This window comes from Nomascus leucogenys, chromosome 4 (genome assembly GCF_006542625.1).
Source record: "Nomascus leucogenys isolate Asia chromosome 4, Asia_NLE_v1, whole genome shotgun sequence".
Classification (NCBI taxonomy): Eukaryota; Metazoa; Chordata; class Mammalia; order Primates; family Hylobatidae; genus Nomascus; species Nomascus leucogenys.
The window spans coordinates 85,403,505-85,537,291 of record NC_044384.1 but is presented as its reverse complement, the minus strand read 5'-3'; the positions used below and the strand labels follow the sequence as shown (position 1 = coordinate 85,537,291).

The 133,787-nt window shown below is 53.0% G+C and overlaps 11 protein-coding genes across 26 annotated transcripts; 6 read left to right on the top strand and 5 right to left on the bottom strand.

The window, feature by feature from the left end:
* Positions 1-12,917: 12,917 nt before the first annotated feature.
* Positions 12,918-15,249, bottom strand: DRAP1 (DR1 associated protein 1). The gene is made up of 7 exons (XM_030811239.1): positions 14,935-15,249; positions 14,626-14,698; positions 14,437-14,530; positions 14,017-14,136; positions 13,817-13,910; positions 13,507-13,595; positions 12,918-13,149 (listed from the first exon to the last, which is right to left on the bottom strand). Exons 1-7 carry the CDS (start codon positions 14,974-14,976, stop codon positions 13,044-13,046), a joined length of 618 nt encoding a protein of 205 aa, XP_030667099.1. The 5' UTR covers positions 14,977-15,249; the 3' UTR covers positions 12,918-13,043.
* Positions 15,250-15,323: 74 nt separating this feature from the next.
* C4H11orf68 (chromosome 4 C11orf68 homolog) lies at positions 15,324-17,661 on the top strand. 4 transcript variants are annotated; one of them, XM_030811238.1, is made up of 3 exons: positions 15,324-15,559; positions 16,097-16,162; positions 16,255-17,661. In XM_030811238.1, the coding sequence occupies exons 1-3, from the start codon at positions 15,438-15,440 to the stop codon at positions 17,009-17,011; spliced, it is 945 nt and encodes a 314-aa protein (XP_030667098.1). In that variant the 5' UTR covers positions 15,324-15,437; the 3' UTR covers positions 17,012-17,661. The 4 variants fall into 4 exon arrangements, with proteins under 4 accessions (XP_030667098.1, XP_030667097.1, XP_003274260.1 ...); XM_030811237.1 differs by having other exon boundaries at positions 16,252-17,661; XM_003274212.4 differs by lacking the exon at positions 16,097-16,162.
* A 17,570-nt stretch (positions 17,662-35,231) lies between these two features.
* FOSL1 (FOS like 1, AP-1 transcription factor subunit) lies at positions 35,232-43,457 on the top strand. The gene is made up of 4 exons (XM_003274210.4): positions 35,232-35,373; positions 38,648-38,845; positions 41,529-41,636; positions 42,362-43,457. Exons 1-4 carry the CDS (start codon positions 35,275-35,277, stop codon positions 42,770-42,772), a joined length of 816 nt encoding a protein of 271 aa, XP_003274258.2. The 5' UTR covers positions 35,232-35,274; the 3' UTR covers positions 42,773-43,457.
* A 573-nt stretch (positions 43,458-44,030) lies between these two features.
* CCDC85B (coiled-coil domain containing 85B) lies at positions 44,031-45,055 on the bottom strand. Its single transcript, XM_003274211.4, has one exon. It carries the CDS (start codon positions 44,879-44,881, stop codon positions 44,273-44,275), a length of 609 nt encoding a protein of 202 aa, XP_003274259.1. The 5' UTR covers positions 44,882-45,055; the 3' UTR covers positions 44,031-44,272.
* A 2,073-nt stretch (positions 45,056-47,128) lies between these two features.
* Positions 47,129-51,658, top strand: FIBP (FGF1 intracellular binding protein). 3 transcript variants are annotated; one of them, XR_004029691.1, is made up of 10 exons: positions 47,129-47,332; positions 47,534-47,732; positions 47,940-48,066; positions 49,191-49,291; positions 49,954-50,108; positions 50,396-50,504; positions 50,584-50,647; positions 50,891-51,009; positions 51,090-51,187; positions 51,536-51,658. XR_004029691.1 is itself a non-coding variant. In XM_030811236.1 (10 exons), the coding sequence occupies exons 1-10, from the start codon at positions 47,248-47,250 to the stop codon at positions 51,603-51,605; spliced, it is 1,074 nt and encodes a 357-aa protein (XP_030667096.1). In that variant the 5' UTR covers positions 47,129-47,247; the 3' UTR covers positions 51,606-51,658. The 3 variants fall into 3 exon arrangements, 2 of the variants coding, with proteins under 2 accessions (XP_030667096.1, XP_030667095.1); XM_030811236.1 differs by having other exon boundaries at positions 49,954-50,087; positions 50,923-51,009; XM_030811235.1 differs by having other exon boundaries at positions 50,923-51,009.
* Positions 51,659-51,837: 179 nt separating this feature from the next.
* Positions 51,838-55,762, bottom strand: CTSW (cathepsin W). Its single transcript, XM_030811234.1, has 10 exons — positions 55,640-55,762; positions 55,295-55,379; positions 54,061-54,174; positions 53,254-53,408; positions 53,057-53,153; positions 52,894-52,974; positions 52,679-52,804; positions 52,447-52,511; positions 52,155-52,364; positions 51,838-52,071 (listed from the first exon to the last, which is right to left on the bottom strand). The coding sequence occupies exons 1-10, from the start codon at positions 55,724-55,726 to the stop codon at positions 51,961-51,963; spliced, it is 1,131 nt and encodes a 376-aa protein (XP_030667094.1). The 5' UTR covers positions 55,727-55,762; the 3' UTR covers positions 51,838-51,960.
* Positions 55,763-62,329: 6,567 nt separating this feature from the next.
* On the top strand, positions 62,330-68,773 carry EFEMP2 (EGF containing fibulin extracellular matrix protein 2). 3 transcript variants are annotated; one of them, XR_004029690.1, is made up of 12 exons: positions 62,330-62,551; positions 62,872-62,989; positions 63,216-63,264; positions 63,870-64,076; positions 64,575-64,697; positions 64,979-65,095; positions 65,238-65,357; positions 66,581-66,700; positions 66,789-66,915; positions 67,155-67,350; positions 68,142-68,411; positions 68,509-68,773. XR_004029690.1 is itself a non-coding variant. In XM_003274205.3 (11 exons), exons 2-11 carry the CDS (start codon positions 62,879-62,881, stop codon positions 68,301-68,303), a joined length of 1,332 nt encoding a protein of 443 aa, XP_003274253.1. In that variant the 5' UTR covers positions 62,330-62,551; positions 62,872-62,878; the 3' UTR covers positions 68,304-68,773. The 3 variants fall into 3 exon arrangements, 2 of the variants coding, with proteins under 2 accessions (XP_003274253.1, XP_030667093.1); XM_003274205.3 differs by having other exon boundaries at positions 68,142-68,773; XM_030811233.1 differs by lacking the exon at positions 63,216-63,264 and having other exon boundaries at positions 62,407-62,551; positions 63,824-64,076; positions 68,142-68,773.
* Positions 68,774-68,780: 7 nt separating this feature from the next.
* On the bottom strand, positions 68,781-74,799 carry MUS81 (MUS81 structure-specific endonuclease subunit). Of its 3 annotated transcripts, none has more exons than XM_030811231.1 (16): positions 74,327-74,799; positions 74,113-74,242; positions 73,780-73,865; positions 73,170-73,268; positions 72,936-73,004; positions 72,689-72,774; positions 72,011-72,151; positions 71,714-71,806; positions 71,559-71,638; positions 71,315-71,412; positions 70,604-70,720; positions 70,406-70,501; positions 70,076-70,204; positions 69,898-70,001; positions 69,326-69,409; positions 68,781-69,234 (listed from the first exon to the last, which is right to left on the bottom strand). In XM_030811231.1, the coding sequence occupies exons 1-16, from the start codon at positions 74,459-74,461 to the stop codon at positions 69,168-69,170; spliced, it is 1,614 nt and encodes a 537-aa protein (XP_030667091.1). In that variant the 5' UTR covers positions 74,462-74,799; the 3' UTR covers positions 68,781-69,167. The 3 variants fall into 3 exon arrangements, with proteins under 3 accessions (XP_030667091.1, XP_003274252.1, XP_030667092.1); XM_003274204.4 differs by having other exon boundaries at positions 71,495-71,616; XM_030811232.1 differs by lacking the exon at positions 70,076-70,204 and having other exon boundaries at positions 69,898-70,058; positions 71,495-71,616.
* Positions 74,800-74,930: 131 nt separating this feature from the next.
* On the top strand, positions 74,931-80,396 carry CFL1 (cofilin 1). Of its 3 annotated transcripts, none has more exons than XM_012495885.2 (4): positions 74,931-75,056; positions 78,955-79,262; positions 79,467-79,543; positions 79,749-80,396. In XM_012495885.2, the coding sequence occupies exons 1-4, from the start codon at positions 75,030-75,032 to the stop codon at positions 79,859-79,861; spliced, it is 525 nt and encodes a 174-aa protein (XP_012351339.2). In that variant the 5' UTR covers positions 74,931-75,029; the 3' UTR covers positions 79,862-80,396. The 3 variants fall into 3 exon arrangements, with proteins under 3 accessions (XP_012351339.2, XP_030667090.1, XP_012351329.1); XM_030811230.1 differs by lacking the exon at positions 74,931-75,056 and adding an exon at positions 76,567-77,100; XM_012495875.2 differs by lacking the exon at positions 74,931-75,056 and adding an exon at positions 77,361-77,565.
* On the bottom strand, positions 80,149-99,748 carry SNX32 (sorting nexin 32). Of its 3 annotated transcripts, none has more exons than XM_030811228.1 (13): positions 99,276-99,748; positions 85,592-85,696; positions 85,141-85,251; positions 84,900-85,021; positions 84,617-84,740; positions 84,316-84,420; positions 84,011-84,116; positions 83,772-83,847; positions 83,496-83,535; positions 82,626-82,712; positions 82,388-82,547; positions 82,219-82,304; positions 80,149-81,459 (listed from the first exon to the last, which is right to left on the bottom strand). In XM_030811228.1, exons 1-13 carry the CDS (start codon positions 99,309-99,311, stop codon positions 81,418-81,420), a joined length of 1,200 nt encoding a protein of 399 aa, XP_030667088.1. In that variant the 5' UTR covers positions 99,312-99,748; the 3' UTR covers positions 80,149-81,417. The 3 variants fall into 3 exon arrangements, with proteins under 3 accessions (XP_030667088.1, XP_030667087.1, XP_030667089.1); XM_030811227.1 differs by lacking the exon at positions 80,149-81,459 and adding an exon at positions 81,490-81,909; XM_030811229.1 differs by lacking the exon at positions 80,149-81,459 and adding an exon at positions 81,490-81,909 and having other exon boundaries at positions 85,141-85,227.
* Positions 99,749-99,886: 138 nt separating this feature from the next.
* LOC115834774 (ribonuclease Y-like) lies at positions 99,887-102,090 on the top strand. Of its 3 annotated transcripts, none has more exons than XM_030811226.1 (2): positions 99,887-100,801; positions 100,907-102,090. In XM_030811226.1, exons 1-2 carry the CDS (start codon positions 100,242-100,244, stop codon positions 101,496-101,498), a joined length of 1,152 nt encoding a protein of 383 aa, XP_030667086.1. In that variant the 5' UTR covers positions 99,887-100,241; the 3' UTR covers positions 101,499-102,090. The 3 variants fall into 3 exon arrangements, with proteins under 3 accessions (XP_030667086.1, XP_030667084.1, XP_030667083.1); XM_030811224.1 differs by having other exon boundaries at positions 100,844-102,090; XM_030811223.1 differs by having other exon boundaries at positions 99,887-100,990; positions 101,033-102,090.
* The last annotated feature ends 31,697 nt before the right edge of the window (positions 102,091-133,787 follow it).

The window sequence follows — 133,787 nt, the reverse complement described above, 5'->3', positions numbered from 1 at the left end:
TGGCGCGACCTCGGCTCACTGCAAGCTCCGCCTCCCGGGTTCACGCCATTCTCCTGCCTCAGCCTCTCCGAGTAGCTGGGACTACAGGTGCCCGCCACCACGCCCGGCTAATTTTTTGTGTTTTTAGTAGAGACGGGGTCTCACCGTGGTCTCGATCTCCTGACCCCGTGATCCACCCGCCTCGGCCTCCCAAAGTGCTGGGATTACAAGCGTGAGCCACCGCGCCCGGCCTATTTTAAAAATTTTTTAATAATTTTTTTTAGATACAGGGTCTCACTATGTTGCCTAGGCTGGTATCAAACTCTTGGCCTCAAGTGATCCTCCTGCCTTGGCCTCCCAAAGTGCTGGGTGCTGGGATTACAGTGTGAGCCATTCCAAGTGGCCTAAATTTTTTTGTTTGTTTGTTTTGTTTTGTTTTGTTTTTTAGACGGAGTCTCACTCTGTCACCAGGCTGGAGTGCAGTGGCGCAATCTTGACTCACTGCAACCTCCATCTCCCGAGTTCAAGAGATTCTCCTGCCTCAGTCTCCCGAGTACCTGGGACTACAGGCGTGCACCACCACACCCAGCTAATTTTTGTATTTTTAGTAGAGACAGGGTTTCACCATGTTGGTCAGGATGGTCTTGATCTCTTGACCTCATGATCCGCCCGCCTCAGCCTCCCAAAATGCTGGGATTACAGGCATGAGCCACCACACCCGGCCTAAATTTTTTTGTTTTTAGAGATAAGATCTTGCTATATTGCCCAGTCCGGACTCACCTTCCTGGGCTCAAGTGATTCTCCCTCCTCGGGCCTCCAGAGTAGCTGGGAGTGCACCACTGGTAGCTGGGGTGTATACCACTGCACCCATCCACATTCTTGAATCTCCATTTCTGTTTTTTAAATTTTACCTTCCTCGTTCTTGTTGGAAGCCACCTCAGGTGCACTGGGAATGTGGTTTGCAAATTAATCAATGGTATTTCATTTATTCAGCAAGTATACAATGATGTCTTGTAGTAGTCAGGTCTCTCTGGCATACAATTGGCCTAAATACATTAATAAAGATAAAAAGAAAAGTCTTCACCCATTCTCTGTTGCTTATAACGGAACACCTGGAACTAGGTAATTTATTTAAAAAATGGAGTCTTACTCTATCGCCCAGGCTGGAGTGCAGTGGTGCGATCTCGGCTCACTGCAACCTCCACTGCCCAGGTTCTAGCAATTCTGCTGCCTCAGCCTCCTGAGTAGCTGGGATTACAGGCACCCACCACCACATGCAGCTAATTTTTGTATTTTTTGTAGAGACGGGATTTTGCCATGTTGGCCAGGCTGGTCTTGAACTCCTGACCCCAGGTGATCTGCCTGCTTCAGCATTCCAAAGTGCTGGGATTACAGGCGTGAGTCATTGCGCCTGGCCACACGTGCTGTCTTGAGTCTCACGGCCACCCCTGACCAATGGCCGTGGGGGAGGGTATCTTGACCAGCGGTCCTGGAGGTGCCACCTGGTTGGAGTGGGGTGGGCGTCAGTTCTCTAGGGATATGGATATGATTTGCGGTGGCCTGAAGGAAGAAGGGCAGGGCAGACCCATGCACAAAAACATGCCCACCATGTACCTACCACGTGCCAGGCCCTGTGAGACATCCTGGAGACACAGACGTGAATCCAACAGGCCCTGTGCCCCCAAGAGGGGCACTTTCCAGAAGTGGAGGCGAAACCTGCACACACAGTTACGATCCCAGCCAGAGCACGGGAAGAAACTTGGAGAGGGGACAGGTGAAGGACTTGGCGAGGTCAAAGAATGAGGAGGGACTCTGGGTTCTGGCCTTGAGGAAGTAAGGTGAACTGAAATTGCCCTTTTTCTACAAACAGCTAAGAAACTGGACAAAGCACAGGAAACAAGTGTTTTCAGGTATTAGACAAAGGGCAGCTCAGGGCTGTGATCCCTGAGAAATGGAAGATAAAAGGGAGGGGCCCTGACATTGCATAGGTGATTTTCCTACCGCTGCACTGGGAGGGCAACCATTGTTCTCACCCAGTTAAGAAGATGAGACCAGAGTTTGGGAAGGCTCATCTTCAGGGCTTCTGATCTAACTGAAGACAGGCCCAGATATGGGTATTTTAAAGCTCCCCAGGGTCGGCCGGGCATGGTGGCTCAGGCTTGTAATCCCAGCACTTTGGGAGGCCAAGGCGGGTGGATCACTTAAGGTCAGGAGGAGTTTGAGACCAGCCTGGTCAACATGGTGAAACCTTGCCTCTACTAAAAATACAAAAAAAAAAAAAAAAAAGCTGGGCGTGGTGGCGAGTGCCTGTAATTCCAGCTACTGGGGAGACTGAGGCAGAAAGAAGAATCACTTGAACCCGGGAGGCAGAGGTTTCAGTGAGCCGAGATCGTGCCACTTCACTCCAGTCTGGGAGACAGAATGAGACCCTGTCTCAAAAAGAAAAAGAAAAAAAGAAAAAAAGCTCCCCAGGGTTCTAAGATGTAGCCAGGGTTGAGAACCACTAGGCTAATCTGCAACTCCAGACAAAGGCGGAAGGGGGGCAGGGAACCCACAAAACAGAAACGAAACTCTAAGAAAACGGGTAAGGGGAAAGTGAAACCGACCCTGGGCACCAGGCTGGAATGGAAGAGCATCTGTGGCTAAAAACAGGGCAGCCGCCCTCCGCCTCCAGAGGAACCAGGGCCCTGCCCACCCACTTGCTTGCTGCTGCTTCAACACCCTGGCCTCCTCGGGGTCCCCTCTCCCCACTACCCCTGGAGAGGCGTGTATGTACCTATTTGTTTACCATCAGTCTGCTGCCCCTTCCCCCAACTGGACTGAGCTCAGGAGCAGAGGCTCTGTGTGTTTTCTCTGAGTTCACCGTCCCCAAGCCCAGTGCAGGGCCCAGCACAGAGTAGGTGCTCAGCAAATGTTTATTGAGTGACTGAATGAAGACAATGTATGATCCCATGAATCCTGCAGGGTACCCTGCCCTGTGTGATGCTGTCCTCTGAGGTTGGGCCCATTCTGACAATATCTTTTCTGTTTTTGGAACACAGGGTGCATAGAATCAAGCAGACATGCGCCTTAGTTTGGGGAACTCCATGCAGCCATACGGCCCTGAAAAGCTTCCCTTTTCTTTTCTTTTTTTTTTTTTTGTTTGCTTGAGATGGAGTTTCGTTCCTGTTGCCCAGGTTGGAGTCCAATGGCACGATCTTGGCTCACCGCAACCTCTGCCTCCCAGGTTCAAGCAATTCTGCCTCAGCCTCCCGAGTAGCTGGGATTACAGGCATGTGCCACCATGTCCGGCTAATTTTGTATTTTTAGTAGAGACGGGGTGTCTCCATGATGGTCAGGCTGGTCTGGAACTCCTGACCTCAGGTGATCTGCCCACCTCGGCTGCCCAAAGTGCTGGGATTACAGGCGTGAGCCACCACGCCCAGCCTAAAGCTTCCCTTTTCAATGGACTCTCCCCTTCCCTGCATCCCAGTCCTACTCCTGCTGCCCTGAGCCACGACGCCCCCTTGTCTGTTTAGTACATGCCCTTCCAATCTGCTTTCCAGGATCTTATTTCCATAAATGTCCGTAACAGCAGGCACCATTTATTGGGTGCTTACTGTATGCCAGGCACTGTGCTGAGCAACTTACGTATCATATCTCATGAAACCATCACATGTCCCTGAAGGAGGTGCTATTATGATCCCCATTTTACAGATTAGAAAACAGAGATAGGCTGGGCGAGGTGGCTCACGCCTGTAATCCCAGCACTTTGGGAGGCCGAGGCGGGAGGATCACCTGAAGTTGGGAGTTTGAAACCAGCCTGACCAACATGAAGAAACCCTGTCTCTACTAAAAACAATACAAAATTAGCCGGATGTGGTGGCGCATGCCTGTAATCCCAGCTACTCGGGAGGCTGAAGCAGGAGAACTGCTTGAACCCGAGAGGCGGAGGTTGTGGTGAGCCGAGATAGCACCACTGCACTCCAGCCTGGGTGACAAGAGAGAAACTCCGTCTCAAAAAAAGAAAAGAAAACAGAGGTAGAGGCCAGGTGGGGTGGCTCATGCCTGTAATCCCAGCACTTTAGGAAGCTGAGGAGGGTGGATCACTTGAGGTCAGGAGTTTGAGACCAGCCTGGGCAACAAAGTGAGATCCCATCTCTCAAAATATATATATATATATATATATATATATATATATATATACACACACACATATACACACACACACATATAGGCACACACATATACATATAAATATATATATATTTGTGTATATAGAGACATATACATATATATTTGTATCTATACGGTCTCATCCATGTCCTGGAGCCGAGCATCCCTGCAACCTGGAAGGAATGGCCTCAGGTGTGGCGGGATAGGTTGTTAACTTCACCTCTCCATACCCTGTTCCACGCACACGCCTGTGTATAAGTCCAGACCCACTCTCATCAAAGGCCCTGTACCAAAAAGGGGAGGGACCAGACCCCTGGTGGAGGGGTGCCATTCCCTTGCCTTTCTTTTATTTATTTATTAAAGAAAACAGGCCAGGTGCGGTGGCTCACGCCTATAATCCCAGCACTTTGGGAGGCCGAGGCTGGCGGATCACTTGAGGTCAGGAATTTGAGACCAGTCTGGCCAACATGGCTAAACCCTGTCTCTACTAAAACCACAAAAATTAGCCGGGCATGGCGGCATGCACCTGTAGTCCCAGCTACTCAGGAGGTTGAGGCAGGAGAATCGCTTGAACCTGGGAGGTGGAGGTTGCAGTGAGCCAAGACTGCTCCACTGCACTCCAGCCTGGGCAACAGAGAGAGAGAGAGAGAGAGAGAGAGAGAGAGAGAGAGAGACTGTCTCAAAAAAAAAAAAAAAAAAAACAGAGGTAGAGACAGCTTAAAGTCACTTGTCCAAGGTAACAGAGTAAGTGTCAGAAATGCTGTATAAAGGATTCTCGTGTATGTCGGTGTTTTTTGTTTCTTGTTCTCTATTTGACTATTTTTCACTCAGCACTCTGCATTTAAGCTCTATCCCTGTTGCTTTCTGCCCAGGCAGTTCCCCATTGATGGACACTGATTTTTCTGCCACTTCAAACCATGCCTAGGACCTATCTCTCTGCTTGTGAGAGGTTTAACCCAGGAGTGGACCTGCGAGGGGACACACAACTGCCAAAATGCCCTTTCAAACATCCCCACTTACACACCTACCAAATGCCAGAATTCCATTCACTGACATCCTCACTAGCAACAGGTTTTATCTGGTTTTCAGTTTTATCTGATGGGCATCATGTGGGATCCTGTTTTTCTTTGCAGCTCTCTGATTACTGGCAAAAATCTTAGTCCTTATTCCACTTTTTAAAACGACATTTGAACACACAATAGGAAAAATGGGATTTCAGAATAGAAATAGTTCACTCTGATGATGGGAGGTGGCAGTCACACAGCCCTGTCACTCTCCGGCTACAAGAAGCCCCCCGAGAAAGTCCAGACCCACTCTCATCAAAGGCCCTGCACCAAAGAGGGGAGGGACCAGGCCCCTGGTAGGTTGTCCAGATCATGGGTGCCAGTCCCCTGCCTCAGGACCCATAGCCTAGCTGAGTGGGAATTTGGTCGTGTCTATGTCCTGGAGCCAAGTGTCCCTGCGCCAGAGAAAGGGATGGCCCTCGGGTGTGTATTGGGGGTTAAGCTATTAACTCCACCTCTCCACATCCTGGACGACACACACGCCTAGACCAAACCCCTGCCTACCTCTGGGCCACTACGTCACTTCTAGAGCCTCAGTCTCCTCATCCATAAGGTGAGGGTATAAGGACATCTCTCCTAGAGGAGGGCTCAGGGTGCAGGGAAACTGACAGTGGCCTCAGACCTGACAAGCACAGAGCAACGCACTGCTGCAATGCCTTCTGCCTCCCATCAACCACAGGGGAGGCATCCGCAGACCTATTTCATGGCTGTGGAGGGCAAAGCCCAGAGAGGGAAAGGGGAAATCAACAGATCCCACAGCACGTCAGCTCCCTGACCAGGCCAGGGATGAGGCTGGGAGAGGTCGAGCAGGTTCACTCAGTCATTCAACTCTCCTTCCCCTTCTGCCTCCTTCCCCGGCCTCTGGGGCCCCAGGTCCAGCAGCACCCAGGGCAGGGGTGTGGTAGGTGCCCCATGCTTCTTCCTTCTCCCTTTGCACCAAGCTTCTCAGACCCAAGGGGCTGCCAGTGCCACAAGGACACCTCTCAGCTAAGGCAGGCTGAGTCCAGAGCTGGTGGCTCCTGAGTCAGGCCCTGGGTGGTGGCTGACGCAGTGGGAGCAGAGGAGACCACGGGGAAACTGACAGATTAAATCCAATCCTCCCAGCCTTTGCCCTTGCTGTTCCCTCTGCCTGGAGCCCTCTTCCCACGGAGGGCTGTGAGCCCGCCCACTCCATGCTCACTGTCACCAGAGTCTTCCCCGAACTCAATTAAGAATGCTGGCCCCCCAAAGCCGGGCGTTGTGGCTCACGCCTGTAATTCCAGCACTTTAGGAGGCCGAGGCAGGCAAATCACAAAGTCAGGAGTTTGAGAACAGCCTGGCCAACATGGTGAAACCTTGTCTCTGCTAAAAATACAAAAAATTAGCCAGGCGTGGTGGCGGGCACCTGTAATCCCAGCTACTCTGGAGGCTGAGGCAGGAGAATCGCTTGAACCCAGGAGGCAGAGGTTGCAGTGAGCTGAGATCGTGCCACTGCACTCCAGCCTGGGAGACAGAGCAAGACTACGTCTCTTAAAAAAAAAAAAAAAAAAAAAAAAAAGAATGCAGGCCTCCCTTCTCACCCTGGATTGCCTGTTTTGCTTTATTTATTTTCCCCACAGCATGGATCACCATCTGACATGCGATTCATCTTTTTTTTTTTTTTTTTTTTTGAGACAAAGTTTCGCTTTTGTTGCCCAGGCTGGAGCCCAACGGCACAATCTTGGCTCACTGCAACCTCTGCCTCCCGGGTTCAAGCGATTCTCCTGCCTCAGCCTCCCGTGTAGCTGGGGTTACAGGCGTCTGCCACCACACCTGGCTAATTTTTTGTATTTTTAGTACAGACGAGGTTTCACCATGTTGGCCAGACTGGTCTCAAACTCTTGACTTCAGGTGATCCACCCGCCTCGCCCTCCCAAAGTGCTGGGATTACAGGCGTGAGCCACCATGCCTGGCATGATTCATCTTTATCGTCTGTCTCACTGCTTCAGAAATAAACTCCAAGAACATTTTGTTCACTTAATCGCCACTACCTAGAACAGTGTCTGGCATGCAATAGGGTCTCAATAGATAGATAAAGATTAAGTAAAACTTTTATGAAGATATCAAAGAAGTGCACCAATCTTAAGTGTACGGCTTAATCGTTTTATACGTAACCCAGGTCAAGTTGAAGAACACTTCCAGAAGGCTCCCTGTACCCGACCCCCAGCCAATCCCCACCCCTTATGGATGTACTGACTTCCATCACTGTTGATTAGCTTTTCCTGTTCCTGAGCTTGGCTTAAATGAATTGCATCAGTGTGTACTCTTTTTCATTTTTACTAATTAATTTTTGAGGCAGGGTCTCACTCTGTCGCCCAGGCTGGAGTGCAGTGGAGCAATCTCAGCTCACTGCAGCCTCTACCTCCTGGGTTAAAGCCATCCTCCCACCTCAGCCTCCTAAGTAGCTGGGATTATAGGCGGGCCCCACTATGCCCAGCTAATGTATTTTTCTGTAGAGACAGGGTCTCACTATGTTACCTAAGCTGGTCTTGAACTCCTGAGCTCAAGTGATCTGCCCACCTTGGCTTCCCAAAGTGCTGGGACTACAAGTGTGAGCCACTGCACCTGGGCCGTGTACTTTTCTGTTTGGCTTCTTCTGCTCCACATAAGGTCTACAAGATCTACCCACGGCGTTGCATTGACAGTGGTTCCTTTTACTGCTGTTCTATCATACAACATTGCACCATTTACGTATTCATGCTCTTGCTGATGGGCATTTGAGCTGTTTCCAGTTCAGGGCTACAGTCTTGTACATGTCTTCCAGTGGCCCTATGCCGCCATCTCTCTTGGTAGCTACCTAGGAGTGGAATTGCTGGGTCATAGGGGAAGTGTGTGTGTTAATAAGAAACTGCTGAACGGTTTTCCGAAGTGGTTGTACCTACTGACATTTCCACCAGCCATGTATGAGTGCTGTGTAGCCTCTTCCTCTCCAGTACTTGGGGATGTCAGACTTTTTCATTTTTTTGAGATGGAGTTTTGCTCCTGTTGCCCAGGCTGGAGTGCGATGGTGCAATCTCAGCTCACTGCAGCCTCCGCCTCCTGGGTTGAAGTGATTCTCCTGCCTCAGCCTCCCGAGTAGCTGGGATTATAGGCAGCCACCACCACGCCCAGCTAATTTTTTGTATTTTTAGTAAAGATGGGGTTTCACTATGTTCGCCAGACTAGTCTCCAACTCCTGGCCTCAGGTGATCCACCTGCCTCCGCCTCCCAAACTGGTAGGATTACAGGCATGAGCCATTGCGCCCGGCCGGGGATGTCAGACTCTTAATGGGTGGGTGACTGTTATCTCATTTCCCTGCTGAGTAATGATGTTGGGTGCTCAGGAAACATCTGCTGATAGAACCCTGTGGTGGGCTATAGAGAGTGGCTCTCTACCTGGCAGGGAGTGTCACTGTCGTTGGCTGCCATGCTGGCCTCAGAAGCTACTCCCTGTTCCACATACTGGTCACACCTACACCCCGGGCGCAGCTGAGATCAGACCAAGACATTCAGACAGACTAGGCTAAAGGCTTCCCACCGCTAGAAAAAAAGACAGAAAATAGGCCAGGCGCGGTGGCTCACGCTTGTAATCCCAGCACTTTGGGAGGCCGAGGCGGGCGGATCACGAGGTCAGGAGATCGAGACCATGGTAAAACCCCGTCTCTACTAAAAATACAAAAAAATTAGCCGGGCATGGTGGCGGGCGCCTGTAGTCCCAGCTACTCGGAGAGGCTGAGGCAGGAGAATGGCGTGAACCCAGGAGGCGGAGCTTGCAGTGAGCCGAGATCACGCCACTGCACTCCAGCCTGGGCGACAGAGTGAGACTCCGTCTCAAAAAAAAAAAAAAAAAAAAAGAAAAAAGACAGAAAATCATCGGTTCCCCAGCAGAGCTCTGCAGACAGGGCACTGACAGGCTGCCCCTTCCCGGTGTCCAGTGGCACCTATTGGGCAGAGGCCATCTTTCACCACTCCTAGGAGGCACCCAGAGGCCACATGGCCCAGCCAGGAACACCATCTCCCCTGGGCCCCTGCCCTCTGTCTCAGGAGGCTGCATCCTAACACTTGGCAAAGGCTGGGCATGGCCTGTGAGGTCAGCAGAAACTCCTAGCCAGTGGGAGGTGGGCAGAGGCACTTGGCACAACCTTGTGCTTTTGCCAATGTCTGCTCACATGCACTTGGCACAACCTCTGCTCTGGTGACCCCAAGTGTCTACCTTCCCTGGGTCCACCCCCAACCTGTTTTGAGAGAAAGCTGCCCCTGGGCCAGTGAGATCCACCTCCTGTCCACAGACTATGCCAACCACAGCTCTTTCAGTGACAAGTGACAGAAACCCAACTGGCTTACAGGAGGGGAATGTTTATTGGCTCTTGCGACTTAAGAAGTCCAAGGTCCACAGGCCTCGAGCCAGCTCAGCCCCAGGTGCCCAGATGGCATCAGGAAGCTCTTGTCTCTGGACCTCTTGGCTCTGCTCCCAGTGCTGGCTTTGTTCTCAGGCAGGATGGACCCTTGGGGTAATAAGTGGCTTCCAACAGCTCCCGGCCCACATGCATTCCGCCAGCTCTGCTGCCCCAGTGTGGCCACTGTCATCTTGCCAGCGATCTTGTCAAAACCCTTTCCCAATGGTCCCACTTGAAGTCCCAGGGCTCGGGACCCCACCCTTGCACCAACCAGTGGTGGAGTGTGGGTGGCTCTGTGATGGGCTAGCCTGGTGTGCCACTCCCACCCCTCAGCCCCAGGGAGGGGGCTCAGCTGCACAAAGCACAGGTTCCAGCAGAGGAGAGATGGTTCCTGAAAAGAAACCAAAAGCACTGCTACCAAAGCGGGGCACCCAGAGGAAGGCAGGGCCTGCAGACGCCCGTTTCCAGCTCCCCAGGGCTGTCCCCTCTCCATGCCTCAAATCCTTGACCCTCCCATCAGCCTTGGGTGTTTTAACTCATCTTCTCCTTCTTTGGGCCCCTCACTCAGGTTAGGAGACCCGCCCCCTGCTTCACAGAGAAGTCAGACACCATCAGATAAAAACTGAAGACCAGCCAGGTGTGATGGCTCACCTCTGTAAGCCCAGCATGTTGGGAGGCCAAGGTGGGAGGATCACCTCAGCCCAGGAGTTCGAGACCAGCCAGAGCAACATAGTGAGACCTCATCTCTACACACACACACACACACACACACACACACACACACACACACACACACGCCTATAGTCCCAACTACTCCAGAAGATGAGGTGGGAGGATCCCTTGAGCCCAGAAGGCTGCAGGCTGCAATGAGCCATGATTGTGCCACTGCTTTACAGTGGCAAAGAGAGGCCCTGGCTCCAAAACAAAACAAAACAAAAAATTTAAAATACAAAAAAATTGTTACCTCTGGTTGGGCGCAGTGGCTCATGCCTGTAATCCCAACACTTTGGGAGGCCAGGTCAGGCGGATCACTTGAGGTCAGGAGTTCGAGACCAGCCTGACCAACATAGCAAAACCACGTCTCTACTAAAAATACAAAACTTAGCTCGGCATGGTGGCGGGCGCCCGTAATCCCAGCTACTCAGGAGGCTGAGGCAGGAGAATCGCTTGAACCCAGGAGGTGGAGGTTGCAGTGAGCCAAGATCACGCCACTGTACTCTAGCCTGGGCCAAAGAGCAACTCCATCTCAAAAAAACAAAAAAAAAGTTACTTCAGTCCTCGCCCAAAAACCCACTTACTGCCCTGTCCCTTGGCAGGTTGAGGTTGGCCTGAGGTTCCCCCACCTCACCCCATCAGTTCTTTCCCATCCTATCCCTGCAGCCCCTCTCTCTTTAAAGGCTTACATTCTCGCTATCTAAAAACCATCCCTATACATCCATATAGTGTGAGAAATGTATGTATATACAATATATAATGTAAATATATATGTAAATAAACAAACCACCCCCACCCCTGTGCCCCTCACTCTGAGCAGTCTCTGGTTGGCATCCCTAAGTGCTGCTTCCATACACCTCAGGGTCTCTCATCTCCAGCCCCCTCACCCCCTACAACCACCACCAAGGCCCAAGCAGCACTGGTAGAGGCTCCAGGAAAGCTGAGGGACACCTTGCAGGCGCCACCTCCTGTCCACGGCATCTGACACTTGACCTCTCCCTGCTTCCAGATGTACCTGGATGGGCACCACCATGGATCCTGGGTGGCCTGGGTTCTGGGCCCTCTCATCTCCTTTGGTGGTCTGCCCCAGCACCCCATGCTCGGCAAGGTCACCTGCTTTTGAGGCTTACAAGCGTCTTTGTCCCCCTATGTTCACGCATCCACTCGGCACCTTCCCTCAGCAGCCTCACAGGCACCCCCAAATCATCAGAGCCAGATTGTGACCTTCAGGCTGAACCTGTTCTTCCTGAGTCTCCAGCAGGGAAGGAGCCCCTGCCCACCAAAGCTGCTGCAGAAAGAAACCTGGGGGTCGCCCTTAACAATCCCCCTCAACCTCCATGTCCAGTCAGCCATCTCTATGCTCAAGGCTGAGGCCAGCACAGACCCAAGTCTGCCCACTGCTCACTGTGCCCCTACCTCATCCTGCTCCAGCCGCCATCACCCTCACCCAGACTTCTGAGTCAGTTCCCTGCTGCCACCAGTGCCCACGAGAAAGCCAGTGAGCTTGCTAAGAAACAGACTATATGTATACATTTTTTTTTGAGATGGGGTCTTGCTCTGTTGCCCAGGCTGGAGTGCAGTGGTGCAATCATGCCTCACTGCTGCCTCGAACTCCTGTCCCAGCCTCCCAAGCAGCTGGGACCATAGGCATACACCACCATGCCAGCAGACCTTTAAAATTGAATGCCTTGTGGGCCCCAGGAGGCCCCACGTGGGCCAGCTACATCCTCCCCAGCCTCACCGAGTACCTCTGCTTTACAGGCAGCACAGCTCCTGGGTCTGCTCTGAAGGGTTATCTGGATGAACAGGCTGTGTCACTGCCCTGCTCAAAAACCACCTTCAAGGCCCTCCACAATCTCGCTATGTCTGCTCCTTTCCACCTGCCCTTCACTACACTGGACACGGGACTCTACAGTTTCCAAGACCTGTTCCTGTTCCCTGTCCCACTTATCCCTTCACAGCAGCCCACAGTGGGGCAGAACAGTCTCCATCAGGGAGACAAGGGGCTGCTCAGAGCAGGGCAGCAGCCCGCCGGGGTTCATCAGCCCACCAGGGGTCAGCAGGACCACAGGGCAAGTGTCCCCCGCATGCCCAGCACTTGCGGGCTCTCCCACCCCCCTTCTGTCGGCAGCCTTGGTGCACTCAGCAGAACCATGGCCTCCAGCCTCCCCAGATGACCCCTCTCTCCCCTCACTGCCACCTCACCTGCCACTGACACGGCCCCAGCTCCCAGTTTATTTATTTTTTTTTTTTTTTTGAGATGGAGTCTCACTCTGCCCCCCAGGTTGGAGTGCAGTGGCATGATCTCAGCTCACTGCAGCCTCCACCTCCCAGGTTCAAGCGATTCTCCTGCCTCAGCCTCCCTAGTAGCTGGGATTACAGGCATGCACCACCACGCCCAGCTAATTTTTGTATTTTTAGTAGAGACGGTGTTTCACCATGTTGGCCAGACTGGTCTTGAACTCTTGACCTCAGGTGATCTGCCTGCCTCAGCCTCCCAGTGTTGGGATTACAGGTGTGAGCCACCGCGCCCTGGCCCAGCTCCCAGTGTCATGTGGGGAAGGCAGGTGGGTGGATGGGATGGCAACCATGACGTCCTGCACAGAGCCTGGAACAGACACTGAGATTCCCTTTTATTATTTTTTTTAATAAATTTAAGAACAGCTCTATCTTCTCTCCTCCCCCCAGAGCAACTAAAATCAACTAAAAGGGGCTATGGCCTGGGGGGCGGAAGGCGCTAGGAGTCGTAATCTTCTTCGTCCTCTTCATCAGGTGCTGAGGGGCCTGGGGGCGCTGGGGGCAAAGGCAGAGTAGAGGCGAAGGGCAGGAAGGGTGTCGGGGGGCTGCAGGGCAGAAGGCAGGAGAGAGTCAGGCCTGAGCCCCACCGTGCCCTCTACAGGGGCAGCTGCCAAGACCCTCCCTCCCCCATCTGACCCTCCCACCACTACCCTCCAGATCCATGGGGCCAAGGCCCAGGACAGCTCACACAGAGCAGGCCCAGGCCCCGCCCACGGGCCCTGGCAGGGTGGAGCAGGATCTTTTGGGAGAACAGTCTCCTGCCTTCAAGCCCTCCTCAGTTATTCTCCTCCCACCCCCCAAATCTGCCACAATCAACAAGACCAAGGGGCCAGGGAGAACAGGAGGGGTAAGCTGGCTCTGGGGAGTCTGCCAGCACCCTCCCATGCCTCTGGGCTGCTCACCTCTGAAAGTGGGCAGGGGGGTGGCTGGCCTGGGGTGGAGGTTGTGATGTTTCCTCTTCCCCATCAGTATCTGTGTCCTCAGATTCATCCTGTGAGCACCGCAGAGGTCAGAGTTGACAAGAAAAGACACGAGCCCATCACTGGGAGTGACAGCGACAGCAGTAGACCCTCATAGCCACAATTTACAAATAAACCAGTGAGCAAAGAGGTTGCAGAAAAGGATGAGAGCTGCCTTCTTGCCAGTTCAGCCTGGGGTGAGGCTGCCTGTCCCATCTCCAAGGGCAGGGCGAAGGGCTGGGGCCTCACTCACCTCCTGCTCCGAGTCTGTCCCGGACAGCTTCTTGTCCTTGCTTTTCGTTCCCATCCCACCGTTCTTCCGGCCGCCGCTGCCTGGCTTCCGGCCCCTTTGGGAAGGTACAGTCCATCTGTCCGGAGGTCTCCCTACTCCTTGGCCACCCCCAAGCCCTGTGGTCTTGGCCTTCCCCACTGTATGCCAGGCCCTGGCCCCACCTGCGGGCGCCCTTGTCCCCATCCATATGGTTGTCCTCCCCGTCCCCCTGCATGTCGGGAACAGATGCCACCAGGTCCTTCAAGAAGTCAAACTGCTGCTCCAGCTCGATGCACTGCTTCCTGGAAGAGGTGAGGAGGGACTGGCACTCAAGAGGGGCCAGACACCCAAACCCTCAGTGGGTGGCAGCAAGGGGCCCCAGATGTCAGACTGGAGCCCGGGCCAATCTCCGCTCCCGGGCCTGCCCTCCTTTACTCAGGTGGCTCCCTCTGCCTGGAAGCCCAGCCCCTCCTCTGCCAGTCTGTGGCCTTGCTGGTGTCCCGGCTGCCGCCCACCTCCCTCGCCATCCAGGCTCTGCCTCCCTCAGTGTGTGAACTCCCCGCGCCAGCCCGGCCGGCCCCTCCCGGCTCCTCGCTGCTCACAGGTGGGATGTGGTCATGGTCTTAGCGTTCCGCGACTGGGTCACCTGGCAGGCCTTCTTCAACAGCGACTCTAGGAAGAGCTCGAGCGCCCGGGCTGAGGGGCGTCAAGGAGAACTCCGGGGCGGGAGAGGGCGACCCGCTGCCTCCCTCCCCCACGCCCCTCGACCCGGTCCGCCCCCGGCAGGATACAGATGATGACAGGCACCGCCGCCGCCACCTTCCCAATCTCTTCGTCCGTCTGCATGATCTTCTTGATCCGCGCCTGCGGGTGGGGGAGCAGAGTTCAGACCCCGTCGCCTCCGTCCCCTAAGGGGGTGCTGGGGGAGGAAGGGGCATCCCCGGAGAAAGGGGGCGGGGGACGCGGACGCGGGGAGGGCACGGAGGGGGCGGGGCGTCCAGGCCTCCGAACACCGCGGCGCGCCCGCCTCCCCAGCGGGAACTGGGCCCAAGCCACCCGGGAGCCGGGCCCACTCCTGCCGGGCTCTGCCACGTGCTCACCGGCGGGAACCGCGCGTTGTACTTCTTCTTCTTGCTCGGCATCTCGGGGCCTCTCTCGCTGCGTCGGGTCCAGCGCCGCCGCCCGCAGCCTCCCGGCTCCCGGGCCTGCTCGCCGCCCGCCCGCCGCGGTTCCCCTGGGTCCTGGTGCCGCCTGCTCCGCCCCCGCCGTTTCCCGCGGAGTCCTAGCGCCGCCGGTTAAGACGCCGCTCGCAGGGCCCTAGTGCCCTCCTCTTGGAGCCTCCTGGGCGGTGCGCGTCCCTCCCTAGTCTGGACCGCCGCTCCCGCCCGCCTCCAAGGCCAGAAGAGCGAACGTTGGCCCCGCCCCCCGCGGCCCGCCCCTCCCGGGGTTCCCGCGATGGGCCCGCCCCCGAGTCAGCACCTCCCCGTCGGCCCCGCCCCTTCCCCTGCCGGCCCCGCCCCACAGCGCGGCCGCTGAGGCCCGCGGCTCCGCCCTGTGGCTGCGCTTGTCTATAAAGTTGTTGTTGAGGTGGCGCGGCGCTAAGATGGCGGCGGCGGCGGCGGCAGCCGTGGCGGGGGTGGGGCGCGGCGGCGGTGGCGCGGAGCCCCGGCAGGAGCGGAGCCGGGCCCGGGGCTGGGCCGGCGTCGAACGCAGCGAAGGCCGGAGGTGACTGCGGGCGCCGGGAGGGGCAGGGCAGGGCTGGGGCGGGAGCACAGCTCGGGCCGTGGGCGTTAATGGCGGCGGGCGCGGCACGGCCGGATCCTGGCTCTCCTGCAGGCTCTAACAAGCCCAGGTTCGAGTCCGGGAACCGCCCCATTGGCCTCGGAACGGCCTGTAACCTCTCTGGACCTCAGTGTCCTCGTCTTTAAGTCGTCCCGATAACGCCTGCCCGGGAGGCCTGGCCCTACAGAGCCGGCCTCGGGAGCTGCGCGAACGTGCGCTTCTTTGCCTTCCTCTATTAAATGCCAGCGCACCGGATACCTGCCAGGAAAAGGGGGCCTTGGCAGGGCCGGGAGGTGTAGCTGGGGCCGGTTGCTCCCACGCCTGGATTCACCCTTCGGCCCTGCCACGCACTACAGGTGTGACCTTGGGCAAGTCCTTTCTCTCTGAGCCTCAGTTTCCTTTTCTGTAAGTCAAGGAGAATAGTAATAATTGCAGCAACCCTTCTGGAGCGCTCACTCCTCAGGCATCTAATTTTCACAGCGGATCTACGGGACAGGAGCAGTTGTTATCACATTGTAAAGATGAGGCAACTGAGGCGCATCGACAGTAAGTCTTACCCAAGGCCACAGTTTAATCCAGTGCCTGGCACCTGTAGTTACTGTCTCAGACCCCGCCCTGACTCCGTTCCCTCACAGCAGGATGGAACCAGGTGAGGAGCTGGAAGAGGAGGACTCTCCAGGTGGCCGTGAGGATGGCTTCACCGCTGAGCACCTGGCTGCAGAGGCCATGGCAGCTGACATGGACCCCTGGCTAGTGTTTGATGCCCGCACAGCGCTTGCCACTGAGCTGGATGCCTGGCTGGCCAAGTACCCACCATCCCAAGTTACCCGCTATGGGGACCCCGGTTCACCCAACTCAGAGCCTGTGGGCTGGATTGCAGTGTATGGGCAGGGCTACAGCCCCAACTCCGGGGACGTGCAGGGCCTGCAGGCAGCCTGGGAAGCTCTGCAGACCAGTGGGCGGCCCATCACACCGGGTACCCTGCGCCAGCTCGCCATCACCCACCACGTGCTCTCGGGCAAGTGGCTTATGCATCTGGCACCGGGCTTCAAGCTGGACCACGCCTGGGCTGGCATTGCCCGGGCCGTGGTTGAAGGCCGGCTTCAGGTGGCCAAGGTGAGCCCACGGGCCAAGGAGGGTGGGCGCCAGGTCATCTGTGTTTACACGGACGACTTCACGGACCGCTTGGGTGTACTGGAGGCAGATTCAGCCATCCGTGCAGCGGGCATTAAGTGTCTGCTCACCTACAAGCCTGATGTCTACACCTACCTGGGCATCTACCGGGCCAATCGCTGGCACCTCTGCCCCACTCTCTATGAGAGCCGTTTCCAGCTTGGGGGCAGTGCCCGTGGCTCCCGAGTGCTTGACCGTGCCAACAACGTGGAACTGACCTAGAGGGGCCAAATTGGGGAGACTGCCCTCTCCCCACTCCGTGCTGGGGATGGATCCTCCTGTCTTCCTCCTTGTCCCATGAAGGCCACACCCCCCAGCTCTGGGGACTCCTAGGTCACTTGGGAACTACCTGCATCTTCAGTCCCCTTGAACTTCTGCCCTCTGTTCAGGGCTGACACAAGCCCCACAGGCTGGGGGGCTCCGGTTCCCTGAGGGATGAGCCTTCAGCTTCCTTTTGTAATGCTGCTCCCCTCCACTGTCCAGGACCATGAGTTGGGTGCAGACACCTAGGAGGAGAGACTTCCTTGGAACGCTCATCCCCGGCTATACCTCCCCTTCCTCCTGCATCTCCCCTTCTTTCCTTCCCCCTCAGGAGGGAGAAAACTTAGTGCTTCCAGCCCCTTTTGGCGCCTTCATGGTCCAGGGGTAGGGGCCCCACTGGCCTGAGCATGCCATTTTGAGGGGAGGGTAGTCGTGCCTACTTGTCCCCTGGCAGTGGGGATGCCAGGACCATGGACATGAGGCCTGCCCATCCCTGCCAACTCACACAGCCTGTACCACCGTCCCCCCTTCCTTGGCTACTTTGACATGTGCCCGCTCCTGGCATTTCAATAAAACCCGGCTTGGGTCTGTGTCTTGAGTGTTTTTTAAAATACTGTCTTGGTGGTTACCTGCTTTCGTTGCTAGGGAGAGGCAGGGCCAGGAGAGACTACCCCCTTGACCCGGCCAGGCCCCCATAGCTGCCCCTAGCAATAAGTTGTGCCTCACTGCTAAGTTTAGGCCCTGTCTCTAAGAACCTCTGCAAAACCAGCCCCACTTCCCCTCCATCCCAAATCAGTTTCTCAGAGATTTCCCATAATTCCAAGGGTTGACCCCTCCAGGAACGTCTAAGGGGCCACTGCTAGCCCTCAGGGTGCATTTGTGCGTATTAGAGAAAGGTACCAAGTCCAAGCAGTCCTAGGCTGGGGTATGCGGTTTGGGGAGCAGAGGATGGGATGGGCTGGATTTCGGCACCCTAGGCTGGACATCCTTGTGCAGTGAACAACCTGCGCAACCCTAGGTAGTCTCTCTGGAAGCCCTGCCATTCATACTCTCCTCTTCTACCGCCCTGACCATCGTAGGGCCCACTGGACAGTTTGCAAAACACTTTCATATGCATTAAATTTAATTCTCACAACCTCTTTAGATGTTGGCCCCATTCTGCGGTCAAGGAAGTTGAAGCCAAGAGGGGAAAGGAGTTTTCTCAGTGTCATGCGCTGAGGTGGGCAGAGCTAAGACTTGCATCCCAGTCCCCTCCTCAGGCAATGAGGTCCCTGAGCCCACCAAGGAAAACAGTGAGCTTTTCATAACTCACAAAGCATGTTCACTTACGTGATCTCAGTAGGCCGCCCCACTCTGCTGGGACTTGCTGTAGCCTTGGAGGCTGGCTCCTGCACCCCTCCACCTCTCCAGCCCTGTGCCTGGCCCTGGCCTTGATTGGGGGCCACTGTGTCTGGCAGGGAGCCTCTTGGGACACAGCTCTCGTGCCGTGCCGGGACTGACTCAGCCTCCAGCAGTCTCACCGAATCGGAATTTAGAGCAGGGGAGCGGAGATGCCACCGGGCTGACTGGGTGGAAGTGGCTGAGTCATGAGATGCTGGCTCAGTGCTCTCTCCAGCTTCCTCCCCACCCTGAGCTTCCCCAGGGCTGAGTCCCCCTCTGCCCAGCCTTGGGAAGTCCCCAGAGCTGGGTGGTCTCCGAGTTGGAGCCTGGTGCTCTGCCTCCCTCGGGCTGCCAGGGCATTGCACTCCACCAAAGTGGGCCAAGGTACCTCATGGGTCCCGCAGAGATGCCCAAGTGGGTCAACAGCACTGGCTTCTTCCATAGCTGAGTGTGTCACACACAGCCCCTCTCCATCCCCGTGCCTTGCCCCAGCCCACAACTCACCGTCTCCCAAGCCACTTCCACCCTCCTCTTGTCGCCTCTCCGTTCTCCACAGCCAGGTCAATAGATCCCTCCTGCAGAGTGGCCATGTCCTGCCAAAAGCCCTTCCATGGCTCCCCACACCTGACCTGGTGCCCATAGACTGCCCCCGCTTCCCTCGGACACCCCTTTCTGCCCATGCTCACCCTGCTGGAGCCATCTGTTACTTCCTTCACCCCCTGGTGCACAGCTCTGGGCCTTGGGCTGTTCCTTCTGCTTGAGCACCTGCCTTAAACAGCCCTGATGGCCGGAGTGCGTGGTGACTTGTGTAATGGCTTGATTGATGTCTGTCTCCTGCTGTCCCCTAAGCCCCATGCCCATACTGTGCTCTGTGAAGGCAGGAACAGTGGCTAGATCTCAGCCTTGTTCCCAGAGCCTACCACAGTGCTTGGCCGGAACAACGACTCCATAAGTAATTACATGAATGAATGAGGTAATTGGCGACTCCAGCCCCTGCTGGATCCTTCTGCCTCATCCCATCTCCATTCCCTGCTTTGCACTCCTTGTCCAAGAACGTTGAGCTGCATGTGACTTTCTTGTACACATGGTGGCCTTTCTCACTTTCACGCCTTTGCTGGTGCCGTAGCCTCTGCTTAGCTTACCCTCGCCCACTTCCCTGGCTGCGCACGTTGCGACCACTGTCATGTTTTTTTTTTTTTTTTTTTTTGAGCGAGTCTCGCTCTGTCGCCCAGCTGGTGCGTGGCGTATCTCGGCTCACTGCAGCTCCGCCTCCGGTTCACGCCATTCTCCTGCCTCAGCCTCCTGCAGCTGGACTACAGGCCCGCCACCCCGCTAATTTTTGTATTTTGTAGAGATGGGTTCACCGGTCTCGATCTCCTGACTCGTGATCGCCGCCCGGCCCCAATGCTGGATACAGCGTGCCACCGCGCCCGGCCAGTGTAATTCTTCAGGATGCTTCCGGATCCTTCCTCACCCCAACTGTTGCAGGCATGTCCCATAGGCTCCCACAGCTCCCGCCCGCCTGCTGCTCTCATCTGTGTGTAAGATCCCTTCAGACAGTGGCAATGCTTTATCCTCTAGCATCCGGCATAGGGCCCAACCTAGTGCAGATGCCAAATTAACATTCTTTTTTTGTTTTGTTTTGTTTTTTTTGAGACGGAGTCTTGCTCTATCGCCCAAGCTGGAGTGCAGTGGTGCAATGTCGGCTCACTGCAAGCTCTGCCTTCCGGGTTCACGCCATTCTCCTGCCTCAGCCTCCTGAGTAGCTGGGACTACAAGGCGCCCACCGCCACGCCTGGCTAATTTTTTGGATTTTTAGTAGAGACGGGGTTTCACCGTGTTAGCCAGGATGGTCTCGATCTCCTGATCTCGTGATCCGCCCACCTCAGCCTCCCAAAGTGCTGGGATTACAGGCGTGAACCACCACGGCCGGCCTCTTTTTTGAGATAGGGTCTTGCTCTGCTGCCCAGGCTGGAATGCAGTGGCATAATCATGGCTCACTGCAGCTTTGAACTCCTGGGCTCAAGCGATCCTACCACCTCGGCCTCCCAAAGTGCTGGAATTACAAATATGAGCCCCTGTACTCAGCCAAACATTCTTGAATAAATGAGTGAGTGAATGAAAGCCACTCTCTCTCTGGGCCTCAGTTTCCTCATTCTATTCGTGACAAGAGCCAGGCACAGTGCTAAGCGTTTACCTACATGATTTCATCTAAGTTTCACCTGGCTGTATTATTGTTGCCATTTTGCAGAAGAGGAAACTGAGACCCAGACAAGTTCAATAATTGGCTCAAGGTTATGGAGCAAGTCCAAGATTCAAACCCAGTTCATCCAACTCCGGGGCACCTTATGCACTGTTAAACCCCCACTTTATCGAAGTGCTGTTGGGGTGGGAGCTGCAAGGATAGATGAGACCCTGCAAGGACTCAGGATCTGGTTTCTAAAGCACATAGGAGGTTGGGTCCTCAGAACCACTTGGGAGAGAAGCTGGGCCAAAACTGAGAGTCTTTTTTTTTTTTAGATGGAGTTTCACTCTGTCACCCAGGCTGGAGTACAGTGGCATGATCTCGGTTCACTGCAACCTCCGCCTCCTGGGTTGCCATGTTGGCCAGGCTGGTCTCGAACGCCTGACCTCAGGTGATCTGCCCACCTTTGCCTCCCAAAGTGCTGGGATTAGAGGCATGAGCCATCACGCCTGGCCGAAAGTCCCTTTTTTACCGATGAAGAAACTGAGGCCTAGAGAGTGCAATGACCAAGCCTACTGGGCAGGAAGGGTCTCCAGGTCTACAGTGGGAACTGGCCCCCTGCCAGGTCAATGGCCCCCCAAAACCCACCCCCTCAGTCTGGCAGTGAGTTCTGCCCTGTTTGGCTGGCCTGTTCCTACCTTGGAGCAGGGAAGTGCCTTTGGCCCAGGGGGTGCTGGGCAAACTTGGACAAGTCCTGTGCTCTGCTCCTTTTATAAAAGCAGGGGAAGGGTGTCTGAGGCCAGGAAAAAGCCCCAACTCCTTTTACTCCCACTCCCACATACTGCAAACCCCAGACCCCAGGGAGGAGGCTCCAGAGGGTCTGTCCAGGGAAGGAGAGAATCTGCCCGACTTGACTCCTGTTGGAACTTGGGCAGACTCAAAGAGGACTAAAACAGCTGAGTCGAGAGAACACTTCAACAAGAGCTTTGGCAGGATTTGGGGGATTTTCCCAGTGGGGCAGCTGCGCCTCACTCTTGCCGGCTGGGAGGGGCTCTGGCAGGGATGAGGATCGGGTCACACAGCTGATTCATCTGAGGAGGGAAACTCCCCACTCCTCTGACACACATCCCCCAGGCACCTAGGGGTAAACCTGAGGACACCCAGCTGAGAAGCCCACCAACCCCATCTTCCTTTGCTTACTGGGAAAAAATCCCAGGGAGATAGAGTCAGGCAGGGTGGCAGGGCTTAGGGGGCAACTTCCCAGGGAATAAAACCAGAGACTGGGACCAGAGAGAAAGCTGGACAAGGGCCACCTCAGGGGTCCTTTCTCACCCATTTTATAGATGAGAAAACAGGCTCAAATAGTAAAAGTAAACATGAGCTGGGCATGGTGGCTCATGTTTATAATAACAGCAATTTGGGAGGCCCAGGCGGAAGGATTGCTTGAGCCCAGGAGTTCAAGACCAGCCTGGGCAACACAATGAGACCCCCCATCTCTACCAAAAAAAAAAAAAGTCAGGCATGGTGGCACATTCCTATACTCCCAGCACTCAAGAGGCTATTAGGGAGGAGGGTCGCTTGAGCCTGGAAGGTCAAGGCTTCAGTGAGCCATGATCTAGCTACTGCACTCCAGCCTGGCAAACCTGTCTAGAAAAAGAAAAAAAGCAAACCTGTATACAGACCTACTCTGCGCCAGGCACACCATAAGCAGTTCAGATGCATTAACTCATTATGGTCCTCACAGACCTCCTCCTTTTACTCATGAGGGAACTGAGGCAGAAAGAGGTTAAATAACTTGGCAACTTGGCCAAGGTCAAGGCTAGAAATGCTCTGGGGGCCTCCACAACTCCCAGGAGTCCTTGTACACACTCGTGTCGCAGGGAGCTCTGTCCCTGGTCCCTGAGCAGCCCTGGCCCCGAGGGTAAAGACCTTTCTGGGGTGAAGCCCAAATTGGCTTCTGGGGATCTTCCCTCCTCCGACCGACTCTGCCCTCTGTAGACCCTAGAGGACAGGGAGGTCACCCACCAGGCCCCAGTTCCTCTTCCTCCCTCCCCTAAAGGGAGAAGGCTGGTTCAGGCAGGAAAATCAGCCCAACCCTCAGAGGCCAGGAGAGGGCAGCGAAGCATTCCCGCCAAAATCTCTCTAGGGCTTTGACTCTTTTCCAAACCCCAATCCATCCTTTCCTCCCGTGTCAGAGCCTCCCTTTCCGGTCTGCCACCCGCCCCTCACAACACATGACACAAACTCACACACAGGCACATGCGTGCGTGCTGGGAGTCCAGCCTCCAGGCTCCTGCCCTCTGGGAACCTGGTCTGGCCCGGCTCACCTCTGCCGTGGGCCAGGGGCCTGATGGGTGTCGGAGGTGGGCTGAGTTGTGGCTGTTTGAGATGGGGCCAGGGACCCCACACAGGCGAGCTCTGTCCCATTTGGCTCCCACTCCCAGGCTGTGTGACTCACCCCCTCAACCCCCCATGACTCAGTTTACACCAGTGCCCGGAGGTCCTCCCAGGATGGGTGGGGCAGTTTATTGGCCCAGCCCAGGCCTGCCAGCCTTTCATCCAGGACGGGCGTTTCATCCCACGGGCCCAGAGCAGGTGCTGGCACCCATGGGGTACTGGGTCAGAGTATGGCCCAGGTCTGAGGAGTTAGGGGGAGCCTGAGAACTGAGTGACAGGCTCCAACTGTCTGAGCCTGGGTCTGCAGGAAGTAGGAGCCACTCCAAGAAACTTAAGGGGTCAGGCTGAGCAGGCAAATCCATCCTGGGCACTGACAGCAGAGCCCCTGACATCTCCCCTCAAAGGAAATTGCCCATAAAGCACAAAATAAAGCAGCAAGAAAATTCTCACTAACATTTATCCATCCCTTACTGTACTGGTGCCATGCTCAGCACTGTCCATGCCATGGCTCAGTCACTCCCCAACAACCGTGAAAAACAGGTCTGATTATTAGCATCCTCTTTTTTTTTTTTTGAGATGGAGTTTCGCTCTTGTTGCCCAGGCTGGAGTGCAATGGCATGATCTTGGCTCACCACAACCTCCGCCTCCCAGGTTCAAGCAATTATCCTGCCTCAGCCTCTCGAGTAGCTGGGATTACAGGCATGCACCACCACGCCCGGCTAAGTGTATTTTTAGTAGACACAGGGTTTCTCCATGTTAGTCAGGCTGGTCTCGAACTCCCAACCTCAGGTGATCCGCCCGCCTCGGCCTCCCAAAGTGCTGGAATTACAGGCGTGAGCCACTGCGCCCGGCCAGCATCCTCTTTACAAGTGAGGAAACTGAGGCATTGAGAAGTTAGGGAATTGCCCAGCTTGCCCAGCCAGGAAATGGCTGAACTGAAATTCAAACCCAAGTCGTCCACTGCCAGAGCCCCTCCTGCCTGCTGAGTGGCGCTTACTGAAGCAAGAATGAGGGGCCCAAAACCCCATCCCAGCCATCTCCAGGGAAACCTCTAGTTTCAGGGTCCACAGTATGTAAACCACTCATCTGCAGGAAGGGGAAACTGAGGCTCCCAGAGGGAAAGAGACTGACCCGAAGTCACATAATGAAGTCACTTGAACTACTAGAGACCCAGCCAGGCTGGAGCTGTGTCTTTGATGTTCACCCCACAGTCCTGGGCTGGAGGGGTGGATGGTGAGGGAAAGCGAGCCCTACTTTTTATGAATATTTTTCCCAAACCCTCCTCTGCCAGGAAGTCTTCTCCTACCCACCCCCACCACAGTTGGAAAGAACTCTTCCTTTTGGGGCTCCAGTAATGGCCCTGGCACTCTCTGGCTCCTCCCCCCAGCACTGTCTCCTTAGCACCAGGACTAGTCTGAGTGTCTGACCACCTCTCTGGGCTGAAAGTGCCTTGCAGCCAGGAGGACGAAGTTGCTGGGGGTTTTTTGTTTTTTGTTTCTGGAGTCGGAGTCTCACTCTATCGGCCAGGCTGGAGTGCAATGGTGAGATCTCAGCTCACTGCGACCTCTGCCTCCCAGGTTCAAGTGATTCTCCTGCCTCAGCATCTCAAGTAGCTGGGATTACAGGAGTGCGCCACCACACCCAGCTAATGTTTGTATTTTTAGTAGAGACAGGGTTTCACCATGTTGACCAGGCTGGTCTTGAACTCCTGACCTCCGGTGATCTGCCCCCTTTGGCCTCCCAAAGTGCTGGGATTACAGGCATGAGACACCACCCCTGGCCTGGGACCAAGTCTTTTTTTTTTTTTGAAACAGAGTTTTGCTCTGTCGCCCAAGCTGGAGTGCAGTGGTGCAATCTCGGCTCACTGCAAGCTCCGCTTCCCGTGTTCACGCCATTCTCCTGCCTCAGCCTCCCGAGTAGCTGGAACTACAGGCACCCGCCACCACATGCCTGGGACTAAGTCTTTAATCATCCCTACCTCCCCAACATCTGGCTCCATTCAACTTTTAGTTCAGTTAATTCAGAAGAATGGATAAAGAAACTGTGGTACATCCGTGCAGTGGGGGACAGAAGCCAGGCACAAAAGATCACGTGGTGAACGATTCCATTGATGAGGAATTCTGCAAGAGACAAAGCTAATCGATGACAACAGAAATGAGTTAAGTGATTTCCTGGGGTGGGGGAATCGACTGCAAAGAGGCAGGAGAGAACTTTCTAGGGGGATGGAAATGTTCTGTATCTGGATTGGAACGTGGCTACACAGATGCATACACATAACCAGCACGTTAACAAAGCGTGCATTCTACTGAATGTAAGATAAACCTCGACGAGGTAGCTTTTGTTTTTGTTTTCATGAGACAGGCTCTCACTCTATTGCCCAGGCTGGAGTGCAGTGGCCTGATCACAGCTCACTGCAGCTTCCAACTCCTGGACTTAAGTGATCCTCCTGCCTTAGCTTCTCAAAGTGCTAGGATTATAAGCGTGTCCCACAGTCCTCAGCTAGATTTTTCTTTTCAGTGAGGCAGATCTACATATACTCAGTGAAAGATCTTCCAAGATAATAAGAAAACCAAAAAGCAAGAAACGATACGGGATGTAGATAGTCTACCCTCTGGGTAAAAAAATACACAAGAAACTGGTTACAGTGGTGGGGAGGCGTCTCACTCTACCCCTTTCGTAACTTTTGAATTTTAAAATATCTTAATGTATTACGTAGTCGAAAAAGAAATGCAATTAAATGTTTTTAGTGTAAAGCAACATAAAAAACAAAAACGACGTTTTAAAATAATTTCTTCTCCAGGCCAGGTGTGGTGGCTCACTCCTATAATCCTAGCAGTTTGGGAGGCCAAGGTGGGCTGATTGCCTGAGCTCAGGAGTTCAAGACCACCACGGGCAACATGGTGAAACCCTGTCTCTACTAAAATACAAAAAAATAGCTGGGCATGGTGGCAGGTGCCTGTAGTCCCAGCTACTCAGGAGGCTGAAGCAGAAGAACTGCTTGAACCCAGGAGGAAGAGGTTGTAGTAAGTCAAAATCGCACCACTGCTCTCTAGCCTGGGCTACAGAGCAAGACTTCATCTCAAATAATAAATAAATAAAATATGATAAAATAAAATAATTTCCACATCCCCTTTTTATGGCCATCAACTTGGTAGATGCAGATATAGATATACATGTAGATACATGCATATCCATCTCCAAAATGCAATACCTTCAAACATTATTCCAAGCAGGGAGAATAAAAGGTAACGTCCTTCATTGCACAAGGGGACTGTATTGCTCATTGCGTAAGGGATTAAGGGATTTCACCTGGGTTGGGGCTCACAGAAGACCTTGCTGAGGAAATGGTGGGGAAACTGAAAGCTGCAGCATAAGAGTCAGCCAGGTGAGGGGACAAGGGAGGTCCCTTGGGCAGAGGGGGCCATCTGTGCAAAGGTGAGGGGCTCGGTCTGGCAGCCTGGGGCTGAGAGTGAGCAGGTACCTATGAAGGAAAAGCCTGTGCATTTGGCCAAGCCCCGCCAGATTTGCGAGGGTCTGGATTCTGCACACTTTCCTTCCTCACTGTGTGGCTTTTAGCAAGTTGCTTAATTTCTCTGTGCTTCCATTTCCTGATCTGTAAAATGGATGTGTTATACCATCTCTCTCACAGGGTTGCTGTGAGGATTAAACATGTTACTTGGAATGGCGTCTGGTTCATCAGAGTTCAATGAGCAAGAGCCACTAGTGTTATCCTCTTAGCCCCTCAAGCCTCCCAGGCAGCACGTAACCTAAAAGAACACAGGGTAAGCCAAGCACCCTTAGCCCATCCCTTCCCAGGCTTCAGGCCTTCCTGGGTAGCAGTTCCAGCTAGGGTAGGTCCAAGTCTGAAGGTGAAATGCTCAGACTCTTAAAATTTTTCATGATTAAAACAATCCCTGAGGCTGCAGGGTGGGAAGTGCTGAGCTGGAAGCTGTGGAGAGCATTCAGGGGAGATAGGATGGGGTCAGGACCAAGGAAAATAAATGTTTGTAGAAGTGAATTAAAATGTCATCTCCAGGTCGGGTGTCATGGCTCATGCCTGTAATCCCAGCACTTTGGGAGGCCAGGGTGGGCCGATGACCTGAGGTCAGGAGTTTGAGACCAGCCTGCCCAACATGGTGAAACCCTGTCTACAAAATACAAAAATTAGACGGCCATGGTGGCAGGTGCCTATAGGCCCAGCTACTTGGGAGGCTGAGGCAGGAGAATCGCTTGAGCCTGGGGGGCAGAGGTTGTAGTAAGCTGAGATCACACCACTGCCCTCCAGCCTGGGTGACTGAGCAAGGCCCTGTTTCAAAAAAAAAAAAAGTCATCTCCAGATGTGGAGCAACTGGAACTGTTACCCATTGAACAACATGGGTGGGATGTAAAATGGTATATCCACGTTGGAGCACTGGTGGAGAGGATCAATTCAAGCTGAATGTACACCAACCATATGACCCAATAATTCCTCCCAACCTGGGCACATAGCCAAGAGAAATGAATACAACTGGCTCCCAAAAGGATGTATCCAGGATATTCATGGCAGCCTTATTTATAATAGTCCAAAACTGGAAGGCCCCCCAAGTCATCAGCAGGGGAATGGAGAATGGAGAGACCGATTGTGGAATATTTGTGCAATGGGACGCAGCAACAGAAAAGACCAAGCTACCAGGTCACTCAATAACACAGATGAATCCCACAGACATGTTAACTAAAAGAAGCCAGACCCAAAAGAGAACACGCCATATGATCAAATGTATATGAATTTGAAGAACAGGCAAAACTAATCTATGATGACAGAAGTCAGAATAGTGGCTACCTATGGGTGGGGAGTGTGACTCACAGGAGCCTTCCGAGTTGCTAAAAACGTCATCATGATAAGAGTGGTAGTTACATGGGTTTATATATATGCAGAAGTCATGGAGGCTGGGCTTGGTGGCTCATACTTGTAATCCCAATACTCTGAGAGACCAAGGCGGGAGGATCACTCAAGCTCAGGAGTTCGAGATTAGCTTGGGCAACAGCTTCCTCTCTACTAATAAATAAATAAATAATTGGCATGGTGGCAGACCTGTAGTCCCAGCTACTTGGGAGACTGAGGTGGGGGGATAGCTTGAGCCCAGGAGTTCAAGGTTGCAGTGAGCTATGATTGCACCACTGTGCTCCAGCCTGGGAGATACAGTGAAACCTTGTCTTAAAAATAATAATAAATAAGGCAGGGTGCAGAGGCTCACGCCTGTAATCCCAGCACTTTGGGAGGCCGAGGCGGGTGGATCACCTGAGGTCAGGAGTTTGAGACCAGCTTGACCAATAAGGTGAAACCCCATCTCCACTAAAAATGCAAAAATTAGCTGGGCGTGGTGGTGTGTGCCTGTAGTCCCAGCTACTCAGGAGGCTGAGACAAGAGTATTTATTGAACCCAGGAGGCGGAGGTTGCAGTGAGCTGAGATCGTGCCACTGCACTCTAGCCTGGGCAACAGAGCGAGACTCCGTCTCAAAATAATAATAATAATAATAAATAATGAATTATTTTAAAGTCATTAAGCTGAACACACTGATGTGTGCACTTTACTGTATGTGTGCTTGACTTCAATTTAATAAACAATTTAAATCTAAGAGCTAAAACTATAAACTCTTAGAAGAAATCACAGGAGTAAATCTTCATGACCTCGAATTTGGCAACGGATTTTTACATTAGACACCAAAAGCATGAGCAATAACAACAAAAAGATACATTGGACTTCAATAAAAAATAGTAATGCATCATTTTGTGCATCAAAGAACAGTTTTCCGTCTCCAAAAAAAAAGAACATTTTCAAGAATGTGAAAAGACAACCTACAGAATAAAAGAAAATGTTTGCAAATCATATAACTGATAAAGGTTTAGTATCCAGAATATAAAAAGAACAACTCAACATAAAAAAAAAAAAAAAAATGGCCGGGCACGGTGGCTCATGCCTGTAATCCCAGCACTTTGGGAGGCCGAGGCGGGCGGATCACGAGGTCAGGAGATCGAGACCATCCTGGCTAACACGGTGAAACCCCGTCTCTACTAAAAATACAAAAAATTAGCCAGGTGTGGTGGTGGGCACCTGTAGTCCCAGCTACTCGGGAGGCTGAGGCAGGAGAATAGCGTGAACCTGGGAGGCACAGTTTGCAGTGAGCCGAGATTGCGCCACTGCACTCCAGCCTAGGCAACACAGCAAGACTCCGCCTCAAAAAAAAAAAAAAATTGGCCGGGTGCAGTGGCTCATGCCTGTAAACCCAGCACTTTGGGAGGCTGAGGCGGGTGGGTCACCTGAGGTTGAGAGTTCGAGACCAGCCTGACCAACATGGAGAAACCTTGTCTCTACTAAAATACAAAATTAGCCAGGTGTGGTGGCGCATGACTGTAATCACAGCTACTCAGGAGGCTGAGGCAGGAGAATCGCTCGAACCAGGGAGGTGGAGGTTGCGGTGAGCTGAGATTGCGCCATTGTACTCTAGCCTGGGTGACAAGAGCAAAACTCTGTCTCAAAAAAAAAAAAAAAATTAAGAATGGGCAGTGGGCCAGGGGTGGTGGCGGGCGCCTATAATCCCAGCACTTTGGGAGGCTGAGGTGGGTGGATCACTTGAGGTCAGGGGTTAGAGATCAGCCTGGCCAACATGGTGAAACCCTGTCTCTACTAAAAATACAAAAATTACCCAGGCATGGTGGCACATGCCTATAATCCCAGCTACTGGGGAAACTGAGGCAGGAGAGTCAATTGAACCCAGGAGGTGGAGGCTGCAATGAGCCAAGATCGCACCACTGCACTCCAGCCTGGGCAACGGTTGGGAGCGGTGGCTCACGCCTGTCATTTCAGCATGAAGAGGGGTGAAGGCAGGAGAAGTACTTGAGGCCAGGAATTTGAGACTAGCCTGGGCAATATATTAAAACCTCATTTCTACAAAAAAAAAAAAAAAAAAAAGTAAAGGTTTGAATAGATATCTGCCCAAAAAAGCTGGGTATGGTGGCTCATACCTGTAATCCCAGCACTTTGGGAGGCCAAGGCAGGCGGATCACGAGGTCAGGAGATCGAGACCATCCTGGCTAACACAGTGAAATCCCGTCTCTACTAAAAGTACAAAAAATTAGCCGGGCGTGGTGGCAGGCGCCTGTAGTCCCAGCTACTCGGGAGGCTGAGGCACGAGGATGGCGTGAACCCCGGAGGTGTAGCTTGCAGTGAGTGGAGATCGCGCCACTGCACTCCAGTCTGGGCGACAGAGAGCAAGACTCCATCTAAAATAAAAAAAAAACATACGGATGAAACCAAAAACACAGGAAAAGAGGTTCATTGGTCATTAAGGACATGCAAATCAAATCAAAACTCAATGAGATACCACTGCATACCCTTTAGGATGTCGTTAATACAAAAAAAAAGGAAAATAACAAGGGTTGGCAAAGGTTTGGAGAAATTAGATCCCTCGTGCATTGCTGGTGGAAATGTAGAATGGTATAGTCACTTTGTAAAACAGTCTGGCAGTTCCTCAGATTACCATGTAACCTGGTAATTCCGCTCTTAGGTATATATTCAAGAGAAATGAAAACATATATCCACACAATAACTTGTACAGAAATGTCCATAACTGCATTATTCATAATAGTCAAATAGTGGAAATATCCCATGTCCATCAGCTTATGAATAAATAAATGGTTATATATATAGGCCGGGCACGGTGGCTCACGCCTGTAATCCCAGCACTTTGGGAGGCCAAGACGGGCGGATCACGATGTCAGGAGATCGAGACCATCCTGGCTAACATGGTGAAACCCCGTCTCTACTAAAAATACAAAAAATTATCCGGGCGTGGTTGCGGGCGCCTGTAGTCCCAGCTACTTGGGAGGCTGAGACAGGAGAATGGCGCAAACCCGGGAGACAGAGCTTGCAGTGAGCTGAGATGGTGCCACTGCACTCCAGCCTTGGCGACAGAGCAAGACTCTGTCTCAAAAATAAATAAATAAACAAACAAACAAATAAATAAATAAATGGTTATATATACCCAGCCATATAAATGAGCAAAGTACTGATACATACTATAACATGAATGAGCCTTGAAAATGTTATGTTGGCCCAGTGCAGTGGCTCACACCTGGAATCCCAGCAGTTTGGGAGGCTGAGGCAGGCAGATCACTTGAGGTCAGGAGTTTGAGACCAGCCTGGCCAACCTGGTGAAACCCTGTCTCTACTAAAAATACACAAATTAGCCAGGTGTGGTGGCAGATGCCTGTGATCCCAGCTACTCAAGAGGCTGAGGCAGGAGGATCACTTGAGGAGTGCAGGAGGCAGAGGCTACGGTGAGCCAAGTTTGGGCTATTGCACTCCAGTATGGGCAACGGAGCAAGACTCCATCTAAAAAAAGAAGAAGAAGAAAGAAAAGAAAGAAAATGTTATGCTAAGTAAAGAAGTCAGGCAAAAGACCACATAATATATGAATGAGTCCATTTACTCAAAATGCCCAGAATGGGAATCAAATTAGTGGATACCAGGGGATGAGGGAAGGGGGAAATAGGGAGTAATTACTTTCTAGGTGTGGGGTGTTTTCTGGAGTGATGAAGTTTTGAAACTACAGAAAGGTGGTGGCTGTACTACATTGTGAATGTAATAAATGGCACTGAACTGTACACTTTAAAGTAGTTAATTGTTTGTTACATGAATTTAATCTCAAGTAAAAACGTGAACTTCAAAGGCCAGGCGCGGTGGCTCACGCCTGTAATCCTAGCACTTTGTGAGACCGAGGCAGGCAGATTGCTTGAGCCAAAAAAAATTAGCTGGGCATGGTGGCATGCGCCTGTAGCCCCAGCTACTCGGGAGGCTGAGGAGGGAGGATCGCTTGAGCCCAGAAGGTTGAGGCTACAGTGAGCTGCGATCCTGCCACTGCACTCCAGCCTCGGCATCAGAGTGAGACCCTATCTCAAACCAAACAAACAAACAAACAAACAAAAACAACATAAACTTCAATTAAAGAGTGAATAGAAACTAAGAAACATAAATATCACCTTCAATGCCCTGGCCACACTGAGAACACACAGGGTGCCAAGCCTCCTCTCCTTCACTGCAGTCCCAAAAGGCAGGGATTCTCTGGGGCTCAGAGAGGGGAAGGGACTGAGCCAGTCTTACAGAGCCACCAAGGCACAGTGGCAGGGTCTCTCAGGCCTCCCTGCCCTCAAACTTCCAGCGATGGCTGTGGCCCCCTGGGGTTCTCTCCTGGCCGCCCTGGGTGGAAGCTGGTGAGGTCAGAGGCCAGGAACGCTTCTACGGCCACAAGGCGGGGGTTAGTGACTGAGGAGGTTGGAATGTGCTCCCTCTGAAAGGACCTCCTTGTGGCTCCAGCGACGGTTAGAGCAGGAAGAGACTTTCAAAGTCGTGTAATCACACACACACAAACACACACACACATCCAGACCTGAACCCCTGCTCCCTCAGCTGCCCCAGTGGCCCCAGCATCCACTGCTTGGGGGCGGTGGGGTCAGGTGCAGGGTGATGTTTCTGGAGCAGGCAAGTGAACGCAGTCAAGGCTGACCTGTGTCACCCCTCCCCTGGTTACCTGTGTCACACTTGACCTGTCCAGCTTGGGCTCTGCCAAGAAGTTGAGGTATCAGTGTGTGTGCACATGTGCACGTGTGATCAGTCCCAAAGGCTCTCACCCCTGGGTTTTTTTTGTTTTGTTTTGTTTTTGACGGAGTCTCGCTCTGTCACCCAGGCTGGAGTGCAGTGGCGCAATCTTGGCTCACTGCAACCTCCGCCTCCCGGGTTCAAGCGATTCTCCTGCCTCAGCCTCCCAAACAGCTGGGACTACAGGCATGGGCCACCACGCCTAGCTAATTTTTGTATTTTTAGTAGAGACGGGGTTTCTCCATGTTAGTCAGGCTGGTCTCGAGATCTTGACCTCGTGATCCACCCGCCTCAGCCTCCCAAAGTGCTGGGATTACAGGCGTGAGCCACAGCACCCAGCCTATGTGTCAAATGCTTACTATGTGCTGTGCTAAGCATGTGACATTACTTGTGTCCTCCAACAACCCTTGAGATAGTTATCATTATGTCTCCATTTCACAGATAAAGAAAGAGGCTCTGAGAGATTGTGTGCCTCATCTAGGTCACACAACTGGTGAGCAGCATAACCACATTCAAACCCAGACCCCACAGCTGTCTGATCCCAGCATGGGTGTTCTGTCCACGGATCACACTGCATCAAAAACACTCTCCTCTCCTCTCTCTCTCTCACACACACACACAGAGATGATGATGACAAGAGGGTGACAAGCACTGGGTCGCTCAAAGGCAAAGGAGAGGCACCAGGCTGGTAACCACTTTCTGAGTGCATAATACTTTACAGCTTACAAAGCACTTTCACATCTGTGATCTCATTTGATCCCACAACAGCTCCATGAGATCAGCCGGGAGGCCCAATTGAGGGAAGGTGAACTGCCCAGTGTCACACAGACAGAAAACTGTAGCTCTGGGACTGGAACCCCAGGGGCAATCTGGACTTCCTGGCTCTAAGTCTGAGTGCACCCAAAGACTGCTGGCCTGTGTTCCCAAGGAAAGTAGCCCAGAGGGCAAAGCTAGAGCTGATGAAATGGAAGGACCGATGGAGAAGCAGGAGAGCCCAGCCCTCTTGATCTATTTACTTTGAGTCTTGCTCTGTCCCCCAGGCTGGAGTGCAGTGGCATAGTCACAGCTCACCCCAGCCTCGACCTCCCTGGCTCAAGCCATCCTCCCTCCTCAGCCTCCAGAATAGCTGGGACCACAAGGCGGGCGTACCACCATGTCCGGAAAATTTTATAATTTTTTGTAGAGATGGGGTCTCAAATGGCTCTTTCTGCCTTGGCCTCCCAAAGTGCTAGGATTACAGGCATGAGCCACCACACCTGGCCCCAGCCCTCTTTCTGTAGTCGTGTGACAACTGACAGCTCAGTACTCCATCTGGGCCTCAGTTTCCTCATCTATAGATGGAAGTAATCAGAGAGAAGCTTTGGGATGGTGCCCAGCACTAACATTCTGGATGTGCGACAAGGTGTCTGTGAAAGTGTAAGGGCTTTGAAAAATCTTGGCTGAGCCTGGGCTTAGAGTGCCTACGGCTGTGACTTGGCAACCTGTGCCAGCTACTCACTTAGAGACCTTGAGCAATTCATTTCAGCATCTCCCAGCCTCAGTTTCCCCATCTGTAAAACAGGAGTGAGGATGATACCTGCCTCACATTCACTCACCTTTGACATACTCTCCAAACAAGTCTGGCGGCCACACAGCCTCCGAAAGGCACTGACCGTAAAGAAGATGGCGTTTATCAGATCTCAGGACACCTGTAGTGGCCCTGAATTAAAACTCGTTATAGCTCCTGAAATTATCCTGAGTAATACAATTATATTGCATTTTGTATGTGGTTAGTTCAAAGCATTACCTTATCGGAAACATTTAAAATATGCCACCTAGCCTGGGCAATACGGCGAGACCCAATCTCTACAAAAAACACAAAAATTACCTGGGCATGGTGACGCGCGCCTGTAGTCCCACTTACTTGGAGGGGGCGCTGAGGCAGGAGAATCCCTTTAGCTCAGGAAGTTGAGCCTGCAGTGCGCCGAGATCGAGCCACTGCACTCCAGCTTGGGTGACAGAGACCCTGTCTCAAAAATATAAAGTAAAATAAAATAAAATAAAATATGCCACCATTTTTGTAACCCTGGTTTGTCATTTATTCACTTTTCATATACTCGAAGCCTTAAAACAAGGCCAGTGGAAAGACCTCACTCCACGAAGCTTTGGGTGGCGGTTGGCGTGGCTCCTAGAGATGTGATTCTTTCGTGCTATTTTGTGGGAGCAGAAACGGAGGCTAGCCCAGGCCTCGAGAGGGCTGGGGCGGGGCGCGGGCTCTGGCAGGTGCGTCAGTCCGCAGGGGAACCCGGGGCTCCACCTGGGCGCGGCGAGGAAGTTACACCATGTATGGGCAGCTACGTCAGGGGGGCGGGCCCACAGCTGCCGGGGAACGCCGCGCCGGGCCCATCCCGGTGAAAAGGCTGCCGCCGGACTTGGGGAGGCGTCGCCAAGTTCGGGACCGACGGGCCAAGGCGGCGCGTCTCGGGGGTGGAGCCTGGAGGTGACCGCGCCGCTGCAACGCCCCCACCCCCCGCGGTCGCAGTGGTTCAGCCCGAGAACTTTTCATTCATAAAAAGAAAAGACTCCGCACTGCGCGGGTGAGTCAGAACCCAGCAGCCGTGGACCCCGCAGAGCCGCCAGCCCCGGGCATGTTTCGAGACTTCGGGGAACCCGGCCCGAGCTCCGGGAACGGCGGCGGGTACGGCGGCCCCGCGCAGCCCCCGGCCGCAGCGCAGGCAGCCCAGCAGGTGAGAGGGGCCGGACGCCGGGGGTCCCCCGGGAGGACGGCGCGTGTGAGGCCGGAGTCAACTCCCGCACGCTCCGGGACTGTAGCCGGGAACGGGAGTTGGGGCCGGGATGGGGGCCGGGGCGAGGATCCTGCCCCTCGCCGTCCGGGGCCAGTTGCCCCCACCGCGCAGCGGGCGGCAGAGACCCGCGAACTCCCCTTCTCCCAGCCGCCCCCTTCTCCCTCGCCGTCCGCTTCCGTCCCTCCGTCTCCGTGCCCGCTTTCTCTCCTCCTGCCCACCTCTGACTTCTGCGTCCACCCTGCTTCAGAAGGGGCGTGGGCGCCTGGGGTGGCCGCCCCGATGGCTCGGAGGGTCTCTCCGCCTCGGGCTGAATTCCTGGGATCTGGAGTCTGAGCTGGGGTGAGCGTCCCCACACGGGAGGGAGGCGGGATACGTCGGGAGCGCAGCTGGGCCAGGGTGGGAGTCCCGGCCCGGTCTGCGACCCTCCGCGTGTCCGTCCGTCTGTCTGTCCTTCGCCTCTCCGTCGCCAAGTCCGTGTCGTTTCTCGGCCTGGGGAGCCCGGGGGGGTCCGGGCAGTGGAACCTGCCAGGTCCCCGGAGACCGGCCCTCGATCCCTTTGCCGAATGCGGCGAATAGAGACCTCGAGGTTCCGGGACGTGCGCAGGATCAGGCTGCGGGCGACTCTCGCGACCCCACTCTCGGCCCCTAACGGCGCCCGCTGCCCGCCGGGGGGCACCCGGGAGGCTGCAGGTGCCCGTTTCCTGTCGAGGGGCTGCGAGCACGTGTCGACAGGGGAGGGAAGGAGGGGCGTCCGTTCCGCCGAGTCACGGCGGCCGAGTCACGGCGGCTGAGTCACCCGGGGCGTCCCTCCCTTCCTGGCCCGGAGCGGCCCGGGCCCGGGAGTGGGAGATGCCGCCGGCGGTGCCTCGGACCCGGAACTGGGGTCACTGGGACGCCAGGCCCGCAGCGCTTGGGCTCGGGCTACCGCTGTCGGGACTTGCCTGGGCTTGTGGGGCGCTTCCCGGACGATTGGGCGCCCACACCCAGGGCCCAGCGGCAGAGCTCGAACCCACTTCTCCCAGAACACTGAGCCCCATCCCAACCCACTCCTCAGATAGCTGGCTGATAGAATGGGAACAGGGACGTCGTGCTGGGCCCTTGCTACATCATTTACCATATTTCACGGAATCGAAGACCTCATTGATTGAAAAAAACCCACTATAACTTTATGTCACTAATTTTCTTTCCTTTTTTTTTTTCTGAGACGGGGTCTCCCTCTGTTGCCCAGACTATAGAGCAGTGGCGCAATCACAGCTCACTGCAGCCTCAGCCTCCTGGGCTCAAGCAATCTTACTGAGATCCTAGCTGGGAGGCGACCTGGCCACAGGCATGCACCACCACACTCAACTAATTTTTTAATTTTTTTGTAGAAATGAAGTCTCACTGTGTTGCCCAGTGTGACCTCAAACTCCTGAGCTCAAGTGATCCTTTTACCTCAGCCTCCCAAAGTGCTGAGTATGAGCCACCATGCCTAGTCCACTAAAATTTTTTTAATTGCCAATTAAACTATGATTTCAGAGTTATTAAAGGGGACTTATTAATATCAGTGAAATCCTGTAATCTTCACCTGTAACAATATTAAAAATGAGGAAACTGAGGCACATAGAGGTTAAATAACTTGCCCATGATCACACAGCCAGTAAGTAGCTGAGAGCTGAGATTAGAATTGGGACAGCCTGCCATGCCAGGTGGCTAAAGCCTGTCATCTCAACACTTTGGGAGGCTGAGGTGGGTGGACTGCTTCAGCTCAGGAATTTGAGACCACCTTGGGCAACCTAGTGAGAGCCTGTCTCTACAAAAAAATAAAAAATAAATTAGCCAGGCCATGCGCGGTGGCTCATGCCTATAATCCCAGCTCTGTGGGAGGCCAAGGCGGGTGGATCACCTGAGGTCAGGAGTTCAAGACCAGCCTGGCCAACATAGTGAAACCCCGTCTCTACTAAAAATACAAAAATTAGGCGGGCACAGTTGTGGGCACCTGTAGTCCCAGCTACTCAGGAGGCTGAGGCAGGAGAATTGCTTGAATCCGCGAGGTGGAGGTTGCAGTGAGCCAAGATCGGGCCACTGCACTCCAACCTGGGTGACAAAGTGAGACTCTGTCTCAAAAAAAAGAAAAAAAAAGAAAAAAAAATTAGCCAAATGTGATGATGCACGTCAGTAGTCCCAGCTACTTGGGAGGCTGAGGTAGGAGGATTGCTTGAGCCCGCAGGTCACTGCACTCCAGCCTGGGTGACAGAGTGAGACCCCGTCTCAAGAAAAACAAAACAAAAAAGCAATGGAATGGCCTGAACCCAGAGTAGTGACTCTTTCCTGCCTCAGCCCCTCTGTACTGGGCACCTGCCACATACCAGACTGTTGCACACATTCTCTCACCTGATTCTCACAGCCTCCCTGTGAGCTGGGAGCTGTAATTATCCTCTCCGTGCAAATGGGTGCAGGAGTGGGTAAGAGCCCAGCTGCTGGGCTCAAATCCCATTTCCTAATCACTGGCTCTGTGTCTGTGGGCAACTGTTCTCCCGTCTGAAAATGAAGATACTAGGCTGGGCGCGGTGGCTCACGCCTGTAATACCAGCACTTTGGGAGGCCGAGGCGGATGGATCACCTGAGGTTGGGAGCTGGAGACCAGCCTGGCAAACATGGTGAAACCCTGTCTTTACTAAAAATACAAAAATTAGCCGGGTGTGGTGGTGCACGCCTATAATCCCAGCTACTCAGGAGGCTGGGGCAGGAGGATCATTCGAACCTGGGAGGCACAGGTTGCAGTGAGCCTAGATCGTGACACTGCATTCCAGCCTGGGCAACAGAGTGAGACTCCGTCTCAACAGAAAAAAAAAAAAAAAAAAAAAAGGGAAAAGAAAAGAAAAAAAAGAAAAAGAAAAAAAAAAGAAAGAAAAGAAAATGAAGATATTACTGTGCCAACGATATGAGTCAGTATTTGTAAAGTGGTTAGAACAGCTCCTGGCAGTTTATGCTTTATAAATGTTAGCTCTAATGGGGAAATGGGGGCACAAAGAGGTTATGTGACCTGCCCACAGCCACACAGCTTATGAGCAGGGATTTGCCACCAGGTCAGTCTCTGACTGCCAAGCTGTGTTCTTTCTGTTCCCACAGCTAGCCTGTACATTCAGGGTAGACAGCAGTGTAGCCTCTGCCCAGTGGAAGCCCCTCAATCCACACAGACCTCATCTGTGGCCTTCCATTTCTTATTCCTTAGAAGTTCCACCTCGTGCCAAGCATCAACACCATGAGTGGCAGTCAGGAGCTGCAGTGGATGGTACAGCCTCATTTCCTGGGGCCCAGCAGTTACCCCAGGCCTCTGACCTACCCTCAGTACAGCCCCCCACAACCCCGGCCAGGAGTCATCCGGGCCCTGGGGCCGCCTCCAGCGGTACGTCGAAGGCCTTGTGAACAGGTAAGGCACAGAGGCATTGCAGTGGTTCTGACTCTGCCCAGGAGTGCTAGGGTGCAGAGAAGCTCCTGCCAGAAAGGAGAGCACAAGCTTAGGAGGGGGTAAGGTAGGCTACAGGTGACTACTGCCCAAGGCTGAAAGTGATAGGAGCCCCATGGGAGGCCCAGAGGGTACAACAGTCACTTCTGGATCAGGGAAAGCTTCCTGGAAAAGGTGGCATATTAGCCTAGAAGGATGGGTAGGACTGGCAGAGGCAGAGAGGAAGGAAAGGACATTCCAGGTAGAGTGGGTGGCAGGAGCAAGGATGGAGGCGGAGGCAAGATCATGTAAGGTGCGCACACAGAATGGTGAGGGGGTCTCCACCTGCTGACATGCACAGAGGGGGCGCTTATGTTGTCTGGGAGAGAACAGGAACAAGAGAGTTCCCTTCAGCTACTCCCTCAGTCTCAGTTTCCCTGTCTCATTTAATCCTCACAAAATCTTTCTGGGGAATGTACTCTGGTTTTCCCCATCTTCCACCAAGGAAATGAAGGCACAGAGGGGTAGTCACTTGCCCAAGATCACACAAGTAGTGAGTAATGACACAGGACTGGCCTTGGCCCCAGGTTTATACAACTCTGAAGTCAGATCCTAACCACCAAACCAGGGCCAGGTGCAGTAGCTCATGCCTGTAATCCCAGCACTTTGAGAGACTTAGGCAAGAGGATCACTTGAGGCCAGGAGTTCAAGACTAGGCTGGGCAACGTAGAGAGACCCTGTCTCTACCGAAAAAACAAAATAAAATGAAACCCCCAAAACTAATCACTGAGCCACGCTGTCTCACTGGGAGCTAACAGAAGGCTCAAAGTAGAGGGAACTGATAATTCTTGGCTCCCCAAAGCCCTTACCAAAATAAGTGAGTAAGAGATGGCAAGTCTTTAAAGGAGTGGCTCATCTTTCCTCTCCCTGGGGCATTTTGGTGTGGGAGACTACAGGGGATGAGGTTAAAAAGCTTGGTCGGCAGGTAGAGGATGGGGAGAGAGGTTAGGGCCCTGGGAAAGATGAGAGATCAGCCAGGGACAGGTTTCCCAGAACAGAATGTCTGGCCTTTGTGGTGAGGAGGTACTGTGGTGAGAGCCACAGAAGCAGGCCAGGGGTAAACCCTCCTGTGCGTCCTTCCTTCAGCCTGGTCCTGAGGGTGACCCTTTGATCCTGGGTTCTCCAGGTAGGGCTGTGAGCTGTCAGTTGGATCCTTTTGGTGAAATGGTCTCTCTCATCTGGCCTGTCACTCAATGTGGAATAGAGTGAGTGCATTCTATGGGTTCTAAGTCCTGCTGTGGAACCATAAGCAAGTTATCCTCCCTGGGCTTCAGTTTTTCATGGAAAGTTGGGTTAAGTATCTAGTTTAAGGCCAGGTGTGGTGGCTCACGCCTGTAATCCCAGCACTTTGGAAGGCCAAGGTGGGTGGATCATGAGGTCAGGAGATCGAGACCATCCTGGCTAACATGGTGAAACCCTGTCTCTACTACAAAATACAAAAAATTAGCCGGGCATGGTGGCAGGCGCCTGTAGTCCCAGCTACTCGGGAGGCTGAGGCAGGAGAATGGCGTGAACCCGGTAGGCGGAGCTTGCAGTGAGCCGAGATTGTGCCACTGCACTCCAGCCTGGGCAACAGAGCGAGACTCCGTCTCAAAAAAAAAAAAAAAGAATCTATGTTTAAAAAAAAAGAGGCCAGCTGTGGTGACTCCCCCTGGTAATCCAAGCACTCTAGGAGGCCAGTGCAGGAGGATCCCTTGAGCTCACGAGTTCCAGACCAGCCTGGGCAACATAGTGAGACCCTGTCACTACATAAAAAAAAGAAAAAGAGAAAAAAAAGGCCGAGCACAGTGGTTCATGCCTATAATCCCAGCACTTTGGGAGGCTGAGGAGGGTGGATCACCTAAGGTTAAGAGTTCAAGACCAGCCTGGTCAACATGGTGAAACCTCATCTCTACTAAAAATACAAAAATTAGCCAGGTGTGGTGGTGCATGCCTGTAACCCCAGCTACTTGGGAGGCTGAGGCATGAGAATCACTTGAACCCAGTAGGAGGAGGTTGCAGTGAGCCAAGATCGGGCCCATGCACTCCAGCCTGGGAAAGAGTGAGACTCTGTCAAAAAAAAAAAAAAAAAAAAAAAAAATTTTGCATATTCTCAGTGGAAAAACAAGAATCTATGTAAAGTACTTGGCTGGCACATATTAGTTTTCCAATAAATTGCAACTTAATGAGCAGCACTCATTAGCCCCTCCTAGTGCTTACAGCTCATGGAAGAGGAGACTTGGTTGTCCAGAGATCCAGAAGGATGAGGGTCCTGCAAAGAGGGTGCTGAGAAGGAAAGGTCACTTCTGGCTGGGGAATAAGAGGGCTTCCTGGAGGCAGGAGCATCTTAGTTGAGTCCTGGGAGATGAGGAGGGTTAGGGTTTGCGGAGGGGGAGGGCATTACGGGAGAGGAATGTGCACTAAAGCTAGGTGCGAGGAGGAAATTTTACCAATCCAAGAAGACAGCGCCTCAGTGCAGGGAACTGGTTGGGTGCAGTGATCCCTAAATCACAGGCTGAGGGGGCCTTGCCATGACCTCTGCCAGGGTCCTACCACTGGGCCACCGTGGGGGGCGAGTTCCAGGCAGCCAGTAGCCCAGGGTCCTCCTCACTGCCGGTCTCACCCCCAGATCAGCCCGGAGGAAGAGGAGCGCCGCCGAGTAAGGCGCGAGCGGAACAAGCTGGCTGCGGCCAAGTGCAGGAACCGGAGGAAGGAACTGACCGACTTCCTGCAGGCGGTGAGCACCAGCCCTGGTCCACCAAGCTCAGAGGGACCCTGTCTCCCAGAGCCCCCAGAGCCCCCAGAGCCCCAGTATATGTAACCTCCTTCCCACCATCCTAGCTCCTTGTCCGAGGGGCAGTCCTTCCGGGAAAATGATGAGGAAAAATTGATTAGAAATTGGCTGCAGCATGTCTCACTCGCAGCAGAGCAGAGCCGAAGCTCAGCCAGCAATCTCCTTTTTTTTTTTTTGAGACAGAGTCTCGCTCTGTCACCCAGGCTGGAGTGCAGTGGCGAGATCTCAGCTCATGGCTCACTGTGACACCTGTCTCCCAGGCTCAAGCAATTTTCATGCCTCAGCCTGCTGAGTACCTGGGGCTACAGGCGCCTGCCTCCCTACCTGACTAATTTTTGTATTTTTAGTAGAGACGGGGTTTCGCCAGGCTGGTCTCAAACTCCTGGTCTCAAGTGATCCGCCCGCCTCAGCCTCCCAAAGTGCTGGGATTACAGGCCGGAGCCACTGCCTGGTGCCAGCAGTCTCCTAAAACGTCTGGGCCTGATGGGAGTTGTGCCCATTTTCTCCCAGGGGCTCACGGGAGTTGTAGTCCAGACTTGCTGGGGACTCTCCACTGACCCCCCTCTCCCCCCACCCAACCCTAGCTCCTCAGAACCCTGAGTCCAAATGTCTGAGGCTCTGGGGTATTCAGCCTTCACCTTCCTGACTCCTCTCCTGATCTTCTACAGGAGACTGACAAACTGGAAGATGAGAAATCCGGGCTGCAGCGAGAGATTGAGGAGCTGCAGAAGCAGAAGGAGCGCCTGGAGCTGGTGCTGGAAGCCCACCGACCCATCTGCAAAATCCCAGAAGGAGCCAAGGAGGCGGACACAGGCAGTACCAGCAGCACCAGCAGCCCACCAGCCCCCTGCCGCCCTGTACCTTGTATCTCCCTTTCCCCAGGGCCTGTGCTTGAACCTGAGGCACTGCACACCCCCACACTCATGACCACACCCTCCCTAACTCCTTTCACCCCCAGCCTGGTCTTCACCTACCCCAGCACTCCTGAGCCCTGTGCCTCAGCTCATCGCAAGAGTAGCAGCAGCAGCGGAGACCCATCCTCTGACCCCCTTGGCTCTCCAACCCTCCTCGCTTTGTGAGGCGCCCGAGCCCTACTGCCTGCTGATGCCACCCTAGCCAACATCTTGTCCCCTTCCCCACCGGTCCAGCTGGCCTGGACAGTATCCCACATCCAACTCCCGCAGCTTCTTCTCCATCCCTCTAATGAGACTGACCATATTGTGCTTCACAGTAGAGCCACCTTGGGGCCACCAAAGCTGCCCACTGTTTCTCTAGAGCTGGCCTCTCTAGCACAATTTGCACTAAATCAGAGACAAAATATTTCCCATTTGTGCCAGAGGAATCCTGGCAGCCCAGAGACTTTGTAGATCCTTAGAGGTCCTCTGGAGCCCTAACCCCTTCCAGATCACTGCCACATTCTCCATCACCCTCTTCCTGTGATCCACCCAACCCCCTATCCCCTGACAGAAGGTGCCACTTTACCCACCTAGAACACTAACTCACCAGCCCCACTGCCAGCAGCAGCAGGTGATTGGACCAGGCCATTCTGCCGCCCCCTCCTGAACCGCACAGCTCAGGAGGCGCCCATGGCTTCTGTGATGAGCTGGTCTGCAGATCTCAGCTTTGAGAAGCCTTCAGCTCCAGGGAATCCAAGCCTCCACAGCGAGGGCAGCTGCTATTTATTTTCCTAAAGAGAGTATTTTTATACAAACCTACCAAAATGGAATAAAAGGCTTGAAGCTGTGGCCTGAGTGCCTCACTGGACCCAGAGGCCAATGGGAGAGTATTTGGAGCCTTAGGTCCCAGCCTTAGCTCTACAGACTCACTGCATGACCTTGGACAAATTCTTTGATATTTTTGGACTTTCGTCTTATCTGACAAGTGGGGCTACATCCGCTCGGCCTCATCCCCAGGACTGAGGGGAGACAGTCCTCGGGGGTAAAAGCGAAGAGGCTTACCGCTCCTCTCCCCGTGGGGGCCCACAGTGCTGCTGCGTGTGCCACGGGGGGGGCGCTGTTATGCCCCCTTCCAGCCTCAGGGGAGGCAGCCGAGTGGTTCTAGGCCCCCAGCACCTGCTTCCTGCCCCATTGTCTTGGACAGGAAGGAGCCAGGAAGGGAGCTGGAGCCACTTCAGGGGCTGGATTACGGCCGGTCCCGGCGCCCGATGGGGGAAGTCTGGTTTACCATACCACTGCCCCGCATCCCACCCCAGGCTCGAAGTAATGGGGGAATCATTAGTTCTGCAGTCCTTCTGGATGGGAATGGTACCCTGTATCAGCACCCCACCCTCGCCCCAACCCCGGCGAGTACCAAACAGACGCTGCCCAGGCCGTGGGCTCCGCTTCCGTCCGGGTTTATTACCCCCAATCCAACCCCCAGCAAGTCCCTCCGTTCCAGCCTTCAGTCCCCCTGCTGCCCTGCCAGCAAGAGCTAGGGGCCCCTCTTGGTGTCAGGATTTCTTAGTCCATGCCAGCGGCCCCTCCTGCGCAGCCAGGACGGCGTCCAGTCCCGAGGTCCACAGCGGTCCCGGGGCTCGGGGAGCAATCCGGGCGGGCGTCGGCGTGGAGGAAGCAGTGCCTTCAGTCATCGGGGGAACAGGCCAGGGGCAACTGATCCGGACTGCCCACGCTGCCAGTGCTGGAGCTTCCATCGCCTAGGTCGCGGGGCCCGCACGGAGGCAAGGCAAGCTCGGGTGTTGGCCCGGCTCCTGAGCCCCCCGCGCCGCCGGGGCCGCCGCGGGGGCCCCATTCTTCGCCCAGCGCCAGGCAGAGCTCCTTAAGCGCCAGGTTCTCTCGCAGCAGCTCCTCCTGGCGGCCCTCCAGCTCGGCCAGCTTCTGCCAACAGCCGCCCAGGTCCTCGCGCACGGCCCGGGATGCCTGGGTCCCGAAGAGCTGCCACTGGCGCGCGGCGCGCCGCCCGCGCTGGCGCTCCGAGTCCAGGAAGCAGCAGAGGTCGCGCAGCTCTCGGTTCTCTGCCTGCAGACGCCGGTTGAGCTGCTTGAGCTCGCGGATCTCGCCCAGGTGGCCCTGCAGCTGCCGATTCACCTCCTGCATGAGGCGGCCGCGCTGCACCAGTGCCGCCAGGCGCGCCGCCTCCTCCCGCCGCAGGCGCCGCACTAGCTCTTCCTTGCCCAGCGCCGCCATCTCCTCGTCCGTCAGCTCCTCCAGGCCGCCTGCCTCGGCCTCCATGGCTGGTCAGGCCGCTGGAGCATCGCCCGCCCGCCGCCACGGCCCAGGAGCCCCACGTCGGGCCCGGCGCCACTCAGGCTCGGGCTCCGGCTCCGCGCGCGGCAGGCAGTGGCCGAGGCAGGGTAGGCTGCAGCAGCTACCCTGGCTGGGCACGCGGCGGGGCGCGCGCCGGGGCGGGGCCGCATGACGTTATGAAAGGACAGCCAATCCCGTGAAACGTCCCCGGAAAGGGGCGGGGCCTGACCGCAGGGGGGGCCCCCCCCCCTTCCCCACCTGCTCCGGGTGTTACTGATCTTCGATGTCAAGAACCCGCGCGTCATTGCCCTCCGCATCGGTCTCAACCCGAAACTAGGAGCTTCGAACCTCCAAGTACCGGATCGCCCTAAGCTTGAGCCTAGGCCTCTCGGCTCTTCTGAGAACCAAAATTCAGGCGTCCGCCCCTGACTCCTGCCCATCCCCCACAGAAGTCAGATGGACCGCTCTCCAGTCCCTCTTTACCTTTGATCAAATTCGGAAGTCTCGCCCCACTAAGGATCGCTCCTGGTTCCTCGGAACTCTGAGTCCAAACGTTCTAGCTCACCATTAGACTACCCTCCCTCCCAGGGAGCGTTTCCTGCCTGGCAGGGAGGAACACACCGGATTCGTTTGTTCAATAAACGTTTTTTATGTGCAAGGCCCATGCAGAAATAAATTTAACCAAAATACTGATTCCATCCTCAAGGAGGTCGCAGTCTGTCCGGGAAGACACGCTGTGTTAAGCAAGAAATAAATCCGGGAGGCGTATGGTCTGAGGGTCCTTAAGAGGGTTCCCAAAAGAGATGCTATCCAAGAGGCTCTGGTAGATCCACAGGACTTTGCCAAGTAAAGAGCTATTTCAGGGAGAGAGAATAGCATGGTGAAAGACACTGGTGCCCGAAAGAGCCTAGCTGCTTTAGGAACAATGAGGGTAGCTTGATGGTTTTTGAAAAGCAGATGTGTCGAGAAAATGCTAAGAGAGAGCGAGGCTTCAAATGCAGGTAAAAGCCAGATTCTTAAGAACTTCCAGTACCAGGTTGGAGCATTTCCAAAGGCCACTAAGGATGTTAAGCAAGGGAGTAACATTTGTAAGGACGTTAAGCAAGGAAGTAACATTTTAAAATATGCCTTTAACTGGCCAAGATGGTGAAAGCCCGTTTCTACTAAAAATACCAAACTTAGCCGGGCGTGGTGGGAGGAGCCTGTAATCTCAGCTACTCCGGAGGGTGAGGCAGAGAACTGCTTGAACCCGGGAGGCGGAGGTTGCAGTGAGCCGAGATCGCGCCACTGCACTCCAGCCTGGGCGACAGAGCGAGACTCTGTCTCGAAAAAAAAAAAATGTATTTAAAAAAATTGGGCTGATCTGTGTGGGCCGGACCCTGCGGGGAGGGGGCATAAACAGGGAGATCAGTAACTGTGTCAAGGAGCAAGGAGAGCTAAGCAGAAAGACGGCTGGGACAGCATCAGTGGGGGTGGAGAGGACAAACAGATACTAGAAATATTCGGGAGGCAAATCAGCCGAACTGAATGTGGGGAGAGAGGAGTCTGGAAGAACGCCCAGGTTTCTCGTATGAGAACTAGTGGATGTTAGGGCTGTCACTGAGATAGGGACGCAGGAAAGAAACAAATGGGGAGAGGGAGAGGTCTGTCTAGAATATGTTGAGCTTTTGAGGCGCTTACGGGAAGAGTGTGGACAGACTTGGCCGATAGGCGGCCCCTGCGGATGTGGACTTCCAGGCAGAGCTCCGAGGGGCAGAATTAGAGACGTCAGTAGCTCGTGGGGGTGGGGGTGGGGTTAAAACCAAGGTGGGAGCAGGTGCCCCAAACCCAGGAGAGGTGCCCATGCGCAGGATGGACAAACGGGTCTCCAGCAAGAGCCCGAGGAAGTCGGGCCATACTCCATTTTTGCGGAGATTTAGGATAGAGCCCTGTGAAACCCCTAAGTTTAGGATACAGGTCAAACTCAGGAGGTCCCGAAATGTGCAGAGAAGGTGGGAGAAAAGCCAGGAGGAAGTGAGGGGAGAAGTTACGGGGACCGAGGAGACGAAGAGGAGGCACTCCCTTCGTGCTCCTGCAGACGGCCGGGGTCGGGGGGCAGACAGGACACAGGAGCCCGGGACTCCCCCTCCCGGCGGGAAGAAGCGGTGCTCCTCCGCGCAGGCCTCCCCCTCTCTTCCCTCGCCGCTCCAGCCCCGTCCCCGCCCCGACTGGCTGTGTCCCGGAAGTGGTCATACGCTGGGTCCGGATGCCGGGAGCGGAATCTCGGCACTCCCGGAAGTGGCCCGGCGGCGGCGCGCCAGGCCCGGGCAGTGCTTGCTCCTGCTCGGGGCGCTGTGGCCCCGGGCGTCGCCATGACCAGCGAGCTGGACATCTTCGTGGGGAACACGACCCTTATCGACGAGGACGTGTATCGCCTCTGGCTCGATGGTTACTCGGGTCCGTGAGGGGCGTGTGGGGAAGCCAGTCAGTGGAGCGGTTGTGTTGAATGGGAGAGGGGGCGGGGCTAGGACTTGGGCATCCTTTAGGGAATTGGGCGAGCGCCTGGGAATAAGAGGTGTTATAGGGGTCGAGGATGGAATCCCTTAAGGGCCTCTGGCGTCGGCGGGGCGGGGCCTGATGCTAGCGTCCACTTTCCAGTGACCGACGCGGTGGCCCTGCGGGTGCGCTCGGGAATCCTGGAGCAGACGGGCGCCACGGCAGCGGTGTTGCAGAGCGACACCATGGACCATTACCGCACTTTCCACATGCTCGAGCGGCTGTTGCACGCGCCGCCCAAGCTACTGCACCAGCTCATCTTCCAGATTCCGCCCTCCCGGCAGGCACTACTCATCGAGAGGTGGTCACTCTGTGGGATGGTGGAGACATCAACCATTCTGACTGTATACCCATTTTGCCGGCTGAAACAGGCCCAGGGAGGGATGGGACTTACCCAGCCATTAGAAAGTTGAGAGTAGAAGGGGTCAGACCCAGGCCCTGCCAGGCCCCGCCAGATCCCCTTTCCTGTCTTTTATGGAGGGTCAATGGTGTTCTCTGACTCCACAAGGTACTATGCCTTTGATGAGGCCTTTGTTCGGGAGGTGCTGGGCAAGAAGCTGTCCAAAGGCACCAAGAAAGACCTGGATGACATCAGCACCAAAACAGGCATCACCCTCAAGAGCTGCCGGAGACAGGTAGGCACTGCACCCACACGGACACAGCATCCCATCTACACTTCACTCCCTCCCTTTGGCCACTGGCCCACCTCCAGCCTCTGATTGTGGCAGCAGCTTCATACCTAGTCTTCTCCTCCCTTCCCCTTTCCCTTCCTTTTTTTTTTTTTTTCGAGATGGAGTCTTGCTCTGTGGCCCAGGCTGGAGTGCAGTGGCGCGACCTCGGCTCACTGCAACCTCCGCCTCCTGGGTTCAGGTGATTCTTGTGCCTCAGCCTCTGCAGTAGCTGAGATTGCAGACGCCCGCCCCCACACCCGGCTAATTTTTGTATTGTTAGTAGAGACGGGGTTTCACCATGTTGGCCGGGTTTGTTTTGAACTCCTGGCCTCAAGTGATCATCCGCCCCGGCCTCCCAAAGTGCTGAGATTACAGGCGTGAGCCACCGTGCCTGGCTCCCTGTTGTGCCTTCCAAGCTATCCTGTACTGTATGGCCAGAGTGACTTTTCAGAATGACCTGAAAGTTTATCAGACCCCTGATAAACTTTCATTGGCTCCCACTGCCTCCTGGGTAGCAGCTGCACTCCTTGGCTTTGACCTATGGACTGTCCTGTGATCTCATCCCTGCAGACCTCTCTAGGCTTACATTTCTCCAGCCCCAGGCTTTCCTTTACTCATGTTGCTTCTACCTGGAGGGTACTGTTCTTAGCAATATCTACCCCTTGAAATCCAAGACAGGAGGTGAGATGCCACTTTCTCCACAATCCTTTTTGGTATGCCAGGAAGAAGTAACCCTTCTGGGTCTTTGATGCCTTTCTTTTGTATCTCCTGTGAGCTTTCTGTTTATAGCTTAGCATTTGTTTTTTATTTTTTAGTTCCTAGGGCTTAGCCAGGAAAGTCTCTTCCAACTCAAACTTGTGAAGATCTGGAGAGCATGGTGCTAAAATGGGGTTGGATTTAGAAATAAGATTGAGTAAACATTTATCCAAGGCAAGATAGTTGGTTGAAGGAATAACAAATGCTGAATCAGCATCTGATGACTAGATAGGTGGATGGGGAAGGGAGAGATGTTCAATAAGTGGTTTATTGGGTGAGCGACACAGTGGACACTCTGACCAGTCCTCTCTTCTACCCTAACTGCCCTGCAGTTTGACAACTTTAAGCGGGTCTTCAAGGTGGTAGAGGAAATGCGGGGCTCCCTGGTGGACAATATTCAGCAACACTTCCTCCTCTCTGACCGGTTGGCCAGGTGAGGAGCTAGCCACCTCCCCATCCCACACACTACTTCCTGGGCCCTGAGGCTCGTCCACCTTCCCTACCCCAAACCTTCTGACCTCCTGAGTATGCTGGGGGGGAATGATTATCCCACTTTTGGTCTGTACTTTTTTTTTTTTTTTTTTTTTATGAGACAGAGTTTCACTCTCGTTGCCCAGGCTGGAATGCAGTGGTGCAATCTCGGCTCACTGCAACCTCTGCCTCCTGGTTCAAGCAATTCTCCTGCCTCAGCCTCCCGAGTAGCTGGGATTACAGGCTTGAGCCACCGCACCCAGCTTGGTCTGTACTTTGGACCAGACTGACCTGGATTCAAAGCACAGTCCAGCGATTTCCAGTTGGGCTGTTGAGAGGTGCCGTATGTAAAGCCCATGGCACAGCCCTGGCACTTAGGAAGTGCTCAGAAAATAGTAACTGTTACCCTTATGGTCTCCCTCTGTATCCACTAGTCAACTTGGGCTGGAACCTTCTCTTCGCACAGATGGGGAAGGGGCATAGAGAAGTGACTTGAGACACGTCACACGGTGACTTAAGGCAGAGAGAGGCCAGAACTCGGACACCCAGCTGAGGTTGCAGGTGGGAGCTGCTTCCTAAGAAGGAATTTCAAGCCCTAAGAGGATCCTCCTCTCTTCTGTGCAGGGACTATGCAGCCATCGTCTTCTTTGCTAACAACCGCTTTGAGACAGGGAAGAAAAAACTGCAGTATCTGAGCTTCGGTGACTTTGCCTTCTGCGCTGAGCTCATGATCCAAAACTGGACCCTTGGAGCCGTCGGTGAGGCCCCCACTGACCCAGGTGCCTGGACACCTCCCCATCCTCAGGACCTGATTCCTGGCATCCGCTTCTGTTCACGGCCCCCACCCAGGCTCCCCCTGCCCATAGAATGTTTTCCCCACACACACCTTGTCTGCAGACAAAGGGCCCATTGCCTCTCCGTGGCCCGGGGCATGTCACTCCATCTCTCTGACACTCCATTTCCTCTTCTGTCCCCAGGGGGGAAATGAGGTGGTGGGCGAGGAAAGGCTTAGGCTATCACAGGAGGGGTTTTTATTGCCCACCCCAACCCCCTCATGGCCTCACAGACTCGCAGATGGATGACATGGACATGGACTTAGACAAGGAATTTCTCCAGGACTTGAAGGAGCTCAAGGTGCTAGTGGCTGACAAGGACCTTCTGGACCTGCACAAGAGGTGACCTTGTAGGGGGCCATGGGGCGGGGCCTGCAGTAGGGGCCCAGGTGGCTATAGACATGACCCTGTCTCTCTGCAGCCTGGTGTGCACTGCTCTCCGGGGAAAGCTGGGTGTCTTCTCTGAGATGGAAGCCAACTTCAAGGTCTGTGGTCCCATCCAGCCTCTGACCCTTGGCATCTTCAGCCTGCAGTTTGCCACCCCTACCGGGCAGCTCTGCCCCTGCCAGGGATTGGCCGGCAGGTGGCGCTGCTGCTCCCTCTGGTGGCTGCTGACGGGAGCAGCTCATAAACAATGGGGACTTGGTTGATGGAGGGAGGTGAATGGATCTGGGGAGGGGCCTGCTCCTCCCCCAGCTTCTGTGCTCAGCTCCCAACTTCTGGGGCAGAAAGCAGAACTCCCAGGATCCCTGCCCCACAGAACCTGTCCCGGGGGCTGGTGAACGTGGCAGCCAAGCTGACCCACAATAAAGATGTCAGAGACCTGTTCGTGGACCTCGTGGAGAAGGTGAGCCGTCCTGCTCTCTGATGCCCACCCTGCTCTGTCCCTGGCCTGTACAAGTGCTAAGTATTCTCTTGGGCCCGCAGTTTGTGGAACCCTGCCGCTCCGACCACTGGCCACTCGGCGACGTGCGGTTCTTCCTGAATCAGTATTCAGCGTCTGTCCACTCCCTCGATGGCTTCCGGTGAGCAGTCCTGTCCTCCTGTCCAGCTTGGCCTTGTCCCAGCCTGCCACCTGCCAGGACCTCGCCTCCTGCAGACTCAAGGTTCCCCATTCTGCTACCCTGGGGGTGGGACCAAAGTCTCTGGACCAAAGCTCTGGCTCTCCCTTTTAGAAGCTGTGTGATTTGGGGCAGGTTTTTTAACCTCTCCATGCCTCAGTTTCCTCATATACAAACTGGGGTTCATCATGAGAAGAATTGTAATAATTTTCTAAGGGCGAAATGAATGAAGGTGTAGAAAGCACTCAGGGCAGGGCCTCCACCACGGTGAGTGTTGTGAAAACTCAGCTGTCACTGCTGATGTTCTTACAGACACCAGGCCCTCTGGGACCGCTACATGGGCACCCTCCGCGGCTGCCTCCTGCGCCTGTATCATGACTGAGGCCCCTCCCAACGCTCCGCCCACACTGACAATAAAGTTGCTCTGAGTTTGGAGACTGGTCCTCGCTCCGGGGAGCAAGTGGGGGGTGTGCAGATGTGCCTGTGTCTGCCTCTGAGCACCTGGTGTCCGTGTACAAGGATAGATGTGTACAGTGGCCCCTTGGGAACTGGGACATATCTCAGGGAATGGTGTCTGTGCTCAGCCCATTCACCAGAAGAGTCCGCTCACAAGCCAGAGGTCTTGTCTTGGTTTATTCAGGCTGTACTGAGATTGGGAGGATGGGCAAAAACCTGGGGGTGGGGCTGGCAAGGAGGCAGTTGGCCTAACAGCACAGAGCTGAGGGGGCCAGGTGGGTTCAGGGAGGGCAGGAGACTCGGGGCTTCATATCCGGTTTCTGCACACGGGCAGTGAGTGGGAACTTGGTGATGCCACAGGTATTGCTCCCTCGGTGCAGCCGGAAATAGCCCTAGGAGGTTAGGGGACATAGGGGCGGGAAGGTGGGAAGAGGCCTGTTCTGCCTTGCCCCTTCCCCCAATAGATCACACTCACCTTCTCTCCCCATTGGGCCCCCCAGGAGTTCTTCAGGATCCAGTATGGGGTGGGGTGTGGAGGCTGAGGCTGAGACTGGGATGAGACTGTCTCTGCCCATATCCCCTCCTCTGACTTGACGCTGCCAAAACCCACCAGCAGGACAGAGTGGTCCACAAGCTGGGGGTCACAGGTGGTGGATGTGGCCTTGATCACACCTTTCCGGTATAGCTGCAGGGGGTGGGGGCCGAGGGGCTGAGTGTGAGGGCCAAGTCCCCTGTATGCCCCTCCCCCATCAGCTCCCCCATCTCACCTGAAGGGGCTTCATGTTGATGGTCACGGTGATGGGGCCATAAGTGGCCAGGTACTGGGCAATTCCTGGGGACGGGAGCATCATCAGACCCTTGGCATGTGGGTGTGTCGGTCTCTGTCTGCTCCTTCGCTCCCCCCACCCCCTCTTGTCTTTTAGCCCAGTAACCCAGCATGTCTGCCTCTGCCCTGGTGTCTGTCCCTGCCATCCGCCCGTGTCCCTGCCCTGCCCGCACTGTGCTCGCTGTTCTGCAGCATGATAAAGTCCTGGATCCAGGCCACCTTCTGGTACTTCTTGGGGTGGCACCTGTGGGCTCTGACTTTGCCCTGGAACGGGTAGTCCTTTTCACTGGCCAGGCCGCCTGCAGATAAGCAAGACAAGGGAGGAGGCTCCACTCCTGCCCACCCTGTCCCCCTGCAGATGTCCCGAGTGGCGGGGCAGTGCACTCACTGTTGTTGAGGACAGTTATGAACGCGTCCCAGACGAAGCCACCATGGCAGCCATCCCCACAGCGGCTACAGTCCAGCAGTTCTGGTGCAAGAAGGGACAGTGTGGGTGACCAGGCCCCTAGGCCTCCCACCCCTGTCACACGCGCACCCTCTCCTAACCCTACCCTGCACGGAGACGTCCACGAAATCCCAGAAATTGATGCGCCACAGGGCCTCTATGTTGCCTGCCGCTGCCATGGCCCAGCAGCAGTTGCAGTTTTTCTGGAGGGCGAGAGGGTGGGGTGGGGCTAGGTGTTCGGGCCATGCCCCTCTCCCTCCCACCACTTAGCTGAATTAGAGCGAGCTGGGTAGGGGCAGATACCTGGTCCTTGATGGGTGAGATGGCGCCAGCCACCTTCCGCCAGTCACAGGTGAAAGGTACTGACTCCTCTGGCTCTTCAGATCTTATTTCTCTGCCCATGCTGGGGACCCCTCCAGCTGCCCTCCGATACCCATAGAGCTGGCCAAACTCCTCCTCTGGGGAGCAGACAGGACCACTGAGGTCTCCGTTTTGACCCCTTCTCCCTGTTCTGCCTCTCCCACTCCAGCTGTTGGTCCCATAATGGCCTGAGGGGCAAAAAGGCAAGGATAGGCCAGGCGTGGTGGCTCACGCCTATAATCCCAGCACTTTGGGAGGCCAAGGTGGGTGGATCACTTGAGGTCAGAAGTCCGAGACCCCATCTCCACAAAAAGAAAAATTAGCTGGGTGTGGTTGTGTGGGCTTGTAGTCCCAGCTACTTAGAAGGCTGAGAGGTTGGGGGAATTGCTTGAGTCTAGGAGGTGGAGGCCGAGTGAGCTGTGATTGCACCATTGTACTGCAGCCTGGACAACAGAGCAAGACCCTGTCTCAAAAAGGCAAGGGTGCCAAGCCTAGAGAGGCTGGGCTCCCTGCTGGGTGCTTCCCTGCAGCTGCTGCACTGGCCCCTAGGCTGGGCTAGGACACAGGACTGCAGAGATTCTGCCCCTGCACTGGGTGATTTGATACCAGCACCCAAGCCCCTGGTCCTCAGGGAAATGAATTTCCTTCCCTGGGAAGTGAAAATTGAAGGTCCGCTGGGTCCAGCTGCCAGTGTCCCTGGGGAGACCGCTTCCCCAACCACCACCTATGAGCCAGAAGGGTTAATGGTACCTGTGAGGTCACTGAATGGAGTCACCCCAAACTCAGCTGTGCCCAAGTCCTCCTCCTGCAGCCTCTGAGCCTGGGCCAGGTTGTGGGCAAAGATGTCCAGGCGGCGAGCGTGCTCTGGACCAAGAGGGAGTTGTCCTAGGCTGACTCCCAAACCCTTAGGGGCAGGAAGTAGCCGCTGGCTGGGCACCCTTCCACCCACACCCACCCAGTTGAGCACTGGCTCCTTTCCTGTAGCCCCCACAAGGCCCCACTGCAGATACCCAGGCCCAGGAAGTGGTTACCCAGCCCACCGAGGATTGGGTTTTCCCCAGAGGCAGCCAGAGGACCATCTCTGGCCACCCTAGGTGGGAAGCCAGGCAAGGGGTCTGGTGGCGGTGACTCAAGGAAAGGATGTGTGGCTGGAGACCAGCTTCCTGCCAGGCCACGTCCTTTACACCTCTGACCACAGGAGGAGAGCTGGAACATGGCAGGGAGAGGAGATGACAGGGCACGGGCAGCCTGGGCTAAAAGGCACACACAGATCAGCCCCCTAGAGAGATCAGCACAGCGAGAGGGCAGAGGCAGGGGTTAGATCATGGGCTAGAGAAGAAGTCCCCAACGTGGGGACAAAATGGATGTCCTTGGGTGTTTGCTGAATAAACGAATGACTAGGTGTTGGCCCCCGCCCACTGCCTAGAATCGCAGGGAAGTGGCTGTGGACCCAGGGGATCACATAGGACTAGGGCAGGACCCCACCCCCTGCCACTGCCCTCCAGATCCATAGCAGAGAATGATCCTGGACCCACTCATGCCTTTGGGAAACCAGGGAACACACCCCCAGCCCTGGCCTGTCCTGCTGAGTGGCCTTGGCCATGCCTGTTCCCCACCCTGAGCTTCAATTCTTCATCAATTACAAAGCGGGATGGCTGGGCTCCGTGGCTTACACCTGTAATCCCAGCCCTTTGGGAGGCCGAGGCAGGCGGATCACCTGAGGTTAGGAGTTCATGACCAGCCTGGCCAACATGGTAAAACTCCGTCTCTACTAAAACTGTAAAGGTTAGCCAAGTGTGGTGGTGCATGCCTGTAATCCCAGCTACTCAGAGGCTGAAGCAGGAGTATCGCTTGAACCCGGGAGGTGGAGGTTGCAGTGAGCCAAGATGACACCATTGCACTTCAGCCTGGTCAACAAGAGTGAAACTCTGTCTCAAAAAAAAAAGTGGGGACTTGGACTGGAGATGTATGTGCCCTGTGATACCTTCTGGGCTCAAGTAACTCCGGTTGAACTGGATCTGGAACAACTTGAAGGCCTCTTTCAGCTCTAGCGGCTGGGGACCTAGGTCCTGGCAAGGAACCAAGAGTGAAGAGGGGCAGTGGGCAGAGGAATCATTGCTGGGGCCCCACCTTAGCTCCCAGCCGTGCAAGGACTGGGCTAGGGGTCAGCCAGTTAGCATTTTCTGTCTTCCCATGTGCCCTTGGGCACGTCAGCCCCCTCTCCAGCCTCAATGATACTCTCTGAAAAATGAGAATGACAGGCCAGCTGTTTCTGAAGGGGTAACCCCAGGTGTGGGACTGGCATAAGTAAAGGTTTTGGAGCACTTACCTGGGCCCTAAAGGAGCCTCTGATGCCTTGGACTAGGCCTGCCACCAACAGAGCCAGGAGGCAGGAGGGGTGGGCAGTCAGTGCCATGCCGGTGCAGTCTGGAGTGGCATGGAGGCAGGAAGCCGTGCAGGTCGAGGAGCATGGTGTGAGGGCGGGGCTGGAGAAACCACGAAGGGGAAGACAGGCTTGGTGGGTTGAGGGTGGACCCCTAGAACCCACAAGTTGCTCAGGCCTTCAGGCTTTCAGTCCTCTGCCTGTCTGCTCCCCATCCCACCCCTTTTTCTTTCTTTCTTTTTTTTTTTCCACCCAGGTTGGAGTTCAGTGGCATGATCTCGGCTAACTGCAACTTCTGCCTCCCAGGTTCGAGCAATTTTCCTGCCTCAGCCTCCCAACTAGCTGGGACTACAGGCATGCACCACCATGCCCAGCGAGTTTTTTGTATTTTCAGTAGAGACAGGGTTTCACCATGTTGGTCAGGCTGGTCTCGAACTCCTGACCCCAGGTGCTCCTGCCTCAGCCTCCCAAAGTGCTGGGATAACAGATGTGAGCCACTGCTCCCGGCCAAGGGAACCACTCTTGCTCATCCTATCTGAAGGATAGTCAGTCAGCTCAATGGCCACCTCTTTCAAGAAGCCTTCCCTGCTTCCCCAACCTCTGGTAGAAGCTTTGCAGGCCCTTCAGCCCAGCTGCACCTGTGCCCATTAGGCGTCTGCCTCCAACCACACCAGAAGTGTTCGGTTCGCTTGTGTCCTCGGTGCCCAGGATAGGGCTAGGCATGAGGCAGTCTCGCTAGGTGTTTTTTGACTGAACAATTGATCATCATGAGTTTTAAACAGGAAAGCAGCCCGGGCATAATGGCTCATGCCTGTAATCCCATCACTTTGGGAGGCCAAGGTAGGAGAATCATTTGAGCTCAGGAGTTGGAGACAAACCTGGGCAACTGAGCAAGGCTTCATCTCTACTTAAAAAAAAAAAAAATTAGCCAAGCATGGTGGTGCTCTCCTGTAGTCCCAGCTACTGGGGAGGCTGAGGCCAGCGGGATTGCTTGAGCCTGGAAGATTAAGGCTGCAGTGAGCTATGATCATGCCTCTGCACTCCAGCAGATCCTGTGTCAAAAAAACAAAACCAGGCCAGGCGCGGTGGCTCATGCTTGTAATCCCAGCACTTTGGGAGGCCAAGGTGGGTGGATCACCTGAGGTCAGGAGTTTGAGACCAGCCTGGCCAACGTGGTGAAACCCTGTCACTACTAAAAATACAAAAAAGTAGCTGGGCATGGTGGCGGGCGCCTATAATCCCAGTTACTCGGGAGGCTGAGGCACAAGAATCACTTGAACCTGGGAGGTGGAGGTTGCAGTGAGCCGAGATCGCGCCATTGCACTCCAGCCTGGGCAACAAGAGTGAAACTCCATCTCAAAAAACAAAACAAAACAGGAAAGCGCAGAGTCAGAGTCCGGGAGCAGCAATTGCAGCTAGTGCCTCCCATTCCTCATCCCTCCCACGGCCTAGGGATGATGAGGGGGCTGAAGAGCCAGAAGGATAACAGGGTGAGCATCACAGAGGGAGGCCAAAGCCTGATTTGTGAGGTCAAGGCCTGGGTAGCAGCATTAACACCCGTTACTGCTGCCTTTGTTCTAAGTGCGTCCTTGGGCTGGGGACCTCCCCTGTAGGAGTTCAGGTTGAGAACTGGTGACCAAGACCAGAGAAGGATGTGAAGACTGGCTTTTAGGGTTCCATGGGGTGGGAGACAGGACAGCTGTAATCCTGGGATTTATTCACTTACATGCTCACTACCGCATTTCTTTTTTTGTTTGTTTTTATGAGACGGGGTCTCACTCTGTCACCCAGGCTGGAGTGCAGTGGTGTGATCTCGGCTCACTGCAACCTCCGCCTCCCAGGTTCACGCCATTCTCCTGCCTCAGCCTCCCGAGTAGCTGGGACTACAGGCGCCCGCCACCACGCCCAGTTAATTTTTTGTATTTTTTAGTAGAGACGGGGTTTCACCATGTTAGCCAAGATGGTCTTGATCTCCTGACCTTGTGATCTGCCCGCCTTGGCCTCCCAAAGTGCTGGGATTACAGGTGTGAGCCACCACGCCCGGCCTACCGCGTTTCTTTATTAGGATTCCTGCCAGAGTCGTGAGGCCACACTTTGTCGCCCTGCCCAGAGAATAAACCAAGGGGCTTCTCTATCTGAAAAGCATGCTGCTGCCTTTATTGAAATGCCATGGACAGACCATGCCCAGAGTGGTGCCTGGCCCTGTGGTTCTAGAGCCCAGTTATGGGCCCCAGCCAGTCTTGTCCTGTGTGTGACTGATGGTTAAGTCTCCATGTCAGCCCTCAGAGGTGGAAGTCCCACTGTGGGCCTCTTGTGATGGTAGGGGATGTGGGAGGCCACGGGGAAAAGGAACTGGAGGTGTGGGGCCCAGTGGCCTTCCTCTTTAATCCTCTCTTTCCTTCCCCTGAATGAGAGCTCCCAAGGCCAGGAGGTTTGGGTCTGTCTGTTTTTGGTCAGTGCTGTGTCCCTGGTGCCTAGCACCACAGCATCTGCTTCACAGTGGCCACTCAGTAAACACTGTTTTGTTCTGTTTTTTTGAGACAGAGTCTCACTCTGTCGCCCAGCCTGGAGTGCAGTGTCACGATCTCGGCTCACCGCAACCTCCGCCTCCCAGGTTCCTGCGATTCTCCTGCCTCAGCCTCCCAAGTAACTGGGACTGCAGGTGTGCACCACCACACCCGGGTAATTTTTTTGTATTTTTAGTACAACAGGGTTTCACCATGTTGATCAGGCTGGTCTCAAACTCCTGACCTCAAGCAATCCACCTGCCTTGGCCTCCCAAAGTGCTGGGATTACAGGCGTGAGCCACCACACCCAGCCAAGTAAAGGTTTGTTGAGTGAATCAATGAACTTCCTCCATGCGCTCACTCATTCGTTCATTCAACTGCCTACTCTGCAGATCTCAGCTGGCACCCAGTAAGGGCTAAGCCATGGGCACAGGGGCCTCACTGCCTGAGAGGAGCTCCCTGCTTGGTAGGAGGGAGACACTGATCCAGTGGTGTCTGGGACCTTGAAAGGGACCCAGTGCAGAGCAGGCGAAGGCAGGGAAAGTCATTAGGGGTGCAGAGGACGAGGGAGGCATTCTGAGGAGGCAACTCCAAGTGGGAGGCTCACTCGGGCTGGATAGTGCAAAGATGGAGGTTCAGGTCTAGGTTGCACACCAGCTGTGCACTAAGTCATCCCCCCTGGGCCTCATGTCTTCATCTCTAATTGGCAATGACAATTCTCAGGCTGAGGCTTGAGTGGAAGATGCTTAGTGGAGCACCCACCACTGTGGCTGGCACAGAGTGGGTGTTCGCAGGGCGGGTCCTTAATGCTGTAATATGGGGCAAGGAGCCCAGCGAGTCTTGAAGTCCGCGGGACATGAGTGCAAGTCCCATCCTTCACCTGGGACAAGTCTCTCAGCCTATCTGTGAAATGGGGTGATAGCAGCACCTCTTTCCTGCCTTTTTTTATATTTCCTTTTTTTGAGACAGGATCTTGCTCTGTCACCCAGCCTGGAGTGCAGTGGCACGATCTCAGCTTATGCGACCTCCACCTCTCGGGTTCAAGTGATTCTCCTGCCTCAGCCTCCTGAGTAGCTGGGATTACAGGCATTCAGCACCATAGCCGGCTAATTTTTGTGTTTTTAGTAGAGATGGGGTTTTGTCATGTTGGCCAGGCTGGTCTGGAATTCCTGACCCTAGGTGATCCACCCACCTTGGCCTCCTAAACTGCTGGGATTACAGGCGTGAGCCACCGTGCCCGGCCTATTGTGGTATTATTACATACTATAAAATTCACTTTTTTTTTTTTTGAGGCGGAGTCTCGCTCTGTCGCCCAGGCTGGAGTGCAGTGGTGCGATCTTGGCTCACTGCAAGCTCCGCCTCCCAGGTTCACGCTGTTCTCCAGCCTCAGCCTCCTGAGTAGCTGGGACTACAGGCGCCCGCCACCACGCCAGGCTAATGTTTTTAGTAGAGATGGGGTTTCACTGTCTTAGCCAGGATGGTCTTGATCTCCTAACCTCGTGATCCACCCTCCTTGGCCTCCCAAAGAAAATTCACTTTTTTGAAGTGTACAATTCAGTGGGTTTTTGTATGTTTGCATAGTTGTGTGACCATCACTACTATCTAGTTTTAGAATATTTTCATTATCCCAAAGAAAACCCAGACCCCATTAGCAGACACTCCCCATTCCCCACCTTCATCTGGCAACCATTAATCTACTTTCTGTTTTTCTGGGTTTGCCTATTCTGGTTATTTCATATAAATGGAATACGTGGGCCAGGCGCAGTGGCTCACGCCTGTAATCCAAGCACTTTGGGAGGCCGAGGTGGGTGGATCACCTGAGGTCGGGAGTTCAAGACCAGCCTGACCAATATGGTGAAACCCCATCTCTACTAAAAATACAAAATTAGCCAGGTGTGGTGGCAGGTGCCTGTAATCCCAGCTACTCCGGAGCCTGAGGCAGGAGAATTGCTTGAACCTGGGAGGCAGAGATTGCGGTGAGCTGAGATCATGCCATTGCACTCCAGCCTGGGCAACAAGAGCGAAACTCCATCTAAAAAAAATAAAAAATAAATGGAATATGTGACTTTTTATGTCTGGCTTCTTTCACTTCACATAGTAGTTTCAAGAATTCACCTATATTGTGGCATGCATCAGTACTTCATTCCTTTTTATGGCTGAATAATGTTCCACTGTGTGGATGTAGTGCGTCTTGTTATTCATCAGTTGACGGATTTTGTGTTGTTTCTGCATTTGGCTCTCATATATAGTGCAGCTATAAACGCTGCATACAGATTTGTGTGTGTGTACATATCTTTTCAATTATCAATTATCCTAGGTATGTATACCTAGGAGTGAAATTGTCAGGTCATGTGATAACATTTTGAGGAACTGCCAGGCCATTTTCCACCAACAGTGCATGAGGGCTCCAGTTTCTCCGTATCTTTGCCAACACTTGTTATTGTCTTTCTCGTTTTAAAGAGGTATTATTATTATTACCATTTTTGGGATGGAGTCTCGCTCTGTCGCCCAGGCTAGAGTGCAGTGGCACGATCTCGGCTCATTGCAACCTCTGCCTCCTGGGTTCAAGAGATTATTCTGCCTCAGCCTCCCAAGTAGCTGGGATTAGAGGCACGTGCCACTACACCAGCTAATTTCTTTGTGTTTTTGTAGAGACAGGGTTTCACCATGTTGGCCAGGCTGGTCTTGAACTCCTGACCTTGTGATCTGCCCACCTCGGCCTCCCAACGTGTTGGGGTTACAGGCGTGAGCCACCGCGTCGGGCCTATTATTATTATTTTTAAAGATGGAGTCTTGCTCTGTCACCCAGGCTGGAGTGCAGCAGTGTGATCTGGGCTCACTGCAACCTCCACCTCCCGAGTTCAAGCGATTCTCCTGCCTCGGGCTCCTGAGTAGCTGCGACACAGGCACGCGCAACCACGCCTGGCTAATTTTTATATTTTTAGTAGAGACGGGGTTTCACCATGTTGTCCAGACTGGTCTCGAACTCCTGACCTCAGGTGATCCACCTGCCTCGGCCTCTCAAAGTGCTGGGATTACAGGCGTGAGCCACCGCGCCCGGCCCCTAAAGAGCTATTATTTAACCTTCTGGCCCCAGCAGCTGGGAGAGATGGTGGGGGTAGAGTGGGGAGGAGCGGGCACTGCGCAGTTCACCTGAGCCCCAGGCGCTCGCCTCGGGCCCCACCAGCACGTCCCCTCCTCGGCAGGCTCCTTCCCCGGGGTCACGTGGAGGGCGACTGCGGGGATAAGCAGGGATGGCAAAGGGAAAGGAAGGGCGGGCCCCAGGCGGGGGATCCCCGGACACGCAGCGCTTTCCTGCCTGGCCCCGCCCAGAGACGTGGGCAAATAGGCCACGCCCCTTCCTGGGAGCCAGTCCCGCCCGTACTCCGCCCCCAAGGACACGCCCCCACTTGGGGCGGAGGCGGAAACCAGGCGGGGGGCGCGGGTGCGAGGAGGTCGAGGAGGCGCGTTGGCACCCGACTCTGGCATCCCTCACGTCCGACATCAGCCCTACCCTCCTTCTCAGGGGCTTCCATTCATTTTGTGCCAAAAGGCAACTGCCGCCCTCACCCCCAAACTTGTAGCTTTGTGGATGGAGGGTGTGGGGGAGGCCGTGTGCAGTGAAAGGACCACCTGGCTGAAGACGGTCCTGGGGGTGGAGGGCAGGAGGGAGCGAGAAGGACAGTTCTGCTCCTGGGAACCTCTCGTTCCTGGGCGAGGGTCTGGGGACCCTGGATGAAGTTTTAGGATCTTTTAGAATGACAGTCTGGGGCAGAGAATAAATTTTTGCAGGGAGCAGATTGAGGATCTGGAGGACTGGGTTAGGTGGGCTCTAGGTACCCAGGACGATCTCGGGAGGCGCACAATGAGAATCTGGGGCTCCAGGATTACGGTGTGGGTGCACAGGATGAAATTCTGGGGGCGCAGATTAGGTAGGACCTAGGTGAGCAGGATGACATTTTTGACGAGCGTCTAGGGGCCCCCGGGTGAGTCTGGGGGCCTGGCATCAAGGTCAGGGCCCCAGGATCGAGCGCTGGGGGACCCTGGTCCGGCGCCGGGAGGCGGCTCCTGGCGGCGCCGCGGGGGACCGGGTAGGGGCCTGTGGCTGGCCGGGGGCGGAGAAGCGGGGGGTCGGGGTCCCTCCCCCTGGCGCGGGCTCAGGAATCCGCCGAAGGGCGGGCGGAGGCGCTGGGGTGGGCCGCGCCGCGGCAGGCGGGCGGGCGGGCGGGGGGCGCTTCCTGGGGCCGCGCGTCCAGGGAGCTGTGCCGTCCGCCCGTCCGTCTGCCCGCAGGCATTGCCCGAGCCAGCCGAGCCGCCAGAGCCGCGGGCCGCGGGGGCGTCGCGGGCCCAAGTGAGTGGCTGTGACCGTCCGTGGAGGAGGGCGCGGGCCGGAGTCTCGGCCGAGTCCGCGGCAGCGTAGCGCCCACAGAGGCCCGCGCTCCTCGGCCTTCGCCGCAGGGGTGTGGGGCGGGGACGGGGTGGCCAGGGCGGGAGGGCCTGGGACCCGGGCCTGGGATCTGGGCCTGTGAGGAGTCGGCCCCCAGCCCTGGGAGACCCCGAGGCCCAAGCACGGTACTGAGCGGGCAGTGGCGGGGGCTGGGCTCGGGCTCCCGGTACAGGGAGTGGGGGTGCCGCGACAGAGGCCCCTGACCCGTGTCCACCATCTCGCAGCCCCAGGATGCTCCCCTGCGCCTCCTGCCTACCCGGGTCTCTACTGCTCTGGGCGCTGCTACTGTTGCTCTTGGGGTCAGCTTCTCCTCAGGATTCCGAAGAGTCCGACAGCTACACGGTGGGGACAGTGAGGGCCGCTGGCCTGGGACGGGAAGGGTAGGGAGGAAGAGACCGGGACCCCGGGGTGGCTGCTGCCGGGGAAGTCTTCCTCCCCTGGCTGGTGGAGGGCTGGGGACCATTGTTTGGAGCAGGCCGGAGGGTGGCCAGGCTCAGGCTCTAGTCTTGGCCTGGCCAGTTGGAGGAGATCTTAGGGTGACCACTGGCCACTTCTGGTTCCCTTCCAGGAATGCACAGATGGCTATGAGTGGGACCCAGACAGCCAGCACTGCCGGGGTGTGTGTGCCTGTGGGACCAAACACCCCCAAGAACCCGGAAAGGGATTGATAGCTGCTTTCCAAGGGACAGCCCCACCTCCAAGAGCTGCCGTGGGAGCCCAGCAGCCCGTTCTATGCCCAGCTCTGCCACACGGAGGCCAGCTGTGGCTCTCTGGAGGCCAGTTGAGCTAGGGGTGGCCTCACCCTCTCCCAGAAACCCAGGAAACCTTGCCCCTACCCCTCAGAGGAGCTGGATCCTGTACACCTTCTCTGAACCACTCTCCTGTCCCAGCTCTTTGTCTCATCACAACCTGGGAGGGTAGTGTCCCCAGGGGTGGGTAAGGAGGCCTTCCTCTTGGGCTGAGCTAGGGCTAGGGCCGTGGGGAGGGATAGAGACCCACTGGCAGGCCAAGAATGAGGGCAACAGTGGGAATAGATGCCCCACCTCCAGCCTTGGCCAACTCTAGGGAGGGGTCCTGAGCAGGCAGACTTAGCTTGTTGAGCAGAGTGGGAAGGCTTTGCTGGGGCCACACATCTCAGAGAAGGCCGAGCTGGGTTCCTGCCTCCGCTCCCTCCAGGGCCAGCCCAGGAGACTGGCTGTGCCCAGCAGGCCCCTCTCTGCAGATGTCAACGAGTGTCTGACCATCCCTGAGGCCTGCAAGGGGGAAATGAAGTGCATCAACCACTACGGGGGCTACTTGTGCCTGCCCCGCTCCGCTGCCGTCATCAATGACCTACACGGCGAGGGACCCCCGCCACCAGTGCCTCCCGCTCAACACCCCAACCCCTGCCCACCAGGCTATGAGCCCGACGATCAGGAGAGCTGTGTGGGTGAGTGGGGACTGCTCTGGTGCCTGGCTTCCAGTCCTCTCACCAGGCGTCTTAAACTCAGACCTCATGTTCCTCCCCGGCTCAAAAGGGCCACTGGTGACGTCCACACCTTCATCCAGACACTCATGTTGTTTAGGACCTGCCACAGGTGGCCCCAGCTTGTGTGCCACTGCTCCAGCCAGCTCTCGGCCCCTCCCCTCGGTTGCTGCAGAGACACTGCAGGAACTCTGCCTTCCAGTGTCTGTCCCCTGGGAGCCGCAGGCCTTGGAGGAAGGAAAGTCCAGGAATCAGTGTTGCTGGGGGTGTGTGGACACGACCTTATTTCCTATGCAACCCCCAACATGCAGTTTTAGAGGTTAGGGGTGCCTTTCCTGTTGGCTCCAGGCTGGTGAACTCTTACGTGTGCTGTTGAGAGAACCAAATCCAAGTGTTGGAACTATCTGTCATGTTGGGTGGTGTGCGGGATCCCAGGCGGGGACTGAGTGGTGTCTCTTGCAGATGTGGACGAGTGTGCCCAGGCCCTGCACGACTGTCGCCCCAGCCAGGACTGCCATAACTTGCCTGGCTCCTATCAGTGCACCTGTCCTGATGGTTACCGCAAGATCGGGCCTGAGTGTGTGGGTGAGTCCAGGAAGCAGCTTCTCTAGTCCCAGCTTTGTGCCCCTGGTCTGGCACTTGCCCTAGCACCTGACCCCCATTCAACCCAGGCTTCACCCCTGGCCCCTGCCACCTCACCCTCCTGTCATCAGACACAGAGGACTGTAGGGGGGTGCGTTTAGGAGGTGTCCTGGCTGACCCTGCCTAATTCAGCTCCCTAGACACAGGATTATGGGTGGTGAAGCCTTGAGTCCCAGCCGGCTCGAGCCCACCTGCCCTCCGCCCTCCTTCTGCCTCTATCCCAGACATAGACGAGTGCCGTTACCGCTACTGCCAGCACCGCTGCGTGAACCTGCCTGGCTCCTTCCGCTGCCAGTGCGAGCCGGGCTTCCAGCTGGGGCCTAACAACCGCTCCTGTGTGGGTGAGGCTGGGCCGGGCCAGGCTCCTGGGTCCTGGGCAGGGAGGTGTGAGGTGGGAGCGCTCCCTTCTTGACCAGCCCAGGTAGAGTGGAGGCTCTGGGCTGCTCCTCCGCTTTCATCCTTCCTGTTTCCTGGCACCCCCAGATGTGAACGAGTGTGACATGGGGGCTCCATGCGAGCAGCGCTGCTTCAACTCCTATGGGACCTTCCTGTGTCGCTGCCACCAGGGCTATGAGCTGCACCGGGATGGCTTCTCCTGCAGTGGTGAGAGCTCCATCCCTGCTGCGTACTCCTCCGTGGGCCCCCAGGCCCTAGCTATGCCGTGCCTCCTGCCACACAGTTCTCCATTTGAGGCCTCCGCGTCCTGTCACTGTGCACTCAGCTGCCGCCTGGGTACTCCACACCGGCTGGCTGTGGAGCACTCCCAGGCTAGTGGGGGAGGCACAAGGAGAGGCAGCTAGGTCCTTACTGAAGCCTACTGGGGAGACTGGGGATGTGGGTGCCACCTGTCCCACGTGTCAGGCTCACCTGCATTTACCTGCATTTGAATTTTGCACTAGGACAAGTCACTCTTCTCTCTGAGCCTGTTTCTTCTTCTATAAAGTGGGTTGTCTTGAGGATTAGGTGAGAGTGTGATAGATGGGCTCCAGCAAGTCTCAAGCTGCAGTGCTTTAAAGTGAATGAACTGCCACTTAATGAGAACCTGCCCTCGTAGTGTATTCCCTGACACACTTGGCCTCCTTCCTCTCAAGAATCCTAGGAGGTATGATTTTCTCCTTCCTCTACAAAATGAGGACATTCATACCTCCCTCCATGTTTGTTGGGAGGATTACATAAAAATAATCACAAAGTCCTGGGTAAATGGTGACTTTCATTATTCAGCTAAGAGAGGTTAAGTGACCTGCCCAAGCTCATACAGCCAGGATGAGATGGGGCCAGGGCTCGATCCCAGACTTCTTACACCCTGTAAACTGGCATGTACCCCCTATGTTATGCTTTGCTGCAGGATGAGGCCTCACTGCCACCTGGCAGCATGAGGGGAACAGGAGAAAGGAAATGTTCTCCCAGTGAAGTTCACAGTTAGCTGGAGGTGACCACTGGGTGCTCGGGCTGACTGTGGGTTGCAGGAATTGGGCGTTACAGCACAGGCCAGACCCACAAAACTCATCTAGTCTAACACACTCATCTTACTGATTGGGAAAATAAGATTCCCCTAGATCAGCTGGCGGGATTCACACCCAAGCGTCTAGATTCCAAGTAACTTATTGAGTGTTTCTTCCAGTTCTGGGCAGAGAGGTCTGTGCGCTGGGGCAGCCTGGGCAAGCTTTCTTTGAACCCTCCATCTCCTGGCTGAGCTTGTGGCTTGTCTCATCCCCGTCTTCCTACATTCAGTCTAACATGGGGCTGGGCCTTCTTGGGAAACGTTTGTGGGACCGAATGGTGAGGAATGCCCTTGACCCGGGGTCCCCAACCCCATGCTTCCTCAGATATTGATGAGTGTAGCTACTCCAGCTACCTCTGTCAGTACCGCTGCGTCAACGAGCCAGGCCGTTTCTCCTGCCACTGCCCACAGGGTTACCAGCTGCTGGCCACACGCCTCTGCCAAGGTACAGGTTGCCCGGGTGGGATGGGCAGGACGGTGTCAGGAGCTGGCAGCCTGACGCCCCCGATTCCAGCCCCTCTCCCCTGGCACAGACATTGACGAGTGTGAGTCCGGTGCGCACCAGTGCTCCGAGGCCCAAACCTGTGTCAATTTCCATGGGGGCTACCGCTGCGTGGACACCAACCGCTGCGTGGAGCCCTACATCCAGGTCTCTGACAAGTGAGTCAATTCGATGCCAGGCCCCCACAGAAACTACGTCTCCTAGGGGGCTTTGGGGCCGACTGACATCTGTTGAGACCAGCGAGTGCCCCTGAGGGATGATGGGAATCACAGTCCTTTATGACAACCAGTCACAGGGGTGGGGAGGGTCCTTTTAGGATTCCCTCCCTTTGTAGGGCAGGAGAAATTGGGGGGACGGGCAAGGAGCTCATTCGTGTCCCCCACCTTGGGGTCTCTAGCCGCTGCCTCTGCCCGGCCTCCAACCCTCTGTGTCGAGAGCAGCCTTCATCCATTGTGCACCGCTACATGACCATCACCTCGGAGCGGAGTGTGCCCGCTGACGTGTTCCAGATCCAGGCGACCTCCGTCTACCCCGGTGCCTACAATGCCTTTCAGATCCGTGCTGGAAACTCGCAGGGGGACTTTTACATTAGGGTAAGGTTTCTGCAACCCTCAGCTGACATGCACAATCTAAAACTGAACTCCAGGACGCCTTAAGGGGGAACTCGGCCAGGCTGCTATGCCCGACTCCTCCCCAAAGCCCCGCCCCCGGGAGGCGGGGTTTCTGTAAGAAGACGGGGTACTCTAAACTCCCGTGGTGCAAAGGGCAGACGGTTAAATGCAATTCTAACGAAGCACTCGGACACGGGAGTTTGAGTCCCGGTACTGGTTTTCCATATCTGATCTCAGTTTCTTCACCCACAAACCAAGGAAATGGCGTATGCAGAGGCCTGGGGTCAGAAAGTCCACTCCTTGCTGGTGGATCTGTTAGGTGGGAGGGGGCCGGGTGGCTCACAGTGAGCTGCTCACAGTGACTGGCAGTGGCATGCATGGGTCTCAGCAGGAGAAGGGGTTTGTCTAGTACCAGCGCTTCTCTTTCTTTTTGAAATTGAATGCTCTGAAGGAAGTCTGCTCACTTTGGGTCACCAAAGGTCCCACCACTCCCAAGAGCCACATGTGGCCTTGAATCATCAGTTAGCCTGGGTCAGACAGAACAAGCTAGAAAGGGTGGGAAGAGCCCCAGCGGGAGATTTCTGAGGGCAGGACCCTGGGTGGGGGAGGAGAGACGTCGAGGGTGTCAAAGAGCTGCATGAGAGCCCGGGGTCGCAGCCTGGCCAGGGCTGTTCCTCTGCCTCACGGCCACGGGGCAGGGAGGTGATGCTGGGGCAGGGGCCTAGCACACAGGCTGACACAATATATATGTCCCCCCACCCACTGCCCTGCAGCAAATCAACAACGTCAGCGCCATGCTGGTCCTCGCCCGGCCGGTGACGGGCCCCCGGGAGTACGTGCTGGACCTGGAGATGGTCACCATGAATTCCCTCATGAGCTACCGGGCCAGCTCTGTACTGAGGCTCACCGTCTTTGTGGGGGCCTACACCTTCTGAGGAGCAGGAGGGAGCCACCCTCCCTGCAGCTACCCTAGCTGAGGAGCCTGTTGTGAGGGGCAGAATGAGAAAGGCAATAAAGGGAGAAAGAAAGTCCTGGTGGCTGAGGTGGGTGGGTCACACTGCAGCAAGCCTCAGGCTGGGGCAGGGTGGCACTTGGGGGGGCAGGCCAAGTTCACCTAAATGGGGGTCTCTATATGCTCAGGCCCAGGGGGCCCCATTGACAGGAGCTGGGAGCTTTGTACCATGAGCTTCAGTCACCCCGAGAGGAGAGGAGGTAACGAGGAGGGCGGACTCCAGGCCCCGGCCCAGAGATTTGGACTTGGCTGGCTTGTGGGGTCCTAAGAAACTCCACTCTCGACAGCGCCAGGAGGCCCTGGGTTCCATTCCTAACTCTGCCTCAAACTGTACATTTGGATAAGCCCTAGTAGCTCCCTGGGCCTGTTTTTCTATAAAACGAGGCAACTGGACTGTTAGTGGTTTTCAAGCTTTTCTTTTAGGAAGTTTTATTTATTTTTATTACTTTTATTTTCCCAATGAGCCCTCTGCACTCCTAAGGAAGTTTTATTTGATGAGGACCAACTGGTGACATAAAATCGATTCAAAGCTGCAATGCCCCACTGACTCCATTTCCCTGACCAGGAAATTCCAGGTCCTAAGCAGCTTTGTTTAAAAACCACTGGACCAGATGGTATCCCTGGTTCCTGCATATTTCATAAGATCCCCAGGGCTAGGCATCTTCTACATGACACATATGGCCGCAAACACTTAGATTCTAATTGTACCCCAAAAGATGTTGTTAAAAGGCTGGCTAGCCTGGGTTGGGGGACAGACGGGGGCTGGGGGCTGTTTCACGGCATAACCTCAGGTCAAGGGGCTGTAGCTGCAGTAGAGCTGGGATAAGGTCCTGCTCAGAGCAGGCCCCAGATTCCTGCAGGAAGAGAGGCAGCGAGGGTCACGCCCTGGGCCTAGGGCAGCCCCAGTCCCCGCCACTCCCTCCAGGTTCCGTCTCTTGCCCTCACCTCTGTAGACGCCCACACTTGATGGTGCTCAGCAGTGTCTCTTGTTCCTTGGGGGTGGCACAGGCATCATAGGCGGCCAGGAGGCTGGGGGGCAGAGGTTTGAGTTTCTGAGGCTGACAGTGGCCCACTCTGGGCCAGCACCATGAGGGGCCAGGCAGAGGGGTCAGCATGGCATAGAAGAGTTGGCACACTGCCCCACTTCCTGAGTCTGGCACTCAAGGCCCCAGGCCAGCCTGGCTGTCCTCCCTCCCCATGGGAACTCTGGGGCAAAACCAGCAAAGGCTCCAAACCATCACCCTCACTCCCCTTAATGGCCCAACCCCCTTCTCCAGGAAGCCTCTGCTCCACCAGGTGGGACGTCTCCCTCCCTCCTGTGGCCTCCACTGCCTGGGACACTGTGTGGGCCTGCTGGCTTCCTCCCCACTTGACCTCCACGAGCACCCTGGGATCTGTCTATCTCTGGTCTGCAGAGCCCACAGAAGGCCAGGCCCCCTCCACGAAGCATGGATTAAGGTGAATTCCATGCACGGAGGGCAGGGGCTGAGGACACCTAAGGGCCCTTTAGGGCCTACCTGGCAGGGGTGCTGTATCGATCCACCAGGGCTGCTGCCTTCTCCCCACTCACTCCGCGCACCTGCATCAGCTGCCGGGCAAACACTTCTCGCACCGACTGGGCCTGGGTTCGGGGAAGGGCTGGATCAGTGGGGGTCTGGGCCAGGCCACGTCTGAGAAGCTGGGCAGAGACAGTACCTTATTCTTGATGGCTCCTGCGTTGAAGTCACTGAAGGTGAGGAGTGAGCAGAGAGGGTTTGGAGAGGGCATGGCCCCTGATTCAGGGTTCCCAGGGGTTCCCCAGGGGCGGCTGCGTAGGGTGTGGCCCTGAGGGAAGAAGGGACTGAGGCCAGGCTGGAGCTCGAAGGGACAACTCCAGCCAGCCCCTGCTCAGTCCTCAGCCTTGGGGGGCCAGCCTGAGAAATGGGGATCTCACCCACCTTGCTTCTTTTGGGGATGCACAGGGCCCAGGCAAGGTGAATTCCTTGTGGGCTCTGTCCCGACACTGGGAAAGAGGCCTCTGCTCACCTGGTAGAGTCTCTGCAGGCCCCGCGTCAAGAGGGCCAGGTAGGCGGCTGACTCCTTAATGTCTGCTGTGCGCTTCACAAAAAAGCCATCAATGACCTGGGGAAGAGGACCCAAGAGAGGGAAGGTGGCTCCTGGCCCAGACCATGAACCATGGACCACAGGGGCCCCTGCCTGCCTGGCCCTGCCCTCCCAGCTCACCTGAGTGTTGGTGACAGCCTGCAGCAGTGTGCTCTCAGGAAGGCTGAGGTTGTGGACTGAGCCATGCTCTTCCACCAGGTATACCCGGTGCTCCAGACCACAGCGCTTCAGCCGGAACTAGGGAAGTGGACAGAGTGGACAGTGAGGGTCTGGCTGGATGACCACATGCCTGGGCATCCATGATGTCACACTCAAAATGGTGCTGTGACCCTGTTCCCACCAGTTAGCCTCTGCATCCTCCCTAGCCTCTCCACCTGCTTCAGAGGGGCCTCCGCAGCTTTGCTCATGCTGACACTCTTGTCTAGAAAGCCCTTCCTCTATCTCTCAACACTGCCCATCCTTCAAGCCTCCCCTGGGCCAGTACATGGCCTCTGTGACTAGGGGTCCACCCAGCAGCAAGTACCAAGGTACAGCCTCTGTATTTCCACTCCTGGAGGTTTAAGCCTTGTTTGTCCAAGACTGCAGGGGCTGGGTACCCAAGAGGTCTTTAATATGCTCCTGAGCTCAGCCCAAGAATGCAGGTACCTGGCTTCCTACTGTGCGCCTGGATGGGCCTGTGGGGGTCTGATCCTGGAGCAGCCACAGGGTGGGTGTGGCTGGATTCCAAAGGGCTCTGCCTCAAGGAGGCTGCCAGAAGTGCCCCTGGATTGCTCTGGGCTGAAAAGGGGCTTTGGAGCAGGCAGGGAAGCCTGGCAAAGCCAGCAAAATTACCTTCTGCTCCCGGAAGCGGCCGTCAATGATGCTGCTGCAAAGATCATCAAGCCGCTTGCGCTCCACAATGTGGTCCAGTACCAACTCCCCAGGGCTTGCTGCTGACAAGCCAGCCGTTAGCTTGCGATCCCCTACCCACCAGGCCCTGCCCCTGGCGCCAGCGGGTCCACGGCCCTTCACCTGGGTCTCCAGGATTGGTCTCCTGTGCCACCCACACAAAATCCCCAACGTGCAGCTTGCGCACCGTGTGGGTCACGTGCAGCCGCTGTAGCTCTCGGAGCAGCTCTGGCCTGTGCCCGCCCCTGGAGTGGCAAGGAGGGAAGCCTAGATCAGGGCAGGGCAGTGCCTACCCCCCAGCCTCCTCCAATCATCTCCTTCGTTTCTCCCCACCTCACTCACCCCCGGGTCTCGCCAATGTCCACACACAACAGCACCCTGTACTCTCCAGGCCTCAGCTCCAGTGGCGGCTGCTGGACCCCTGCTTCACTGGCACTAAGTGGGGGGTGTCGGTATGTGAAGCCAGAACCCCTTGTGCCAGAGCAGTTGCCCCACACCCACGCCACCCGACGCCCACCACCCACCCACAGTAGGGAGGCAGCCACAGCTCAGCTGCAGGTGATGGGTTGGGGCGGGGTTTTGGCCTTATTTCCCATCCCCTTCTCCCTGTTTTCCCCCCTCCTCCACCCTCCTCCTCACAGCTCTGCTGAAGCTGCTCCTGGCACTGCTGTCTCCTCCCCAGGAGACTCCTTGGGCCCGATGCCCACATTCAGCAAGCTCAGGCCTTCTGACTCGGCCAACTTCTGGGCCAGTTCCAGGCCCTCTGGGGTCAATGAGTACCTGGGAGACGGAGGGAATAAACACAGCTCTCCCTTCTTCACTCATTCCTGGCAGGCTCTCCTGCCTGCCCCCAGCTGGGCTGGCCTCACCACCCCCTTGGCACCCTGCACAAATGACCCCAGTGGCTCCTGCTCCTCCTGGTCTTCTTGGCTCTTAGAGCAGTTCCTTGGACCTGCTCAGCGCCATTCTCAGGTCTGTAAGAAGTGTGTCTCAGACAATTTCCTTCCTCCTGTCTTCACTAATGCTGTTTCCTCCTCCTCGGAATACTTATCCTGCATCTCTACCTGCCAAATCCTAAAACATGTCAAATGCTATCTCCTCTGAAAAGGCTTTCTCCTCCTCCAATAACCACTGCACCCTCCCCACGCCCGCTGCTGCAGTTTCATACCCTCCAGGTACTCCAACAGTGGGGGCTCCTGAGGAAAGGCCCACGCCCCCCAACCTCAACAGCATCAGCTCTGGGAGTTGCTGGGTGACACTAAGGCCCTACTAAGAAGATCATGCATGCTCTCCTGTATCTCCTGCAGTTGGCCCCACCTGGCTGGCTGGTGTGTCCTGAGGACCAGGTTCCTGTGGAGGAGGGAGCGGAGGGCTGGCCAGGGTCGAGCACTCCCAGGGGCTACCTGTGGATCAGAAAAGAGACCTTCAGAGAGCACCTGGTACCACAAGTCCATGTTCCCTGTGTCCCCAGCCACGGGCCACACACGGGCCCACTGCAAGAAAAGGCAGTCTTTGGTGGGCCCCAGAGCCACTTGGGCCTGTCCTCCCTGATCCCTGTGCTCACCCTGGGGGCCTTCTGAGCACACCTCTGCAGCAGCTCCTCCTTGGTTAAGAAGTGGTGGCCATTAGGATTCTGAAACCAAGGTAGAGAAGACAGGGTAGGCTCAGTGCCAGTGCTCCTCCTCATCCCGCTCAGGTGGCTGGGATAATCTTTGCCTGCCCTGCCCAGGCCAGGCCCCTCTGGGAACCTCCCACCCCACTGCCATGGTTCCGCCTCCCGGTGTAGCCCAGTACTCACCAGGTGCTCCCGGTAGAGCACCAGCAGTATCACTCGGGCTCCTGAGTGCTGAGCTGGCCAGTAGCTGCCAGAGCCTCCCGTTTTGGGCTGGGCGGGAACCTGAAAAATACAGAGGAGCTCTGAACGCGAAAGCCAGTCAGTCATCTTTGAATAAGTCCCCAGCAGGCTTTGTGGCCCTGGGTAAGTCACTCAGTTGTCTCTCAGTTTCATTCTCTGTAAAATGGGCCAGGTGATGGGATGACCTGCTGCAAATCTGGGATAAGACAGCAGGCAGTTTTGGGCCAGCGGGTTGGGGTGTCTGCCCAGCCTGGCCTCAGTTCTGCCATGCGCTGCAGGACAGGTGTGATTACACAGGAAAACTCAACAATGGTGACCCCGTAACTAACTGAGCTGGGCTCCCTAAGTAGCTTGATCATGGAATTCTCTCATTGGCTGTTACCGATATTCCTATTCACAGGTTAAAATACTAAGTCGAAAAGAGAGTAAGTCATTTGCCCAAGGCCAGGCATCACTGGTGAGATTTGAACTCAGGTTCGCCAAATCCCTCAAGCCAGAAGATCATACTCCCGCACTCCCACTTTGCCTTCCACTCCCCTTGCCCCTTCCTCACTGGCATGGAAGACTCCTGGACTTCCGCAGGTCGCCCCTGCGGAGCTGGACTGTTCTCTCCAGATAGTGAGCCCAGGGGATGGTCACCTGCGGGAGCAGAATAGAGTTAACTCCACACTCCACGAATCCGGCAGCTGCGAGGGTCTGGGATGCAACCTGCTCAGATAGTTAAGTGAGACCGGTGAGGGAGGCTCATGTAGCGCCAGCCACTAGCCCGAGGCCGAACGGCAACTCGGACAGGAGTGGGGAGCTTAAAGCCAAGGGCTCCCAGCTGAGTACGGAGGCTGCACCTGGAGGAGGTAGGGGATCACCGACCCCTTTCTGAGGCGCTTACCGCCCGATGTTCGGTGCCGCTGCAGGCGCTCGTCCAGCATCCGGCAGAGCCCGTCTCCGAAGTGCTGTAGGATCTTAGCTTCCTTCCCGCTGCGCAGCGGCAGTGGGTACCGTCGGAGGGAACGCAGCGCCTGGCCGGGCAGAGGTAGGGTACCTGGTCAGGGCAGGCCTGACCTGGCCAGCAGCTTTTCCCATCGGGCCACGCCAGGACCCACCTTCTGAAACACGAAGCGCGTGCGGCGCCCGCTGCGGGTCGCCTCGTCCCGCCACTCGGTCAGCCAGCGAACGAAGAGCGGATTGGGACAGGAAGGCAGTGGGCGCTTCCGGCCCAGGCGGACCGGGGCCGCCATGAGCCCGAGAACGGGTCCACCGGCGCCCCACGCCCGCGGGACTGGGACGCCACCACTTCTGGAGTCGGGATGCGAACACCTGGCCCGGGGCGGGGCGGGGGAAGAGGGAGGCCGAGGGTGAGATCACGGGGCCCCAAACACTCGGGGCACTAACGAGAGGAGAGCCTGCGGCCGCCCTCCTACCCCTGCGCTGCTCTAAGTGGTTGGTCAGGGGCGCTGTCTCTAACGATCTTTCCCCTCAGCCTCACTCCAGCCAGCCTTTGGGACGCGCCCATTCCCATCCCCCGGAGCCTGGACCGGCTCCTTCCTGTCACCCCAGATTCGAGAGCGGGGTCTTTGTGTAGGCGAGAGGAGGGCGGACAGCGCCCCCTGTGACGGGGAGGACTGGCTGGGCGGCGCTTAACGGACTAACCTGAACTTGGCCGCTCTAAGGTCTCTTAAGATTGTCAGCTTCAGCCTCAAGCTTGAAGGAGGCTGGAGACAGAGACTGGTCTTGAAAAGAATCCAGGAGAGGCGGGGGCTAGGAGACAAACGGGTGCAAACGTATTGGTGGGAAGGACACCCAGAAATGGGTGCCGGGGATGAGGACACAAAGGTAAGGCAGGAGGAGCTGCAGGACCCTTGGAGGAAATGGTGATCCTCATCCCCGGGTGACAGGGCAAAGAGTGTGTGGTGGAGAGGAAGTTGGGGACGTGCCGAAAAGGCCCAAAATAGGACTTGGAAGGTCGGGGTCAGAGGCCTAGAGGAAGGAGGACTGTAAGCAAGAGGTGCATGGGCATCCTGGCAGTTGGGGAGGCCTGAGATGGGCACGTGGTTGGGTTTGGGGGCGGAGGAGCAGGCTGCGGGTTAAGAAGCCCAGACACAGGTAGAGAGGAGAATACTTCGTCATTTTTGTGGCTAATCGGAAGTGGGAGACCCTCAGGGAGGTTGAAGATGGAAACCCTACAAAGGGCTTCAACCTGAGAAGCCTGAAGGACACGTATAGCTGAGTTGGACACAGGCGGGTCGCCAGGGTTTGAAGCAGCACCCGGCCTCTAGCTGCTATGCCGGAAGTCGCGACACGCAGGTCTCCAGCCTGCAAGGAAGAGAGAGGTGGGCGCCAGAGCTCCAGGCCCGCCCCTCAGGACTGTCCTAGCCCACGGCCAGGCTAAATTGGACCAATGGGCTCCGGCTCCCGCCTCCCGCCCGCCGCGGCCTTATAAGGAGCCTGAAGCCGGCTGTCGGGCTGGCCCCGCCCCCTCGAGTCTCTTGTCCTAATAAGGACATCTAGGGCATCCCGCAGCTGGGGGCGGGCGGGAGCGCGTCTCCAGGGTAACTGCGAAGCCCCCTCCCTCTCCCCGTTGCTCTTGGAAACCCTAAGGCTCGGAAAAGGGGGCGCTAGCCTCCTCTTCATGCAGGGTCGCTCGCGGGAGGCAGGGGTCAAGCTGCTGTCTCCACCTGGAGCGCCGGGAGTCCGGGCGGGGGCGGTGCTGTGGAATGTCCCCGACTACAACCCCCGGTATGCTCTGCAAGGTACCCCACTCCCAGGCATCGCTCTCCGTTTACCCGTTTACACCCTTAATTCCCTTATAGGATCAGGGTCCCCAGTTCCCTTTCTGGGTTTGCCTCTGACTTGTTTGCGACCCAGTCTTCTCTTCCTGCAGAGTGTGAGGCTGTGGTCACTGTTCTAGGACAACAAAATTATCCCGGAGTCCCCCGCTCGTTTCTTTTTTTTAAGGCATATACTACCACAGAACTTGTCTCAGTTTTTCGGGTGTTAGAATAAACATGTACCTGGCTATCAACTCGAGAGCTGGGTTCAAGTCTGGTTTAATATCTATTTCGTCTCATTGGCACGTAAAGGCACGTAAATAAGTCTTGAATTGAAGGCACAAACGCTCGTCTTTACCCTTTAACGCCTCATGACTTTGCCAAACATCTTGAAACAAGAACAAAGCTCTCAGAGATTTCCTTGTACCTTTCCCCTGTGCCTTTTCCTCCTATTCTTATTTTACTGACGTTACACATGGCCTTTTTTGAGGATACGAGAGTGGCTTTGCACATGCAGAGTACTAGTGTTTATCCGACTGACGACGCCTTCATACTTGTGATTTTCCTTGCTTTAGGTCGGGATTCCAGGCTAATCAATAGTTGCTTCGATTCAGAAATGCAAAACCCTAACCTCACTCAAAAATTTCAGGCCAAGGGATCCAGATAATACCAGACGGGTCTTAAGAAAGCCGTTTTGCTGCGAGATAAAGAGCCGCTTAGTCGGGGATCGTTTTCGGGTCACTTTACTGAGCGCCGCCTCGCCGGGCTCAGAGCGGTTCCTGGGAAATTGGACCAATGGGCTCGCGCTGCGCGCTGCGGTGCCGCCTGGAGCCCGGGCCTACATTTCCCCGCATGCACTGCAGCTCGGGGCCGGCCGGCGGGAAGACTCCGTTACCCAGCGAGCGAGGCGGCGGCGCAGAGCCGGCGGACTCCATTTCCCGTCGGCTCGCAGAGGGAGCGCCGGAAGCCCGCCCCACCCCTCATTGTGCGGCTCCTACTAAACGGAAGGGGCCGGGAGAGGCCGCGTTCAGTCGGGTCCCGGCGGCGGCTGCAGCGCTCTCGTCTTCAGCAGCTCTCGGTGCCCTCTCTTTTTCGTTTCCGGAAACATGGTGAGCCGCAGGCCACGGCGCCCGAGGGAGGCGGCTGTGGGTCGGTCGCCTGCGCGCGGGAGGCGACGGGGAAGCGACGTCCGCACCCCCTCCCCCAGCGCCCCGGGCGGGATGAGGGTCTCGCACGGAGGGGCGGGCGGTGCCGGAATGCGCGTGCGCGCCCGTGGGCGCCGGGGAGGGCCGTTCTGGACGTCGCTCGCGCGCCGCCTGGGCTCCCCTCCCCCACCTGCTGGTGCGCCCGCGCGGACACCGGCCGCGGGGGGAGGGGTCCGGGGCGCGCGCTGGGGCGCCCCTCGCGGAACGGCCGGCGTCGCGCGTTTCTTCTTAGGGGCGCGCTCTCGACTGGAGCACGCGGCGTCCAAACCCGGCCCGGGGGCGGCGAGGGAAAAGCGCGCGAGAGGTCTCGGCGCGCGCGCCCCACCCAAGGCTGTTCCTGTCTGCGCGTCACCCTCCCTCGGTAGCCGGGTCCGTCTCGCGAGCAGGTGGCAGGGATGCCTGCGCCCGGGAGCGGCGGGCGCTGGCGCGGCGAGGGGTGATGCTGGGAAGACGGGGTCCCGGTTGGGGCGTGGGTGCCTGCGATTAGGGCCTTGCACCGCAAGGCTTGGAGGGGGCATCGCAGAGACCGCGGCCCGTTCGGAAGCGCATCTAACGAGCTGCGTTCTCACCCGTGCATCGGGCAAGGGCTGGAACGGTGCTGTCTGTCGGCGCGTGCGCGCACGCTCAGGCCCGGCCGCCGATGCCGAAGCCCTGGGCCAGCGAGGCCTTCCCGGATGGGCCTGAGGGTGGAGCCGAGTTTAGGGAAGTGACCCAGGCGGGCACCGCCCGGAAACCACCCCGCCCCCTGTATACGGCCCGAGGGCTGAGAAAACCGAAGGTTATGTAGCTTGCCCAGGCTCCTGCCTGCAGCAGATGGGTCTGATAACACCCGTTGTTTTAGGGCGATTCCACAAGGTTAGGGACATGGAGATGCTGCTGCCTCTCCGGTACGCGTGTCTGTATTGGGGAGGGGGCCGGGCCTAGCCGATCTCCTTTCCCCGCCCACTCCGGAAGAGGCCGAGTCACGTGGCCGGCTTCCTCTGCAGTTCCGGGGAGTTTGGGGGACCAGATTTACCTTGGATTGCACCTCCCTCTCCTGGCTCGGGCACCCCCAAGCACGACGCAGAGTAGGAAGAGTTTAAAGACCTCGAGGCCTCTGGGCACTTGAGTTTGGCATGTTAATTTTTATCAGCGACTTTTGGGGCCTAGCACCATTCCCGGAAGAAGGGAGTTGTCGGGCAGGGTCCTTATTGGGGGTTGCGATTATTGTCTTGGTTGGCAAAGAGCCTAGCAGGGAACAGGGATCGTTTGTGTAGTAACTGTATTAAGCAGTTCTGGTGGGTTTGTTGTAACTGTTCAGTGTCCTTGGGGTCTCATCTAGCATTGTGGGGTCTTGGCTCTTTCTGAAGAGGAGTCTTGGCTCAGATGTTTGGGTCCTCCATATCTGAAGTTCTAAATCACCAGTTTTATCCAAAGGCTGAGAGCAAGTACTGTGAGTAGCAAGTGAATCAGTAGCCAGTGGATCTTTTAATTCTGGTTTCACATTTTGGTCAGGGCTCTGCTTTTCACTAGTTTTCCATTTCTATCCTGTAAAATGAGGGAAGGGGTTGTTGAACTAGGTGATCAGAGGCCATGGCTGCCATTCTGAGGTTGTGTCCCATCTGGTTCTTTGACAGTGGCTTGGGTGGGAAAACTAGTGACTTGCCTTGGGAAGGGCACTAGTGACCACTCGGGACGTGGACTGGAATCTTCTGAGAAAACAAGGGGCAGTTCCTTAGAATCCTTTTCTTGATGAGGTATACATGGCATGTCTCCTAGGCCTCCGGTGTGGCTGTCTCTGATGGTGTCATCAAGGTGTTCAATGACATGAAGGTGCGTAAGTCTTCAACGCCAGAGGAGGTGAAGAAGCGCAAGAAGGCGGTGCTCTTCTGCCTGAGTGAGGACAAGAAGAACATCATCCTGGAGGAAGGCAAGGAGATCCTGGTGGGCGATGTGGGCCAGACTGTCGACGACCCCTACGCCACCTTTGTCAAGATGCTGCCAGATAAGGACTGCCGCTACGCCCTCTATGACGCAACCTACGAGACCAAGGAGAGCAAGAAGGAGGACCTGGTGTTTATCTTCTGGTGAGCTCATTCTGGCACTTCTTCCTGTCACCTGCCCCCTTTCTCATGATGGGAATTTCTGTGGCTCCTGGTCAACCCAGATGTGTGGGTTTGGAGGGGGAGGGGGTTGTAACCAAAGACTCCTCACTGCCAGCCGAAGGGTTTCTCAAAGTCACCTATGGCTTTGCCGTTGCTGCGAGTTGCCTGATGCGTGTTTCTGTCCAGGGCCCCCGAGTCTGCGCCCCTTAAGAGCAAAATGATCTATGCCAGCTCCAAGGACGCCATCAAGAAGAAGCTGACAGGTAAGGGCCAGCATTGGTGCTGAGTGCTCTTCTGCTCTGGCCTTGGCTGCAGGGTAGGGTGAATGGCATGCAGAGGGGGTCCACCCCCTTGTCTTCATTGCCTGCTTGTTCCTTCCATCTGCTTTGATTGGCTCCTTCCCAGCCACAGAAACTACTCCCACCCCAGTGCTTCCTGCTCACAGATGCTCCCCTTTCTTCTTTGCAGGGATCAAGCATGAATTGCAAGCAAATTGCTACGAGGAGGTCAAGGACCGCTGCACCCTGGCAGAGAAGCTGGGGGGCAGTGCCGTCATCTCCCTGGAGGGCAAGCCTTTGTGAGCCCCTTCTGGCCCCCTGCCTGGAGCATCTGGCAGCCCCACACCTGCCCTCGGGGGTTGCAGGATGCCCCCTTCCTGCCAGACCGGAGGGGCTGGGGGGATCCCAGCAGGGGGAGGGCAATCCCTTCACCCCAGTTGCCAAACAGACCTCCCACCCCCTGGATTTTCCTTCTCCCTCCATCCCTGACGGTTCTGGCCTTCCCAAACTGCTTTTGATCTTTTGATTCCTCTTGGGTTGAAGCAGACCAAGTTCCCCCCAGGCACCCCGGTTGTAGGGGAGCGCCTGTATTTTTTTTAACAACATCCCCATTCCCCACCTGGTCCTCCCCCCTTCCCATGCTGCCAACTTCTAACCGCAATAGTGACTCTGTGCTTGTCTGTTTAGTTCTGTGTATAAATGGAATGTTGTGGAGATGACCCCTCCCTGTGCCGGCTGGTTCCTCTCCCTTTTCCCATGGTCACTGCTACTCATGGAAGCAGGACCAGTAAGGGACCTTCGATTAAAAAAAAAAGACAATAATAAAAAGGCTCATTAATGGGATGTGTGTTTCAAGGTTGGGGCCCAGGAGACTTTGGGATTGGGGGTGCACTGGGATAATGGTGCTATCTCTCTCCTCTGTACCCCACACCCAACCAGCCCCTGCACACCCTTATCTGGCTCCAATGACTGGCTGAGATGCCTTTCTGATGGTCACCATTATTCTGTTGGTGCTGTGATTGACACTGGACTGGCTGTTTAAGGAGTGGGTGCTGGCTACAGGGGTCTTCCAGCGGAAGTGATTTATGCCTGAACTGGGTGCTTTGTATCCTTGCCTGGATGGACAGTGACGTCCATCTGATATTCTGTTCTGTCCCTGCCTAGGTGTGGGCTGATAGGCAAGTCACAGGTAGTTTAAAGGTTCTGTTTGGTCTGCTGTCTTCCCTGGATGGCTGACTCAAGTTTATGAGGGTCAGGTTCAGTGGCTGCTGTGAGTCAGGCCAAGTTGAGCCTTTGACCTCCTCTAGATGTGGCTGGAGTTCATTCAGGGTGGGGCCAGCCAGGTGGAGCCCGGGACTTCAGACCCAGGTGTCCTGAGCACCGCCTCCCTGTGTTTAACCAAAAGGGTGTTGCCGGTATCCTGAGCCTTTTGCCAGCATTGTCAAGGGCTGTTTCCAGCCTGTACTTTGGGCTTTCACCTGCCCAGCAGGCAAAGATATCCAAGAAATCTGGCGCTATGGTGAGGTGAATTGGGAGTGGTAATGTGGCATCTATATCTCCCTTATCAACTGAAGTGAGGAAAAGGCCTCCTGGTGTTACAATTGGCTCCCTAACTCCCGGGAGCTTGTGAGCGGTTCTGGGAGGAAGGGCTAGATCCCTTTTCTGGTTAGGAAATAGGTGTGGAGAACTTGGGATTCATTTTTGTGCTAGGGTTTATGGGGATGGGGGCAAACCTGGAAGACTTCTGGGGTTCCTAGGTCCCAACTTCTGGGTGTCACGCCTTCCCACAGGGAGCCTGCTGTCACTGGAGAGAGGGCTGAGGATGCTGCAGGGGTGCCCTTGGTGTCTCCAGGATCTGATCATACTGCCTTGGCAGAAAGTGTGCCTGGTGGACCTTTGAGCTGTGGGAAGGGAAGTAAGGACAACAGGCCTCCTTGCTACAAAACCAGGGTTTTTATTTGTGAAGGAGAACAGGCTGGGATCAAGTGAGCTATGGTTCCTTCAGGGCCACGGGTGAGGGTAGAGGCTGTTCCTCAGCTTCCTGGGGAGGGGTGTCAGGGTCCCTGGGGCTCTGCTGACTGTGGCCAATTATGCCCATGCTGCCCTGTCTTGCAGGGCCTGGCACCTGTGGTGGTGGTGGTAGGGGGCTTGGGCTTTCTCTGAGAGGATGTGGGGCAGAGTGAGGGTGTGGCTAGTGGCGCTGTGCTAGGGAAGGAGACATCTTGCCGGAGAGAGGGGTCTGGGATACCCTGGTCACTGGAGACTCCAGAGCAGGGTCTGGCTGAGCTCTGGCTGCTCTAAGGCTCCCCCTTTAGGGCAACAAGGGTGTTCCGGAGAATCAGGGTGCTGGCCTGCAGAGGAGAAACAGGTCCTTGAAGTCTCCTGCTCCCTGAGTCAGGCTGCCATTCTTTCTGCACCTTAGATGCTCCCTCGCTCCCCACACCCCTGCTCTCTGCAATAACAGCTGCTGTTAATTGGGCCTTCCTACCGAGAAGGGTCCTGAGCCAGGGAAGCATGGCCCCAAGCCTGAGCTGGGGCTCCTCTCATGCCCACACCCACACCCACATATGCACATACACGCGTGCACACCCTCACATGCACGCACACCCTGGTGCCTGGGGTGGAGGGGAGGGAGGGAGGTGGGAGGTGGGAGGGCTCACCCTGGCGTGTTTGAGCTCCAGCTCCGCCAGCTCAATGAGATTCTTTCGAAAAGAGGAGACCCGGCGGGACTTGAAGTCCATGAGCTTTGGAGAGGAGGGGAAGAGGCATGGGGACCCAGGCAGGGCAGGGCATGTGGCCCCAGGCCGGGGCTGGGGGCTGCGGGCTCACCTTGCTTGGCAGAGTCGGAGAGGCGCTCGAAGCGTTGGCAGCACAGCTGCTGGTGGTTCTCGGCGGGCCGCACCTCCCGATTCCTGGTACGCGCCTTGTCCAGTGCCTTGTTGGCATTCTCGTAGTCGGCCAGTGCCCGCAGCCGCCGGTACAGCAGATCCTAGGACCATGAGCACAGGGTCACTGCTGCCCTGTCCTGGCCTCCAGGCCTGAGCGCTGCACTGGGGCTGCCTCTCACCTTGGCTGCCTGTGAGTCACGCATGTAATACCTCAGCATGTCTGATAGCTTCAGGTCCTCGTCGGAAGCCACCCGGCCCTCCAGCTTCTGCATCAGGAAGGTGGGCACTGGGAAGGGAGCTTGTCAGAGGGGCAGCTAAGGGGTGGGAGGCACCTCTTCATCTAAATATCCAGCACAGAAGCCTTAGGTAACTGTTCCAGATCAGGCCTGGTGTTGAGGGGTGCAGGCCAGGGAAGGCTTCACAGAGGAAGTGGGATCTAGTCTGGATCTCGGGGACTGAGTAAGAGCCAGACAGAGGGAGCCAAGGGCTTGGCAGCTGTGCAAGCCCGGCTATGTGTTCAGGGAACCTTTAGTTCAGGGAAGGCACTTGGGCAAGGCAGGGAAGGGAGGCAGTGGCTGGAGCACAAGAGGCTGAAAGTGGAAGCTCAGGACTTTAGGAGCTTCCAGAAGGGGCAGGGTCTCTGAAGGGCCTTGAGCAGGGAAGAGATGCGGTCCAATAGACATTTTAGGAAGACGGCAACACTCCAGTGACTTTCTTGGGGAAAAGTGGGGGACGTGTTTGCCCAGGCAGTGTGCTGGCAGCTGGGTGCAGCCTGCCAGAGGTTTGGGCACACCCTTGTGCCTCCCAACCCTCCCCTGCCACACATGTGCGTGCACACGCACGCCCCCGCACCCCCCAACACACACAAAGCTGGATCCTTGTCTTCACCCCACCTCTTGTTAAACTAGTCTGGAGTGTGAGCCCAACTTGCCACTGGGCCCAAGTTATCACTGAACCCAAGATGATCCTGGAGCTCTTCCCTGTGCCAGGACTCATCTTCCCTGCAAAGCTCACCAGTAAAGCCTTTGAGCGCAGAAGGCGGTACTCACCCTCAGCCGTTCAAAGAGCTCTGCCAATTTGAGGAAGCTCCTAGGAAGCAATAGGGAGGGAGTTAGGGTAGGGGGCTGAGGAACAGCTCAAAGCCCCTCTGTCTCAGCCCCTTCTTGGGAATCTCCCTCTCCCCTTTCCCTCCCAACACCCTCCCCCAACAGGAGAGCCTACGCCTCCCACCTAGAGCTGACAGTAGACATCTACAGAGTGACCCCTCATGGGAAGACATGGTATTACAGGCATAAGGAGAGGGTAGGGGTAGGGGGAGTCCTCACGTCCTTAGCTGGTTGACTTCCTGTGTTCCCAGACTGCTCAGCGCAGCTGAGATAGGGATATAATCGTCTGCCAGGCCTGTTGGGGAACAGCCCCCATCAGAGCCCCTAAATCTGCATGTCAAGCCCTGGTGCTTGTGGCCACAGACAACAAGGCATGCCCTGCTCTCTTCTCTCCCCCAAGGAGTTGAACCGCTGGGGAGAGGGGCAGGGGGATCCAGGATCCCTTGGGCCTTGCGTACACTTGTGGGCGCGCATGACGCGGTCAGCCCGCAGGCAGGCATCTCGGATACGGGTGTGATACTCCAACAGGAAGGTCCTCTCATGCTCAAAGAAGTCATCCACCTCCTAAGGGAGCCAGGCAGGACCCCATTTATACTGGGTTACCAAGGAGCTTGGCAGCACAGGCACCCAGGGTTGGCAAAATCTCCTTCCAACCCAGGCCAGGCCCCACCAGTGGCTTCCTTTCCACACCCAGCCTGGGCCTCAATCTGTGCTGTGGACTTGAGGTGCTGGATTGCATCCAGAGAGGAGCACCAGGGGTTACCTTGAGCCCTGACATGCCCGTGATGAGGGCTTCATCCGCGGACTTCACGATATTCCTCAGAAACCCTCCGAGGAGCTCCTTCCTGTTTTTCCCCCGGACACTCAGCTGAGGCACACAGGGAGGGTATGATGCTGGGGTGGTCGTTCTCGCCTCCCATCCCGAGTCACAAGCCACTCACGGAGCTGTGACACAGGATTAGGCCCACTTGGGCCCCTTCTCCAGCCCTGCCAGCCCTGGGTGCCTCCCCACCCAAGGTAGACTCTTGCCCCAGGGGTGACTCCAGGGATTCGGCCCAGCTCACATCCTGTCCATATTCCAAAAACACAAAGAAGTTGTGGTCTCGACGCAGGGTGGGGTGGGCCGCCAGGCGCTGCAGAAAGACTTCGTGCATCGCAACTGTCTTCTTAAAGATGGCCAGGTACTCCCTGCGAGAGTGACAGCAGCTCACGGGCCTTCCTCAGCCCCCATGATCCTGCCTGCCCCCTTTCTGGGGTCAGAGGTCAGGGTCACTAAACATTCATGCGGGGATAGCTGGGGAAGACATCTGGGCTCTGGGGATGGCAGGGAAAGGAGGGGGCACTCACGCTTCCAGCTCCTGCTTCATCTTGGCAAACTCTTCCCGAGTGACAGAGCTGTCCCCCTCGCCCAATTTCTGTAGCTTTTCCCTTGAAGCCTCAAAGTCTGGCCTCGGAGGGGCTGGGGGGATCTGCTCAAAGGAGGGACGGAGCTGGGAGGCCTCTCACTGCCGAGACGGCCGTCACAGCCTTTGGTCCTCACCCAAGTGCTCTGCCTGTCCCTCCCAGCCCCTGCCCGGCCCCTCCTCACGATGAGGCCGGCGTACTCCTCATTCTCCACGTAGGCATCATGCAGCCAGATGAACTCCTCGTGCTGCCGCACCACTGAGAACTCGGTCTGGGTGAAGTGAGGGAGGCAGCTCTGGAAGCGGGAAGGCCAACTGAGGTCCTCTCTCTGCCCCAAGCCCTGCCTCGGCAAGTCTCCTGGGCACCCACTTTTGGGCCCCCCTCATCCCACATCCCAGGGAGGACCAAGTTAGAGCTCAGGTGTGCATGATTTCATTTAGAATGGTGGAGAGGGATGATTAGGACTCGGGGCCTTAGGCAGAGCTAAGAGGTTCACTTTCCAGGAAGGGCTGAGGGCAAGTGCCAGGTGGAAGAAGAGTGCCCACAGGCTGTGTTGGCACATGCCTAACCACCCCTGGGGGAGGCCTCCTGCGGGCAGCCACCAGGACCTTTCCTCGTGCCCCGCCCTGCCTCACCTTGGTTTGAACAGTGAATTTCACCTTGTCCCGCTCACTCACTGCGTCAGAAATCTCCACCTGTAAGGAGCTGTCTCCCTGCAGATCCACCGATGCACAGGAAGGCTGCGGAGGAGGGGAGGTCTCTGGCCTGGCTGAGCATGGCCCCTTTGCCCTTCCTCGCCCTGCAGGCCTTCTGATCCACCTGCAGAACCCTCTTCAGCAGCACTGCTTCAGCAATGCCCCAGGTCACCAGAGAGGGGTCCTGATAAGGCACTGACCTGAGCTTTGCAACTGCCAAAACATTTTAACCCTCCCATCCTTGGAGGCAGGCAGAAAGTTTCCCATTTTACAGCTATTGAAGCTGAGACAACCAGAGAGGGGAAGTAACTTGTCTAAGGTAATGCAACTGCAAAGCGACAGTGCCAGGTTGAAACCCAGTTGTTGTTTCTTTGTTTGTTTTTTTAGACGGAGTCTTGCACTGCCCAGGCTGGAGTGCAGTGGTGTGATCTCAGCTCACTGCAACCTCCACCTCCCAGGTTCAAGCGATTCTGCTGCCTCAGCCTCCCAGGTAGCTGGGACCACAGGCATGAGCCACCACGCCTGGCTAACTTTTGTATTTTTAGTAGAGACAGCGTTTCACCATGTTTGGTCAGGCTGGTCTCAAACTCCTGACCTCAAGTGATCCACCTGCCTTGGCGTCCCAAAGTGCTGAGATTACAGGCATGAGCCACCGTGCCCAGCGAAACCCAGTTTCTTAATTCCCAACCCCATGCACTTTCTCAGTTACTTGCCCACCCCTTCCCCAGCTGGCTACCTCAGGCATCCCTTAACCAGGGCTTCAAGTGAGTTGGATGAGACATTCCCACCTCTTTTGGGGGGGTTGCCAAAACCATTCCATTTACTACTTTTGGTGCCAAGAGGCAACAGCTTACATGCAAAGCATGTGTATTTCTTCAAGTGAAAAGATCCACAAGACACCAAGCTACTAGCTCATTCTTGCATTGAGCTATTCAACATGTATTTATTTATTTTTGAGACAGGGTCTCACTCTGTCGCTCAGGCTGTAATGCAGTGGTGCCATCATAGCTCACTGCAGCCTCCAACTCCTGGGCTCAAGTGATCCTCCTGCCTTAGTCTCCCGGGTAGCTGAGACTACAGGCATGTACCACCATGCCAAGCTTTTTTTTTTATTTTTTTTTTTAGAAACAGGGTCTTTCTATGTTGCCCAGGCTGGTCTCAAACTCCTGGGCTCAAGCAATCCTCCCACCTCAGCCTCCCAAAGGGCCGGAAGCAACATGCATTTATTGAATACCTACTGTGTCCACACCATAGTGCCAAGTGTATTAGGGGGAAGGGAAGAGGCTTAGGAATCACTCTACCTTTCAGCACTGCTCACCAGTATACAACAGGCATCTGTCCCCCCTCTCAATCTGGAGGCCTCCTCACTCTCTCCTCTCTCTGCTTTTGGCACACTTTGGAGATGGTCCCTGAGATGGGGCTTGGTGATATGTGGGTCCAGAAACAGGCAAGACCTTGCTTGATGGTGGCCCATCTGCAGCTGGTCTAGTGATGTCTCTTCCACGGATAGAGATCCCTGCATCTGTCCCCTCCTCCTGGCTGTCCGGCATGAAGAAATTGACCCTGAGGTCACTGGCCACTGTTTACAGGGTTATCTCTACATTGTTTCTCGCTTTTTTTTTTTTTTGATAGTGTCTTGCTCTGTCACCCAGGTTGGAGTGCAGTGGAGTGATCTCAGCTCACTGCAAACTCTGCCTCCCGAGTTCAAGTGATTCTCATGCCTCAGCCTCCTGAGTAGCTGGGATTACAGGCGTGTGCCACCACTCTCAGCTAGTTTTTGTATTTTTAGTAGAGACAGGGTTTTGCCATGTTGGCCAGGCTGGTCTTGAACTTGTGAGCTCAAGTGATCTGCCTGCCCCGGCCTCCCAAGGTGCTGGGATTACAGGTGTGAGCCACTGCACCCGACCCCCTTTTGTTTTTTTAATTAAGGTATAAGTTATATATAGGAAAGTGCAAAAATTTTAAGTGTAAAGCACCAACTATCTGTATATATGTATACAGCTGGGTAACCATCACCCAACTCAGATCATGATAGATATATATTTTATTTATTTATTTGGAGACAGGGTCTTGCTCTGTCACTCAGGCTGGAGTTTGGTGGTGCCATCACAGCTCACCGCAGCCTCCATATCCTGGGCTCAGACAATCCTCCTGACTCAGCCTTCCAAGTAGCAAGGACCATGGGCATGTGCCACCATGCCCAGCTAATTAAAAAAAATTTTTTTTAAAGTACTGTAATCCAGCACTTTGGGAGAGAGGCTGAGGCAGGAGAATTGCTTGAGTCCAAGAGTTTGAGACAAGCCTGGGCAACATGGTGAGACACCCTTCAACCCCCACCTCCACAAAAAAACTTTAAAAATGGGTGTGGTGGCACATGCCTGTGGTTCCAGCTACTTGCGGGGGCTGAGGTGGGAGGACTGAGCTTGGGAGGTGCAGGCTGCAGTGAGCCAGGATCTTGCCACTGCACTCCAACCTAGGTGACAGAGTGAGAAACTGTCTAAAAAAAACAAAACAAAACAAAAACAAAAAAAACTAAAGCTAAATTTTTTTTTTGAAATGGAGTTTCACCCTTGTTGCCCAGGCTGGAGTGCAATGGTGCAATCTCAGCTCACTGCAACCTCCGCCTCCCGGGTTCAAGCGATTCTCCTGCCTCAGCCTCCCGGGTAGCTGGGATTACAGGCGCCCGCCACCATGCCCAGCTAATTTTGTATTTTTAGTAGAGATGGGGTTTCTCCATGTTTGTCAGGCTGGTCTTGAACTCCTGACCTCAGGTCATCCGCCCGCCTCAGCCTCCCAAAGTGCTGGGATTACAGGCGTGAGCCACTGTGCCTGGAAAAAACATTTTTTTAAACACTCCAGAAGACTCCCTCTTGCCCCACACCCATCAATTATCCCCCACCCCAGAACTAACCACCATTCTGACTTCTATCACCATAGATTATTCTGGCCTATTCTTTTTTTTTTTTTTTTTTTTTTGAGACAGAGTTTCACTCTTGTTGCCCAGGCTGGAGTGCAGTGGCGCGATCTCGGCTCACCGCAACCTCCGCCTACCAGGTTCAAGCAATTCTCCTGCCTCAGCCTCCCGAGTAGCTGGGATTACAGTCATACACCACCACGCCCAGCTAATTTTGTATTTTTTAGTAGAGATGGGGTTTCACGGTGTTAGCCAGGATGGTCTCGATCTCCTGACCTTGTGATCTGCCCGCCTTGGCCTCCCAAAGTGCTGGAATTACAGGCGTGAGCCACCGTGCCCGGCCTTTTTTTTTTTTTTTTTTTTTTTAAGCAGGGGGCTGTTCTCGTTATGCTGCCCAGGCTGGTTTGAACTCCTGGCCTCAAGCCATCCTTCCACTTCAGCCTCCCAAGTAGCTGGGATTACAGGTATGCACCACCACATCTGGCTTCCATGAACATTCTTACACAGGTCTTTAGAAGACTTTTTTTTTTTTTTGAGACAGAGTCTCGCTCTGTCACCCAGGCTGGAGTGCAGTGATGTGATCTTAGCTCACAGCAACCTCCACCTCCCAGGTTCAAGTGATTCTCCTGCCTCAGCCTCCTGAGTAGCTGGGGTCACAGGTGCCCGCCACCATGCTCGGCTAATTTTTGTAATTTAGTAGAGATGGGGTTTCACCATGTTGGCCAGGCTGCTTTTGAACTCCTGACCTGAAGTGATCCGCTTCGGCCTCCCGAAGTGCTAGGATTACAGGTGTGAGCCACCATGCCCAGCTGTCTTTTGAGGACTTTGACTTAAGTCCCCATTTCTGCTGGGCATGAGAATTGCTTAGTTACAGAGAAGACATATTGTATTTTTAAAACACTTTAGTAAATACTGTCAAACAGTTTTCTAAGGTAAAACCAATGCACACTCCCAGCAGCACTACGTATGAAAGTTCTACTTGTACTACATCCTTGCCAATACTTCAGAGTTGTTAGTCATTTTATCTCTCTCTCTCTCTCTCTCTCTCTCTCTCTATTTATTTATTTATTTATTTATTTTTAAAGAAAAGGGGTCGCCGGGCGCAGTGGCTCACGCTTGTAATCCCAGCACTTTGGGAGGCCGAGGCGGGCAGATCACGAAGTCAGGAGATCGAGACCACGGTGAAACCCTGTCTCTACTAAAAATACAAAAAATTAGCCGGGCGTGGTGGCGGGCGCCTGTAGTCCCAGCTACTCGGAGAGGCTGAGGCAGGAGAATGGCGTGAACCCGGGAGGCGGAGCTTGCAGTGAGCCGAGATTGCGCCACTGCACTCCAGGCTGGGTGACAGAGCAAGACTCCGTCTCAAAAAAAAAAAAAAGAAAAGGGGTCCCGCTAATATTGTCCAGGCTGGCCTTGAACTGGGCTCAGGCAATCCTCTGGAGTAGCTGAGAGTTGCTTTTGTGTACACGTATTCAATTGACCTATTAAGTATGATAAACTTTGGACTCTCTACTCTGTTCCATTGGTCTATGTTTGTCCTTATGATAATATCTCACTGGACTGATTACTGTAATCTGACAGGTGAGACTGGAAATCAGATAGTGTAAGGCCTCCACCTTTATTCGTTTTTTTTTCAGAATCATTTGGGTGATTATAGGTCCTTTACATTTCTACACATATTTGGCTTGTTAATTTCTACCCCTGAAAAACGTACTGGGATTTTGATTGTGATTGCATCGAATATATAGATCAGTCTGGGCACAAACCACTGTGACAGCTCAGAATTGTTAGTCTTTTTTACTTTCACCCTGTTAGTCGAGGCATGGTAATTGTGCATGGGGAGTGTAACTGGTATTACCTGGTGAGGAATGATGTTGAGCGGCATTTTCTGTATTTATCAGCCATCTGCATATCTTCTTTTGTAAAGTGCCTATTCAGGTCTCTGATTCTTTCCTGCCATCTCTTTGAAAGATCAGATTATCTGTTTTTCAGTAATTTGTAGGAACTCTGTTCCTGGAGACAAACCCATTGTTGATTATACATTTTGTCAGTATCTTTTCCTAGTCTGTAGTTTGCCTTTGACTCTTAATGGTTCAAATGTTACAAGCTCAACATAGCAGTCTTTTATTTCTATGGTTAAGGGTTTTTGTGTCCTATTGAAGAAAACTTTGCCTACCCCAAGGTCATGAAGATATTCTATTTATTTTTCTAGAGGTGTTACAGTTTAAGCTCTTGCACTTGTGTCTATAATCCATTTTCTTTTTCTTTTTTTTTTTTTTTTTTTTGAGACAGAGTCTTGCTCTGTTGCCCAGGCTGGTGTGCAGTGGCACGATCTCGGCTCATTGCAACCTCCGCCTCCCAGGTTCAAGTGATTCTCCTGCCTCAGCCTCCTGAGTAGCTGCGATTACAGGCGCCCACCATAACGCCTGGCTAATTTCTGTATTTTTAGTAGAGATGGGGTTTCACTCTTTTGGCCAGGCTGGTCTCAAACTCCTGACCTCAAGTGATCCACCCTCCTTGGCCTCCCAAAGTGCTGGGATTACAGGCGTGAGCCACCACACCCAGCTATGATCTATTTTCAATTTATTTTCTTCATTTTAATTTCTTTATTTCTTTCTTTTTTTTTTTTTTTTGAGACGGAGTCTTGCTCTGTCGCCCAGGCTGGAGTGCAATGGCGTGATCTCGGCTCACTGCAAGCTCTGCCTCCCGGGTTCACGCCATTCTCCTGCCTCAGCCTCCCTAGTAGCTGGGCCTACAGGCGCCCGCCACCACACCCAGCTAATTTTTTGTATTTTTAGTAGAGACGGGGTTTCACCGTGTTAGCCAGGATGGTCTCGATCTCCTGACCTCATGATCCGCCGGTCTCGGCCTCCCAAAGTGTTTCTTTTTTTTTTGAGATGGAGTCTCACTTTGTCACCCAGGCTGGAGTGCAGTGGCACGATCTTGGCTCACTGCAGCCTCCGCCTCCTGGGTTCACGTGATTCTCTTGCCTCAGCCTCCCAAGTAGCTGGGATTACAGGCGCGTGCCACCATGCCTGGCTAATTTTTTTGTATTTTTAGTAGAGATGGTGTTTCACCATGTTGGCCAGTCTGGTCTCAAACTCCTGACCTAAGTTGATCCACCTGAGCCTCGGCCTCCTAAAGTGCTGGAATTACAGGCATGCTCCACCACGCCCGGCGATTTTCAGTTCATTTTGAATACACAGTGTGAGGTATGGGTTGTGATTCATTGTGCAATGTGGCCAGCTATTTGAGCACTGTTTGTTATAAAGATTTTCCTTTTGCTATTGAATTGCTTTGGTGTACACATATCAATTGACCTATTAAGAGTGACAAATTTTGGACTCTCTACTGTGTTCCATTGGTCTAAATGTTTATCCGTACGATAATATCTTACTGTCTTGGTTACTGTAACTTGACAGGTGCAACTTGAAATCAGATAGTGCAAAGCCTCCAACTTTATTCTTTCTTTTCAAAATAATTTTGGCTATTATAGGTCCTTTACATTTCTACAGATATTCTGCTTGTTAATTTCTACCCCTAAAAAACGTACTGGGATTTTGATTGTGATTATATCAAATATATAGATCGATCTGGGAAGACTAGATCTCTTCGTAATTTTATAATTTATAATTTTTAATCTTCCAATCTAAAAACATGCAATATCTTTCCAATTATTTAAGTCATCTTTAATGTTTTGTAGTTTTCTGTGTAAAGGTCTTGCATGTCTTCTGTGAGATTTATTCCTAGGTATTTGATGATTCTCTTTTTCCTTTGCTTTTTATTTTTATTTTATTTATTTATTTTTTTGAGACAGAGTCTTGTTCTTGTTGCCCAGGCTGGAGTGCGATGGTGCGGTCTCAGCTCACTGCAACCTCTGCCTCCTGGGTTCAAGCGATTCTCCTGCCTCAGCCTCCTAAGCAGCTGGGATTATAGGCGCCCTTTCTTTGCTTTTTAAATTATATTTTTAAAAGTTTCATCTTCTAATTGTATATAGAAACACAATAGGCTGGGCATGGTGGCTCATGCCTGTGAACCCAGCACTTTGGAAGGCTGAGGCAGGAGAATCACTTGAGCCAAGGAGTTCAAGGCCAACCAGGGCAACATGGCGAAACCCTATGTCTACAAAAAAATACAAAAATTAGCCAGGTGTGGTGGCAAACACATGTAGTCCCAGCTACTTGGGAGGCTGAGGCAGGAGGATCGCTTGAGCCCAGAAGGTCGAGGCTGCTGTGAGCCATGATCACACCATCATACCACTGCACTCCAGCCTGGATGACAGTGCAGGACCCTGTCTCAAAAAAAAAAAAAAAAAAAAAGTCTGGGTGAGGTGGCTCGTGCACTTTGGGAGGCCGAGGCGGGTGGATCACCTGAGCTCAGGAGTTTGAGACCAGCCTGGTCAACATGGTAAAACCCCGTCTCTACTAAAAATACAAAAATTAGCCAGGCATGGTGGGGGGCGCTTGTAATCCCAGCTACTCAGGAGGCTGAGGCAGGAAAATCCCTTGAACCCAGAGGCAGAGGTGGCGGTGAAACGAGATCGCACCATTACACTCCAGCCTGGGTGACAAGAGTGAAACTCCATCTCGAAAAAAAAAAGAACAACAAAAAAAACCGTAATAGATTTTTATATATTTACCTTGTGTCCCCACAAATTTACTTGTTAATTTTAATAAATTTTTAAAATATCTTGCTGAACTCACTTATTAATTTAATCGTTTGTAGATTCTTTTTTTTTTTTTTTTTTTTTTGAGACAGGGTCTTGCTCTGTCATCCAGGATGGAGTGTGGTAGTGCCATCTTGGCTCATGGCAGCCTTGAACTCCCAGGCTCAAGGGATCCTCCCACTTCAGCCTCCTGAGTAGCTGGGACTACAGGCATCTGCCACCATGCCTGGCTAATTTTTGTATTTTTTTGTAGAGATAGGGTCTCACTATGTTGCCCAGGTTGGTCTCGAACTCCTGGGCTCAAGAGATCTCCTAAATTAGGCCTCCCAAAGTGCAGAGATTACAGGCCTGAGCCACCTTCCTGGCCAGTTCTTTTGGATTTCCTACATATACAGTCCTATAATCTAAAATGACGACAGTTTTAGTTCTTCGTTTCCAACCTTTATTTCTTTTTACTGCCTTATTATACTTGCCAGGACCTCCAGTACAATGTAGAAATGATGATATGATGACATGTTCCTAATCTCAGAGGGACTGCATTTAAATTTAACCCCAAAGTGATTTTAGATACTTTTTTTAATCAAGAGTATCTTAATGAAGCTTGATGGAGCTCCCCACTATGCCTAATTTGATGAGAGTGTTGATTTTTATCAATCGTTTTTCCCTTGATTGAGATAATCATATGGATGTTCTTGTTATCTGTTTACATGCTGAATTTCATTGATTGATTTGCAAATGTTAAACCACCTTGCATTCCTGGAAGAAGGCCTTGTTCATGAAGTATTATCCTTTTATATATTGCTTATTCAGCTTGATAATTTTTTTTTTTTTGGAGACAGGGTCTCGCTCTGTCACCCAGGCTAGAGTGCAGTGGTGTGATCATGGTTCACAAAAATTTTTTTTTTAGTTACTTATTTTCCAGCCAGGTGCGGTGGCTCATGCTGTAATCCCAGCACTTTGGGAGGCTGAGGCGAGTGGATCACCTGAGGTCAGGTGTTCATGACCAGCCTGGCCAACATGGTGAAACACCGTCTCTACTAAAAATACAAAAAAATTAGCCGGGCGTGGTGGCGCACAGCTGTAGTCCCAGCTACTCGGGAGACTGAGGCAGGAGAATCACTTAAACCCGGCAGGCAGAAGTTGCAGTGAGCTGAGATTATGCCACTGCCCTCCAGCCTGGGCAACGAAGTGAGACTCCCTCTCAAAAATAATAATAATAATAATAATTACTTACTTTCTTTAGTGTCATATACTCAAAGCTTTCTTCTTTTCTAAAATATGCATGTGGTGGTATAAATCTCCCTCTGAAAACTGTGTATCTTATGAGTTTTGATATGTCATATTTTTATAATCATAAATTTAAAAATATTTTCTAATTTCCATTATAATTTCTTCTTTGGCCTATGAGTTATCTAGAGGCATGTTGCTTAATTTCCAATATTTTGGAATCTAGTTATGTTTTTGTTTTGATTCCACATTAATTCTGGGTCAGAGTATATAATCTATATGATTTCAGTCTTTTAAAATTTATTGATACTTGCATTATAGCTCAACATATCATTTATTTTGGTAAATGTTTCATGTGCATTTGAAATAATGTATTTTCTGCAGTTGTTGGGTATACAGCTCTACATAAGTCAATTAGATCAAGTTGATTAATCATGTTCTTTAAATCTTCTAAATCCTTACTAATTTTTTTGTCTGCTTGTTCTAACAGTTGAGAATTGTGTTAAAATTTCTAACTGGTATGGGCATGGTGACTCATGCCTATAATTCTAGCACTTTGGGAGGCTGAGGTGGGAGGATCACTTGAGCTTAGGAGTTGGAGACCAGCTTGGCCAACATAAAAAGACCCCATTTCTAAAACAAAAATACAATTACTTACTATTTAATTGTAGGTTTGCCTATTATTCCTTTTAGTTCTGTCATCTTTTATTTTGCATATTTTTATGCTATATTATTAGGTGCATATAAATTTAGGATTGTTTTATCTTTCTGTGGAATCAAGTTTTTCATCATTATAAAATGTCCCTCTTTATTTCTCCCTCCTTCCTTCCTTCCTTCCTTCCTTCCTTCCTTCCTTCTTTCCTTCTTTCCTTCTTTCTTTCTTTTTTTGACAGAGTTTCACTCTCGTCACCCAGGCTGGAGTGAAATGGTGTGATTTCGGCTCACTGCAACCTCCACCTCCCGGGTTCAAGTGATTCTCCTACCTCAGCCTCCCGAGTAGCTGGGATTACAGGCGCCTGCCAGTATGCCTGGCTAATTTTTATATTTTTAGTAGAGATGGGGTTTCACCACGTTGGCCAGGCTGGTCTCAAACTCCTGACCTCAGGTGATCTACCCACCTTGGCCTCTCAAAGTGCTGGCATTACAGGCGTGAGCCACCGCACCCAGCCATCCTTCTTTATTTCTAATATACTTCCTCTTCTTCTTCTTTTTTTTTTTTGAGAGAGTCTTGCTTTGTTGCCCAGGATGGAGTACAGTGGCATGATCTTGGCTCACTGGAACCTCCACCTCCTGGGCTCAAGCCATTCTCCTGCCTCAGCCTCCTGAGTAGTGCGGATTACAGGTGTGTGGCACCATGCCCAGCTAATTTTTGTATTTTTAGTAGAGATGGGGTTCCACTCTGTTGGCCAGGCTGGTCTCGAACTCCTGACCTCAAGTGATCTGCCCGCCTTGACCTCCCAAAATGCTGGGATTACAGGTGTGAGCCACTGTGCCTGGCCCCTTTTTTTTGTTTGTTTTTGTTTTAAGACAAGGTCTTACTCTGTGTCCCAGGTTGGAGTGCAGTGACACAATCACAGCTCACTGTAACCTCAAACAATCCTGAGCTCAAGCAATCCTCCTACCTCTGCCTCCCACATAGCTGGGACCACAGGTGTGCATCACTATGCCCAGCTCCCACCCATTTATGTCAACCTTTCTGTGTCCTTATATTTAAAACATGTCTCTTTTAACAGACTCTAGTTGTTTTTCTTCCAAAATACAATCTGACAATGTTTTTTTAAATTGGAGAATTTAGTCCATTCATAATTATTGTAATTACTGATGTAGCAGGCTACCAACTTGTCATCTTGCTTTTTGCTTTCTCTTTGTCCCATCTGTTTTTATTCCTGTATTCTTTCTTTCTTCTTTTGGATTATTTAAATAGTATTTTATATTATTTCTTTTATTTATTTATCTTATTTTAATTTTTAAATTTTACTTTAAGTTCTGGGATACATGTACAGAATGTGCAGGTTTGTTACATAGGTACACATGTGCCATGCTGGTTTGCTGCATCTATCAACCCGTTATCTAGGTTTTAAGCCCCACATGCATTAGGTATTTGTCCTAATGCTGTCCCTCCCCTTACCCCTCAGCCCCCTACAGGCCGCAGTGTGTGTTGTTCCCCTCCCTGTGTCCATGTGTTCTCATTGTTCATCTCCCACTTATGAGTAAGAACATGTGGTGTTTGGTTTTCTGTTCCTGTATTAGTTTGCTGAGAATTATGGCTTCCAGCTTCATCCATGTCCCTGGAAAGGACATGATATTCTTTTTTATGGCTACATAATATTCCATGGTATATATGTGCCACATTTTCTTTATCCAGTCTATCATTGGTGGGCATTTGGGTTGGTTCCAAGTCTTTGCTATTGTAAATAGTGCTGCAACAAACATACGTGTGCATGTGTCTTTATAGTATAATTATTTATAATCCTCTGGGTTTATTTACTTATTTCTGAGACAGATTCTCGCTCTGTTGCCCAGGCTAGAGTTCAATGGTGCGATCTCCGCTCACTGCAACCTTTGCCTCCTGGGTTCAAGCTATTCTCCTGTCTCAGTCTCCCAAGTAGTTGGGATTACAGGCGCGCACCACCATGTCTGGCCAATTTTTTGTATTTTTAGTAGAGATGGGGTTTCACCATGTTGGCCAGGCTACTCTTGAATTCCTGACCTCAAGTGATTTGCCTGCTTTGGCCTCCCAGAGTGCTGTGATTACGGGCTTGAGCCACCACTCCTGGCCAGTATTTTATATCATTTCATTTTCTCCTCTATTATATTTTTGCTTATATATTCTTTTAATGTCTCTATATTTAAAGGAAGATCTTAGAGAAGGCAATACCTAACCTAGAGGATAAGTATTGGTAGTGAACTTTCAGAGAGTATGGCTCCTGCAAAGGCTGGGGGATGCATCCATCTGTTCAATAGCTCAGCACATCCTCAGAACATACAGCAATAATAATATAACAATAATAATAATATAATAGCTAACCCTTATGTTGGCCCTTACAATATGCTAGGCACCACTCTAACCATTTCATATATATGCCCTAAGCATTTTATATATGTTAACTCCTTTAACCACGAAGATGAACATAGATAAACATTGAAGCAGACCATTCTGTTCCATGCTTTGTGTCTCTCAGCCCCTCTTGCCCCTCTAAACCACTTGACCCCCACTCCTCATTTCTTGGCTTCTCTGACACTCCCAAGGCAGGCTCTCCCACTTGCCCCAGACCCCAAACACATGCAGTCTGGCTAACTGGTACAGCAGGTCCCCTAGTCTCCAGCCTCTTTCCTGCTGCCTTAGTATCTCTGCTCTGACCTACACTGCTTGGTAGCTGCTTGAGGGAGATGGGCCTCAAAGGTGGATCACAGCTGCTCCATCCTCATCCTCAGCCACGGCCCACTATGCATATGCCTCCATCTCCCAAAAGGGTGCACCTTTCCATGCACTAACCATCCTTGGCACAACGTGGATGCTCGACAACTCTTTGCTGAAGGAGGTCAAAAGGAAGAAATGGTCTTATGATTATATGAACTCAGAACACAAGTGAAGCCATTAGGGCTGAACTGGATTCTCTCACCTTGGGAAAGGAGAAGAGGACGCCAACCTCTGCTCAGTCCCTAACATCCTGCCCTCCTCCCCGCCCTCACCTCCCACCCCCTACCCACCTACCCCCATCAAGCTGGCGTGAATTTGTCCTGGGGAGGGTAAGAGTGACAGTGATGGGTCCCTTTCTATCTGTCAGGACAAAGGCAAAACCCTGCCTCCCTTGGCATCCTCATCAGTCCACACACAGGTGCCACAGAGGCTCCCCACTCCCTTGCTCAAGTCTCCCTTCTCTCACTTACGCAGACACACACATACACACAGAGACACATGGGCACACACACACGCACACACACGAGACAGACACACGCACACACAGACACACATGGAAACACACAGATACACAGACACACACAAACACACAGACACAGAGAAACACACACACAGATCATACATAGGCACACAGACACACACAGATGCACACACAGACACACAGACAGACACACACAGATACACAGAGACACACAGACACACGCAGACCATACACACACACACAGACACCCACACACAGAGAGACACACACACACAGACATAAAGATGCACGCAGACCATACATAGACACAGAGACAGACACACACACGCTCAGACACAAAGAGAAACAGACATGCGCAGACACACACAGACACATGCGTGCACACACAGACACACACACACAGATGCACACGTGCACACATGTAGACCATACACACAGACACACACAGACACAAAGACACACGCAGACCATACACAGACACACACACACAGACACACACAGAGACAGACACAGACATGCGCGCACAAACACCCACACGGACGCACACGTGCACACACACAGACACACATAGGCCATACACACACACAGAGACACGCAGACACACAGACACACACACAGATACACAGAGACACACAAAGACACAGACACACACTGAGACACACACAGAGACACACAGACACACACAGACACAAACACAGACATACACAGACACACACACAGACATATGCAGGCACATCGACACACACACAGACAGAGACACAGACACATGCAGACTATACACACACAGACACACACAGAAACACACAGAGGCAGACCACACACACACAGACACACACACACCACCGCATGATTGGGCATCACGGGCTTTCATAGAGTGAGGGGAGGCTGAAGGGGGGCTCTTCATCCTTTCTCTACCTTGCCCTCCTTCCCAGCCTCCGCATGCGTCTCCATCGCTCTCCTCGGCTTCAGCGTCCGGCCACTGCCCGCGTGCTCCCGCAGGTCGTCCCCTTTACTCGCCCGAGGAACCGACCAAGTAAGGATGCTCTCAGCTGACGGGGACGCTCTCCCCCGCCCGGCCAAGGAGTCACCTGGAGTCGGGGGCGGTTCCCACCTCGTTTCCCTCAGCCGCGCCTTTCGATTGGGTGCCGCGCCTTTCGATTGAGTGACGCCATTGGCTGCAATGTCTGTCGTTCCTGTCCCAGGCCCCAGCTTTTAAGGGGCACGCGGCACGGAGAGTGGGCCGGTGATAGGCGACAGTGTGGGAGCTGGGGTCAGAGCTTATAGGGTCGCAGAGGCCGCGTGCCGCGTCTCCCTCCAGTCCCCGGCGGACTGACCCCGCCACAACCCCATGCCGCCGTTCCGGGCCCCTCCTTCCAACAGCCACGTGCGGCCTGCGCGTGCGCACTCGCCCAGTCTGGCGCCCACCAGGCAGTGGGGAAGGGGAAGGGGAAGAGGGTGAGGGTGGCAGGGTGGGGACGGGGAATGGGAAGCAGTGGTGGGGATGTGGGTGGTGGACCAGGGGCGAGGGCAGGGGACAATGTCTCTGGAGAAGGGGGGTCTGTTAAGGTTTCAGCCCTTGGACGGGAGGGAGCGGCGGGGTAAGCAGCCTAGGAGGACTAGGGGGCTCCACAAGTCCCGCGGCCAGGGCGCCCCAAGCGAGGCCGGGGTCCGCGAACGGTCGCCACTGGAGCGGGGCTGCAAGGGGGTGCCGATGCTGCGAGAGAAAACCTGGGGACCTTGGAACGGGCTCATGGTACTTGGGAAGAGAGTGGAGCTCCTGACTAGAAACACTCAAAAACCGAAGCTGGAGTCTGATACTGGAGACTGGAAGATGTGGAAAAGACGGTCTTGAAAGGGAAGCCAGGCCCGAGTCAGGAAAGGATGGATGTGAAGCCGCTGTACCGTGGAGCAAGTGCATCACAAGCTTCAGCAGATTTGGGGAAAGACAGCCCAAGGGGAATTTGGGGAAAGCAAGAGGTCAAACACGAAATAAGGGCTAAATCTAAGAGTGCAGGGATGACAGCCGGGCCTATGAAGGGGTCTGGGTTTGGAGAGAGGTTGAGGTCTGCTGGGGAGAAGGTAGGGACCAGTGGAGAGGACCTGAGATCCAGTGGATATAAACTGGGACAGAATGAGAAGGGGTTGAGGTCGAGTGTAGACAAGATGAGATCAAGTGTAAAGAAGCGGAGGTCTACTAGTGAGAAGCTGGTGTGCAGGGGAGAGAAGCAGGGGTCCAGTGGAGTGAAGCTGAAGTCCAGTGGCAGAAAGCTGAGATCAAGTGGAGAGAATTTGAGATCAAGTAGAGACAAGCTGAGATGGAGTGGAGAGAAGCTGGGAACTAGTGGAGAGAAGCTGGGAACCAGTGATGAGAAACTGAGGTTGAGTGGAGAGATGCTGAGATCAAGTGGAGAAAAGCTGGGAACCAGTGGAGAGAAGCTGAGGTTGAGTGGAGAGAAGCTAGGATCAATCAGAGAGAAGCTGAGGTTGAGTGGAGAGAAGCTGGGAACCAGTGATGAGAAGCTGAGGTTGAGTGGAGAGACGCTGAGATCAAGTGGAGAGAAGCTGGGAACCAGTAGAGAGAAGCTGAGGTTGAGTGGAGAGAAGCTGAGATCAAGCAGAGAGAAGCTGAGGTTGAGTGGAGAGAAGCTGGGAACAAGTGATGAGAAGCTGAGGTTGAGTGGAGAGAAGCTGGGAACAAGTGATGAGAAGCTGAGGTTGAGTGGAGAGAAGCTGAGATCAAGCAGAGAGAAACTGGGAACCAGTGGAGAGAAGCTGAGATCAAGCAGAGAGAAGCTGAGGTTGAGTGGAGAGAAGCTGGGGTCAAGTGCGGAGAAGCTGAGATCTAGTGAGGAGAAGTTGGGGACCAGTGGGGAGAAATTGGAGGGCTCAAGAATGGGGAGCATAAATGAGAAGAACATTGAAAAAGTGGTAGAAGTTACTGGCAATGAAAGAGTGATGGCATTTACTGATGATGAGATGGAAATTCCTTTTGAAAGTGTCAAAGGGAATGAGGAACTACAAGGGACTGAGAAAGGAGTGGGAGTTGAGGGGGGTGTCTTGAGTGAAGTGAAAGATATCACTGATGAATCTGTTTCTATGGAAAAGAAAGATATTATAGGTGAAGGTACCAGTGAATGAGGCAGATGAAGGATTGACACCAAATAAGGAAAGAGGCAGACAAGGGAAGTACTGAAAGTCAGAGGAGAAATTAGAGCCAGGCAGAACATTATTGACACGGAAGGGGTAAAGTTGAGAAAGGAAAGGAGAGAGTCTGAGCCTAAAATAAAAGAGAGTGGAAGTGAGGAAGAAGAGCTGCTGGGGCTGAAGGCAGAGGCCAGGATCAAAGGAAGCAAAGAGGAGTGTCTGATTCAAAGGGAAGTGGGAACATATGGAGGAGAAAGAGAAGACTTGGTAACGTGTTGACAGAGGACACTTGGATATTGGGAGAAAAGCTGTGACTGGGAGCTCATAGGGAAATGTTAGAGAAAAGGATGGAGGATGGGCTAGAAGGATTTAGTCTGACATGTGATGGGGTGTATGAGATGGAGAATTGCAGCAGGATAAAGGGTAGATTTTGAGGGTTGTGGAAGAAGGTGCAGACTGAAGTGGGCAAAATTTCTGAAAGAGGAGCCTGAAGAATGAAGAGCTCCCAAGTGACAAAAGCTGGAGAGGAGATAAGAAAGAAGTGAGAAAAAACATAAGAAGCCACATGCCATAATGGTGATTGTGTTTGTTGGTATGTCCTTCATTATTTCTTTTCTTTTCTTTTCTTTTCTCTTCTTTTCTTTCTTTTCTTTTCTTTTCTTTCTTTTTTTTTTTTTTTTTTTTTGAGACAGTCTTGCTCTGTTGCCCAGGCTGGAGTGCAGTAGTGCGATCTAGGCTCACTGCAACCTCCGTCTCCCAGGCTCAAGCGATTCTCCTGTCTCAGCCTCCCAAGTAGCTGGGATTACAGAGAGGTGCCACCATGCCTGGCTAATTCCCTCACTATCTTCTAACTTCCAAGTATTGCTATTTATAAGTCTTTTTGTTCTTCTCTTTTAACTCTATAGCTAGTGTTTTTCTTTTCTATGTAAATTACCTGTTTGCTACCACTCCCTAACTCAACCTGCATCCTCACCCCATTTTCTCTGGCTTTACTAGAGGATGTTGGACCCTGAATTATAGCTGTTATCTTTTTTCTCCTTTTGTCCGTCTCTTTTTATTCTACTCTCTGGGCAATTTCATTAACTTTAAAACAATTGATGTATAATAGAGGTACATATTTTGGGGGTACATGTAATATTTTGATGCATTCATATAATGTGTAAAGATCAAATCAGAGCAATTGGGATATCCATCATCTTAAATATTTATCTTTTCTTTATGCCAGGAACATTCGAATCATTCTCTTCTAGCGATTTTGAAATGTACAATAGATTATTGTTAACTACAGTCAACTTACTGATCTATGGAACATTGGGTCCCATTTCTTCCATCTAACTGTACATTTCTACTCATTAACATGTCTTTATTTCCTCCACCTTTCCTGGCCTCCAGTAACCACCAATCTCATCTCTATTTTCATAAGATCCACTTTCAACTTTATTAACTGTATCTTTCTATCCTTCCTATTGAAATTTTACATTTTAACTCTCTTGTTCATTGATCGCTTTTTTTTTTTTTTTTGAGAGGGAGTCTGGAGTCTCACTGTGTCTCCCAGGCTGGAGTGTAATGGTGTGATCCTGGCTCACTGCAACCTCCGCCTCCCTGGTTCAAGCAATTCTCCTGCCTCAGCCTCCTGTGCTCACTGCATGAGCTGGGATTACAGGCATGCGTCACCACACCTGGCTAATTTTTTGTATTTTTAGTAGAAACGGGGTTTCGCCATGTTGGTCAGGCTGGTTTTGAACTCCTGACCTCAGGTGATCCACCCGTCTCGGCCTCCCACAGTGCTGGGATTATAGGCGTGAGCCACCGCGCCCGGCCATGCTCCTTTTTTTATATATAGTATTTCTGTTCTTGTTTCATGAGTCTGTTCTCTTAGCTCTCCACGGATTTCTCCAGTTTTTAAGTTTTCTTCTGCTTTTCTTATTGTTTCCCCTGAGTTCCCCTCCCCTGCTTCCCCCTGCTCCGTTTTTTTTGTGTGTGTATTGTTGGAAGTTTTCCTCAAATGTTTGATCTTCGGCTGTCCATATTTAAGAATGGGGCATTAAACAGAGACAATTGGAAGCACAATTTGGGGCTTGTTGATCTATGGACTTCACTCTGTGGCGATATTTTACTGGGTACACCCAAATATCAGAATCTGTAAATCTCACTGAAGGGACCATCTGGTTTCTCCAGAGAATTCTCCAATCTGTCTGGGGGATATCTGCATGGCCCCTGCTATAGAGGTTACAGCAGCAGGGTCGGGGGAGACGGTTGTGGAGCCACCGCTTGGTACAGCTCAGTGCTCACTCCACCTTCAGCTGTGCCTGGTGTCCCTGAGTTGGTGCTTCTCAGATTCAGTTTCCCCAAAGAGTAAACCCTCTGCTGTGCTATGGGAGTTGGTGCCCGGCTAAAAAAGGTTGGGGAGGGGATTTGTGAGCTTAACTGCTTTATATACAGACTCCTAAATAATTTCTCTGTTCTCAGCTCTATGCCTTTTTCCTTCCATCTGGGGTATCTGTCCCTCCATGTCCTGAACTTTTTTGGGGATAAGTGGAGTGAACTGTTAACTTTTTGTTTCTATTATCTTTAAGCACTTAAGTGCCAACTACCTCCACTCTGCCAAGTTGGTTCCCACTCCATCTCCAAACTTTTTTTTTTTTTTTTGTCATTGTTGTTGTTTTTGAGATAGGGTGTCACTCTGTCACTCAGGCTGGAGTGCAGTGGCATGATCATGGCTCACTGCAGCCTCACCCTCCTGGGCTGAAGCAATCTCCTCAGCCTCCCAAGGAGCTGGGATTACAGGTGCACACCACCACACGAGGCTAGTGTTTTTTTTTTTTTTTTTTTTAAGTAGAGATGAGGTCTCTCTATGTTGCCCAGGCAGGTCTTGAACTTCTGGGCTCAAGCGATCCTCCTGCCTCTACCCCAAAATGCTGAGATTACCGACATGAGCCACTGCACCCCGCCAACTTTTCCCATCTTAAAAAAACAAAAACAAAAAACCTCTCTGTACCCTACATTTCCCTCTAGTGACTGTCCCATTTTTCTTGCTCCTTAAGGTAGGCACTAAAGTGGTCCACCAAAGATATATTCACTTCCTAATCCCAGGAACCTGTGAATATTACCTTAATATGGCAAAAGATGTAATTAAGTTAAAGATCTTGAGAGAAGGGCCCACTTTAGAGGTGGGTCGTAAATGCCATTACAAGTGTCCTTATAAGAGAGAGGAAGAGAAGGAGAACAGACACACAGAGAGGAGGAGGCAGTGTGATCTCCCAGGCACAGGCTGGAGTTATGCAGCTACGAGTCAAGGAGTGCCGAGGGTCACCTGAAGTTGGAAGAGGCACAGAATGGATTCTTCCCCAGAGTCTCTGTAGAGAGTGTGGCCTCCGCCAACACCTTGGTTTTAGCGTCTGACCTCTAGAGTTGTGAGAGGATAAACCTCTGTTGTTTTAAGCCATCATTTGCTGGTAATTTTTTTTTTTTTTTTTTTTTTTTTTTTTTTTTTTGGGACAGAGTCTCGTTGCCCAGGCTGGAGTGCAGTGGCGCAATCTCAGCTCACTGCTAGCTCCACCTTTTGGGTTCATGCCATTCTCCTGCCTCAGCCTCTCGAGTAGCTGGGACTACAGGCACCCACCACCATCCCTGGCTAATTTTTGTATTTATTAGTAGAGACGGGGTTTCACCGTGTTGGCCAGGCTGGTCTCAAACTCCTGACCTCGTGATTTGCCCGCCTCAGCCTCCCAAAGTGCTGGGATTACAGGCATGAGCCACCGCACCTGGCCGTAGTTCATTCATCTGTCTGCTGTAGTTCCTGTAGTTCTGTAGTCCCAGTTCCTGGAAGTTGAGGCTAGAGGCCCTGGCTTCTCTTCCTCCATCACATTCATCACCTTCTGACTCAGAGCTTTCCTACTGTAGCTGTTTACATTTATCTGTCCTCACTAGGACATAAATGAGCTCTATGAGGGCAGCAATATGTGTCTGTCTGGTTACCCTCTCTAGTCCAGTGTGTAACCAGCACATAGTAGCACTCAGCATGTGTTTGCAGAATAAATAAACCCGTCATATTCAGTGACTTTATCAGTCTCAGTACTATTTAATATCTATTGCGAAATTGCTAGAATAATTTACCCTGTTTCTTAGAATGTCACATTTTTTAAAACCTCAAAAGCCTGAAACTGTCTTTGTTCCATACTTGTACTTGAGGGTTTTCTGGGTATAGAATTTCCCTCAGCAGCCTGAAGACGTGCACCTTTGTTTTCTTCCTTCCTGCATGGCCATTGAGAGTCCAGATCTATTTCTAAGCCGAGCCAGTTGCACAAACAGGCGTTCTGTGTATGAGAACTGTTTGCTTCTCCCCAGCTCCGCTATTTCTGCTTCTTTATTGGGCAGAAGCTGATAGCTTGCTCTTCCATTTTCTAGGAACTCTGATCCCATTGTTAGACAGTAAAGTGGAGATATTAATAGGCAGTGGGCAGAGTTGTAAAGATAAGCTATAGATGGCACAAGCCTCACGGTAGGATCTTCTTGACAAATGATTATGATAGCTAACATTCACTGAATTCTTGTAATAATCAGAGTAATTTAATCAGCACCATGCTAAGCACTTTACATGTTCTCTATAATTTAGTCCAATAGCTCTTTGAGATAGGAACTATTACTCTATCGACTCTACCCACTAGACACGGCCAGAGCCAGGCAGAGTCCAGGCAGCCTGACTCCAGAGCTGAGCTGGAAACCACTCTGTCTGCTGAATGGCCTCCTCTATTCCTACCAGACAAGCCCTGAACCTTGGCTTCCTCACTTGCCAAAGCAAGGCCTGGGATCCCGAATGGGGGTAGGGAATGAGGCTGTGTAGCAACCCCTCCATTCATTCGGCGCATACTTACTGGATGAGCGCTTCAGTGGCAAGTATTTAAGAATATAAATGTTGGCGGGGTGCAGTAGCTCACACCTGTACTCCCAGCACTTTGGGAGGCAGAGGCGGGCGGATCACGTGAGGTCAAGAGTTTAAGACCAGCCTGGCCAACATGGTGAAACTAAAAACACAAATATTAGCCAGATGTGGTGGCTCACGCGTGTAATCCCAGCTACTTGGGAGGCTGAGGCAGGAGAATTGATAGAGCTCCGGAGGGTGGAGGTTGCAGTGAGGAGAGATCATGCCACTGCACTCCAGCCTGGGCGACAGAGGGAGACTCCGTCTCAAACAAAAAACAAAACAAAACAAACAAACAAAAAAACAAGTAACATTAACTTTTGGTTAAAATGCATTCTTAGTTTGTCCAATTAATTCATTCAGCAAACAGTGAGCACTTACCGTGTGCCCTCTGGGAATGCAAAAAATATGTGAAACCAGGCTCTTGGCCTTGGCCTTTTTTTTTTTCTTTTTGAGACAGGGTCTCACTCTGTCACCCAGGCTGGAATGTAGTGGCACAATCTCGGCTTATTGTAGCCTCCGCCTCCCAGGTTCAAGCAATTCTCCTGTGTCTGCCTCCCAGGTAGCTGGGATTACAGGCATGTGCCACCACACCTGGCTAATTTTTGTATTTTTAGTGGAGGCAGGTTTCACCATGTTGGCCAGGCTCATCTCAAACTCCTGACCTCAGGTAATCCACCTGAGCCTCGGCCTCCCAAAGTGTCGAGATTACAGGCGTGAGCCACCACACGCAGCCCAGAGCAGAGAGAATCTTAAAGAAACTAGCAGGATATGAGCCTAGGGCCAGACTGGGGAGGGAGCCTCAAAGGCAGGATTAAGGAATTGGGACTCTGTTCTGTAGGTGACAGGGAAGATGATGCCATCAGATCTGTGCTTCACATAGAGAAGTCCGGCTTAGAGATGGAGTCACCGGGGCATGGTGTGCGGGCACTCAGTAAAGTGGAGATAGGATTACTAGATCATTATGGTATGTAGTTCAGGCCTGGCAAGGTGGCTCAAGCCTGAAATCCCAACACTTTGAGAGGCCGAGGCAGGAGGATTGCTTGAGTCCAAGAGTTCCAGACTGGCCTGAGCAACAGAGTGAGACCCCATCTCTACAAAAATAAACAAAATTAGCTGGGCATGGTGGCATATGCCACTAGTTCCAGCTACTCAGGAGGCTGAGGTGGGAGGATCACTTGATCCTGGGAGGTTGAGGCTGTAGTGAGCCTTGATCGCACCACTGCACTCTAGCCTGGGTGACAGAGCAAGACCCTGTCTCAAACACACACACACACACACATTCTCTTACACACACACACACTCTCTTACACACACACACAATAAATAAATAGTTCAGGGTAGAGAGGATGAGGTTATGAATTACAGCAGAGAGAGGAGGAATAAAAACAAGACTTGAAAGAGTATTAAAAGTCCCATTTAACAGAATTGGCTGATTAATGTGAATGGATGGTGAGGAAGGAGGCGCCAGGCGCATGGATAGCAGTAGCTGACGTGAAATGCTTACTCTGCGTTAGGCATGTTACCTGCATTATCTCACTTAATCCCACAACCGCCCTATAAGCAGGATTGTATTACTATCCACATTTTATAGGTGGCATTGAAGCCCGTCAGAGTGGTCAATCGAAACGACATAGCTAGTATGTGTTGGTAGTAAGTGGTGGTGTGAGGAGGGTTTGGACCTATGTGGTAGCTCTACCTGCTGGCTGGGTCTTCAGTGCCATGTGATTGGGAGGTGAAGCGACCGCCTTAGTTAGCAGTGAATGAATGGCCGATTCGGGCCAGAAGCCTGCTGGAACCATCTTCTGCTCCAGAGAGCTCACAGTTAGGTGGCTCTGATGCCATATCGGCCATAGATGTGTTATGTTTGCCCCATAGAATATTTTAAGACCATGTTTAGAATTAATTGGTACCTTTTTAAAATGCAGAGATTCACATCAAAAAGTGAGTTTCTGGCTTTTCTTGGAAAATGAGAAGATCTGGCCACACTGGGCCCATATAGGAACTGGAGTTGCTTCTCTCTGTTTCCTTCAGCTGGGGCCTGTGCCCCCCAGTTGGCCAGGCCCCACTGGCCTGCCTGGGGTCCCTGCCACCTCCACAGGCACCTGGGTCTGCCTTTCTGCTGTTCTGTCACGAGGTGTGCCACTCAGCTTGGCTTTGACGCCAGGCTGTGTTTGTGCATTTAATGCGTGCCAAGCCCAGGCCTCCACTGATGGCTAAATACCTTTTCTGAATTTTAGGCAATATAAGATAAAAACATGCTGTGGGAATTGAGAAAAACTAAATGCCCACCCATGCTTGAGTGCCCACAGGGAGGGAGGGTTCTGCACAGGTAGTGCAGGGAAAAGGCAAATGGCCATAGTTCCTGAAACCAGCATAAATTAAAACAAAATACAAATAGTACCCTGGCAAATGGCAAGTGACAGCCTATTGCCAGTATGCGAATCATGTTGTGATTTTTTAAAAATTTGTTCTGTAATAAATAATTTGCTTGAATTTTGAGCTGCGTACTTTGGACATATGATAAGGAAGCTGTGGGGGAAGCTTTCGTGTGTGTGCACGCGCGCACCTGTGCATGTTTGTTTATGGGGGCGTGGACCACAGTTTACAAAGCTTGGAGTTTTCTATAGACATTCAGTTTCAGAGTCTGGGTGCAGTGGCTCACACCTATAATCCCAGCACTTTAGGACACTGAGGTGGGCAGATTGCTCGAGTCCAGGAGTTTGAGAGTAGCCTAGGCAAATGTCAAAACCCCGTCTCTACAAAATATACAAAAATTAGAGGGTCCTGCTGGCCCACGCCTGTAGTCCCAGCTACTCAGGAAGCTGGTGTGGGAGGATCACTTGAGCCCAGGAGGTGGAGGTTGCAGTGAGCCGAGATTGTGCCACTACGCTTCAGCTTGGGTGACAGAGCGAGACCATGAAAACAAAAAAAAAAAAAAAGAAAGAAAGAAAGAAAAAAAGAAAGAAAAGGAAGGAAGAAAGGAAGGAAAGAAGGAAGGAAACAAACTTCACTTTCAGAACATTTTTTCAAGACCAGCCTGGCCAACATGGTGGAACCCCATCTCTATTAAAAATACAAAAATTAGCCAGGCATGGTGGCGGGTGCCTGTAATTCCAGCTACTTGGGAGGCTGGGGCAGGAGAATCACTTGAACCCAGGAAGCAGAGGTTGCAGTGAGCCAAGATTGCACCTTTGTGCTCCAGCCTGGGTGACAAGAGCGAAATTCGGTCTCAAAAAAAAAGAACATTTTAATAAACTTTTATGACTTATTAAAGGGTGAAAACATGTTTCTGTACCATAACATTCAAATGCGAGGCCCACACTGGCAAACAAGTATTTATCTGCGTTAAATATTTTGTTCCATTTAAAGTATAACAATCATTCCCCGTGCCCATGGTCAGGTTGGACAAATGACCACATTTCATGCTTGTGTGAGTTTTTGTTTGCAATCTGTATACTGCCCTTAGAGATATAGGTTCAAACAGGTGCAGGAAGCAGAGCTGCCAGCAAAGCGTAGGAGTCGACTCTTTTTCTTTTCTTTTCTTTTCTTTCTTTTTTTTTTTTTTTTTTTTTTTGAGCCAGAGTCTCGCTCTGTCACCCAGGCTGGAGTGCAGTGGCTTGATCTTAGCTCACTGCAACCTCCACCTCCCGGGTTCAAGCAATTCTCCTGCCTCAGCCTCCCAAGTAGCTGGGAATACAGGTGTCTGCCACCATGCCCGGCTAATTTTTGTATTTTTAGTAGAGATGAGGTTTCACCATGTTGTCCAGGCTTGTCTCAAACTCCTTACCTCAGGTGATCCACCTGCCTTGGCCTCCCAAAGTGCTGGGGTTACAGGTGTGAGCCACCACGCTCGGCCTCTAGACTCTTAGTCCATATTCTTTGAGTTACACCTGACAACTTTCCATCACACCTGGCTGCCTGGCTCAGGAACTGGAGGAAGGCGGCCACTGCTGGCCAGGAATTTCTCAGAGGACACTGGACAGTATTATGGAGTGGCCACTGCCTCTCAGAGGCTCACTGTCCGTAGCACAGGGGTCATCCATCCTGTCAGACCACACTGACCCCACTCACGAGAGGCTAGCCCTGCAAGTTCTCCCCTGGGAATAGGAAGTAATCGTGCGAGGTTTGCACGCCAGATCAGCTTGGTCTCGGGAGCCATTTCTACACAAATCATGTGGGGCTCGCAAGGCCATGCTCTGCTGCTCCCTGGACTCTGACCCCTGTCCTGCATGGCCTCCTTCCTCCTTCCTCTGGTCCTCAGAGACTCCCCGTTCCCCGCCATCTGCACACTTAGGGTGGGACCGGGACGTGCACCGTGGCCAGTTTTGTTCTTGTTTGTGTTGCTCAGAATCCATTGTTTCTTACTGATGCAGATCAGTGCCTAACACTAGGTGTCTAGCACCATCCTGGGAGCCAGAGATACAACAGACAGGTGCCTCCCTGGGGGATAAGTGGAGCACACGCAGGTAATAATCAGTGAACTGGGTAGCGCTTCATTACAGGCCTCTCACAACTGGTATTCTATCTCCAACACATTGTAATTTTGTTTTTGTGGTGTGATCTAAAAAGCCTTGGCTCCTCAAAAGATCTGGCCAAGTTCATGGTAAAGTTATTCATTCCTTTAACAAATGCATTCATTTAACAATATTTATTAAGCACCTATTATTTGTCAGGTACCATTCCAGATGTCAGGATTATAACAGAGAACAAAACTGACAAATAGCCCTGTTCTCTTGGTGCTTACATTATCGTGGAAGGAGACAAAAAGAAATAATGTCAATATAATATGTACTAAGAATTTTAAAGAAAAACTCAAGCAGGGTAAGGGAGAGAGAATGACGGTGGGGAGGAGGGCTGCTCTTTGAGGAAGGCCCTTCTGGTGACTCTTGAAGCAGAGCCCAGCAAGAGGGGAGGGGGAAGTTGTGGTTTGGAGGAAGTCTTTTCATAGCGGGGAGCCTCAAGGGCAGAGCCCCCGAGTGGAAGTGTGCCCTACCTGTTGGAAGGAAGCCACTGATCTGCAATCCTATTTTCCTCGTCTGCAAGTTAATGGGCTTGTTGGGAGGGACAAATGAAATCATTTATATGAAAACATTTATGTCAACTGTAGAACACTCTATAAAAGTTATTCTCTTTATGTTGACTTCATGAAGTATTTGCAGTGTCTAAATCAGGAATGATCATAATGATTATATTACAATTCTGCCCTTTCATTTTTTTTATTGAGGTGAAATGCATATAACATATAATTAATCATTTTATAGCATACAATTCAGTGGCATTTGGTCTATTCACAATGTTGTGCAACCACCACCTCTTTCTTTTTTTTTTTTTTTTTTTTGAGACGGAGTCTCGCTCTGTCGCCCAGGCTGAAGTGCAGTGGCGCAATCTCGGCTCACTGCAAGCTCCGCCTCCCAGGTTCACACCATTCTCCTGCCTCAGCCTCTCCGAGTAGCTGGGACTACAGGCGCCCGCCACCACGCCCGGCTAATTTTTTGTATTTTTTTTTTTTTAGTAGAGACGGGGTTTCACCGTGGTCTCGATCTCCTGACCTCGTGATCCGCCCGCCTCGGCCTCCCAAAGTGCTGGGATTACAAGCGTGAGCCACCGCACCCGGCCGCAACCACCACCTCTTTCTATTTAAAAACCTTTTTCATCATCCCCACCTTTTCTTTCTTTTTTCTTTTTAAAATAGAGATGGTGTCTCCCTACATTGCCCAAGCTGGATTAGAACACCTGGGCTCAAGTGATCCTCCAACCTCCGTCTCCTGAGTAGCTGGGATTATAGGCACTCACCACTGTGCCTAGCCTTTCATTTTTATTTTATCTTATTTTATTAATTATTATTATTATTTAGAGACAGGATCTCACTCTGTCGCTCAGGCTGGAATGCAGTGGTGTGATCATGGTTCCCTGCGGCTTCCACCTCCTGGGCTCAAGCAATCCTCCCAACCTCAGCCTCCCAAATAGCTGAAACTACAGACATGCGCCACAGTGCCTGGCTAATTTTTGTATTTTTTGCAGAGACGTGGTTTCACCTTGTTGCCCAGGCTGGTCTTGAACTCCTGGGCCTAAGTGATCCTCCTACCTTGGCTTCCTCCAGTGCTGGTATTAGAGATGTGAGTCACTGTGCCTGGCCTTTTTTATTTTTATTTTTTGACACAGAGTCTCACTCTGTCACCAAGCAGGAGTGCACTGGTGCAATCTCGGCTCACTGCAACCTCTGCCTCCCAGGGTGAAGAGATTCTCATGCCTCAGTCTCCTCACTAGCTGGGATTACAGGTGTGCACCGCCACGCCCAGTTAATTTTTTTCTATTTTTAGTAGAGACAGGGTTTTACCATGTTGGCCCCACTGGTCTCGAACTCCTGGCCTCAAGTCGTTCACCTACCTCAGCCTCCCAGAGTGCTAGGATTACAGGAATGAGCCACCGCACCCGGCCTTTGGCCTCATTTTTATTTTTATTTATTTATTTATTTTTATTTTTATTTATTTTTTTTTGAGACGGAGTCTCGCTGGGTCGCCCAGGCTGGAGTCCAGTGGTGCGATCTCAGCTCACTGCAAGCTCCGCCTGCCGGGTTCACACCATTCTCCTGCCTCCGCCTCCCCAGTAGCTGGGACTACAGGCGCCCGCCACCATGCCCAGCTAATTTTTTTTGTATTTTTAGTAGAGACAGGGTTTCACCACGTTAGCCAGGATGGTCTCGATCTCCTGATCTCGTGATCCACCGGCCTCGGCCTCCCAAAGTGCTGGGATTACAGGCGTGAGCCACAGCGCCCGGCGCCTCATTTTTAATATTCACTTGAGTTACCATTCTGGAAACAGGATGGCCCCCCGTATCTGACTCTGTCCTTTCTGTTTCTGGCTAGCCTCCAGCTCCTAGGCTTCATCCATGTATTTTTCCAACAGCGATTTATTGAGCACCTACTGTGTGGGAGGCACTATGCTAGGCAGATTCTGGAGACACAACAATGACAGTGACAGGGAGGTCCCTGCATCCCCAGGACTCACAGTGTGGTGGGGGATTTAGACAGTGAATGGATAATTGCCAGAAAACTAATTTAAATTATGATACATGCTTATAAGAAAAAATGTTTTGAAAATTATGTTAAATACATTTGTGGAGTTATCGAAGCTACTAGAAGAGAGACGCCACTCTTAGACCAACATGACCGTGGTTTTATAACTGTGCTCCTAGTTTAGACACGGGGGAGAAAGATGACCTCGGGGAGGCGACCTGGATTTTGCTAGGGCCTAAGCAGCGAGGCCGGCCCAGGGAGAAACAGCGGTGCTTCCTTCATTTGCTCCTGGTCACCCTCTGAGGTGTGCAAAGGTAGATAGTGTTGCCAGCGCTCCCATTTGAGAGATGTGGAAACTGAGGCTTGGCCAGGCGTGCTTGCCACCTGGAGGGGCTGACGTCTGATACTTGCTTTAGCCAACCGTCAAAGCGTTTGTCCGATAGGGGGCAGCGGCGCGCCGGGCTGGAAGGAGAGCGGCATCCGCGCGCGCGGCGCTCCCGGCGTTCCAGGAGGGGGCGCTGCTGATCCGGCCTCGGATCGCCGCTCCCGCCCCGGCCCTGCCCCGCCGCCCTGCCCCCACCACCCGCCCGGAGCCCGGCACTCGTGACCTCGCCAGCTCTCAGCTCCCTCGGGCGTTTTCGTGCACGCTAATGTGCGCCTCTGTGTTTTCCTAAATGCTGGTTTCTTCATCAAGCGGCGGAATAACGCATCAGGGCAGGTGGCCCACGTCACCGGGGTGATGCGCTGGTGCTCGCCGGGGCGGGCGCTGTGCCTGCGGGAGCCGCGCGGCCGGCGCGGTGTCGGGGCGCCTGGTGGGGGCCGAGCCGCGCCCGCACGTCCCTCAGGTAGGCGCGACCAGAGTTTCTTTAGACAGGATGACCTGGCAGCGTTTCCACCCCACCCACGGCGAGTTTCGCTTTCCTAATGTGGTTAAAAAGTGCGTTCTAACTGAAGTAGGGTGGTTGAACAGGTTTCAACATTTTACTTAATTTTTTGTTTGTTTTAGATTTCTTCCTTCTGGTGGGTCTCTTTCTTTTTCTGTCAAGAAGATGTTCATAACTGTCCTCTTTGGCATTTGTTCAAAGTCCAGTTCTAATAGCTTTTGGACTGTGGTTTAATTTTACCCATAAAGCATTCTTTTGGAATAATTGCTTTTGAATCTGGGAAGAGCCAGCTGGATACAAGGCCATAAACACCCCCCTGCGGGGAATGTACAGGCTTTAAGTTACGTTTTTTTACCACTAGCATTTCTCTCTCTCTTTTTTTTTCTTTCTTTTTTTAGAGACAGGGTCTGGCTCTGTTGCCCAGGCTGGAGTTCAGTGGTACAATCAGAGCTCACTGCAGCCTCATCCTCCTGGGCTCCAGCGATGCTCCCATCTCAGCCTCCTGAGTAGCTAGGTGGGACCACAGACACGCATCACTGGCTCATTTTTTTTTTTATTTTTATTTTTTAGAGACGGGGTCTTGCTATGTTGCCCAGGCTGGTCTCAAACTACTGGTCTCAAGTGATCCTCCTGCCTCAGCCTCCCAACATGCTGGAATTACAGGCCTGAGCCACCATGCCTGGCCTAGCATATCTCTTTTTTTTAAAAAAGGAGACTGATGGGGGTTGGGGGGATGCAAATTGTGAGTAGATAGGTGGGTTTGGAGGAGAGTTTGAACATCTGCTTTAATCAGCTAAATGGTGTCTTCTCAGAGCTGTCCTGCGGGCAATCATGTGGCCTCAGATTTCTGGGACAATTTCAATTTCTGGGACAGATACACACTGGCCCTTTGTTAGGCTATGCATCAGACCACCACCAATTCCCAGTTCTGAAATTGTGGTCACCAGAGAGACCTATCAGCAGCCGTTGACATTATCTCCTTGGGAATGACTGGACCCAGGCAGCCAGGCAGAGCTGGGGTCCCCAGAGCTCCTGGCACTAGCTGGAGTATTTCCAGTTCCTCTTCTTCCCTTAACAGCACAAGTCGTTTGGTAATCATTGCTGGTATTTGTAGAACCTTAGAGAATTTTGGATGTAGCAGGACAGAAATTGGTTGCCTACCATTTTGTGGCTTGGGTGGCATACATCTTGTTTGGCAATTAAAAAAATAAAAGATGAGAAGAAAGTGGGATATGCAATGGAGACCAATTCAAGAAAAAGTGATTTATGCCAGTCCTAGCTGAGGCAGATGAATTTGGGAAGACTTACTCGTTTTCTAGAAATAGTCTTCACTTGACCAGAGAGTCAAACTTGGGCGTATTTAAATACAGAGCTCTTCTGGAGCATTTGAGTAGAAGGACAGAAAACCAGAGACTAATTAACCAGTTGTTACCAGCGGGAGATCCTTTTTTTGTTTGTTTGTTTGTTTGTTTTCTTTTTGAGATGGAGTCTCGCTCTGTCACCAGGCTGGAGTGGAGTGGTGCGACTTTGGCTCACTGTGCAATCTCTGCCTCCTGGATTCAAACCATTCTCCTGCCTCAGCCTTCCAAGTAGCTGAGATTACAGGTACACTCCACCACACCCAGCTAATTTTTGTATTTTTAGTAGAGACGGGTTTTCACCATGTTGGCCAGGATGGTCTCAATCTCCTGATCTGGTGATCTGCCTGCCTTGGCCTCCCAAAGTGCTGGGATTATAGGCGTGAGCCACTGCGCCAGGCCAAGAGATCAGTCTTAATGAAAATCAAGGGTTCAGTTACCCAGTGGGTCAGTAAGAGATGAGGCTTTCATTTAGAAAAATCGGAGCCTGAGGCCGGGCGCGGTGGCTCACGCCTGTAATTCCAACACTTTTGGAGGCCAAGGCAGGTGGATCACGAGGTCAGGAGTTCAAGACCAGCCTCGCCAAGATGGTGAAACCCTGTTTCTACTAAAAATACAAAAATTAGCTGGGCGCGGTGGCAGGCAGCTATAATCCCAGCTACTTGGGAGGCTGAGGCAGGAGAATCGCTTGAACCTGGGGGGCAGAGATTGTGCCACTGCACTCCAGCCTGGACAATAGAGTGAGACTCCATCTCAAAAAAAAAATTAAAAATAAAAGTAGAAAAATTGGAGCCTGTGGAGCTCTCCTGAGGGCAGATGCATAAAGCTGGGTGCGCCCCTCCAGCCTGCTGGGTCCCACAGAAGCTCAAGAGGCAGGGGCCATGTCTTTCACCACTTGTCACTGCTATGATTCCCTGTTTAGAACTCTCAGTGAGTGTCAGATCAACACATTCATCCACCATATCCCGTGTGTATAAGAACAATCCATCACTCCTGACCTAATCCAGCACAGAACAGAACTTCTGGAAGAGGACCAAAGAAGAGAAAAAGTGGAAGTGTCACATGCCCAGAGGAAAATAGATGCTACAGAGATGAATAAAACAAAACAAAACAAAAGGAAGAAAGCCGAGCTAATCTGGGAGTTCCATCACGGCTAAGAACGCATCGTTGTTTTGTCACGCGGTTCCTAGCCCGGCTCAGACCTGGGCTGCGGCACCTCAGGCATCTCCTTTCATCTCTTGGCTCTTCTCCTGGCTCCCGGGCACTTCTCGAGACTTTTTGGACCTGGACTGGTCCATGGCAGAACACCTCTTTCCTGAGTCCTCCCCGTGCACCTGCCCAAAGCGGGGGATTGGGGTGGCACTCTGCGAGATGCCAGGCTCCTCAAATGGAGCCGTCACCCCCTAGGCTGTACTTGGCATTGTCTCCAAGGAGCCTGGGGAGGTAACCGGTTGGGGACTGATTCACTTGGGAGGGAGGGAGCGAGTGCAGATTGCAGATGCTATCTAGTCGGGCCAATCAACCTGGAGAAGGGCAGGTCTGTGTCTCAACTGGTTTAGGGGTGGGAGAGTGGGATCAGAACTTTTACACCTTGCATTCTTAGGACGTCACAATGGTTTTCCCAAGGCCTCCTTATCTGAGGGTGTTTACCTATTCAACCGGCATAGGCAGGTTCAGGACTCCCACTTTGTCCGGGTTCTGTCCTCACAGGCACAGGAAGATTAATGCGAACAACAGGGTCTGACAAACCAAAACTCACAGATAAGAGACTCGGGTTATTGGGGCAGATGCCAGAAGTCATGGGACCTTCACGGGGTGGCTGTAGGCTGAGCAATCTCCCTCGGGATGTGAGGGGGTTATTTCTGCGTTATTGGTCATTGAGAAATTCCCTAATCTTAGAAAAGGAATGGAACTAAGGACTTGAATCGGAGTATACGTAGTTGACCTAATTATAAGGTTGTCCATCCGTCTGTTTAATAAACAGTTCCATGATGTGGGATGGCAAGGTCACTCACAGCCCTGAATATTAACAACGTTTTCCTAAGATTCTGGAAAAAAAGTGGTAACAATGTGTTCAGCTGCAGGCTTGTTCTGTCTCAGGCCCCAGGCTGACATGAATCAGAAATAGAGGGAAATGTGGAAGTGGCGTTGCAAATATTCGTTCTAAAAACGGACTGGGAAGAGAGAGTGCCTCTAGACCCAGTCATGGCCTAGCCAAGCCCCAGAAGAATGACATCACCCCTTATGCCTCATGGGGAGCCCCTGAGGCTGTCATGGATTTGTAGTCCTATGTGGGACAGCGCTGCTGACGGGGTTATTTCCTGCATTAGACCTACCCTGTCAGCAAGACACTGTTTACATGAGCTGAGTGCCAAGTTGCGGCACATTATGCACAATCGCTTTTAAGTTCAATTAAATTAACGTTTAGAAACATTGTAGATAGAAAAAGCTAAAGAGCATTTTAGCAAACAGTGATTACCTAGAGATGCAAGTGCTTTGAACTTGAGCATTAGAGAACTTGTGAATTTGTAGGAGTTAACCAGCACAAGTACCCATCTAATGAATGTTCATAAGGGAAGCACGCGTTTAGGAGGCATTTCAGGTAGCCCAGTGCAGACCAAGGAGGGAAGGAAAGAGATAAGATGTCAGAAAACATCTTTGAATACCCAGAGTTGTTATCCCCTCCACGAAACATTGGAGGGCAAATTGTTTGGGTCAGTAAAATAGAATCATAAAGTGTGAAGAAGAAACCTGTGGAACATGCTGGAAGAATTGGTCAGAGATGGGCCGGGCGTGGTGGCTCACGCCTGTAATCCCAGCACTTTGGGAGGCCGAGGTGGGTGGATCACCTGAGGTCAGGAGTTCAAGACCAGACTAGCCAACGTGATGAAACCCCATCTCTACTAAAAATACACAAAATTAGCCGGGCGTCGTGGTGGGTGCCTGTAATCCTAGCTACTCAGGAAGCGGAGGCAGGAGAATTGCTTGAACCCGGGAGACAGGTTGCAGTGAGCTGAGATTGCACCACTGCAGTCCAGCCTGGGCAACAAGAGCGAAACTCCATCTCAAAAAAAGAAAAAAAAAAAAAAAGAATTGGTAAGAGATGAATACCCCATCACAGCTTCTTTGATTTCAGAGGTGAAATAGTTGAACCTCAGACCTCACTGTCAGATGTAAAGAGTCACTCCAAATTTATAAGCTCATTAAACTAGTATTTCTGACCATTTACACATTTGGCTGTAGAGAAAATACACAGAATGCTTCCAGCCACACCTATGCCTACTCAAGCCACTTAGCTGACAAGCCACTTAGCTTTTTCTTCTAATTACTCGGGTGCGCGTCTCTGTTATTTACAAAGTTTGGTGAAGTCAGGGCAGGGGGAATTTATGGTTCGATACCCTTTCCAGCACAGAGGGGTAAAATTGAGCCTGTCTTTTGAAATCAGTCTGAACTGTCAAACTCCCAGTTGAGGACTCCTCTCCCCAAATCAGGAATCTTTTTTGTTTTCTCCGGCTCTGGGCCACAGTCAGGGCTTTGGAGTTCATTTGTATGCCCTCCCCCCTCCCCATTAGTGTTATTGTGTATATTTGAGGTACTTGTTCTTCACTGACCATAGGTGAATAGGAGCTCGTTCACCTGAAAGCTCCCACTCCCCATTCACTCTTTTTTTTTTTTTTTTTTTTTTGAGATGGAGTCTTGCTCTGTTACCCAGGCTGGAGTGCAGTGGTGAGATCTTGGCTCAATGCAACCTCTGCCTCCCAGGTTCAAGCGATTCTCCTGTCGCAGCCTCCTGGATAGCTGGAATTACATGTGCCCACCACCACGCCCGGCCAAGTTTTTGTATTTTTAGCAGAGACAGGATTTCATCATATTGGTCAGGCTGGTGTCGAACTCCTGACGTCAGCTGATCCACCTGCCTTAGCCTCCCAAAGTGCTGGGATCACAGGTGTGAGCCACCACACCCAGCCCCCATTCACTTTTGTTTTAGGAAATGAGAAAGCTTCTGCCTTTTTTCTTTCCTTCCTTCCTTGGATGTTAGTTAAGATCAGTGAGGTAATGGTGATAAAGTACTTTGAATTACCTCAAGAAGAGTGCAGCCCAACTTGTTATTATTTACCTAGGTCAGTTCATAAACCCCCACGATCTAGGGTTCCTGTCTCCTGCCCTGGGGATGGTGCCTGGGAGAAAGGAGATGTCACAGACCCAGTCCCACAGGGCGCTGTTGGCTGGAGTTGGTCATTCCTGACTTTGACATCAACAGGCTTATCTCCAGAAATAGGCTAAATGGTAGCTCAGGCGCCGGTGTTGCCTCATCCCGCAAACTCTCAGGGAGGCTGCCTACTTCCAGCCTCTGTTCTGGGAACTAATGATAGGTGGGATGAAAAGACTGTTTTCTCTGATGCGCTTTTATGAGATGTTTTCAAAGATGAGGTGGCAAGGACATGGTTAACCCGCTCCCTTGTGCAGGGAGACGTCAGAATGACAGGGCACAGGGAATCTCTCCAACCCATTCCCAGGAGAGCTCTTGCTGAGGATGGCCCAGCTGTTAGCCAGATATCAAGGCAGCCTCAAGCCCTGTAACCCAGATATCAGTGGGCTTTTTCGGCTGACGGTGCTGTGGCCTGCGGCAGGCGGCAGTGTGGGTAGAGGACAGCTGTGGCTGAGGCCGGCAGCTGTTTCCACACCGACTTCTTGGGTAAAGGCTCTTCTTAAGCCTGTGATATTTAGGGATTGTCAAACTTCTCTTTCATCCTGAGCCACCTTCCCTCATGGGTAGCAGAGGAGTTGGATTTCTTTTCTTTTCTTTTCTTTTCTTTTCTTTTCTTTTCTTTTCTTTTCTTTTCTTTTTCTTTTTCTTTTTCGACAGAGTCCTGCTCTGTCGCCCAGGCTGGAGGGCGGTGGCGTGATCTCTGCTCACTGCAACCTCCGCCTGCCAGATTCAAGTGATTCTTCTGCCTCAGCCTCCCAAGTAGCTGGGATTACAGGCACGCACCACCACGCCCAGCTAATTTTTGTATTTTTGGTGGAGATGGGGTTTCACCATGTTGGTCAGGCTGGTCTCGAGCTCTTGACCTCAGGTGATCCACCTGCCTTGGCCTCCCAAAGTGCTGGGATTATAGGCGTGAGCCACCATGCCCGGTCAAGGAGTTGGATTTCTTATGAGAAGAATATTATGGCTGTGTGTCCCAGAGGAGGCACTGTGTCCCCATGAGGGTCCTTCACTGAAAGGAGAGCCTCGAGACAAAGGAATCTTCTAGAGACGACGTTGGGAGGGAGGAGTGGAGTTTGCAGGTGACTCTAGAGGACCCCAAAGTCCAGTGGGAGCTCATTACCTCCTCGCTAGGAGGAGCCTGTTGTTGTCTGAGTGAGGAAAGGTGGCAGAACCGAGGCTGAGAGAGGCTGCGAAGATGCAGCAGCAGTGCTGAAGCCTGAGAGGAGGACACGTTCTATTACGCCAATTAATTCTACCCACCGAAAGGGCACATCACATTTCTGGTGTTGCCAAAAGCTGTTCTTAGCCGTAAAAAGTCTGTGAACTGCTGCACTGGGGATTGGCAAAGGCTTGGTAGCCAGCGCATTGAAGAGGGCGGGACAGCAAGCCTCACTCCTGGAATGGATCCTTCCCGTGTTTTTGCCACCACAGTTTGCCAATTTGATGCCAAGGGACTCTTACTGTTTATGTGTGCGTGTTTGTGCTGTTAGATTATCTTCTGAGCAACTTCGAGTTTTAAGAATATGTTGGTGAAGTCAACAATGGACAATTCCAGGAGAGTTGGTTCCACCCGGGCCCTGCTCAGGAAAGATGAGGAGCCCCTCCCAACCCCACCTCTGCCTGTCCACATGGCCCTTCCTCCCCATCATCTGCCATGGGGCCCTCCTGTGTCACAACATGGCTGTCATCCTTCTGTCTGGACACTTGCCCTGCCTCCTGGAGAGCCAGGCTCCTGCCCTGGCGGGCATGTGAGTGTGCATGTGTGAGTGTGCATGTGTGCAAGTGTGCACGTGTGTGCAAGTGTGTACGTGTGAGTGCACGTGTGTGCGAGTGTGTACGTGTGAGTGCGCGTGTGTGCGAGTGTGCATGTGTGTGCATGTGGCGCAGAGGGGGAAGACGAGAGTTCTCCTCTGTGGTGATCGCCACCATTCAGTTGAAGGGTTTAAGCTGAGCCAAGATGAAGCAAGAGTGACACCAAGTGCCAAGAACAAGTGCTTGCTGTGGTATCAGGTGTGCTGTCTCCTCAAATCAGAGGAGCAGAGAGAAGCTCATTTCCAGTCTGCGGTGTTCACCCCTGTGAGAGGGTGCCGACCCATCCAGAGGTGGCCAACCCCCTCCAGAGGTGGCTCAGTGCCAGCATGCCACTCTGCCCATTTGGACGAGCGGATGAGCTCTCTGGGAATTGGATGCAGAACCGAAGCTTTGAATAGATTTAAAAAATAAAATCCAAGGTGGGATGTTTTGTTGGCTAGAACATGATGCACAGACCCAGATTGCCATTCTGGCCCTATTGCTGTCCTTCAGCCCGATTCGGAGAATGACCAGACCCCGAGGCCGCAGTAGGACAAAGAAGAAGACTGACCCAGTTCTCTGTTTCCTGCTGCCATGCCCGGGCCTCTGCTGCCAGAAGTCTTCCCCATGAAGCCATAGGTGGGGAACTAAAAGGCATATTCCTGTGGGGTGGCCCCAAGAGAGACTGGGCATGGTTTCCACCGAGACACTGTTGGGGGCAGATAATTCTTTGGTTGCTGGAGAGGACCACCTAATGCAGGCCAGACCTGCAGCTGCGGCTTCAGGGGAGGAGCATGGCCGCCTTGGTGTTGCCATCTGGCCAGTCCTTGTTCCTACAGTTCCACCCCAGCCGTGTCCTCAGCTTGTACCCACTTTTTTTCCTTCATGGAAGCTAAGGAGGGGACTAGGTTTGTCCAGATGCCACCAGTCGGATGACTGTTGCGGGTACAGGAGTGTCTTCGGTGCGCAGTGCCAGGCCAGGTCCCACCTCACATCTCTATTCCTCGTCTGGGAATGCTGGCATCAGCAGGTTGATTCAAAACTGGGAGGTGTTGGGAAACCCCTTGGGCTGGAGATTTCGAAATGAGATTCAGATGAGAAAAAACATAGTGGGTGGGGTTCTGAGGCAGGAAGGAGACAGCAAAAGCTCCTGTCCTGACGCTCCGCTCGATAGCGGGGATCAACAGAGCAGCCTGGCATGGATGGGGGCAGCCGCACTGGCTGAACCCAGGCGCAAGGCTGGCCCTGGACAGCCTCTCCCACCTTTGGACACAGAGCCGCCCCGTGCCTCTCCATTCACCAGGCGAAACCACACCTGGAGCGGTGCTGTCAGTCTAGGGCATGTCGGCACCAGCAAGGGTGGATAAATCCAAGGGCTCCTTCGGAGGGAGAGCAGGGGAAGAGGGCTGGCAGGAATATGGGGAGAAAAGCTGTTTGAAAAGATTGTAAAAGACTGTGGGAGAATTCAGAGAGGGGGCGAGTGATGAAGGGAGGACCACGCAGCTCAGGAGCCACAGCCTGGGTGGCCCAGGCGGCAAGGGCAGACCCCATTCTGCTGTCAAGTGGCTGTCTTGCCATCTGCACTCCCTCGTCACGCAGTCCTCCCCGTGCGTTAGCTCAGGACAGCCTGGCATCGGTGGCTCCTGGTGGCAGGTGCCTGTGACATGAAGAGCACAGAGGAAGACGCTGGCTAGATCCAGAGGCAGAGAGGAGGACATGAGGAGAAGGTGAGGGAAACTGAGGAACAAGGAGAGGAAGAGCAATTAAAATGATTCCTTGAAAGAAAAGGAGGTAAAACAGAAAACGTGGCGAGGGGTATCCTAGAAGGAGCAGAAAAGGAAGGAAAAAAAGGGTGAACATTGTCTCTCATTTGAAGGACTTGGAGTGGCACAGTCAAGAACGAGTCTCCAAACACAGTCAGTACTCAGCTCATCCTTGGATTTGTAAATCCATTTCATCCGAGTGGACTGAAGAACGTGGTACTCTCTGAGGATGTCTGGGCCCATATTGTGGGAAAGTCAAGAGTGGCGCTGCGACAAACTAGCTAATCGGTTATGAACATGAGGGGCTCGTGATTCATGAGCCTACCCATCTATCTCGTGCAGGGTGGAGACCCATCTAACCGGAACCACCACCCAGCCTCTCCCAGCCTCCTTAGATGACAACCTCTGGCATCCTCGGTCCACCCAACTCAGCCCCCAAGCATTTCGCCAAAACATCAGTAAGCAGGTATAGGTGAAGGAGGTCACAGGTGTCTGCATTTTGTGCCGTTTTCTCTCCTTCCCAGTGCTCAGCACACAACTAACCAGGGGTTCTCATCAGGGGCCGTATATTCACTCCTCAAAGGGTAGTCAGCAGGTCACCAAACACCTTCCTCTGAACTCAGAATAAGTTTATTTTTACTTAACTTTTTTAATTAAAATAATTTTTTTTAGGCCGGTGCAGTGGCTCATTCCTGTAATCCCAGCACTTTGAGAGGCTGAGGTGGGCGGATCACAAGGTCAGAAGTTCAAGACCAGCCTGGCCAATATGGTGAAACCTCGTCTCTAAAAAAATACAAAAAAATTACCTGGGCATGGTTGCGCATGCCTGTAATCCCACCTACTCAGGAGGAGAGTTGCCTGAATCTGGGAGGCAGACGTTGCAGTGAACCGAGATCCTGCCACTGGACTACAACCTGGGCAACAGCGTAGGACTCTGTCACAAAAAAAAAAAAAAAAAAAAAAAAAAAAAAATTCTGGGACAGAGTCTCGTTCTGTTCACACAGGCTGGAATGCAGTGGTGTCATCATAGCTCACTATAACCTCAAACTCCTGGGCTCGAGTGATCCTCCCACCTCAGCCTCCCAAGTAGCTGGGACTATAGGCCCTGCCACTGTATCTGGCTAATTTTTAAATTTTTTGCAGAAACAGGATCTCACGATGTTGGTCTCAAACTCCTGAGCTCGTGATCCTCCTGCCTCAGCCTCCCGAGTTGCTGGGATTACAGGCATGAGCCACCGTGCCCAGCTAGTTTATTTTTATATTCTGTATTACTGTGGACCGGAAAATCCAAGAGTTTGCCTGTACCCTATGGGAAAATTGTCTCTCACCTGCAACGTGCCCAGCGTTCTCAGCAGTCAGGGCAAATTCAACTATGGCAGCCACCGCCCGTCTTGCCAAAGCTAAACCAGACATGGATGTTATTATCTGCTGCATCCAGCATTTGTTTAGAGCTTTCTGCTTCACAAAGCAACTCATTATCTTAATCTTCACCATCATCCTACATTGCTCTTACTTCCACTTTATGAACAGTCAGTCTCAGAAAGCTAAGGCATCTTCCTCAAAGCAGCTGAAGGATTCAGACTTAGTGTCCGGGGACTTCAGATTCTTTGTGCTTTCTACACATTTAGATTTCATGGTAACATCAAAAATCAGGATTCCTTGATCTGGAGCAGTTTATTCCCTCGGCTTTCCTCCCACCCACTGCCATCCCAGCCCATTTCTATAACCATCAAATGGGCAATTTTTTTTTTTTTTTTTTTGAGACATGGTCTCACTCTGTCACCCAGGCTGGAGGGCAGTGGTGCAATCTCGGCTCACTGCAACCTCTGCCTCCCAGGTTCAAACGATTCTCCTGCCTCAGCCTCCTGAGTAGCTGAGATTACAGGCGCCCGCCACCACGCCCTGCTAATTTTTTTGTATTTTTAGTAGAGATGGGGTTTCGCCACGTTGGCCAGGCTGGTCTCAAACTCCTGACCTCAAGTGATCCACCCGCCTCGGCCTCCCAAAGTGCTGGGATTACAGGTGTGAGCCACCGCGGCCGGCCTAAATTGGCAAGAATTTTCACTGTTCAATGAGGAACATCCTTTTGCAGCCAATTATTCCAAAATTGCCTTCCTGAAGGACTCTTTCAAAATCATCAAGAAGATTTCACTACAAAAGCCATATGGGAACATTGTAGAAAAAAGTACAAAACATAGAAAAACAAAAGAAAAGTCATAATTCCACCATTGAACAAGAATTTAAGATTTTTACTTCCGTGATTTTTACTACAGACATGTGGACTGACTTAACGTTTATAAAAATGACAAGGGTGCCTACCTCATAATACTGTTTTGGAACCTGCTTTTAAACTTAATATATTGTAAGCATTTTCCTGAAATATTTTTATGCCATCATATTTAAGAGATACACATATTTCATTATAGTTTTTTTTGTTTTTTTGAGACAGGGTCTCACTGTGTTGCCCAGGCTAGGGGACAGTGGTGTGATCCGTCTCCCAGGTTCAAGCAATTCTTGTGCCTCAGTTTCCCAAGTAGCTGGGACTGCAGGAGCATGCTACCACGCCTGGCTAAATTTTTTTGTATTTTTTGGTAGAGACGGGGTTTCACCATGTTGTCCAGGCTGATCTTGAACTCCTGACCTCAAGTGATCCGCCTGCCTTGCCCTCCCAGAGTGCTGGGATTACAGGTGTGAGCCACCACACACAGCTTAATTATAATTTTTAATGTACTCAGGTTAAATATTTAGATTGTTTCTACTTTTTCAGTATTTTTTTTTTTTTTTTTTTTTTTTTTTTTTTGAGACGGAGTCTCGCTCTGTCGCCCAGGCTGGAGTGCAGTGGCACAATCTTGGCTCACTGCAAGCTCCGCCTCCCGGGTTCACGCCATTCTCCTGCCTCAGCCTCTCCTAGTAGCTGGGATTACAGGTGCCCGCCACCACGCCCGGCTAATTTTTTGTATTTTTAGTAGAGACGGGGTTTCACCGTGGTCTCGATCTCCTGACCTCGGGATCCGCCCGCCTCGGCCTCCCAAAGTGCTGGGATTACAAGCGTGAGCCACCGCGCCCGGCCGCCTTTTTCAGTATTATAACGAGTTTTATGATAGGCTTTTTGTTTTGTTTTTTTTTGAGATAGAGTCTTGCTCTGTTGCCCAGGCCGGAGTGCAATGGCATGATCTCGGCTCACTGCAACCTCTGCCTCCCGGGTTCAAGCTAGTCTCCTGCCTCAGCCTCCTGAGTAGCTGGGATTGTAGGCGCGTGCCACCACACCTGGCTAATTTTTGTATTTTTAGTAGAGATGGGGTTTCACCACGTTGGTCAGGCTGGTCTTAAACTCTTGACCTCGTGATCTGCCCACCTCAGCCTCCCAAAGTGCTGGGATTACAGGCGCAAGCCACCACACTGGGCCTTGATAGACTTGCTTATAGGTAACAGATACCTAATTTTCATTTTTATTCCTTGGACTATGAATGAAGTTGAATTTTTTTCGTGTAATTGTTATCATTTGAAGCTGTTTTATGAATAATCCATACTGTTTGCCAGCTTCCCATGGTACATATTTTATTTTTTATTTTATTTTTATTTTTACTTTTTGCTCTGTTGCCCAGGGTGGAGTGCAGTGGTGCAATCTTGGCTCACTGCAACATGCACCTCTTGGGTTCAAGCAATTCTCGTGCCTTAGCCTCCTGAGTAGCTGGGATTAGAGGTGTGCACCACCACGCCCAGCTAATCTTTTGTGGTTTTTTTTTTAGTAGAAACAGAGTTTTGCCATGTTGGGCAGGCTGGTCTCGAACTCCTGGGCTCAAGTGATCTGCCCACCTCTGCCTCCCAAAGTGGTGGGATTACAGGCGTGAGCCACCACGCCTGCCTGCCCGCCTGCCTGTCTTCCTTCCTTCCTTCCTTCCTTCCTTCCTTCCTTCCTTCCTTCCTTCGTCCTTTCTCTCTTTCTCTCTCTCTCTCTCTCTCTCTCTCTCTCTCTTTCTTTCTTTCTTTCTTGAGACGGAGTTTCACTCTCGTTGCCCGGGCTGGAGTGCAATGGTGCAATCTCGGCTCACCACAACCTCTGCCTCCCGGGTTAAGGCAATTCTCCTGCCTCAGCCTCCCAAATAGCTGGGATTACAGGCATGTGCCACCACGCCCAGCTAATTTTTTGTATTTTTAGTAGAGACGGGCTTTCTCCATGTTGGTCAGTCTGGTCTCGAACTCCCAACCTCAGGTGATCCACTCTCCTTGGCCTCCCAGAATGCTGGGATTACAGGTGTGAGCCCTGCGCCTGGCCGCATTTTATTTTTCTTACAGATATGTAGGAACTCTTTATATTAAGGCTGAAATTTCAAACACCAAACAAATCAAACTTCTTTGAGGGCTCCTGGCCTCCTTACGGAACGCTTCCTCCCCACCTGGGCACGAAACTCAGCCAGGGCAGCTCTCAGCCCCTCTGCCCTGACTCCAGCACCTACCGCCTCCCTTACAGGGCTGTGGCCTGAGGGCTGTGGTGGCCCCACAGAGGTCCCTACACAAGGCTTCTGAGAACCCTGGCAGGAACCTCTTATAGCTCCTGGAAGGGAGTGGAGGGGAGCAAACGGTTAGGGGGCGTTTGAGTCAGAGGAGAGTGCGCTGGCTGGGGAGGGCAGGAGGCACCAGTCTGGCACACAGAGAACCCCACTCCTCCAGGGCCCGTGCTCTAGCAAGGCCTGAGAGCTGGTGAGTGCGCCCTTGCCCTGTTATTACCGCTGGCGGCTTCATTTGTGCTGCTGGTGACAGGGACGCAAGTCCTTCCAGTCCTCCTGGTCTCGCCTGTCCGCTGTGCGTGGGGAGGGAAGCGCTCAGGCCTGTTACCTGCCTGGAGTGTTCAAGAGGGAGAGGCGGAGGGAGCCGGCTGGACTGGCCCGCCAAGGCCGAGGTGGTGAGGACAGGATGAGTTTCTTACCCACCAAGATCATTACTTTGGAAAATTGGAACTGTAGGGAGGAGTTCACGGCATGTCGGGGGCGGACGTCGGGAGTTCCTTCCAGAGCTCCCGTGGGTTTGGAATGTCCTCGCTCACTCCGGATCCCCCAGCATCTTCCTTCCTGCACTTCCGTCCCACCCTTCCTCCAGGTTTGAGACATTTAAGAGACAGCTGTGGCTGCGACATTAGCAGGAGCAAACACACCTGACAGTGGTGTGACGGGGCCAGCCCCGGGCACCTGTGGTCTCCCTCCGGGTCTTGGGTTTAGTTCCCTGCAGTTGGGCTTCGGGGTGTCCCCACTCTCTTTCCTTCTACACATTCTTGGGAAGACAGTGGCATGCTCTAGAGAGAGCCCAGGCGCGGAGCTGGGACGCTCCGCTCTGCAGGGACCGTGGGCTGACCTTGGCTGTTTCTTAACTTCTTTAGGTTTGACTGCCCTTGTCTAGAAAGTGACAGTAACAGTGCCAGCCTCTCAGGGTTGCTGGAAGATTAAATGAGATGCCATGTGCAATATGCCAGACAGATGGCAGGTAGGTGCCCACCCGTGTTAGTATTTCTTCCTCCTTTGTCTTTTCTCAACTGTCTTGACACGGGGTGACATTCCGGAGCTCAAGAGATTCCTGCTGGAGGGCGGGGTCTGTGGTGGTGGAGTCTCTGCGCCCTGGGGCAGCCTGGCCCCCTCCAGTCTCCATTTCTCACCTTCCTCTTCCGCTGCCTGGACTGGGCCATATTTGTTCCCGCCACTCGAAGGTGACCTTCTGGACGGAGGTCATCTTAGGCATCTTTGCACCCTGAAAACCTGAGCACCGCCCATGGCACAGAGTGGGTGCAGAGACTGAATGTTCAGCGACAAAATGAAGAACTGAATGGGAAGGAGTTTCATAAGCACTTGAGGACCTGAGAGACAAGAGCCCAAACTTTAGAGTCTAGCAGGCGTCAGGTCAGAGCCCAGCTTCATCACTTGCTCACCGTGTGACCTTGAGCAAGATGGTTAATTTCCCTGAGCCTCAGTTTTTTTGTATAAAAATAGCAACAATAATAGCTACCTCCTAGGGTTGTTTTGGGGACTAGAGATGATGTCAGAGGCTTCGGCCTGACGCGTAGTAGGAGCTCAGGTACTGCAAGTCGTGATTAGCTGTTATTACAGGACTATTTACTTCTGCCCCCAAAGAGCCAAATCTTGCCCCAAGAACTCTTGGTCTTTTTTTTTTTTTTTCTTTTTTGAGATGGAGTCTCACACTGTTGCCCAGGCTGGAGTGCAGTGGCGCGATCTTGGCTCACTGCAACCTCCGCCTTCTGGGTTCAAGCGATCTCTGCCTCAGCCTCCTGAGTAGCTGGGATTACAGGCGTGTGCCACCATGCCCGGCTAATTTTTGTGTTTTTAGTAGAGACGGGGTTTCACCATGTTGGCCAGGCTGGTCTTGAACCCCTGATCTCAGGTGATCCTCCCATCTCCGCCTCCCGAAGTGCAGGGATTACAAGCGTGAGCCACTGCACCTGGCCTCTGAGCACATTTTAAATGATCTGTTTCCTTTATGTTTTACTCTATTTTATTTTATTTTTATTTATTTATTTTATTTTTTGAGGCAGAGTCTTGCTCGGTCACCCAGACTGGAGTGCAGTGGCGCTATCTCGGCTCGCTACAACCTCTGCCTCCTGGGTTCAAGTGATTCTCCTGCCTCACCCTCCTGAGTAGCTGGGACTACAGGCACGTGCCACCACGCCTGGCTAAATTTTTTTTTGTATTTTTAGTAGATATGGGGTTTCACCATGTTAGCCAGGATGGTCTGGATCTCCTGACCTCGTGATCTGCCCGCCTTGGCCTCCCAAAGTGCTGGGATTACAGGCGTGAGCCACCACGCCCAGCCTTTAATCTATTTTAAAAGATTGATCAAAGTAGGATTATATGGAATCATTTCACAGAGAAATAGAAAATGAGGAACGGAGGAAATCAGGCACTGATAGCCAGCTCTTACAATTAGGAAACAGAACCTGGAAGATCTAAGTCACAAGGGAGCACCCTTGCCCAAGACCCCGATCTCCACACTTGAGTCAACCTACCCCTGGCGTGGGCCCCGCAGGGGCGAGGTGCCTGAGTCCCCACATGCAGCCTGCCTGCCGCCCCGCTGCTTCCATGCCGCCTCCGCCTGGGAGAGCTGGGGTGTTGGGGGAGGGCGGTGAACTGGGAGCTGACTGATTGGTTGTAGGGACTGAAAGAGCCAGGCCCTGGAGCCTAAGGTGGGAGAGCAGGAGCCAAAGAGACTCCAGAGCTCAGGAAGAGAGATTTGGCTGTGAAAAGAGCGGGACATCCTGGGTCAGGTGGCTGCCATCGCCTGAGGGAATGGACCCAGAGGACAGTGAGAGGGTCAAAGGGGAGCCCCTGCCCACGGCGAGTCCAGGTTCAGTGCAGGGAGCCGCCTTGCTGCAGGTCTTGCGGTCTGCTCCGCTGTCCTTTCCATCCCACTCGGCTCACCAGCATTTTCTCCTTGGCTCTGCCTTCTTGGATCTGATGAGCAGGCCTGGAAGTCACGGCCAGCGCACTTTGACCTTAGAGGATTTTGTGGCTGGGAGATTTTGTGGCTGTGTCCCACCTGCAGTGCCAGAATTAGGTCCCTTTAGTGAGTCCCAGCAAATGACCCCCAGCCAGGCCAGCAGCCCTCCAGCCATTCCCAGCAGCTGGGGCTTGGGGCACTTGGAAGAGTCTCCTGCTGCCTTCACTGCTCTCCTGGCCTCCCCGCCCTTGGCCCCTCCTGCAGGGCAACCTCCCAGCTTTTAGCCTCCTCACCTCTGCCAGTTTGCCAGCAAGTGTCTTCAAGAGTTTTTATGAGGCCAGGCACAGTGGCTCATGCCTGTAATCCCAACACTTTGGGAGGCCAAGGCAGGTGGATCACCTGAGGTCAGGAGTTCGAGACCAGCCTGGCCAACATGCCAAAACCCCATCTCTACTAAAAGTACAAAAATTAGCTGGGCATGGTGGCAGGCGCCTATAATCCCAGGTACTCAGGAGGCTGAGGCAGGAGAATCCCTTGAACCTGGGAGGCGGAGGTTGCAGTGAGCCGAGATTGAGCCACTGCACTCCAGCCTGGTTGACAACAGCGAGTGAGACTCTGTCTCAAAAAAAAAAAAAAGTTTTTATGGAGTCTTTAGAGCAGAGAGGAACTGGAACTTTTGGATTTAGGAGCCCACCTCATTTTGTAGATGAGGAAACAGGGGTGGTCACTTGCCTGGGATCATGCAGACAGTGACAGAGGGCTAGGCTCAGACCAGGCTCCTGATTTGAGGCCCTGCTCTTCCCCTGCACCGCTGATGGGTGCCTGACCAAGCAGAGGGAGGCAGCCTTGGCTGTTGGTGCCACACTTCTGATATTGTCCAAAATCACATTAGCTCTTTTTTTTTTTTTTTTTTTTTTGGGAGGTAGGGTCTCGCTCTGTCACCCAGGCTGGAGTGCAGTGGTGCGATCTCAGCTTACTGCAGTCTTGACCTCCCAGGCTCAAGTGATTTTCCCACCTTAGCACCGGGAGTAGCTGGGACTAGAGGAACATGCTACCATGCCCAGTTAATTTTTTTTTTTTTTTTTTTTTGAGACAGAGTCTTGTTCTGTCACTCTGGCTGGAGTGCAGTGGCTCGATCTCGGCTCACTGCAAACTCTGTCTCCAGGGTTCAAGCGATTCTCCTGCCTCAGCCTCCTGAGTAGCTAGGATTACAAGAGTGTGCCACCATACCTGGCAGATTTCTGTATTTTTTGTAGAGACAGGGTTTCGCCATGTTGGCCAGGCTGGTCTGGAACTCCTGACCTCAGGCGATCCACCTGCCTCAGCCTCCCAAAGTGCTGGGATTACAGGCATGAGCCACCACACCCAGCCTAATTTTAAATTTTTTTTATAGAGACAGGATCTCCCTATGTTGCCCAGGCTTGCCTCTAACTCCTGGGCTCAAGCGATCCTCCTGCCTTGGCTTCCCAAAATTTTGGGATTATAGCTGTGAGCCACCACTCTCAGCCATCATTAGTTCTTTTTTGGGTGGCAGGGGAAGGGACCGCCCCATTTTCCTGTTGACCTGTTGAACTTCAGGTCAGTAAAAACACGTAAATTGTCTTATAACTTTTTGTTCTGATTGTAAAAATAATATATATTCACTATAAAAAAAATGGAGCCGGGTACAGTGGCTCACACCTGTAATCCCAGCACTTTAGGAGGCCAAGATGGGTGGAATACCTGAGGTCAGGAATTCGAGACCAGCCTGGCGAACATGATGAAACCCTGTCTCTACTAAAAATACAAAAAATTAGCCAGGCATGGTGGTGGGCACCTGTAATCTCAGCTACTCGGGAGGCTGAGCCATGAGAATAGCTTGAACCCTGGGAGCCAGAGGTTGAAGTAAGCCGAGATCGTGCCATTGCACTCCAGCCTGGGCAACAAGAGCGAAACTCCATCTCAAAAATATACATCCATTGGAAAATATTCCAAGATAGAATATAAATCTTAATGGCACTTACTGTTGTGGTAAAGTTTTTCCCACCCAGCCCTTGGTTGCTTTGTTTTTAGGTATAAAAATAGAACTCTCCGTTCATCCTTGATAAGGCTGTCTGGCTACATCCCCCAGCTCTCCTCTGTCTCAGAATCTTGTGTAGTTACCAGTTCTTCCTGGCACCTAGGCGGGACTCAAAAAATGCCTACTGGCCGGGCGCGGTGGCTCACGCTTGTAATCCCAGCACTTTGGGAGGCCGAGGCGGGCGGATCACGAGATCAGGAGATCGGGACCACGGTGAAACCCCGTCTCTACTAAAAATACAAAAAAAAATTAGCCGGGCGTAGTGGCGGGCGCCTGTAGTCCCAGCTACTCGGAGAGGCTGAGGCAGGAGAATGGCGTGAACCCGGGAGGCGGAGCTTGCAGTGAGCAGAGATCGCGCCACTGCACTCCAGCCTGGGTGACAGAGCGAGACTCCGTCTCAAAAAAAAAAAAAAAAAAAAAAAAAAATGCCTACGGTGTGACTGGCTGAATGAAGAGGCATCAGCTTTAGTGGAAACAGGGATGCCTCCCACCCCTCTCCTGGCTTCACTCCTCCCCTGTTGTCTGAGCCCACTTTCCTTCCCTGAAACACCTCCTCCTCTGTTCTACTCACATCCTCCTGTTCTTCCAGCCCAGCCACAGACCCACCTCTTCCAAGAAGCCTTTGTCCTTTCTGATGCAAAAGACTGCTTTTGGGTTTCATAGTGTTTGTAGTTTGGCCATGCCATTTGTTCTGGGTTAGACAATCTCCTCTCTTTTTCCCAGTCAGCAGAGCCCTGTACGCTTTTCATTTCCCCCACAGCCGCAATCCAACAGAGCCTGGAGAATATTCTGGGCCTAGAAATGTGACTGGCCCCGCCCTGCTAGGGAAGATCTC

What these genes read in the sequence shown, in the direction of transcription:
- DRAP1 (XM_030811239.1), bottom strand. Translation starts at nt 14,976, where the DNA reads ATGCCGAGCAAGAAGAAGAAGTACAACGCGCGGTTCCCGCCG. An exon ending in ACCATGACCACATCCCACCT is followed by an intron (nt 14,137 to 14,436) that starts GTGAGCAGCGAG and finishes CACCTCTTCCAG; the next exon opens with GAAGCAGTGCATCGAGCTGG. An exon ending in GGACAGACTCGGAGCAGGAG is followed by an intron (nt 13,596 to 13,816) that starts GTGAGTGAGGCC and finishes CGGTGCTCACAG; the next exon opens with GATGAATCTGAGGACACAGA.
- C4H11orf68 (XM_030811237.1), top strand. Translation starts at nt 15,438, where the DNA reads ATGGCGGCGGCGGCGGCGGCAGCCGTGGCGGGGGTGGGGCGCGGCGGC. An exon ending in GAACGCAGCGAAGGCCGGAG is followed by an intron (nt 15,560 to 16,096) that starts GTGACTGCGGGC and finishes TAATTTTCACAG; the next exon opens with CGGATCTACGGGACAGGAGC. An exon ending in GCAACTGAGGCGCATCGACA is followed by an intron (nt 16,163 to 16,251) that starts GTAAGTCTTACC and finishes GTTCCCTCACAG; the next exon opens with CAGGATGGAACCAGGTGAGG.
- FOSL1 (XM_003274210.4), top strand. Translation starts at nt 35,275, where the DNA reads ATGTTTCGAGACTTCGGGGAACCCGGCCCGAGCTCCGGGAACGGCGGC. An exon ending in CAGCGCAGGCAGCCCAGCAG is followed by an intron (nt 35,374 to 38,647) that starts GTGAGAGGGGCC and finishes CTTATTCCTTAG; the next exon opens with AAGTTCCACCTCGTGCCAAG. An exon ending in TGACCGACTTCCTGCAGGCG is followed by an intron (nt 41,637 to 42,361) that starts GTGAGCACCAGC and finishes GATCTTCTACAG; the next exon opens with GAGACTGACAAACTGGAAGA.
- CCDC85B (XM_003274211.4), bottom strand. Translation starts at nt 44,881, where the DNA reads ATGGAGGCCGAGGCAGGCGGCCTGGAGGAGCTGACGGACGAGGAGATG.
- FIBP (XM_030811235.1), top strand. Translation starts at nt 47,248, where the DNA reads ATGACCAGCGAGCTGGACATCTTCGTGGGGAACACGACCCTTATCGAC. An exon ending in CAGGCACTACTCATCGAGAG is followed by an intron (nt 47,733 to 47,939) that starts GTGGTCACTCTG and finishes TGACTCCACAAG; the next exon opens with GTACTATGCCTTTGATGAGG. An exon ending in CTCTCTGACCGGTTGGCCAG is followed by an intron (nt 49,292 to 49,953) that starts GTGAGGAGCTAG and finishes TCTTCTGTGCAG; the next exon opens with GGACTATGCAGCCATCGTCT.
- CTSW (XM_030811234.1), bottom strand. Translation starts at nt 55,726, where the DNA reads ATGGCACTGACTGCCCACCCCTCCTGCCTCCTGGCTCTGTTGGTGGCA. An exon ending in CGTGGACGTCTCCGTGCAGG is followed by an intron (nt 52,975 to 53,056) that starts GTAGGGTTAGGA and finishes TTCTTGCACCAG; the next exon opens with AACTGCTGGACTGTAGCCGC. An exon ending in GCTGCAGAACAGCGAGCACA is followed by an intron (nt 52,512 to 52,678) that starts GTGCGGGCAGGG and finishes TCCCGTCCCCAG; the next exon opens with GAATTGCCCAGTACCTGGCC.
- EFEMP2 (XM_003274205.3), top strand. Translation starts at nt 62,879, where the DNA reads ATGCTCCCCTGCGCCTCCTGCCTACCCGGGTCTCTACTGCTCTGGGCG. An exon ending in TAACAACCGCTCCTGTGTGG is followed by an intron (nt 65,096 to 65,237) that starts GTGAGGCTGGGC and finishes TGGCACCCCCAG; the next exon opens with ATGTGAACGAGTGTGACATG. An exon ending in GGATGGCTTCTCCTGCAGTG is followed by an intron (nt 65,358 to 66,580) that starts GTGAGAGCTCCA and finishes ATGCTTCCTCAG; the next exon opens with ATATTGATGAGTGTAGCTAC.
- MUS81 (XM_003274204.4), bottom strand. Translation starts at nt 74,461, where the DNA reads ATGGCGGCCCCGGTCCGCCTGGGCCGGAAGCGCCCACTGCCTTCCTGT. An exon ending in GCCGCTTCCGGGAGCAGAAG is followed by an intron (nt 70,721 to 71,314) that starts GTAATTTTGCTG and finishes CCACTTCCCTAG; the next exon opens with TTCCGGCTGAAGCGCTGTGG. An exon ending in CAGGAGCCATCAAGAATAAG is followed by an intron (nt 70,002 to 70,075) that starts GTACTGTCTCTG and finishes CCCCGAACCCAG; the next exon opens with GCCCAGTCGGTGCGAGAAGT.
- CFL1 (XM_012495885.2), top strand. Translation starts at nt 75,030, where the DNA reads ATGGGTGCCGGGGATGAGGACACAAAG. An exon ending in CCGGGGATGAGGACACAAAG is followed by an intron (nt 75,057 to 78,954) that starts GTAAGGCAGGAG and finishes CATGTCTCCTAG; the next exon opens with GCCTCCGGTGTGGCTGTCTC. An exon ending in GACCTGGTGTTTATCTTCTG is followed by an intron (nt 79,263 to 79,466) that starts GTGAGCTCATTC and finishes GTTTCTGTCCAG; the next exon opens with GGCCCCCGAGTCTGCGCCCC.
- SNX32 (XM_030811227.1), bottom strand. Translation starts at nt 99,311, where the DNA reads ATGGAGACGCATGCGGAGGCTGGGAAGGAGGGCAAG. An exon ending in ATGAAGCAGGAGCTGGAAGC is followed by an intron (nt 84,741 to 84,899) that starts GTGAGTGCCCCC and finishes TCACTCTCGCAG; the next exon opens with GGAGTACCTGGCCATCTTTA. An exon ending in TTTTGGAATATGGACAGGAT is followed by an intron (nt 84,421 to 84,616) that starts GTGAGCTGGGCC and finishes TGTGTGCCTCAG; the next exon opens with CTGAGTGTCCGGGGGAAAAA.
- LOC115834774 (XM_030811224.1), top strand. Translation starts at nt 100,242, where the DNA reads ATGGATGTGAAGCCGCTGTACCGTGGAGCAAGTGCATCACAAGCTTCA. An exon ending in ACCAGTGGAGAGAAGCTGAG is followed by an intron (nt 100,802 to 100,843) that starts GTTGAGTGGAGA and finishes AGAGAAGCTGAG; the next exon opens with GTTGAGTGGAGAGAAGCTGG.